The 121,896-nt window shown below is 46.2% G+C and overlaps 7 protein-coding genes across 14 annotated transcripts; 3 read left to right on the top strand and 4 right to left on the bottom strand.

Moving 5' to 3' along the window:
- Positions 1-3,608: 3,608 nt before the first annotated feature.
- On the bottom strand, positions 3,609-36,697 carry HIP1R (huntingtin interacting protein 1 related). Its single transcript, XM_087913021.1, is given in 33 exon segments — positions 3,609-4,860; positions 5,344-5,541; positions 5,997-6,058; positions 6,654-6,777; positions 7,007-7,112; positions 7,216-7,316; positions 7,663-7,725; positions 7,881-7,911; positions 8,726-8,784; positions 9,061-9,171; positions 9,334-9,470; positions 10,220-10,327; positions 11,039-11,125; positions 11,872-12,019; positions 12,185-12,379; positions 13,234-13,335; positions 13,511-13,627; positions 14,068-14,156; positions 14,937-15,120; positions 15,351-15,423; positions 16,318-16,376; positions 16,611-16,748; positions 17,689-17,764; positions 18,400-18,457; positions 20,234-20,374; positions 21,661-21,722; positions 22,199-22,275; positions 23,189-23,269; positions 23,562-23,618; positions 24,232-24,374; positions 25,615-25,678; positions 36,522-36,547; positions 36,550-36,697. Coding segments are annotated over 33 exon segments (3,186 nt in total). The 5' UTR covers positions 36,614-36,697; the 3' UTR covers positions 3,609-4,815.
- A 1,459-nt stretch (positions 36,698-38,156) lies between these two features.
- Positions 38,157-51,417, bottom strand: CCDC62 (coiled-coil domain containing 62). 3 transcript variants are annotated; one of them, XM_087913007.1, is made up of 14 exons: positions 51,297-51,417; positions 50,551-50,642; positions 50,075-50,267; positions 48,320-48,486; positions 47,656-47,757; positions 47,123-47,294; positions 46,807-46,908; positions 45,840-45,928; positions 44,264-44,355; positions 42,932-43,603; positions 40,806-40,965; positions 39,856-39,972; positions 39,645-39,731; positions 38,157-38,311 (listed from the first exon to the last, which is right to left on the bottom strand). In XM_087913007.1, the coding sequence occupies exons 2-14, from the start codon at positions 50,584-50,586 to the stop codon at positions 38,291-38,293; spliced, it is 2,010 nt and encodes a 669-aa protein (XP_087769133.1). In that variant the 5' UTR covers positions 50,587-50,642; positions 51,297-51,417; the 3' UTR covers positions 38,157-38,290. The 3 variants fall into 3 exon arrangements, with proteins under 3 accessions (XP_087769133.1, XP_087769134.1, XP_087769135.1); XM_087913009.1 differs by lacking the exon at positions 38,157-38,311 and adding an exon at positions 38,532-38,646; XM_087913008.1 differs by lacking the exon at positions 51,297-51,417 and having other exon boundaries at positions 50,551-50,747.
- A 1,568-nt stretch (positions 51,418-52,985) lies between these two features.
- On the bottom strand, positions 52,986-58,504 carry DENR (density regulated re-initiation and release factor). 3 transcript variants are annotated; one of them, XM_087913019.1, is made up of 8 exons: positions 58,347-58,504; positions 57,011-57,165; positions 56,391-56,410; positions 55,936-56,020; positions 55,546-55,629; positions 55,107-55,223; positions 54,447-54,586; positions 52,986-53,296 (listed from the first exon to the last, which is right to left on the bottom strand). In XM_087913019.1, exons 2-8 carry the CDS (start codon positions 57,099-57,101, stop codon positions 53,252-53,254), a joined length of 582 nt encoding a protein of 193 aa, XP_087769145.1. In that variant the 5' UTR covers positions 57,102-57,165; positions 58,347-58,504; the 3' UTR covers positions 52,986-53,251. The 3 variants fall into 3 exon arrangements, with proteins under 3 accessions (XP_087769145.1, XP_026580014.1, XP_087769146.1); XM_026724229.2 differs by having other exon boundaries at positions 57,011-57,146; positions 58,347-58,497; XM_087913020.1 differs by having other exon boundaries at positions 57,011-57,199; positions 58,347-58,479.
- Positions 58,505-58,588: 84 nt separating this feature from the next.
- Positions 58,589-62,731, top strand: GPN3 (GPN-loop GTPase 3). 2 transcript variants are annotated; one of them, XM_026724228.2, is made up of 8 exons: positions 58,589-58,775; positions 59,073-59,181; positions 59,793-59,960; positions 60,480-60,604; positions 60,824-60,939; positions 61,146-61,242; positions 61,448-61,576; positions 62,463-62,731. In XM_026724228.2, exons 1-8 carry the CDS (start codon positions 58,728-58,730, stop codon positions 62,523-62,525), a joined length of 855 nt encoding a protein of 284 aa, XP_026580013.1. In that variant the 5' UTR covers positions 58,589-58,727; the 3' UTR covers positions 62,526-62,731. The 2 variants fall into 2 exon arrangements, with proteins under 2 accessions (XP_026580013.1, XP_087769143.1); XM_087913017.1 differs by having other exon boundaries at positions 58,656-58,775; positions 58,983-59,181.
- A 1,067-nt stretch (positions 62,732-63,798) lies between these two features.
- On the top strand, positions 63,799-67,132 carry ARPC3 (actin related protein 2/3 complex subunit 3). 2 transcript variants are annotated; one of them, XM_087913016.1, is made up of 7 exons: positions 63,799-64,146; positions 65,007-65,106; positions 65,515-65,591; positions 65,901-65,969; positions 66,188-66,314; positions 66,561-66,655; positions 66,854-67,132. In XM_087913016.1, exons 1-7 carry the CDS (start codon positions 63,814-63,816, stop codon positions 66,914-66,916), a joined length of 864 nt encoding a protein of 287 aa, XP_087769142.1. In that variant the 5' UTR covers positions 63,799-63,813; the 3' UTR covers positions 66,917-67,132. The 2 variants fall into 2 exon arrangements, with proteins under 2 accessions (XP_087769142.1, XP_026580011.1); XM_026724226.2 differs by having other exon boundaries at positions 63,916-64,063.
- Positions 67,133-67,682: 550 nt separating this feature from the next.
- ANAPC7 (anaphase promoting complex subunit 7) lies at positions 67,683-77,511 on the top strand. The gene is made up of 11 exons (XM_087913010.1): positions 67,683-68,111; positions 68,805-68,991; positions 69,874-69,993; positions 70,663-70,774; positions 70,974-71,127; positions 71,633-71,775; positions 72,987-73,104; positions 73,193-73,389; positions 74,272-74,496; positions 74,762-74,912; positions 76,092-77,511. The coding sequence occupies exons 1-11, from the start codon at positions 68,011-68,013 to the stop codon at positions 76,279-76,281; spliced, it is 1,698 nt and encodes a 565-aa protein (XP_087769136.1). The 5' UTR covers positions 67,683-68,010; the 3' UTR covers positions 76,282-77,511.
- A 2,890-nt stretch (positions 77,512-80,401) lies between these two features.
- Positions 80,402-120,582, bottom strand: ATP2A2 (ATPase sarcoplasmic/endoplasmic reticulum Ca2+ transporting 2). 2 transcript variants are annotated; one of them, XM_087913006.1, is made up of 21 exons: positions 120,019-120,582; positions 118,371-118,388; positions 118,179-118,261; positions 110,238-110,342; positions 107,824-107,962; positions 100,947-101,027; positions 100,402-100,487; positions 98,533-98,997; positions 95,779-95,867; positions 95,034-95,136; positions 93,806-93,937; positions 93,592-93,714; positions 92,801-93,019; positions 92,117-92,452; positions 90,714-90,934; positions 89,571-89,773; positions 88,688-88,773; positions 88,212-88,345; positions 87,915-88,032; positions 86,816-86,936; positions 80,402-81,515 (listed from the first exon to the last, which is right to left on the bottom strand). In XM_087913006.1, the coding sequence occupies exons 1-21, from the start codon at positions 120,134-120,136 to the stop codon at positions 81,502-81,504; spliced, it is 2,994 nt and encodes a 997-aa protein (XP_087769132.1). In that variant the 5' UTR covers positions 120,137-120,582; the 3' UTR covers positions 80,402-81,501. The 2 variants fall into 2 exon arrangements, with proteins under 2 accessions (XP_087769132.1, XP_087769131.1); XM_087913005.1 differs by lacking the exon at positions 80,402-81,515 and having other exon boundaries at positions 84,659-86,936.
- Positions 120,583-121,896: the final 1,314 nt, after the last annotated feature.

The following is a 121,896-nucleotide window of genomic DNA, read 5'->3' as shown; positions in this document are numbered from 1 at the left end:
AATGCATTTTTATTCTTTAAAAAGGCAGCAGAGATATGCAAGTATCACTCAGCATTTTAGACCTGTGTGATTGTCACGGTATCCCTTGCTTTGTTTCTCTGCTAGGCGGCTCATTGCTTGGGACACACGCAAAGCTTCTAATACCACAACTTAAATGGCTCTGCAAATTGATTCACTCCAGGGAGCCTGTCCCTACACGTTTTTGCACACAATTGCTGCTTGCAGGACAGCCCTGGGAGGCGCTGGGGTGCCCCAAGAGACAACCAATGCTTGAAAAAAACCACTTGCACGATCTGCCTTCCCTCCGAGGGAATCACAAGCTTCAAGAAGTGTTTTCGTTTTTCGGATGTGTCTTAACCTGTTGAGTGCCGTTTCCGGCGCAGGGTGACTTGCAAAACTTTCGGAGAGTCCTGGCAGTTAAAAAGTCCGCAAAGATGAATCTTGATGCCAATCGCATTTATCTTTCAGGATGTCACACAATCGTGTTAGTTTGAAAAGAAAAGGAAAAAAAAACAGGAAATCAAGAACAGGCCTTAAGGCATCCATTTCTTGGCATTTATTTCTTGGTTGTGACTTCTCACTTCTTAAAAAAAAAAAAAAATTGAGGAAAAAGTGTGACTCTTGGAATCTTTCTATGATGTGTCTTTTATTCTTCCAGCTTTGCAGATCTGCAACATAACTGGGTGCTTCTCCAATGTTGGAAGAGAGGCTGTAGTTTTTAGGAAGAAATTTCTTGTTGGCCACCGTTGTGTAGCTGAAGCAGTAGAATACATTTATAGACAACTGGTCAGATCCTGGAGTTCTCAGGCCCCTAATGTCTCAAGGATTTTGCATGCTCAATTCCAGTTCTCATATCAGCAGCGAGAATATCTGAATTCCCCAAGAAAAGGAGAATTACGCCCACGTGTGAATTTTACAGAGCCCTGTCTTGCTGTTTGAAATAACTCTGATCATCACTGTTCCTGTTAAGACACAGTCTCTATTCCCCCTTCCCTAAATACGTGCTACTCATTTACTTTCCAAACAATATAGCCATTGTGCAGAGGCACATTTTGGTAGAGGCTGCTACAACTGTGATACTCCTAAATTTTGTGTGGTGCGTTAACGCTGGGTGAAGGGCTAACTTGTGCCTTAGAACCACCGCATAGAATTTTGTCAGGAAGAAATTCCTTTTTTAAAATTCCTTTTTCGGTTCCTCTTTTTCCATGTCCAGAGTTTGGAATCCATTGTCCATGTTAGGAAAGGCAGCTCTTGGTTTTTTGTTTTTTTTTGCTGAAAGGTTCATTTTATTCAGAAAAAGAAAAGTTTGGTCTCGTGGCAGGAGTTTTTTTTAATTTTTTTCAAGCTGGCTGGCAGATCTAGAGGAAATTAAATTGGGTTGCAATCTTCTGGCCCCCATGGCCTTTGCAAAACCGAACAGTAATAATAATTGGAGCTTGGGTGAGATTGGAACTGGCGAAAGTCATTTGCTAATTGCAGGTATTCCGGCTTACACAGAATTAACGTCAAAGGTTGAAAAGCATGGCTAAGAGAGGAATTGCACGGTGACAGGCCAGAAAAGCTTTTGAGCCACAATCTGTACGTTTTGGAGAGAAAAAATGGAACCCCCCCCCCCAAACTCCAGCTGATACCCCCTACTCACTAAAGTAGGGATAGTGCAGAGATAGTTGCAAATAGGCCGCTACCTCTATTCCTTGCCATTTCCAGGACCCCGGGGCTGCCTTGTTACCTTCCAAGACATATTGCACCCAGAATCAGCCACATTGCTTCCGGAGAGCAGAGTTTGCAAAGAGTTTAAATGCAGAATTATTTCCTTTTTGCTCAGGGTGGAACGTTTCTCGCTCACTTTTGATAAAGAGGGTTTTGCAATAGTTTTGTTTATGCCAGTCACGTTTTTAAAACGGCCCTTTATTTAAAAAGAAAAAAAAGCATTTGAAGCGGTAAGCCATGTTTCCCCAAAGTGGGAGAATAGCTGCAATTTTTATACCGTGGTCTTAAATCCCCTCTTTTTTTTTTTCCTGCAAAAGCATGCAATTAGCGAAGGATGTTTAGGACGGTGTGGAATGTTACAGTAAACTGACCTGACTGGTTTTAGCATTTGTATAGTGGGAAAGCATCTAGCAAATGTTGCTGGTTGGCCTTTATTCACCCAATGCCCAGCAGCAGATCTGTAGGCCAGTTTACTGTTTATTTCTTGGTAGGTAATGCAGGAAAGGCCAGTTCTCAAGTCTGAATTGGGTTATTTCTGTCCTAGGGAAGGAGGTGGAAGAGAAAGGTCATTTCAGGTAATTTGATAATCCTGTTTTTCCAGTGCTTTGGGGCCTCAAATCAGTGATTTAGCATTTTATTCTGGAACAAGCCAGTCCTAAACCATGATATGATAGCCATCGTCTCCAACTGTGCCTAAGATGCCTGTAGAATTTCCCCTTCTTTACTTTCTAGATGACTCCTTAACGTATCGTTCGTTGTACGACTTAGATTGCGGTCTCAAGGCAAGCCTCCGAGCTGACAACTTGTTCCTTTTTTTTTTTCCTTGTAGAATTGCTGTTTTATAGAAATAAATTTTGGGGTTGCAGTGATTATTCATTAAAAAAAAAAATCCTAAATTTTTTGTACAAAACCATTGTTGCTGTTTTTTGTTTTGAATCAGAAAACCGGAGCGCTACTTCTTTTTCAAGCGCTTGCTGCGTCTTGGCGGTCTGTGGGCAAGATTTGAGTCCTCCCAATTTGATTTCAACCATTTACAGAGAATGATCATCTTACTTCCTTGTGCTGTTTTTGGGCTGGCCCAATTTTGTTAGAAAACAAAGCAAAACTATTTAATTGGGTTTCTAGCCTAGAAATTCGGCTGGGAAATTCACATGCCTGTACACTAACAGAACATCTTAGCAGGCCTGCATCATACAGCATTCATCTGACATTTCCCAACATTGTATGATCAAGATGGGTTAAAAAAAAAAATTAGATTTGAGAAAATAAACAGAACTTCCTTTCTATCCAAAATTTAGTCCCGTAAATGAGATTCTTTCTTGGCCATCTGAATAGAAATGAAGAGTCAGAAACAGCTTTATTTTCTAGCTATAAAATCTCTGGTAACTGGTACAGCTGGAGCAAAGAGATAATGGCTGTTTAAGTCCCTGGAGGAAACTTGCTTTATCTCTGTGCTAGGAAGTCGATACCCCATCTGCAGCCCCTAAGAATTTTGCTGTCCCAGCCATTTGCCAATAAAGGAGAATATTTGCAGCTCAGGGTTGAAATGAGGAGCCCTCGGCGCTCTCTGAGCTTGGTTTTCTTGCAGACGTTTCATGGCCCAACTAGGTAGCCTTATCAGGGCTACGAGGGAGCGGGGTTTGCTTGTAGCGCAGATGAAGTTACCTAGTTTGGGGTCAGCTCAGAGAGCGTCAAAGGGCCCCTAGCCGGCTGCTTAATAACGACCAGGAAAGGACCCCCCCAATTTGAACCTACATCCATTCCTTTCCTTGGAAGCTTTTTCCAGCACCAGCAGCAGACTCAAATCAGGGTAAATTAATAAACAGAACCTCCATGTCCAGGCAATGCTAGCCAATATTCTCCCCCACCCACCCACCCCAAAAAACGAGACAACCCAGTTTCAGCTAAATCATTTTAATAAGCGAAAGTGTTTAATCGTAAAGGTTCGATTAAGAACAATTCCCGAGACTTTTTCTCCTTTGCAAAGAAGCTCACCCAGCCTCTTAAAATTAAAGCCAGTGGCCTGGCTTTCTTTCTTTCTTTTTTTTTTTTTGCACGGATTTCCTAAGAGAGTTTTAAGGCAGTGCTTCCCAACCTTTTTCCTTCATTACCCCCACCCCAAAAAATCCCCTGCTTAATAAAACATCTTATGCAAGTTCATCCCTTCCTTTACCGCCGTTGTAACTTTGAACGGTTGGTCGTCCACTCAAAGACCACCTGCATAAAATGGAGCGATCTTTGTTGCTTTCAACAAATTGGTCATTCCACTGAGTTTCATTTCAGCAGGAATAGATTTTGAGAGGCTTTTAAACATACTTGGCCATCTTGTAAGTCAATTTAAATCTCCCCGTTTTGACTGGGAATGTGTATTGTTACCCAAAGGAGGGGGGGAAAAAAAGATATTTTTACCTAATTGGGGGTAATTTCACCCAGGTTTGGGAGGCACTGGTTAAAGGGATCTTTGAAAAAAACAAAACACTGAAGGTTTTTATTTTCTCCTCTATAAATCCTTAAATGTGTACTATAAACATCTCTAAAAGATATTTCATTTCCATCCCCAGGTAATTTCTCCCACCCCTGGTCCCTTTTTGTACGCATCAGATCTCGGCATAAAATACTACAAAGGACCACCTACACAACCGACAACGACAGTAGCCACAGAAATTCACATTTCTTTTTAAAAACATCTTTGTAGAATAATAGATACACCAATATTTACTCGAAATATTTCCCAAATGATTCCTATTGCTTATAAATAGTTATTCACAAGCTCCTTAATTCCTTTTCCCCGTAGGGGGTGGGAGGAGGGTCTGCCTTCTTGTAGATGGTGGGGGGCAGAAGAGACATTTAGGAGCCGGAAAGGGCCCAGCTGGTATCTGTTTAAAACACAGACATTTAAAGGGGCTGGAATGTCTCAATGTCTCCTGCCGTAGAAAGAGTTGAAGGCTGCTGACATCTTAATCCTCCTCCAAAAATCTATTTTTTGGGGGGTACCGGCGAAAAACCAGCAGATCCAAGGGTTGAATTCCTCAAGGGTGAGCAGAAACTGGACCCAATTTTCCTGGCCCTGGATTCAACTCTGCTCCGTTGCTTGTTGGCTTTGCCTTAGAAGTTAACTACATGGGCTTGGTAGACGCCGTCCTGTGCCAGCTGAAAAAAAAAAGGTGGGGAAAATTGGTAGCCAAAAAGGAAAAAACAAACAAACCCTATAGCTGATTTCTCACCTAAAAGGCAGTCCTTGGCTTACGACGGTAATAGAGTTTGGAATGAACCGTTCTGGGTCGCTGGGATTGTAAATCACGCGACCGGAATTGTCAGCATTTTTGTGGCGGTCGTTAAGCGTGTTTTTACCTAATTTTTTTGCTGGAAATAAAATGACGGAAACTGGGATGCTGCCAATGGATAATAAATGTGCGCACGATCCTAAGCACCCCCCGAAAAAACCCCTGATCTAGTGACTGTGTTGTCTGTGTGCAGCTGCCCTAACTTGGAAACTGGCCGGTAACACGCTTTTGGTTGGAGATCCGTCGTCATTTTGAACGGTTGCTAAGTGACCATCGTAAGACGAGAACGACTCGCATGATCTGAAATTGATTTTTGAATACCACCCCTGGCACCTGCCTCTGTGCTCACCTCAGAATCCGGCTTGCTTTGACCTGGCTTCTGGGCCATGGCAGGTCTCTGCAAGGATGCTGGCTTACGAGCGATTGTAGGCTTCTTTCCGTCCGTGTTCTCCGTGTAAAGACCAGCCAATGCGTAATGTTGCCTTCTCAACTCTCCGAGACGCAGCCTCTCGTTCTCCAGCGTCTTTTCCAGTTCCAGAACCTTCACCTGCAAAAGATAGGAACTTCTGGTGTCCATCACCTGTTCCCCTAGACCGGGTGGGGAGTCCATCCTTGGCCAACTTTTAAGACCCGTTGGACTTCAACGCCCAGAATTCATGCATGGCTGGCTGGAGAATTCTGAGCGTTGGAAGTCCACAGATCTTCAAGTTGGCCAAGGTTTGGACACCCCTGTCCTATAGAGAACTCCATCCTTGTACTATGGTTAACACAAGAATCCCACAACTGGGTTATTCTGGTGGAGGTCTTCTCGGACCACCACTTTTGCAAAAAAGATGCTACGTTCAGAAGTTCTCATCTTCTCTACTCCGAGAACTCAACAACCACCTCTGCCATGGCATCCCTCCCTTATCCAAACCTTCCTTCTAGAGGTGTGCTTTTTCAAAAAATGAAATTAAATCCCAACACTTCCATTAAGAAACCGCACATCCATGCGCTACCTACTTGTGTCTCCATTTCCTCTTTCTTGAGTTTGATCAAGGACAGCCCAGAGAAGTCCATGGTGTCTGGTTGGAAGGGAAAAAGAAGAGGTTCATGTCAGATGGGATCGTGACCAAACTTCTCCAGATGTTCTCCAGTTGCAAGCACCACACAAACAGCAACAGAAAAGCTTGCCCTATTCTGCAATTTTGGATATTCTGCAATTCTTCGCTCCCAACTTTAAATAAAACCTCACCAACAATCTCTCTTCAACGCCATTTGCTCTACAAAATCATGGACCAAGCCCGCAGGATTTCCATTATCTTCTTAAAAGCAAAGCTGAGATTTTCACAAAGCTCATCCCTAAAGAATGTATATCTAAACCACTTCAAATAACATCACAGCTTAAATCAAGGGTCTTCCAACTTCCACTCCCAGAATTCCTGAGCTAACATGAGTGGAGGAGGAATTATGGGAGTTGAAGTCCACAAGTCTTAAAGCTCTTAAGTTTGAAGACCCCTGGCTTAAGTCCCAGGTAGTCCTCCCTTAACAACCAAAATGGAGTTCAGAAGTTTCTGCTTTGGCCAAATAAGGTTGCCCACGACCCATTAGCCAAACTCTCTTAAAGTGCAGATGGGGAAACTTCCCTGTTTCCTGCTTGGCGAGCCCACCAAGTCTTACCTTTCTCTTCTACCTGCTCCTGACCAGATTTGGTAGATGCCACAACGTTAGCTGCCTTCTCGTTGACCCTACGCGAGCATTCCTGGAGTTTGCCGAGGTTCTTGCTGTGCTTCTCTGCTTTCACCTGGCATCCAAAACAAAACAAAACTCAATATTTGAAAATGTATGAATATAATTAAGACTTTTGTACTGTCAAAGAATGAGGGTGAATTGTACAAACTTACTTTTGTTATAGATGTATTTGTATTTTAATATTTTAAACTTCAATAAAGGTTTTTTTAAAAAAATTAAAAAAGGAAAAAGAAAACAAACAATTCAGAGGTTGCAGCTGTTTCCCTTTGAGGATCATCTACCTTTGAGGCGGCTACGAGTTGAGCTGTGCTCGCTGCAATTTCATGTGAACAGACGATCAGCTCTTCGTATTTGCCGGTGTGCAAGACGACTTTATCGGCAGATTCTCTAATGCAAAAAAGAAAGAAAAATGCATGATTTTTTCCCCCTGCATCAGAGAAAAACAAAGAAAGGTAGAGGAAGAAAGCGGAGAAGCGATCCAGATACCTACACGAGCTGAGTTGCTCCCCATCCAACAGCCTTGGATGCTGAGATGAGCCCTTCCGTCCAACAGGAGTTCTTGGCGTAAAATTCCTGGGGTGTTGCTGCCCCCTAGTGTTCAAGAGAAAGAGTGTATCTTATCATTGCGCTGTATGGACAACACAAGAGCAAAATGAAAATTGGGAGAAAAGTATTTAGAGAAAAAGTGGGAATTTAGAAGACAACAAGTTCTGATCTATCTTGAATTTCGACAGCTACAGGAATGGATTTTCTAGGGTCCTAAGAAGGAAATGTCTTGAAATGTCACAATTAAACAAATGCAATGTAATAAAAAATGGGAGAGAGAGAGAGAGAGGATTCTCCAACAGCTGATCGTCAATCCACAGCCTTTCCCCAAATATCTAATTTTCTCCATTTTATTTTTTAAGTAACAGCAACACATCCCAAATGATCTCACCCTTCCTCCTTCCACGATCTCCTTCTGCAGATGTGTGGAGGTCAATACAAGTTGCCGAATAGCCTGAAAGTAGACGAAAAAGCAGAAGAGTTTCGTTGAATTCTGGTCACATCAGCCTTCAACAAAAGGCTTGTATTTATGTGACCAAAAACAGACAGCAAGGAAAATTCTTGCCATGTATCCCAAATGGAATTATTTTTAATGAATGATCAACTCACCTTCATTAAATCTGTGCAGGAATTCAGGATTCTAGGGGAGGGAGGAAGGATGGATGGAAGGAAGGAAGGAAGGAAGGAAGGAAGAAGAAAAAAAGAAAGAGAAAGAAAGAAAGAAAGAAAGAAAGAAAGAAAGAAAGAAAGAAAGAAAGAAAGAAAGAAAGAAAGAAAGGAAGGAAGACCACCTGTTAGAACGATGAAGCCTACACATTGGGAAGTAATTCTTTTTGGAAACAACATGATAATACAAAATCTGACCCCCATTGAAAGAACTTGAACCTTCATCAAAGGTTCACAAAAAATATTAAAGTAACTATATCTGTGCAAACTCAAATGAAAATATTTTTCAGTCCGTTGGGGTTTTATCCAAAGCAGTACTTCTAAACCTTAGAGGTTTTTAGGATAAGTGGGCTTTTAACTCCCAAAATGGAAATCTACACATCTTAAAATTACAATGTTGTAGGAACCCTCCCATTCAAGCAACAGATAGATGTGGGAATGGGTGAGGCTTTCACCTCAAAACAATGGTGCTGTAAGCAGACGAATGGATCGGTTGCCCAACAGCCGGGTAGGGTTCGTGGGAATTTGAAATATGAGCTTATTATAAACATTTTGGAGAATGTACTAAGCATAGAAGCTAGGCTGCTTTTCATTTAGCAAGAAATAGCTTTGAGCCCATCTTCTCCAGAAGATTCATCAAGGACTGCCCTGGCTCTGGTGACTCCAAATCTACCTTAACCAGAGATGTTAAGACAGAATCCTGGTGGCTACAGATTCAGCGTGCAACCGCTTGGAAAACTACACGCTGAATTTTTAGTTGTGCAAATTCATCCCTGTCCCTAGCTTACCTTTCATTAACTTCTAGTTTCACCCCAGAGCTTTCTACTCTGGCTTGATTCATCATTTCCTGTGGAGAAATGGAAAAGAAAAGGTGGGTTTGGCCAGCCAGTAGATCCAAAGTGGTTCATCTCCAGCCAAGGAGGACCAAGCTGGATTGTTGTGAGGCTGGGATGCTTCTTGGCACCACACAATTAGGTGTGGATGCTTCCTATTGTTCCCACAGCAAACACAGACATTAAACCAAGTTAGAGTGTAGCTTGGAGAAACCAACATGTCCAACCCCCTTTTAAACAAGGACTTCTACTTTTTTTTGAAAAACAGGCCGGTCACAAGTTAATCCCACCTCTATCCTTCTCACGGCATCCTCAACTGCCGCAGAAGTGGTGGCCATCTCTTTGTCGACCAAGTCGCCCAGTTCTTCTTCCCGGATGTCCAAACTTTTGGGTCTCAGTTCCTAAACCCCCCACAAAGAAGAAAAGTGGATTGAGGAAAAGTGGATTTGGCCTAAGAAAGCTTCAAGAGTTTTAATCAATGGCGAAGAGCAAGCAACGACGTTGCCTGCGCCCAACGTTCCTCGCCGAGAACTTCTCCTGGTGGGCCTCCGTTCTCTCGTCACCTGTCCTAGCTGGAATAGCCTCTGCAGAGTTGTCCTCAGGTCTGCTGGATCTGCTTCTCGGAGAGACTGCTTGTCTTTGAGCTTGTTCAGGTAATCCAGGCTATGATACCCACAGTCCCTGCAGGATTCTGTCAGTTCTGGACCAGGGGAAAAAAAATAAGATCCAGTTGTCAATGTTCCAACTAACCAACTCCAAACCCATAAACTCCGAGGCAAACAATTCCTCAAAGTTCCATTTTATTAGAGTTGTCCTATTGGCACATCTGGGAAAACCCAAATCTGAGAGTTCTGGGTTTTCCCTTCCCAAAAGAGAAATCCAAGATCCATCCCCTGCGTCTATCAGTCCATCACACAGCCCAATCAAATCTTCGTCCCAACTGGAGACATCCCTCCAAATGTTCCCCTCCTGGTGCAGGGCAACTTGTCCTTGACTCTCAGAGAAAAGATTGTTGTTGAGTCTAATCTTCTACCTCACTATGAAATCCCCCCTCCCAAATTCCCAGGCACTGAATGAGGCCCCCTCGAAGCTTCCAAGAAAAAAAAAAAGGCTTCCGAGGCTGACACCAGTTGGTTTTGATCCTGAGGCCATTTCAGGAAGCTTTATAAAACATGGATGTTTCCCTGGTCAGGGAAGGCAGTCAACCTTTTGGAAGATGTTAATTTATAGAGCAACGCCATGATATCAAGAAGGTCTTATCATGGCTTGAATCGTCTTTGGAAGAACCTAAGAGAGGATCAAAGATCACATCAGATCAAAAATCTGAGGAGCCCAGCTAACAACGCCTTGTGGACTGGATCCCTTCAAGCACCAAGGAGGTCGCGAGGTTTCCAGTCCTCTATCTTTACCAGGGGTGGGAGTGGGGAGCCTTTCCCACGCCCTACTCACTGTCAGCGTGATCCGTTGGGGCAAGATGAGACGTGGCACTGCCGTTCACGATGGCATCTGCCGTGAGATGGGCAAACTGCGCCAACGCGGCAACCAGTCCAGTGGCATCTGAGACAAAGAGCGAGAACGGAGGGGAACGGTGAGAATGGAGAGCAATCCAAAAAGTGTGTTGCATTCAAGGCAGATGGAGACCAGCTTCCTCTGAAGTCGGTCCTTCCTTCATGGCAGCGTTCAGCCTCCTTAGCTGCTTTAAGATGGGTAGACTTCAACTCCCAGAATTCCCAGCCAGCATAGAATTCTGGGAGTTGAAGTCCACTCACCTTAAGGCGGCTGAGGTTCAGGAAAGACTACTTTAACCCAACCCAACCCAACCATGCTTAAATCTAAAGGTGTATAAACAAAAGCTAAACAGGAAAAGGGATATAAGACATCATTGGCCCTGTTTTAAAAAAAACCTGAATGTTTGCTGTGCCTCAAACAGCTACACAATCAAAACAGTTTCTGGAAAGAAGACAGAATGAAAATCTATTTGGAGAGAGAATTTCGTAAGTCTTGATGCTACCGAGAATCTCAGCTTTGTCCCCCACCCTACGAGTGGACCTCCTGTGACTTCATGTAGGACTTCCTCGGGGGATCTAAGCCCATCTTATCCTTAAGTTCTTGGTTCCTGAATTGTCTGTGGTTTCCCCCCCGCCCCCCCGCTAAAAAGGGAAACGTGAGTTTGAGAGCCAACAATTTCTTTCTGCTCGCTTGAGATATCTGCAACGCTTCCATTCCCAACGCTCGAGGGAAGGAACCTGGAAACTCAACACGTCTCACCTGCCATGTTGGTTAGATAATGTTTATGTCCCTTTTCCAGGGCATTCACCGATTCCAGAGCTGCCTGGGCGCGGCTGACAAGATAATCTGCGAAGGAAGAAATTGTGGAATGTGGTTTGGGAGGAGAAGATAAACTTGTGTGTTTCTGGATCTCTGACTCAGAGATCAGGCAGCCCGGGGCCAGATTTGGAAGGAAGGGAGTCATCTTCATCTCTCCATTTTTTTTAAGGGCTTAAAAGGATTCAGGACTCCCTATTCTGACCCAAACCTTGTTCCAAGAAAACCAACACCAGACAGAGTTAACAGCAAAACCTTGTAATGATTCTTTACGAATTCCCGATTAAAAGGCTGTTTCAAACTAATTGTCTCTGATAAGAACGAGCCTTGTCAAGGTTGTGCAAGGCTGCCAAGAACACTAAAGTTGCCAAGCAATATTTCAAACCCAAAGAGTCTCCAAACACCAACTAAGAGAATCCGAACGTCCACCAGGCTTGAGTGCAAAAACTTCTTTGCTTCCTGCAAAGAACTCCGGTTTCTCAGCTGGCTTTTATCTCTTAAGGGACAGACCATGACCTTGCAGCCTTACTCCCGAGTCACCTGTGCTGCTGTAGCTGCTCTTTCCCTCGAGCAGCTCTGCGCGCATGTGCCCTGGGCACAGGCTCCTTGGGATCCTCTTCCTCACTGCTGCCAGCCTCCACAATCTCCGAAGGCCGCACTCCACTCCCTGATGGTCCTGGCCCCATCCCAGCATCACACGCAGGCCCCTCATCTGAGTCCTCGCTCTCCAAGGCCTCAGCCGTCCACACCTGCTGCCGGCGAACCACAACACTCACCTGGGGAACTGGTGCACCGGATATGCAAAGGGTCGTCCAACTTGCTCACAGCATCCTGGATGATGCTCTCGGCTTCCTTGATTGTCCCTTGCAAGATTCGGAACTGGTCATCCAGGAGCTTCTGCTGCAGGTTCTGTTCGTGAGTTTTCTGTAGAGTGGACCCAAAACGTCGATGAGCAAGTATGTTCACACGTTACAAGACCACACAGTCCTTGGATCAGGTGTCCAAGGAAAACCAGGAGGACGAACTGGTCCCAAGCCTGGCCTGACTCCCTCTCTCCCTCTCGCCTTCCCCAAAGTTTCTCCTCCGTACTTTTTCCACCAACTTTTCCTGGAGTCCCTGCACTTCCTTCATCCTCTTCTCGGCTTCCTGGCTCAACAGCAGTTCCTTCTCTTGAATGAGGCCCTTGGTTGAGATGAGCTCACATTCCTTCTCGTTGACCGATTTCCTCAGGGTCTCCTTTTCGGCTTGCAGGGCCTCCAGCTGGCTGTTGAGGTCCGAGCCAACCTGCACATCATGTGGGAAAGAGTTCCACACGCTGGTTCCTCACTCGAAGGTTTCTCACACCCTCCCTTCACGTTATTTATGTGGAGAAGTTGCACCCCGAGGGCAAACTAACTAGGACCTCACTAATACAGGTTTAAGATTAAAAGACAATTAAAAGATAAAATTAAAAGATATAAAGGTGTCATACTCCAATCAGCAACTACAGGAGAAACTTTGTTTAATGAGAAAAGATAGTGTGAAATTGAAACAGGACAGACAAAAAGTATGAATATAATGATTTGAATTGAGACGAGATAATTAAAATAAAACTGAGAAAATTAAAAGAGGGGAGAAGCTATGCAGAAAATGTAAAACAGTAATAAGATATGGAATAGAACATAAAAATGAGCATGAAATTGAGTTTGTGTCTGTATGAAGAAATGTAACCCGGGATTATGCTACTTTCAAAAAAGATGTTTTATTTGTATTTTTTTTTCTCTTCGTGAAAACTCAAATAAAATTTACAAAAAAAAAAAAAGGAGAATCAGGAGGCTGTGAGTTCGATCCTAGGCAGAGGCAGAGATTTCTCTCTCTGGGCACAATGAGAATATATATCCGCTGAACAAAACTCCTCACTGGTGACAAGAAAGGCATCCGGCCATTAAAACACTCTGCTAGTCCCATTCCATTGTCCAGACTCCAGCCCGCAAGGGATTATGGGGTCGTTAAAAGATGATGATTCTAGGCCACACAGCACCCCAAACTAGCAAACTATCAACAAGCGAAGACATTTAAAAAGGCACCTCGAAATCCAGATAGGGCCGGAGAGACGGGATCCCCCAGAGGCCATACAATCGTCTCCTTAGGCCAAATACCTGCTTAGAATGGCTGAGCGACTGCTGAAGCTGAGTCAGTTCTCCCGCTTTGGACTCCAGCTGTCTCTTCATCTGTTCTACCTGAAGCATCTGGTCTTCTAACTGCACGAAAGCCCAAGAGACGGGACCTATCACAGCGTGTCCAGGGGAGCCATCTCACCCCAGGGTCAAAGCTATGTCCCGTGACCAGTTATGGAGAAGGAGAAGGAACCGGACCCTTGTCCAAAGAAGACGACCGACTCTGACCCAAAATGTTTCGTCCCAAAGAGAGGCTCACCTTCATTTCTGACTCTCGCTTGGCTTGCTCCATCTGGAAAGCCAGCTCTTCCTTGACCCGGGCGACCTCTTCTTGGCTCTGTTGGGTGACGGTCAGCTGCTTGGCGGTGTCTGCGTTCTGGGTGCGAAGATTCAGAGTTGAAGGAAGGAGGGAGGAGAAAAATTTGGCCAAGCAAGAGACAAATCGAGGTTTCCTCTCAACTCCCAGAATTCCTGAGCTAACATGACTGGTGTCAGGAGTCTGGCACTGAACCCCAATTAAACCATGAGTCTCGAGCCAAACTTCCAAAACTTCCAAAGGATTTATTGGGAGTTAAAAGGTGCGGCATTGCCTAGATATAGCCAACTCTGAGACACATCATTCATTGTCACCCTTGACCCTGGTTTTCCCCCCCTCCCCCTGGGTGTATCCTAATTCATATTCTCCAATGGGACACCTCCATAGCCCAGAGTCATCAATCAGGCGAGATATTCAGGGGAGATATTTAAAGATGACCACAGAGATGTCACAACAACCAACATGACAAGGAATCTGCCCCAAACACGGTCAACCGTTACCTTTCTCAAAAGTTCCGCATGGGTGTTGATTAATTCGTTGTGCTTCTCCTTCAGCTTGGCATACCGGATTTCGGTGGTGCTGGCTTTTTCTGCCAAAGAGAAGGATATTGCCACCTTATTACTTTCACCTCCCTATTAAATCATGAGAAATTATTTGCTGGGACATTTGACTAGTTTTTCTGCAAAATTATGACCATTCTTAATGGCCAATGAAAGGCCGCACATCTGTTTATTAGACAGCACTGCTTCTGAGGCAGTTGTCAGACCCAGAGCTTAGGAATTCCTTCCATCAACAGACTCCCAAAGATTTCCTAAAACGATCAAGTGTTTAGTTTAGTTTACTTTGTCACTGCACCTTGTACCATGAAATTAAATACCATCTTCAGCGTACCTTATGACTATGAAAATGAACACAAACCCCCATCCACATTCCATACAACTGAACTGAAAACCCCTGATATTGCATTAATATTGCACTACAAAGTAGAATTCAATAGAGTTACTACCAACTCAGATAGAAGCTGTTCTTCAGCCTATTTGTCCTTGTTTTTTATTATATTTTATTGTATTCTTTTTATTATGTGCCGCACGGAGGAAGGGAAACCCAGAATCACAGGAGGTATAACTTGGGAGGGGCCAGAGTTAAGTCTTCCTCCCCCCAAACAATCGCAAACGTAAAGATGCAGAAAATGCAGAAATTGAGGCCTGCGAAAGGAATTATGGCAAGGGAAAACTCTTCTTTTTCTGTTGAATTCGGTGGCTGGATTTAACTCAAGAGCAAAACAAACCACATGCCTGCTAGATCACAACCCCACACACATACACACACGCACACTCTGGCACACACAGACACACACACACCCACTTACTTTCTGCTTCCAGGTAGAGTCCTCGGGTTTTGTCTCCTTCAAATTTTGCTTTCTGCAGCTTCTCCAGCTCATCTCGGAGCTGCTCGTTGTCCACCAAGGCTTTCCGCTTCTCCATCCTCTGGTCTTCCACCTCGGCCTCCAGGCTGTTCACCTGAGCCTTCAGCTGGGTGATGTACCTTTGAGCCTGAAGAGAGAAAGCAGGGAGTTGAAAACAACTTGAATTTACGAAATTATGAAAAGTGACTCCCCCCCGCTTTTGTTAAAAACGTAAAAATAAGAGCCCTGGGGCTCTTGAAAACGGATTTCTGAACACACCCCAAAGGTCCACGATTTGCTTTGAGAATAATATGGGGGGAAGAAGGGGGTGTCCCTTAGCAGAGTTTGAAATCGGGATGGGGGAAATCCAGGCCTTACTTCCAGCTTAATCTTCGCTAGCTCTGTCTGAAGCAGTTCAATTTCTTTCTTCAGGTTTTCGATTTGCAGATCTCTGACAATAAAAAGAGCAACGCGTCGCATTAGGGGGTGCGCAAAATTCAAGTTTTGAGTTGGTTTGATGGCCTCCACTTTCCCCATCAAATAGTCAGCTATCCTGACTATTAGATTTCTAGTGTGTTTCGCGAAAGATGCTTCGGTATATTTATAAATCCTGCAATCCCATGAAGCCAAGCTCCCTCCCGTCTCTGAAAAGTACCATTTATTAACAGATAATCAGAGTTGGAAGGGACCTTGTAGGTCATCTAGTCCAACCCCCCGCCCAAGTGGAAGACCCTACACCATTTCTGACAAATGGCAGTCCAATCTCTTCTTGAAAGCTTCCAGGGATGAAGCTCCCACAACTTCTGAAGGCAACTCCTGTTCCATGGGTTGACTGTTCTCCCTGTCAGAAAGTTTCTCCTTATTTCTAGGTTGAATCTCTCCTTGTTCAGTTTCCATCCATTATTCCTTGTCTGGCCTTTAGAAAATAGCTTGACCCCTTCCTTCTCCTCTCTGGGGCAGCCCCTCAAATATTGGAAGGCCACTCTCCTGTCTCCCCTGGTCCTTCTCTTCCCTAGACTAGCCAGGCCCAGTTCTCACAACTGTTCATTGTATGTTTTTTCCAGTCCCCTAATCATCCTGGTTTATCTTCTCTGCACTTTTTCTAGAGTCTCAACATCTTTTTGACTTCAAAGGAACGAAGCTGGCCAACTTATTACATCTTATCAATCACCTTAGAAGATTGTTAAAGACATACATATTCTTCCTTTCTCCTGGGTTTTTTCTGCCGCCAACCCTCCAAAAGTTAACGCTTTCTTAAAAATTATTTTTACTTTTGGTGAATCCCAAGCACCAGATAGCTTAAGTGTTGCTTTTATTAACTACGAGGGTTTTATTGGTCAAATACCTGTCATCTTTTAGTCCGTTGGGTGGCCCGAAAGTCTGCTCAAATATATCCGACACATTCTGCAAAAGAAGAAAAGAATTCTGGGAGTTAAAATTTTGCACATGCTCAGAAACACCGTTACACCTTCCAAGAAAAAAACACGATGGGGCTGTACCCCAGCTGGAAGGGGAGAATTTGCACCAGTCACCCACTTCTGAATGGTCCGGCCGAGGACCTGCGTTGAACAGGGGGGGTGGACTAGAAAACCTCCAAACTCCCTTCCAGCTATCTATTCCTCTCTTATTCTATCTTACCGGCTGCTCTACGGATGGAGCTGAGCTGATCTCAATCAGGTTTTCTGGCTCCTCGTCTTCGGGGGCTTCTTCTGGAATGACTACCACTGGCTTGACATGCTCGGCTAGGGCGGATGCCCTCAGGAAATTGGGAGGGTTCTGTGGAAGGAAGGAGACCCAAACTCACTGATAGCCTCACACTGCAATGAACAAGGACATAGATTCAATTTCGCAGCAACTAAGATTGTCGGATGGGCAGGGACAAAAACAATCAGTCACTATGGTTGTTGGATGAGCAGGGACAAAAACAGCCAGCTACTAAGATTGTTGGACGAGCAGGGACAAAAACAGCCAGCCACTATGATTGTTGGATGAGCAGGGACAAAAACAACCAGCTACTAAGATTGTTGGATTAGCAGGAACAAAAACAGCCAGCTACTAAGATTGTTGGATGAGCAGGGACAAAAACAGCCAGCCACTATGATTGTTGGATGAGCAGGAACAAAAACAACCAGCTACTAAGATTGTTGAATGAGCAGGGACAAAAACAGCCAGGGAAATGATTGAAACCTGGGAAATGGGCCCCTCATCAGTCAACAGGAGCATACCACCAGCGTCTCACCGACTAAGAAAGTGAGGGCTGAGCAGCACAAGCAAATGACAGCCAACGATTTAAAAGCAGCCATCAACACACCCCAATCAACATCTGAAAAGCCACATACAACAAGGAATTATAAATACAACACACAGAACAGCACACTCTCTGCTAGAGAGAAGTTCCCTGAAGATGGGCTCCAGCACGAGTCCAAAAGCTCGGAAGACACAACGTGACCGACCCAGATTGGATCCTGTAACATGATCCTGGGACGCGTAGATTCGCCTCCATTCGGAAGGAAGTCAGATCCATCCGAATATCCTTCCCCAGCGATCCATCAGTGGATCAGGATTGGCTCCCTATTCAGACAACCCTGCAGGGAGGGAAACTGGCAGCCTTCCTCCCTCAACCCCTTGCTTGGATTCTCTTTCACACATGCAGGCAGGGATACTGGTCAAATTAAGGACGTTTGTCCCTGTTTTAAGCAGGAAAAACAGAGGATACCTCGGGCAGCCGTGGAATCTGGATGAGACGCTTGAAATACAGCATGTCCGATGCCCTTTTGAAAAAGTTCTTCAGGCTGCAAAGGGAAAACAGCAGGAAAATATCAAAGGGGGGGGGATCTCTTCCCAAGAAACCGACAATCCTTACTACTTGGTGCAGTTAAGTATTTTATTTACAACCCTCTGTTCTTCCTGAAGCAACAGAGCAGAAAGTAAATTGAAAAAATACAAGATTCAAGCACAGTTAGCGACTGTTGATACTATTCTTACTGCTGTTCTTTAGAGGTTAACTTAACTCACAAATCTATCCTGATTGTAATCAACACTCATAATCTCTCCTCCAATCCCATCTATAAACTGATTTAATCCAGAGCGCAGCATTGAATAAAACCAGCCAAGTTTCTAGGCCTCATGATCTCAGAAATCTGATCAGGTAAGCAGTTCCTGGCTATTCTTTTATGCTGCTGTGCATGTTTTCTTTTTTCTTTTTTAAAAGTACAACAGGGCATTTCTTTCAAGATTGGAGTCTTAGGGGAGCCAATTCGCACAATATTCTTGCAATATATTTGTTTGTTTTTTTAAATCAGAACGGCCCTGGCACGATTTGATTACATGCTAGGGAATACCTAACGCAACACTTTGGAGGTTCTGGTGTTCACAACACACACACACACACACACAGAGCCACAAATGGCACGCCGAATACCGTTACCTGCGAAACTGTTCGTGGAACCTGTCACGATGGCCTTGCAACGTATCGGCTGGCAAACCTGGACAAGCAAGAAGGAGAGGAATGAATGAAGTGCCAGAATCTTCACAGGGTCATTTTTAATCAGAGAAAACGAAAGAAAGAAAAGAAAAAAAGAAAAAGCAAGCTACTCTTTTTGCAAATAAGCCCTCCAGGCCGATTTTAAAAAACTGGGTTTCGGGGCCTGCGACATCCTCAAAAGGAAAACCGATGCAGAAAACCCGTTTTCAAGTCCCAAAGCTGCTTTTGTTTTTGCAGGAGGCAACTGGACTTCCTTGTTTTATCTCTTTGGAAGACGTTTCACTTCTCATCCAAGAAGCTTCTTCGGCTCTGACTTGGATGGTGGGCGAATGGAAGGGATTATATTCCTTGCGGACAAAGCTGGTCATTCGCATCCTTTGAGAAAGTCCTTGAAGCGCTTGGGAGGTTTATCAGGGTCCTCGGGGTCACCTGAGTGGTGCAAACGGCTCCTGTCGTCTGCCATTTTTCTCCTCTGGAAATCCATTCCTACTCCCACCCCGTTCCAAGGGTGTTCATCCCAAATTGCATAGCTAAAAGTCTGGAGAGATTCTCAGTCTTCCAGGCCGTGGTTGTCCCAAAGGGGCTTTTCCCAGTTACTTCCCGAAAAAGCCCCTTTGGGAGAACCATGGCCTGGATGGCTGAGAATCTTTCTGGACTGTTTTCAAGCTACCTCCCCACCCTCCTCTCTCTCTCTCTCTCTCTCTCTCTGTCCATTAGCAGCATTTCAGGAGGCATCTAGAGAAAACGGGGGATCCGAGCAAATCCCCTCCAGCTTAAAAGCAAATCCTTTGAAAGGATGCATCAGTTTAAATCCTGCTCTGGCTCCGCAGAAGAGCTGCAAGCAGTTGAGTCAAAAGGAGCAGGAATGCCACACACCCCACAACCCCCCAAGGGGTCTCTGGCTGGCACTGCCAGGGTTGTTTTTCAAAAGGCGCCAGTGTTGTATTTGCAGGCCACCATTCAAATCCGGCCATGCAACCTTGTTCTTTGCAAACTTCCCTGCCTTCGGGGCACTCTTCCCACCCAGCCGAGTCAGCCAGCAATCTCTGCTCGCTCTGCAAAGGTTCCTGACACACACACACACACACACACACACACACACACACACACACACACACCCCAGATGCACAGAGGAGAAGCTTCAACTCCTAGCCGAGCGTCTTCTCCAACTTATCGTCGCTTCTCCTTTTGCATCGAGCAATCTGCAAAAACAGGCCGATTTTTGCTCAATCTGTGGCAAAAATGAACCGGGCACCCCTGGGAGCGTTAAATCTTTGGAAGCCTCAAATCCCAGCAGATCCCTTCCAGTTTGCTAATCAATTCAGATCTATTTCCACGTGACCAAGTGCTGAGTGAGGAGAGAGGCAGAGATGCAGGATAGCAGCAGAAAAGATTGTCAGAACATGTCTTGAACAATTGCAAACCGTTGCGCTTAATTACAGCTAAGTTTCCCCAGATACTTTGGAATCGCTATTCCAGTGTTTGTCAACCCTAGGGATTTTAAGATGGGTGGACCTCAACTCCCAGAATTCCCAGTCAGCATGCCAGGAGATGAAATCCACCCATCTTTGAGTTCCAAAGTTGGACAAGCACTGGTTTATTCTTAAAGTTGCAACGTTGGACAAGCACCGGTTTATTCTCTCTAGCTAGAGAGACCAAACTTCTGTTTCTCCTGCTTAGAACCCAAAACTTTTTGATCCCAGACAGATCCCGGATGCGAGAGCTGTTCCCCCTTGCAGCCGGTGCCAGAACTTGGATGCACGGAAGACCCACTTACACGAATGGAGGTTGAACATCAGCTTCACGGTGTAATGGTACAGGTGGCTGCAATCCTGGATCACCTGTATGAGAGGGGCCAACCGGCACTGAACGGCTGACATTTGGGAGATGGCCATGGAGGTGTTGAGTTGCCGGAAGACTATAAGCAGAGGGAGAAAGAGAAAGAAGTCACCAATAACTCAGAGCGTCGAACATCTAGAATACTCCTTCCTTGTCCTATTTTCCCACAACAACAACCCTGTGAGGTACGTTGGGCTAAGAGAGCAAGACTGGCCCAAGGTCTTTTTTGCAACCTGTACAACGTTGCAGGTTTAATCTTCTCTCCTGGCCTTCTCCAAACTCATTTTAAATTAAGCCACCTTTTCATTTTTGGAGGTAAAATTTCCCCAACTGGGAGATGGCCAATGGTGCAGCTGAGAGTTTGCAGACAGATTTGTGGATCTGCAGGATTTAAAAATTCCAGGTTCCAGAACCACAATAGAAGATCATTTAATTAATTCAAGCATTGAACAGTTTCCCTATTGCTAAGAAACGCTCTTCGCTTACTTAGGCTGCAACGTGGTTGACTTAAGCGAGATGTTGCCCTGGTTATAACAGGTTGGTCATTAAGTTGGAACATATATTTCTGTGCCCTCAGGGAGGCCAGACTGAGGTCAGGTGACACCCCACAAGTTGGCAACGAAAAAGGAGCACCGCTCGACGTCAAACCTCGGCGTTATCTGATGCGCCACACAAAGGAAGCTCAGAAAAAGCAGGACGGAGAGAAGGTGACTCACCAAAGTCAACAGTGGCTCCGTTTCTTCCCAAAGGATGTTGGCTTTGCGGAGCAGAAATGCAAAATTCGGGATTGCATTTCCCAAGAGCTTTGCAGATGCAAACTCATGGGGTAGAAAATGCTTGTGGGAATTTAAAAAAACAAACAAACCAAACACCAATGTCTCCATTCTGACGACCTGCAGGATTTACATGGGTTGCAAACGTTTTGCACCCTTGCACAACAGGTTCTGTTTGTTTTAGGCTTGCATATTTTATTTGTTTAATACTTTGGGGAGGGCCATGCTAGGTGATTACGGAGCAAGCCGATAAATTATTGCAAACGGCCTGCAAAACCACGTTAACCTTAACAGAAAAAACCACCAGCTTGGGGTTTTTGCTTCTTTTTTTTTTTTGGCTTTTTTTGTACATTGTGCATTCAGTGTTGATTCAAGCAGGGGGCGATTGTGAACGGCAAGTGTTGCTTGCCAACTTCTGCAGACAACGCTTCTGTTCAGCCCATTTTTTTTTTTTAAAAAAGAAAACTTGGCAACCTCACGGGCGTCTCCGCTTGGGCTGAAAAATGGCACCAAGAGGAGAGAGAGAGAGAGAGAGAAAAAAAAGAAAGAAAATGAAAGGACAGAGAGAGCATGGAAGCTCAGCGCAGTTTACCTGATTCTGCTAATTTGAGTTCGCAATCCATGTAGTCAAACATCTCAACGGTGAGCTGGAAGCTGCAGAGAATTGTTAAATCAAGCGCAGAAGAGCAACGATTTCAATTTCTCCTCCCATATAAAGGGGCCAGGCCTCCGACGATTAGCAAGGAATGGGAATTAGCAAGAAATGTTCCTTATAAAGTTTTCCATCCCTGGAATTATTCCTTTGCTGGATCCAATCCAAGCTACCTTGGAGCAACGCTAGGATAGGAAGGGGTTTGGTCTCTTCCCCTACCCAAGAAACCCCCTTCCCCACTTTCTTGCCTGCAAAAAGTCAACCCCAAATTTAATCCAGAAAACGCTGTTTCCCAGCCATCGGAATTCGGATCCAGAAGGAGGAATTAAATATCACAACGACAAAGCCAAGGACTTTTGGTGGGTCTCCTCCTCCATTTCACTCCTGGGATGCCACCTTGGCATCGGCGACCCAAAGCAGCTGTGTTAAGCTTTCTGAAAAATGCCAGGGGCTCCTCGCGATGGGAGACCCAACTTACATGTTATTCACATCTGTTCCGGCAGCTTTTTCTAGCACCTCGTCGGTGACTTCAAGCCCAGGAGGGAATTGAGGATGCTACAGAGAGAAATGAAGCAAAAATTAAGCCATTGCCACCTGGTGGAATACCCTCCTTGGGACGCAGCGGCTCAGGGACTAAGATGCTGAGCTTGTCTGTCAGAAAGGTTGGCAGTTCAGCGGTTCAAATCCCTAGCACTGCCTCACGGAGGGAGCTCCCGTTGCTCGTCCCAGCTTCTGCCAACCTAGCAGTTCGAAAGCAGGTAAAAAATGCAAGTAGAAAAATAGGGACCATTATTTTGGTGGGAAGGGAACAGCGTTCCGTGCGCCTTCGAAGGCGCTTAGTCTTGCCGGCCCCATGACCACGGAGACGTCTTCGGACAGCGCTGGCTCTTCTTCGGCTTTGTGACGGAGAGGAGCAGCGCCCCCTCGAGCCGGAAACGACTAGCACGCAAGTGCGAGGGGAACTTTTGCCTTTATCTATCATATCCTGCTGCTTGCAAACCTTGTGGGCTTTGTGGAAAAAGCTGCCAAAAGTAGCCCTCAACTTACATTTAGTGACTGTTCAAAGTTCAAAGTTACAACAGCACTGGAAAAAGCGACACGGCCATTTTTCACACTTTATGACCATTGCAGTATCCCTGGGATCAAAATTCCGGCGCTTGGCAACTGGTATGTACTTATGACAGTTGCAGTGCCATGAGAAAGCCAGATTCATTTAATAACCCTTGTTGCTAACTTAACCAATGCAGTGATTCACTTAAGAAACGCGGCAATGCAAAGTCGTAAAATGGGGCAAAATTCACTTAACGACTGTCTTGCTCAGCCACGGAAATGTTGGGCTCAACTGTGGTTGCAAGATGAGGATTGCCTGTATAAGAGGGAACCGTATCTCACTTGCTTTTAAGCCCAGGCTGCAAAACTCGGTCTAACTTTACTGGGAGGACAACAGGATCGCTCGGAAGACGGTTACCTTGACGTGGAAGGAGATTTTGATCAGCAAAAGCTTGGTGTAAATATTCACCAACTGGCCGTAACGGTCGTGCAGGTGGCCCTGGAAAAGGAAAACCACAAATGCGTCTGGTTCCAAAAATACTTCTGGTGAGAAGAACTCTATTCCCATACGGGGTTTCAATTCCTGGGCTGCGCTGAAGGAAGGCCTCGTTTTTTTTCTCCTACTCCAGACTGACCAGGACGCGGAGTATCGCAACTCTGCAACTTCAAGCTCTGCGGGCTCCCACCTCCCAGAATTCCCCCAGCCTCGCTCTCTAGTTTGGCAAAGGTCTGAGCTTAAAGCCTCCTGAACCGATTTAACATCTAAGAGGCGGAAGAGATCTGGAACTCACCCAAAGATCTCCCGTTTCTCGAATGTTACTTCGATACCGCTGACAGTCCTGGAGAACCTAGAAAAATCAACAGGTTGTTGGGAAAAAAAGAAGAAAAAAAAACCCCACGGAGAACCCAGAATCGGATTTCTCAAAAATGTAAAATATGCCATTTTAGAATGAAAAGCAACGTGAGTCTCTGATTCGTAAGTTAAAAGGGAGAAGATGAAGGAATTCTGGTTATCAGATCAAGGCTACGCTTCTCCCAGATGCGATGTAGGGCCATAAGGAAGGCTGAGCGCCAAAGAATGGGGGCCTTTGAACTCTGGGGCTGGAAAAGGCTTCTGCAAGTCCCTTGGACTGCAAGGCCATCCACCTGGTCCATCCCAGATGAGATCAATCCTGACTGCTCTTTGGAAGACCCTGAAGATGAAGCTCAAAGACTTTGGTCACCTCATGAGAAGGAAGGAAGGACTCCCTGGAGAAGAGCCGAATGCTGGGAAGGATGGAAGGCAGAAGAAGAAGAAGAAGGGGACAGCAGAGGAGGAGGAGGAGGCCGGACGGAGTCCCTGAAGCAGCCGGCGTGAGCTTCAATGGACTCCGGAGGATGGTAGAGGACAGGAAGGCCTGGAGGAACGTGGTCCATGGGGTGGCGATGGGTCGGACACAACAACAACAAGAAGGAACTTACGTTTGGGTGACCATCTCGGAGGACTTTGTGGAGAACATGGCAGAACTTCCAGCTCAGGATGGCACTGCTGGGCAGGGGAAGGCCAATGGCGTACGACCAGAAAGTAAACGCGCCTTTCTCGTGATGAGTCCCTAGAATAATCCCTTCGCACAAGTTAAGGTTCATATTAAATTTGGGGGACGCGCACAGCCCTTATTGTGCGAAGATCAACAATCGGAGAGAATCCCAGAAACAATTTGGTGAAGAAATGCTCCTTATCAGGAAATCGCGCTGGCGGCTGAAACTTCCATTTGAATGTTTTCTTCAGGACGTCTATTTACTTTCTAAACCCTGTTTGCATTTCCTGTATAGTTTACCTTACACCTGGAGGCCCCGTTTCTCTGTCTGCCGGCCAGCAAAACGGACGAAGGAAATTCAAAAGGCTGCCGGATTATAAGGGGAGGTGAATGATGCAGTAGGGAGGGAGGGCGTAAAACGTGAACCTGGACAGCGACAGGTAGATGAGACAGAGAGAAGAGATAGAGATAGATAGAAAGATGATAGATGAGACATTGATTGATGTCCATCCAGGGGCAGCTTGCAGACAGACAAACAGAGAGATAATAGGTGGATACAGATAGTTGATAGATGGAGAGAGAGAGAAGGGGAGAGAATGGACAGAAGGACAGATGGATGGAGAAAGATGGATGGATAGGTAAGTATGTACGCTGATGGAGAGAGAGATGGGCAGAGAAACAAAATGGATGGACAAACGGATAGATGGACAAATGGGATGGATGGATGGATGGGTAGATGGAGATAGATAGATAGATAGATAGATAGATAGATAGATAGATAGATGCATAGATAGATAGATAGATAGATAGATAGATAGATAGATAGATAGATAGATGCATAGATAGATGCATAGATAGATAGATAGATAGATAGATAGATAGATAGATAGATAGATAGATAGATAGATAGATAGAAGCTGATGGAGAGAGACGTGGACAGAAAGATGGATGGGTGGATGGAGAGACAAATGATGGGAAGATAGACACAGACAGACAGACAGACAGACAGAGATAGCCAGAGAGAAAGAAAGGTGATGGATGAGCAGATAGAGAGAACGAACGAAAGAGAGGAAGAGCAAGAGAGAGAAAAACCAGTTTGGTCTAGGAATTAAGTTGCTGGATAAAACATTTATTTACCTTCTAACCCTGTTTCTCATTTCCTGGTGTAAAGCTGAACCGGTAAAATCCCAGAAGCAGAAACCCTTCCTTCCCGGAGTTTGCTCGCTTCTTTTTACTACCAGTTTGCAAACTTCCCCCCAGATGCTCCCTGCCAACCTCAGGGACGTCAGGCGAGCACGGGTGACCCGTGGGGTGTGTGAAAGGATACTCCGAGCGTGTTTCTCCTTCACAGGGACTTCCAAGGTGTTGATGGCTTTGCTAATGCTGATCGCCTGGGAGGGAAAACGGAGGCCGCCGAGGTGAAAGGAAGCAGGGAATTTCTTTAAATTCCCTTTTATTTATTCAGTTGTATTCCCGCCTTTGTTATAGTTTCACAAATAACTTATTCCACCCGCCTTCCTCTTCCTTTGACCCGTCATAACTTCGAAGGGTAGCTGGTCGTTAAGTCGACCTATCCAGCTAGCCCTCGACTTACAACAGTTCGTTTACTGACCGTTGGAAGGTACCCCACACCATTTGCAGCAATCCCCGAGGTCGCGTGATCGCAACTCAGAGGCTTGGCAACTGACTCGTAGGTGTGACGGTGGCAGTGTGACCGTGTGACTAAGTGAACAACGGCGGTGATTTGTTTAACAGCGGTGGCACGAAAGGCCGCAAAACGGAGCACATAACCAGTGATTTAATTAGCAACTGGAATTTGGGGCTCAATGGGCATTGCAATGATTCGCTTAGCGACAGGAAGGTTGGGCTCAATGTTCATAGCACGGGACTCCCTACAACAGAGGTCTCCAAACTTGGCCACTTTAAGACTTGGGGACTTCAACTCCCAGGATTCTCCAGCCAGCATAGCTGACTCTCTTGCAATCCCTTCCTCTGCAATCTCTCTCCACTTTAGGAGATTACGAGAGAGAGGAAAAAAGCAGACATGGCTGGCTGAGGAATTCTGGGAGTTGAAGTCTACCAGTCTTTTTTTTTTCTTTTTCTTTTTTTAACAAACATAAACAAACACAAACACAGAACAAAAAAACATCTTTCCATTATACAGCATGTTGGTTGGTACATATCTTCTAGATGCATTGTTAAAATTCATATTATATAAATATGCATATTATATTATTAACTCCTTATTAGACTTTAATTGTAAATTACATCATCCTTTTTGAGCAAATCTCAATTTTTACATATCCCAATTGATACCACTCATTTCATTGTAATCAGTTATAACGTATTACATTGTTTTATCTTTACTATATTATTATATTTATATTGTATTATATTTTATTTCCCTATTTTCTTATCTAGCCATTGATAAAATAAATCCCAAATTTTATAATACCCTTTGTCTTCTTGCTCTCTAATTGCTAATGTCAATTTACTCATTTCTGCACATTCCATGATTTTCTTAATTACCTCTTCTGTCGAAATTTTTTCACTTTTCCAATTTTTGGCAAATACAATTCCAGCTGCTGTCAAAACATTTACAAAGTCCCTAAGTCTTAAAGTTGCCAAGTTTGGGGACCCCTAACCCATACTATAATTTCCAAAAGGACGGGGTTGGATTCCCGCAGAGTCCTGCATGCATTCCCACGTTCAGTCAATGCAACTTGCAGGTTTTAAATCCGGTTAGCTGCTTCTACAGACCGGGGAAGGCCGTACTTCGTCGTACTTCGTCGAAGGGGAGCCCTGACCTCCTTTCTCACAGAGCGCCATTGTGGGGCCGTTTCATTGAGATTCCACAAGCGCCCGGCTTCCAGTTGAATCGAGGAATTTAAAGGAGGGAGAGAGAGAAAGAGAAAAAACCGCTTTTAAACATCTCCTGGAACCTGGGAAGCTTTTCAAGACCAAGAGCAAAATAAACTAAAACAAAATAAAAATTCCCTAACTTGCAAATCCCAGGATTTGCTTCCAGCACACCTTTGCTAGAACATCTTGCAGCTTACGGGGTGGCTTCTCGAGTGATGATTTTCCCCAAATCCCCCTCCGGTGTTTGGGGATTTTTTGTTTTAGTTTTTCCAAGTTGCAATTCCCTGGGAGAGTTAAAGACTCGAGAGAAAAAAAGGAACCTGCGTTGTAGGTTGATGTCTTCTGAATTTAAGCAAGACAGCTGAGTCTGAAAAGGGAGGGAAAGTCCCACTTGGCAAGGGGAAGAGGAGACCCACAGGTGTGGGATACCTGTTTGGCTCAGCCAGCAGAGGAACAGAGCCACAGAATAAACAGGAAGGGAGCTCTGGAGGTCCTTTTAGTCGAGGGATGTCGTTCCACGGATTAATTATTCTCCGGAAAATTCTCTTTATTTCCTAAGGTTGCAGCTCCCGCAATTTCCCCGCTACGAGGAATCGTGGCTCAAACAGGCCACCCTGGAATTTGCAGGAAGCAGGTTTCTTGGAATGCCTTGCTTGGTTTTGGTGCACCAAGAATGGACCGGCCGCTCCTCCATTCCCCAGATTTTTCCTGTCCCCTCCCTTCCTGCCTTTTTGTATGCCCAAATGGGGGAGACCATTGTACCTCTTGCGAAAGGAAAACACAAAAAAGCAATAAACAAACATTGGCGCGCACAGGAGTCGGGGAAAGGAAGGGAAGTCACTCCTCCAGTTTCACTCCGGAGAAAAACTCCCAAACTGCTTTCTTTGCAGGCTCACAAAAACCTGGGAAATGTTGGCTTAACAGATTTAACCGATTAACAGGAGTTGGAAGGGACCTTGTAGCTCATCTAGTCCAACCCCACCTGCCCAAGCACCATTTCTGACCAATGGCAGCCCAATCTCTTCTTGAAAGTCTCAACGGCATGGACGGACAGCTTTCTCTCTGCAAGGCTCTGGGGGGGGATTGGGGACCAATTGCTACCAGGACCCCAAACCCCAATTCCCCAAAATAACCAGGTTCAGGGAGAAAAATCTATCTACAGGCGATCCTTGAGTTAATTGGAGCAATTGTTTGAACTTACAAGGACAGTGGGAAAAAATCAATTTCCTTGCATTCATGACTTGCACTCAAGAGAAATCATAGATCTCATGGCCCAGACCTTGAAAAAAAAAAAAAAACAACCAGCAAAGATATTTGCCGGAAGAGATCCGATTCTCCCATTAAGGAGAAAGCCTTGGGCCTGCTGGTAGCATCTCAGGAAGGTTAAAGGACTGAAATGTGGTTTATAGGAGGAAGAGAAACAGATGAGTATATATTTCTGATGGTTATATAATCGATACTATCGTGGAAGATAATATATGTTATAACAGTGGTGGCTAATCCTTTTGGACTCCTGTGCCGAAAATTGTGCATGTGTGCCAGCACCCAGAAGGCAATGCGCGCCCCATACCCCCTAAGCATGTGTGCACAATCCCCACACCCCCTTACCTACAGTGTGCCTCACAGCTGATTTTCCACCAGTTTGAGGCCTTGTTTGGACTCCCAGAGGCTTGAGGAAAGTTTCTGCAGGCCGAAAACTAGGCCCGTTTCGCCACTCCCGGTATTTCCAGAAAAACAGGGAGTGACGAAACGGGCCTAGTTTTCAGTCTGCAAAGCCTGCAGAAGCCTTCCTTAAACCTCTGGGAGGCCGAAAAGCAGCTGGGAGGCACGCGCATGTGCAGTGAGGTCAGTTTCCCTGCAGCTCGTGCGCCGGCACAAATGGCTCTGCATGTGACCTGTGGCATGTGTGCCATAGGTTCGCTGACCCCAAGGTCACAGGCAAAACAACAAATTGCAATCGCTGTCAGGTTAACATCACTCCTTAGAGATAAGCAAACCAAGCTGGGTCTGGCAAGGGAGGAAGCAACAGGGATTAAATCTCCATCGACCAACATGACGGAAGCAAAAACAACAAAGTTAATTACAGGTGGGAGGCGGGTGGAAGGGCCTATTAATGATATATAAAGGCATGGATCTTTGTAATGGTAGTTTAATACTCAGACGATGTCAGCAGAGGCAGATATACATATGTGTGATCACAATGATGATGGTTTGTATGTATGTTAACCCCTTGGACGCCTAGAGAGCACACTGCTCAACATAGAAAGGAAATGTATGATATAAAACAACAAACAAATATTTCAAGGGGAAAAAAAGGACTTTGGAGAGGAGGAGGAAGGAGAACTCTTGACTGAGCATCGCTACTTCCTGCTCACCAAGATAAATTTAGCACCTTACGGCTGCTTGCACTCTCCCCTTGGCCTGGGATGCTAAATTCTTAATTAGATTTTTTTTTTTTTGCTGAGGTCAGAGGAGAAAAGGTTTTCCTAGGAAAGGTGCCAGCTCATCGGATGCTTGAAGGAGAAAACAGGAGACATTTGTCCCTCGTTCTCAAGACCGAGGTCGTATTTCACGCCATGCGCTTTGTGGGTTTGTCTGCTCTTTGGAAATTGTAGTTTTTGGTTTTTTTTCCCTCCTTCTGGAGTTTCTAGGAATGCCAACCAAGTGGGCGAATCCAGGAAAAAAAAAAGAAACATCATTCTCATGTGGGAAGCGATGCAAGCCAGTTGTTCCAGCCAGTTGTGTCATTTTTTGTGTGAAGGCAGCTGTCCTGGGATGACGTAAGGCAGGTCAGGTGAAAGAAACACACAACTGGGCCAACCCGCAAGTGTGAGGTTAGCAAGTGGGTGGGTGACACACCCTGGTAAGCAACCATCCACATGCTTGGCATTCCACTGTTTGCACATGGAAGCCGATAATTGTGCAAAGCATGGAAGAAGTTCTTCTTCTTCTTCTTCTTCTTCTTCTTCTTCTTCTTCTTCTTCTTCTTCTTCTTCTTCTTCTTCTTCTTCTTCTTCTTCTTCTTCTTCTTCTTCTTCTTCTTCTTCTTCTTCTTCTTCTTCTTCTTCTTCTTCTTCTTCTTCTTCTTCTTCTTCTTCTTCTTCTTCTTCTTCTCCTTCTCCTTCTCCTTCTCCTTCTCCTTCTCCTTCTCCTTCTCCTTCTCCTTCTCCTTCTCCTTCTCCTTGATTGGAGTCTTCCAACTTGACGGCTTTAAGACTTGAGGACTTCAACTCCCAGAATTCCTCCTCCAGTCATGTTAACTCAGGAATTCTGGGAGTTGAATTCTGGGAGTTGAAGCTCAGGAATTCTGGGAGTTGAAGCCCACAAGTCTTAAAGCCGTCCAGTTGGAAGACCCCACTAGTATCACACTTGTGGCATCCCGTTTCCAAATCCGAGCCCCTTCTACCGAACGGGCTTTTCATGACAGCTTCCCAAACGCCAACTGACCGTCTCTCCCACCTTTTTCCCAGGGTCCAAACCCCTGGAAAGAGAAAAAAATAGGAAGTGACTCAAGACTTCGTTTGGAACTGCTGAGAATAAGTCACCATAGCTGGAGAAACCTTCAGCATTGTTCTTAAGAAGCCGAGCGTGTATTTCTAGTTTCTGCATCGGAGGTTTCCTAGTTGTGTAAACCCAGTTTCCGTCACGGTGATCTCACTTCCTCTTTGACTCCCGGTTCTCTTGCCGCAGAAGAGCGAAAAGAAGGAAGATGAACCCAAGAGGTTGGTGTCAGCTTGCTATGTATCGCAATGTGACCTCGGGGTGAGCAAAATCCCCCTTGAAACATCATCCCAGGAGGGGTCGCGAGGCAATTTAAGAAGCCTCCGCCGACAGCTGGCAGCCCTCTCTGGGCAGCGAGATGAAATGTACGGATGCCATTCCTGGGTGTGCTGTGAAGTCTTGTCCCACACAGAGCCATCTGGGAGCAACCCAGGAGCATTTCACATCCTCTCTGCTTGTTTTGTTTCACAGTTCAGCAATTAAAAGATGAGTCAACCTACAATTACAGACAACGATGTCCGGTGAACAAAGCTTATCGCAGTTTCCATTTCAAAAGATGCCCAGATGGGAAGGGAACAAGCCAGCATGTTTGGCAGACACCGGAGAGATGTATAGAGAGGAGGTGGGCTGTCCACGTAGAGAGCCCCGTTATGTCAGAGCATAAGAGCCCAAATTACGTCAACCCACACAGAATGGAAGTGGAGACGTATCGGCACGGGCTTCCTTTGCGATGGTTAGCCAGGAAAAACGATGATGGAACTTCTCTTCATCCATGGACCTTCTCCAACCCTGAAGGACATCTAGTCAGGGCCAGACCCCGGCCACCGTTTCAACATCCTTCATGCCAAGCTTCCAACTTCTTCCTAATCCATCTTATATTTTGTTTTTTCCGCTTCTCTTTGATCTTTTTTCTGCCTCTGGAGAAGGAACCCTACCTGGTCCTAAGAACTTCTAGGCCATTTCACGGGCTGAAGGTGGGCTTTGAGTCCCTGGCTGGCTGGCTAGCTGGCTCCGAAGTCTGTGAAGTTGGGTATGGCGGAAGCGGGGAAAAGTTGCATCACACCTTATCCAGGAAGGAAAATATCCCAGGCGGGGTTCAGAAGGACTCTGAAACCTTTCCTAGCTAGAGATAAGATCAGCTATCTCGCATCAGGCAGGCAATATGTAAAGTTAATCATTAACCCCAGAGCCACCTTTGTAATGTACCTGCAGGGAGCCCAGCCAGGATTGGCCTCACTGGGGATCTGGAAAGGGACCTTGTAGGTCATCTAGTCCAACCCCCTGCCCAAGCTGGAGACCCTACACCATTTCTGACAGGTGGCAGTCCAGTCTCTTCTTGAAAGCCTGCAGGGATGAAGCTCCCACAACTTCCAAAGGCAACTTCTGTTCCAGGGGTTGATTGTTCTCATTGTCAGAAAAAATTTCTCCTTATTCCCAGGTGGAATCTCTCCTTGGTCAGCTTCCATCCATTGTTCCTTGTCTGGCCTTCAGGTGCCTTGGAAAATAGCTTGACCCCCTCCTCCTCTCTGGGGCAGCCCCTCAAATATTGGAAGGCTGCTCTCCCCTGGTCCTTCTCTTCCCTGGACTAGCCCGGCCCAGTTCCTGCAACCGTTCATCGCATGTTTTAGTCTCCAGTCCCCTCATCATCCTGGTTGCTCTTCTCTGGACTTTTTTCCTAGAGTCTCTTATTTTCCAGATTTCTAGTCTAGAAGTCAACTTATTTCCCAAAGCCCCGGAAGCCAGGATGGAAACTCATCAAGGAGAGAATTAGGGAATTCAGGAGACACTTCCTAACAGGGAGGACAATCAACCAGTGAAACCTCTTGCCATCAGAAATTGTGGGTGCTCCATCCACCGCTGGAGGTTGTTAAGAAGAGACTGGTCAACCATTTGTCTAAAATGGCATCGGGTCTCCTGTTGGAGCAGGGGGATGGACTAGAAGACCTCCAAGTTCCCTTCCAGCTCTGTTCTGATTGAGGACTAAGCGCACCAAGGTCTGGTCTTTGGAAAGGCACCAAACTGACCGAAGATCAGCATTCTCGGTGTCTTCCTGAGGCTTCACAGCTTTCTCTTTAACCAGGGGTTATAAAACTTTCCTGCCTTTTGTACTGAAGAGATGTTTATACATGAGATAATCTTAGGACTGAACCGATTTACAGTAGTCCTTGACGTACAAACACAATGGAGCCCAAGATTTCTGTGGCTAAGCCAGACAGTGATCACCCCAATAATTCACACATCGGTTAAAGAGTCCAATAAAGTCTCACCTAAGTCCTACCTAACCCAGTAACTTGATAGAGAGACCAACAAGTAAGTTTGAGCTACTTAGGCTATCATGGGAATATTTTGTTTAAGACTGACATCCTACTTACACTTTGCAAAGGTACCCTAGAGAGATTGAGGGAACCCTTTTAGCTAAATAAATGCGTTTTAGGATTGTGCTGCAAGGCAAACCTATTAACAGGAGCAATCTGCATTTTACAGCCATAAGTTTCAGCCTGGGTATTATGAGGCCAACATTATAATAATAATAATAATAATCATGCATTCATGCCGGAAAACAAACATGAGAAGCAACTGCCAACTTCGGAGTAATGTAAACGAAACTTTTTAAGGGATGTTTTACTCAAGGACAACAACCTACACATGAAACATGGGTTTTTCTTACTTGTCAAAAAGGGAGAAAATGAAGGAAAAAAATCAATTTATCAGCTTCAAAGAATTAAAATTAAAATTCTCTCTCTCTGTCTCTCTCTTTTCTTTTCGGTCTCCCTCTCTCTCTGTGTTATTCCAAACAAGGCCATATAGTTTAACAAACAGGCGGTCTGATCAAATCTGTAATGGATTTTGTTTTGTTTTTCCCAAATTCCAAGCCTTGGCAAACCGGATTTGCTAGAATAACTGGGAAAAAACTAAAGTTATGGTCTGTGTGTAAGTTCGTCGGAAGGAATGTGAGGCTTTTGCGAAAGAATGTGAGAAGGAAACTTAGAAAGTTTCCTAATTCACTTGAAGAATGATTTTTTTAAAAATGGGCATGTTGTGTTTGTGTTTACCTGCATAAAAAGTAAAGGCCGTGTCAACTGTAAGTAGCACAAAGGTGTGTGGCCATGAAAGAAGGTAGGCTGACTTCCTGGTTCTTTCAAAGGGCCATCTTAGACACTAAATGTTATATTTTAAATCAAGGGAACAGTTCGGTTTTAAAAACTCTCACAGTTTAAACAGTCCTAGTGTGCATTTGGGACATTTTGAGTAATGGAGAGAATTCTGCACATGGTAAAGAATTATTTTACTTGATTCAACATGATTTCCTAACTCCTTCATTGAAAAAAATCTAGTTATAAAGCTCCAGAGAAATAATCTGGTCTCAACGTTGAACAGGAAAATAACTAAATAAATAAACCCGAGATTTCCATTAAACCAACCCTAAAATAAAAAGGAAAATATTTTATAGTGGCAGAAATGTTTTGCAGTCTCTGCTCACTTTGACGACTCTACGGACAGCAAGCTATGAAAATTGGATTCGTGATAATCTGAAGAGCAACAAGTTCCTATGAAGAAGATGATTAAAAAAAGCAAAAGTCCATAAAAACAAGAAAAAAAATGACATCATAAGTGATTGCATCACTTAGGAATACGCTAAATTTTTGCTTCCCCAAATACCTACAGAGGAGACGGTTGTGTTATAGAGCTGTGGTTTTCTCAACCTTGGCCGCTCGAAGACGGGTGGACTTCAACTCCCAGAATTCCCCAGCCTGAGGAATTATGGGAGTTGAAGTCTACCCTTCTTCGAGCGGCCAACATTGAGAAACTGGAGAGAATAAACCAAATAGCGAAAAAAACAACAAATCCTGTTGTGGCCAGAACTTGGCAACAGCCACGGCATCTGCTCTTAAGCATGTGCAGAGTGCATTCCCCTTTTCATCCCTGAATTACAGCCCGAATTTCAACACATCCGCAGGAAATCTCAGAAAAGAACATTCTTATGCGTATCCTTTTCAAGCTATCCTGAAGCTATTCATGCATACAAGCACTTTGGGGCAGCACCCCAAAATATGTAAACAAACTTGCAAAGATCAACGGGACCCTGCGATATCTCGGGCAAAGAGCGAAGTCTTCCCCCAACAATAAAATAAAATATCCAGGAAGAAAAGGGTTGAATGACCAGGCTCACCCAAAAACAAAGGCATTGTGTGCAAGCGATGAAATTTATTCTTCCACTCCCACCGGTCAGCTAGAGCGGCACATATTTTGCGTTCATTGGAGCAACATGCACATATATGGATAACCAACATTTAAAAGGACTTTTTTTTGGTTTTTTGGCACAATCCAACTCCCCGATCAAGATCCCCCCCTCCCCTTCCCGAAATATCAAATGATTTGTGGATTTATTTATTTTTTAATTCATCGCCAGTCAGCGGCACTTTCAGCAGTTGGCAGAGACGCTTTAAAAAGCAAAATATTCAGAAATAAGGAATTAGCACCTTAAACAGTTCCTTCCTGACAGTTGTTCACACCCAGTTGTGAAGTTGCAACTGGCCAGTCAGTGGTGCTGATATCTTTTTTTCCAAAGGGGGGGGGGGTAGCTGAGCGACCACTTTCACCCTCCTAGATTTCAGGGGGAGGGCTCTCCTTGCAAAACAGCCCCCCTCCCCAGGGACCCCAAAACTGTCCGCCGCGCCCCCCCAGATGAATGCCAAGAAGTTTTACAGCCGTGCAAAAAATTAAAAGGCGGCACAATGAATCCGACATAAACCACGGCCTCCTTGCATCCATTCATAATAATAATAATTAACTTATAATTTATGGGATTTGTTGAGAGCCTGGGCAGGTTGGAGATTCTTTCTCGCTTCCTCTACGGTTTTTTTCGGGGTTTGACTTGGCCCCCCCTCAAAAAAAAAAACCCTTTCTCACACCCCTCCTCCAACAATGCTGCATCTCGTTTGGGGAAGGGGAGAAAGCCCCCTTTATAGCATTTATTTATTCCAATTTCCTTCCTCCGTCCCCAAACTGTGAATTGCCTTCCTTCCGGGTGACTGTGGAGAAAAGAGGGTGTGGGGGCTCCTTTTTGAAGCCCCCCCCCATTAAATGCATGAGATTAAGTGGGGGGAGGAGTGGCAGGGAAAGAAATTGGATGCCCAAGCAAGCATGGTGACGGGAGGGGGGCAGGTGCATTTGGTAGACCCCCCCCTTTTATTTATTTTTTTGGGGGGGGGGGCTTTTCTCTGTGAGTGTGCAACCTGATAGCCCCCTCCCTAGGAAACCCGGACCCTTCTCACCCTGCCTGCTCTCCCCCACCCACTCGTGGGGGGGGGTCGCAGATGCATCTGGTAAACCCCCCCTCATTATGGGGGGGGAGATAATCTGTCTGAGGGGTCCCCACAATGTGAGACCCCCCCCTTTGCAACCTTACAGTCCCTCCTCCGGGAAGACGGGGGAGAACCCCCCCCAACTCCGTCCCCTCCCCATGAGGGAAAGAGGGGCACAGATACTTCGAGAAGACCCTCCCTTTTATGGGGAGGGGGCGCTGATCCCTTTGGCAAGCTGATAGCCCCTGCAGGAAGACGGGGAGACCCCCCACTCTGCCTGCCCCCCAATGAGGGAAGAGGGGCGCAGATACTCTTGCCAGACCCCATCCCCTTTTATGGGGAGGGGGCGCTGATCCCTCTGAGGGGGTCCCCCTCCCCATTGGCAACCTGACAGCCCCCCCAGGAAGACGGGGAGACCCCCCACTCTGCCTGCCCCCCATGAGGGAAGACGGGGCGCAGATGCTCCTAGAAGACCCCCTCCTTTTATGGGGAGGGGGCGCTGATCCCTTTGGCAAGCTGATAGCCCCCCGCCCGGAAGACGGGGACACCCCCCAAATATCCTTGCCTGGTTCTTGTCGAACTGCTCCCGCCCGCCTCCAGGCTGTGCCCGACGCGGCGGCTGAGCACGCGGGCCGGGACGTTCTTGATGGTGTTCATGGCTCCCCGCGCGCGACGCCCGCCAGCTCCAGCCCGCCCGGCCGCCTCGCTCGCTCGCTCCGCCGGCTTCTCCTCTCCGGCCGCAGCTCCCCCCCACCTCTGCCCCGCGGTGGGCGTGGCCTCCTCAGGCCCGGCCACGCCCACCGCCCGACGGCACCCACTCGCCGGCCGCCCCGGGAGCCGCGCCCTCTCCTCCTCCTCCCCCCCCCCCCACCCCGCGGGGGACGGCCAATCCGCAGCCGCTCCCCTTCCTCCCGTCCGGGCCACGCCCACCCCCGCCCCGCCCCGCCCCAGACCTGCAGCCGGGAGGAGAGGAAGTGGAGGCCGCTAGGACCCCGCGGAGGAGGCGGGCGGGCAGGCGGGCGGCCTTTTGGGCCGGCGACCCTCGGCCATGCCAAGTACAGGCGGTCCTCGAGTTACGGCCACAAACTCAGAACAGAGAATAACTAAGAGTTGGAAGGGGCCTTGGAGGTCACCTAGCCCAACCTTTCCGCCCCCCCTCAGAATAACAAGACTTGGAAGGGACCTTGGAGGTCATCTAGCCCACCCACCCCTCAGAATAACAGAATAACAAGAGTTGGAAGGGACCTTGGAGGTCATCTAACCCAACCCCCCTGCCCCCAACAGAATAACAAGAGTTGGAAGGGGCCTTGGAGGTCATCTAGCCCAACCTTTCCACACACCCCTCAGAATAACAGAATAACAAGACTTGGAAGGGACCTCGGAGGTCATCTAGCCCAACCCCCCTCAGAATAACAAGAGTTGGAAGGGGCTTTGGAGGTCGACTCCAACCCCTCTGCTCAGAATAATGACTTGGATGGGACCTTGGAGGTCATCTAGCCCAATCCCCTGCTTCAGCAGATAAGTGTCTTAATTCCAAATATCAGCCTCTACCTAGGATCGAACTCACAGCCTCCCTGATTGTGAGGCGAGAGCTCTACCTCTAGGCCCAGGCCACCTAGCTGAGCCTGGGGCGGGGGGAAGGGTGTTCTGTGGCTTAGTGAGACGAGCGGTTCCGTGGCTTTTGCCACGTATGTTAAGTGCTTCGCTGCACTGGGTCGTCGCACGGATTGAAAGCCTGAAACCGGAATTTAATGGTCCTGGAGGAACCTGTCCCATCAGGCTGAGCCCCGGTTGTAGGTGTGGGTGGCTGTGGGTGGGCGGGCTTCCTTTTGGAGCGTGTTTCTCAAACGTGGGCCCTTTAAGAGGGGCGGACTTCAACTCCCAGAATTCCCCAGGGAGCTGGCCACCATTTTGATTTTTTTGACTGAAGAATAGCGGCTGCAAATGCCATTCTTAGACTCCAGCTTAAATAAATTGGACTTTTCCGAAGGGAAACCTCACTGCTCCCCCAGTTAAAAAAACACCCGAATAAAAACAAAACACTTCCACTTCACACCATAAATAGCTGGGCTACACAAACACAGCCAGCCCTCCAAAAATACATTTCCAACTGTATAAAATTATACCCAACGGTGACTTCCTCCAAGCAGGCTAGCAATTAATCTGCACAGAACATTTCTAGAAATAACTTTTATTCGTTTAGGCATAATTCTAATTTTTTAATATATATATATATGTATATATATTTGTGGGAATGACCATCAGCATTGAGTCAAGGGATTTTTTTCGCCAGATTGAGTGGTGGGTGAACAAATCCGAGGATGATATTCGCCTTCAGGAAGGGGATTTTCTATCCTGTTGTAGACAAAAACACAAGACAGCTGGTCTTACAAGAAAATAAAAATAAAACAACTTTGGGTAAAGCAAAACAAACTGAGGCACCACATTCCCAATTACTTTCAGGTTGGGTTTTGGTTTTTTTTCTGTTTTGATTAATGCCTTTGGAAAAACACTGCCCGTCATAACCTTGGGGATATATATATATTTTTAAAAATAATATTTACTTCATGGACCGAGCTGAAAAGTGACTTTGTATCAAGGCTGGAAACTTTCCTTTTTTTTTAGTTTTCCACTGCTGTGTAAACAGCTGACATTCCTGCCATTTCCAATTACGGTATATTTTCTCCTACCTGAAACAAAAAAAAATCAGGACTGGCAAGATTTGCAAGCTGTGAGATTTACTTCCGGAGCAGCTCCCTGGGCCTTGAGACAGTCACTAAACAAATTGTTGTAAGTTGAGGAGTCTTTGTACGTTGTTCCACCAAAATTTGCAAATTGTGGGGGGCCATAAACCTGAAGGTTTGGAGGTTCAGAGGATCTTTGGTTGCCCTCTCCCCTCTTTGCAAGAGTTCAAAACATTCTCAAAGATCCATCTGATCCTGGGCACCCTTTTTTTGAACTATTACCATCTGGCAGATGGTACAGAATAATAATAAAAACAAGGACAAATAGGCTGAAAAACAGTTTCTATCCCAGGAACTATACTGAATTCTACTATGTAGTGCCATATTAATGCAATATCAGGTGTTTTCCATTCAATGGTATAGAATGTGAAGGATGGGTGTTTGTGTTTTATTTTTATAGTTATTATGTACACTGAAGATGGCATTTAATTTCATTGCACGAGGGACAATGACAATAAAATAAACTAAATGTCAACTAAAAAAATACTCCTTTGGTCTGCTTAGTTGCCAGCAAAAAGAGAGTGGGGGAAAGCAGTGCATTCCTTAAATGCTTCAGATAATTCTTAGGCAGCCGAAGCTTCTGGCACGCAAGATTATTATTGGAGAGCCTGATTGATGACTCTGGGCTACGGAGGTGTCCCATTGGAGAATATATATCCAGGAGATGGTGGGGGGGAAGACCAGGGTCAAGGGGGAAATGAACGGTGTGTCTCAGAATCGGCTGTACCCAGCTTACGCCGACATGTTCATTCCTAATAAATTTTATTTATTTTTTACTCTGAGAGATACAGCTAGAGACTTACGATTTGAATAGGGGTGGATTTGTCAGAGCCTTGACACTAAACTTCCAGAATTTTGGTAGCCGAATTTCTACCGTTTTTCCCAAGATCTCAGTTTGTGCGATGCATAAAAACAGGAGCCGAAAAAGGAAGAAAAGAACTTACTTGAGAAGCTAAAGGAGAACTTTTCATTCTGGATTCTTCCTCAATGGGCTCCTTCCGTTCACAAATGGAATTGGGATCCTCCCCTGTCTGCCGAGAACAACCATAAAACAAAATCAAAGTCAGGCAAGGCGTCAATCGGTCTGTGACGGGCACCATCTTGCTGTTTTTGACTTCACCCTACACACACCCCCATTGGAAAGGCGAACCGTACTGTGTGGAGGCTGCCGGTCAGGCTGGCGCTGAGGAGGTGGCTGTGCTCCAGGTGGCTCACCATCTGCCTGGTTTCGGCCAACATCTGCTGCAGCTTCTCGTCGGGCGAGCAGGAATCCTGGGAGAAGCCGGACAAAATGGGTCAGGGGCCATCCGGGAAAAATTCAGCCCAAGCGACAAGGTTAAGCGAAGGTAGGGCGGCCAGTGGCTGCCTCTACAACCAGCCAGCGACAAGACAAGCCACTAGGATATAAACTGAGGACAAACCACACTCCCTTCTAGCACTGATGATGTTCCCTAGTTGGGTCATGAAACGTCTGTAAGAAAACAACGAAGCTCAGGGAGCACTAAGGATGCTATAGTTGTCTTCTTCTTCTTCTTCTTCTTCTTCTTCTTCTTCTTCTTCTTCTTCTTCTTCTTCTTCTTCTTCTTCTTCTTCCTCTTCTTCCTCTCCTCCTCCTCCTTCTCCTTCTCCTTCTTCTCCTCCTCCTTCTTCCTCTTCTTCCTCCTCCTACTACCCGCCCCTTTCTCCTCCTCCCCTTCTCCTTCCTCCCCTCTGCAAACCCCATTCCCTTCTAGCACTGATGATATTACGTAGTTGGGTCATGAAACGTCTATAAGAAAACAACTAAGGTCAGGGAGCACCAAGGACCCCATAGTCCTTTTCCTCTTCCTCCTCCTCTTCTCCCCCTCTTTCTCCCCCCTCTTCCTCATCTCCTTCCTCCACTCCACAAACCCCATCCCCTTCTAGCACCAATGAAGTTACCAATTTGGGTCATGAAATGTCTGCATAAAAATTACCAAGTTCAGAGAGCCGAGTTTTATATCTGTGTGGCTGCAAAACAAAACAAAAATTGGGGAAATCATCACCAATAATATCGGGGCAGGTTGGGTGGGATCAACAGCCGGAATATTTCGGGCCTGTTCTGTGTTTCGCTTGGAGATACTTACTTGACGGGTGGGAAGCTGGTTACACTCAGTGGGTGCCCGCAGGTCGGAAGGGTGGTCTGAGGCTGCGGGCATCTCAGGAGGCTTCGTCTCCTTTGACCTTTGAGTTGATGTGAAACACGGCCCGTCCCAATCAAAATTGTTGCGGCTCCCATCCAGGTCACTGTTATATCATCATCATCAAGAGCAATTTATGATTATTAACAGTTGGGCAAATTTGTTTCCCAAAGAAAATGAGGCATATGCTAGGCTGCATTGATGGTCATCCGAATGGCACCTGGACCATACAAAGTGCAGATGACCAGAACCTGTTTAAGGCAAGGCATGTTCAACCTTGGCAACTTGAAGGCCTGTTGGACTTCAACTCCCAGAATTCCCCAGCCAGCACAGAATAGAATTCTGGGAGTTGAAGTCCACAAATGGTCCAAGTTGCTAAGGTTGGACACCCCTGGTTTAAGGTAATGGCTAGGTGTAATACCCCTAAGGTTATTTTGAAAAGTAACCTGGATTTGCTCAAATTAATATGGGTAGTCCTTGACTTACAACGGTTCAATTGTTACTCACTTAACAACTGCATGGATTCCCTAAATAACTGTGTCAAAAAATATCTTGTAAAATGGAGCAAAGCTCTAGGTCTCCCTTAACCACAGAAATTTTGGAGCTTAGTCGGGATGATATGTGTCATTATGGGTGGTCCTCGGCTTACGGCGGCGATGGGAGACCAGATTCTTCACCTTTTTCTCCCTTTCTCCCTCAGATCTTAAAGGCATCTTAATTTTACAGATTTCAAAAAGAGCAAAACTCAAGACACTGTTTACAAATTCCCCAACAAGACCGACAAGCCAGAACCGCATTCCGTATGACGGCACGTGGCCTTGAAAGTGGCTGAGTGCCGATCGATGCTGGTCGGACTAGTTTTAACTGTGATCGGTGTGTTTTTCCTCCCAAAAGAGGACCATTAAATCCCCTCCAGGTATTCACAACCTAACAAACAACACCCCAACTCAGGACTATTTAACGTCCATTCAAAGTTACAACGATGTGGGGAAAAAGCAGTGCTTTTTTGGTCCCCGTGTTTACATTGGTCCCCGTGTTTACAGCCAACGCACCATTGTCTTTAAAATCTTCAAAGGCTTGGCAACTGGCGTGTACTTAGGACGGTTGCAGCTTGCCAGGGTCATGTGATTCCCTACTCGCAACCTTCCCAGCTGGCTCGCCACACATAATGGAGGAGTGGAGGCAGTTTCGCTTAACGATCAACGTAAGTCACTCAACCCTGCAGTGATTTGGCTTAACCGACAGCAACGCCAGTGTGATGAACCAAAGGGGCGTGGCACAAAGGCAACATAGTCAGGTAAGCAAGAAGAGTCCCTTTATTATCTCCAACTTTGCCCCCAATGTCCAGGTTTCCTTCAGCTGGAGAAAAAAACTCTCCCAGGAACAGCCTTTAACTGGAGGAAATTCAGTCCAAAACAAGGTACACACAAAATGTAACTAAAAATCCACACAAACCACGCGGCAGTAATTAACTTGACAGGGCAGGAGAAGGAATTTTGACTTGAAAGCACAGCAAAACTCACACAGTTGAGAAGATGCCAGGAACACAGATAAGCCTCAACGATACCAGATAAGTTCACGATTTGCTCCCAACAGATTGCTGCGTGCAGCTTCCCTTTTTAAATACTGTGTTCCCAGCTGCAGCTAATGCAGGGAATCAGGGCCCTTTCCTCCCCCGTAAGCCATGCAACTCACATTGCTCCCTTCTCCGTTCCTCCCTGCATGCCTTAGGATGAAGAGGGGGTGGGCCTGGTTCTTTTTTTGAATTCCCTCTCCCTTGTTCTACCTCTCCCCTGCTCTGGCCAGCCGGACTATGCCCTTCCCCAGTTTCTTCCACAGCCAATTCCCACTCCCTGCCAGCTGTTTGGCCTCCCCCTCCGAATCAGATTCCAACAGGGGCATGACAGCAAGTTGTAATATTTAGCATGGCTCACTTAACAGTTGCCTTGCTTAGCAAAGGAAGTTCAGGCCCCAGCCATTGTCGTAAATCAAGGACTACCTGTATACACAGATCCAGGTATTAAACACACCAAATACAGGTGAACGTCAAATGCTTAGCCGAAATACTGAACCTTTGCAACTCGGGAGCCTCTGGGGGCCTCGGGGACGACTCCCCGGCCCATAAGCCACTGCCGTCGTTCTCCACCGGCTTGAGCCTCTCAGTCCACTCCTGCTTGGAATGGAAGAGGCTGAGTTTACGGAAGGCACTGCAGGCCGAGCAGCTCAATTCGCAGGGGTTGTCCCCCAGATGGGGAGGCACGCAGGGCCTTTGCCGCGGGGGGATTCTGCCCGGGTCTGCGGGGGCATCGTTGCAATCCCCGCTGGCTTTGTCGAAAGATCTGGCTGCCAGGCAGCCTGAGGTTGTTGCGCAGAAGTTGGCTTCAAACCAGTGTTTGTGTCTCGGTAAAGAGGTCAGCTCCGACATCCGAACCGTTTCCCTGGATCTGGACATCCGGGGATTGTCCGGACGTGCGGCCAAGCAATCTCCCATCTCCCCGGTGCTCCTGGGGCTACTCAGCGCCCCCTCTTCCCGATGGAGGCGTCTGGGATGGTGGAACGGCCCTTCGTGGACGTGCTCCGTCTGCTTCTCTCGCGGCCCGTTTTGGACCCAGCAAGAGTGGCCGGCCTTTTTCAAAGGGCAGCCGGGAAGGTGGACGAAATGCGTGGGGATTTGCCGGCCAGCTTCGCCAGGGAGGGAATCTTGGTTGCCGCTGTTCTCGAGATCCGACAAAACCATCGCTGGGCTGAAAACGGGAACAAGGAAGAACTTCATCGATCTTTAACTTTATGCAATACAGAAGAAATACCACCGATGTATTTATTTATTATTTATTTCCTTATTTAGGAGATTTACATGGCCGCCTGTTCGCTCAGGGCGACTCAAGGCAGCTTACAAGAATATAAAAACATCCTATAACCATGATGGCCGGGATGGGATTCAATTTTTTTAAACAACTGGTTCTGTGGGTGTGGCTTAGGTGGTGGGTGTGGCTTTGTGTTCATGTGACTGGGTGGGCGTGGCTTGGTGGTCATATTACTGGCTGGGCGTGGCCAACTCCATGTCACTCACATCGAGGGACACATCTCCTTGCCTGGCCTCTCATGACTGTGGGGATGCTGCAACAGTCGTAAGTGTGAAAAATGGTCATAAGTCACTTTTTTCAGTGCCAGTAACTTTGAATGGTCACTCCACACAAGCAAAGTACCAGCAAAGGAGGGAAAAAAACTCCAGAGAAGTTCAAGAGACAGGAAATCTAGTCCTGCCCAAGAATGTAATAAGGGTTAACGGAGAGGCAGCTTCTGTAAGCAACACCAGAATGTTTCCTTCCTGCCTTCCTTACAGGATTAGCCCAGTAAATTTCTTCTAACAACCGATTCTCTGAAGTGCAGCAGAGCCGTTTTACCTTCCCTCCTGAGATTCTGTCCTGCGCTTCTCTTGGGAAATCTCCAGGTGGAAATGTAGGAACTGTAGATCCTGTTGCTGTTTCAGGTAGATCTGCCAACGGAGGACGAAAAGAAGCCATCAGCCCTGGGAAGGTGGAAATTTTTTTAATTTCGGGGACATTCAGCCTAGAGACTTCCAAGGAAGAAATCCCACTCTGTAAAGCCTGAGTAAGGCCACACCTAGAGTCCTGCATCCAGTTTTGGTCACCACACTATTAAAAAAAGATGTTGAGGCTCTAGAAAGAGGGCCGAGAAGAGCAACCAGGAGGATGAGGGGACTGGAGGCTAAAACATATGAAGAACTGGTTGCTGGAATTGGGTATGCCTGGTTCCATGAAGAGAAGGACCAGGGGAGACAGGAGAGCAGCCTTCCAAGGGCTGGAAGGGCTGCCACAGAGAGGAGGAAGGGGGTCAAGCTATTTTCTAAAGCACCCAAAGGCCGGACAATGGATGGGAACTGATCAAGGAGAGATTCAATCTGGAAATAAGGAGAAACTTTCTGACAGGGAGAACAATCAACCCGTGGAACAGAAGTTGCCCTCGGAAGTTGTGGGAGCTTCATCCCTGGAAGCTTTCAAGAAGAGTCTGGACTGCCATCTGTCAGAAATGGTGTAGGGCCTCCTCCCGCTTGGGTGGGGGGTTGGACTAGATGACCAACAAGGTCCCTTCCAACTCTGATTATCTGTTCTCTCTTAAAAAGGAATCGAATCTGCAAAGAATTCTATTTACAACCTCCAGAAAATGTTTCTGGAAAAAAATGTAGCAGCTTTTTATTTTATTACTCTTACTTTACCCGAAGAGGCTGCTTTTACTTGACTTACAGCAGTTTGTTTACTGACTGTTCCAAGTTACAACTGAAAAAAAGTGAATGTTTTTGACACTTATGGTGTTGTATCCCCCGTGGTCCCACGACGCCCAAAATTCAGGCACTTGGCCACAGACTCGTATTTATGACAAGTTTTGCAGTGTCCTGGTGTCACATGATCCAGTTTTGGGACCTTCTGACGAGCAAAGTCAACGGGGAAGCGGGATTCATAGAATAACAGAGTTGGAAGGGCACTTGGAGGTCATCTAGTCCAACCCCCCCTGCTCGGGTAGGAAGAGTCTATTCCAAATATTAGCCTCTACCTAGGATTGAATTCACAGCCTCCTGATTGTGAGGTGAGGGCTCCAACTCTAGGCCACCAGAGCCGCACTCAACAACCTTGTTCCTAATTTAACAACTGCGGTGATCCACTTAACAAATGTGGCAAGAAAAGTCGTTAAATGAGGCAGAACTCACTTAACAAATGTCTTAGTGAATAACAGGTATTTTGCGCTCAGTTGGGGTCATAACTCAAGGATCGTGCCATAGCTCATTTTTATTTGATTACTTCCCTTGCAAAAAGCTTCTTTTACTTAAGGACTTCCTCCGTTTCCCCAATGAAGCGGCCTCAAAACGAAACGACGGCGGAATTCTTTGCACTTTCAAATCCCCTTTTTGCTCCCACCCTGCAAAAGAAGGAGGCGCTCGCAGCCAGAAACCGGAGGTCCCACCTGTCTCAAATTGTTCAGCTCTGTGTCTGTCCGAAGCTGTTTCGACTTGGCGGAGTGAAGAAGCTGAACCTTTCGATTTTCCCTCTCGGCTGCGGGAAAAGAAAGGGGTGGAACAATCGGTTAGTTTTCCGGAAGCCCCAAAGAGAAACCGCAAAACGCCTCACTGCAAGAGCGGCAAATATCCGTAGCTGGGATATAAAATGAGGGGGAAGGTTCTTGTGGATTGATTTCCGAACATTTCTGTGATGAGCTGGGATGTGGCCCAAAGGCAACACAGTCAAATAATCAAGAAGAGTCCCTTTATTATCTCCAACTTTGCCCCCAATGTCCAGTGACCTTCGGCTGGAGACAAAAACTCTCCCAGGAACAGCCTTTAAGTGGAGGAAATTCAGTCCGAAAACAAAGTACATACAAACTGTAAGTAAAAATCCCTAACAAACCAAGCCGCGGTAATTATCTGGACAGGGTAGGAGAAGGAATTGCAGACTTGAAAGGCCAGCAAAACACACCCAGTTGGGAAGACGCCAGGAACCCAGGTAAGCCTCGACAATACCAGATAGTTCACGATTTGCTCTCAACAGTTCCCTTCCCTTTTAAAATACTGTGTTCCCAGCTGCAGCTAATGAAGGGAATCAGGGCCCTTTCCTCCCCCGTAGGCCATGCAACTCACATTGCTCCCTTCTCCGTTCCTCCCTGCGTGCCCTAGGATGAAGAAGGGGTGGGCTTGGGTCTTGCTCTAAACTTGCTCTACCTCTCCCCTGCCCTTCCCCAGCTTCCCTCAAAGCCTCCTCCATAGCCAATGGAGCCACACTCCCACTCCCTGTCAGCTGCTCAGCCTCCCCCTCCGAATCAGATCCCAACAGGGGCAATTTTGTTAGCAGACTATATAACATCTTCAACGCGGTTTAAGGGATGCAAGGGGGCCATTTAGAACTCAAGACTCAGTTAACCCTTCAGACTTACTCACCGGTAAGCATTAATTCATTACTTAAATAAACATTTTCTTGCTTGAGCTGTATAATTTCTTCCCTCTGGGCACTGTTTTCTTTGATTTTTTCACTGAGATCCTCTTAAAAAAGAAAAAAGAAAGAGCAAACCAATTTCTCTCTTCGCATTTTCTTATACAATCGCTTGCCGTTCAATCACCTTGGCAGCTTTAGGACTTGTGGATTTACTTTATCTCCCAGAATTCCCCAGCCAGCAGGACTGGTTCTGGGAGTTGAAGTCCACAAGTCTTAAACAAGTTGCCAAGACTGGACATCCCTGCTCTAAACATAATTTACCTTTTAGTCGGTTTGCTTCTGACATCATTTCCTTCAGCCTGAGTTTAAAATTCCGCTTCTCCTCATTGAAACTCCATTCCTGCATCTTGCATGCACACAAAGCACTTTCTAACTTTTTAAATTTGCTGGTAAACTCAGTGATCTGATTGGTTGCTTCAAGGATATCGTCATCCTACCGAAACCAAGAAATAAATGGAGGTTTGGAATTAGGAGAATTAGAATTAGAAGAACTTTACTGCCGTTGTACAAGTACAACGAAACTGTGGATGCACCCCAGCAACTATTCGCAATAGAATAAAACCAAAGCACTTAAAAATGAAGATAAGTTATCGCCTGACCGCTGAAAAGCAAGAAACTTCTTTGAAAAAGGGGTCCATTCGTGAAGAGCTCAAAGGAGCTTCACTCCCCGTGGTGGCCTGGGGAATTCTGGGAGTTGAAGCCCACCCATCTGCAAGTTGCTCAGGATCACATGGATCTACTTTGGAGGCCCTTCCCAATGACAGGCAAACATTGGCAGGACCCAAATGAAATACCTTGAGTCTTAAAAGCGTCAGAAGCTCTTGTTCCCTGGCTTGAAGCTGACCCACTTGGTTTGAGAGGTCCATCACGGAGCCAACCAAAGTTTGATTTTTCTCCTAAGAGAAAAGAGACAAGGAGGACAGATTCTAGCAGGGTTTTCTTCCCAACTGACCTGTCCCATCACATGAATACAATAAAGGCACTCTGAGCTTTGCAGATGTCTTTCTCTCTGGTTTACGGGACTCTCCAAAAAAACCGGACAGCCCACTCAATCCCAAAGAACAATTTTATTTTCAGAGGAACTCGCATTACAAATTTGCAACACTGCAAATACAGCAGCAAGCATCCCGTTAAGGCCCTGCAAGAGAAAAGCAGATCCCACCCCAAAAAAAAGATTTAAACAGCCCCCCAACTTTTCCGGTGCTTCAAAAAGGATTCAAAAATGTGACTTTTTGTGTTTGGCGAGCGGGACGATACCTCCCTTCTCTCTTTTTTCCCCCCCTTCTTTATTTACATCCGGGTTTGTTCTTTCCTCTGCCACTTGATTATTCACCTTGTATTCCGGGTTTGAGAGTTTTGAACCCGTTTGCAAGCCGCCCAGCAGCCCTGAAGAGTTGGCAGCATATCGGTGGAAAGGATTAAAAACAAAAAAATCCAGAAGGAGGACAGTGGCTTTACCTCGAGGCTCTGGCATTGCAGAGACGTGTCGGAGGCTTTGCGAGACAACTCCTGCAGCTTTTGCTGAGTGTTTTCCAGCGTCGAACTGCAGTCGTTCTGCAGGGACCCCAGGAGCTTCAATCTCTGGGTCAGGGTGGATACCATTTCATTTCTCTTATGTAGCTCATCTGGGGGGGATGAGGGTGTGGGATTAAAACCTTGTTAACAATGGTAAACCGACAATATAATTCATTTCCCCCGCCTCTCTGTGTCAGGACTCCAACAAATCCACCCCCAATTCAAATCGTAAATCTCTAGCCGCTTCTCTCAAAGAAAATAACATTGATTTATTAGAAGCGGCCATGCCGGTGCTACCTGGGTGCAGCCAGTTCTAAGACACATCATTCATCTCCCCTTTGACCCTGGTCTTCCCTCACCCCCTGGATGTATATTCTCCAATGGGACACATCCATAGCCCAGAGTCATCAATCAGGCTCTCCAGTAATAATCTTGTGCGCCGACAGCTTTGGGCTGCTAGGATGATTATCTAGGCACTTAAGGAATGCACTGTTTTCCACCACTCCCTTTTTCTGGCAGCTAAAAAGACCAATGAAGTATCTTTTTAGTTGACACTCTGTTTTAAAAATCACGATTTGAAACTCTGCTGTACATAAATTATTATTTATTTATCAAATTCATATGCTCCCTGGGCTGTGGTTCTGGCAAGACAGAGAGGCTTTACATTAAGCCATTCCGGAGCCTCCTATTCAATTTAGAATAAATATTGGAAATAAATATTTAAACATCGGAAAAAGAAAAGACAGACAGACAGAGAGAGAAAACATACAGTAATTCCTCAAAAGAACACCCACATCCTGGTTTCGCTGCCCACTTTCAGGCTGTTGTACCTGCCATATTTCTTTGTCTTTAAACCACACAATTCGAGAGGAGGGTTTGTTAAGGGAATCTCAGTGCACCTTTGCTAGTTTCATTCCAGGTTTTCACATACAGAAGATTGAGAAAATACAACTGCTCTACTACATACATACAGCCCCCATGTTGGAAGAGCATCCAGTCACTGATTTAACACAGTACTGGTGATTACTATTGTTAGAGAATCTCTTGAAAGGATTCTATGCCTAAGGCAACATTCCAGGATTTCCATGGTGCAGAAGGAATCTCAACAGAGTGACAAGCCAACATTTCTAGGACCAGACAAGCCAACTGTTGAAATTCCTCCTTGCTGGCTGTTTAAAACGACAACAAGCAGCTTAGTATATATGTGTGGGGTATAACCTGTTCCCCGCAACCCCCAAAACTGCACTTGTCTTTAATGTCTTCCTTAGTGAATCAAATATTGTAGAACATTTTTCCTCCATCTGACCTTCTAGGTATGTGAAGTCAACAACCACACGGGTCAGAAACAATGGCTTGAAAGTGGCTTGTTTCCCCCTAGAAGGCTGGGGTAGAGCATAAACCCAGTATTGTGGCTAAAATAACCATCATGTACCTGATGCTGTGACGGACTATTAGCCTAACGTGTTAGTGTTTTTCAGAGAGAAACTTTTCACAAACTTGTTAGCCAACGCTGGGATTATATCCACTTGCCAGCCACAAAGGCGCTAACTCCAAACTCACCTTTCCTCGAACCCCCCTGGTGTACCCAGGACTATGCCAGCGGAACCATCAGCCTCAGTCTTACGATCTGTAAAAGGGGACTGCCAAGGCCAGACAGGCTGAGCTCCTTTTAAAGGCCTAGGTTTTGGTGAAACTCACTTTCCAGCCTGCTGCTTCGTTCTTCCAGTGTGAGTATCCTCTGACGATCATCCTCCCAAGCCAAAAACTGCCTCTGGTGCACAGCCACCATGTTGTTCAGTTCCTTATCGCGATCTTTAAGCTCCGCAAGTACCAGCTGGAGTTCTTTCTTCAGTTTCTGAACAATGTCGCTCTCTGATCTGGAGGCCAGGTTCTAACAAAGGGAGAAAAAGAAACTTTGGAAAAGGAGTAATACACAATTATGATCTAGCAACCCCCCATTCCAATTCTCTAGGTCGTGGGTCTCCAACCTTGGCAACTTTAAGATTAGTGGACTTCAATTCCCAGAATTCCCCAGCCGGCTGGGGAATTCTGGGAATCGAAGTCCACTAATCTTAAAGTTGCCAAAGTTGGAGAGCCCTGCTCTAGGTTAATCCTTGCATCATGAAAGGTAACCTGTAACTTCAGTGTCATTTTAATATTTCACATTTTCCTACCTGGAAGGGACTGGAAATACCCAGTGAAGAATTCATCAGGTTTCTGAGATCAAAACTGGATCAAACAAGCCAACTTCATTTCAGATGTGGCACTGGTGCAAAGCAGAAATACTTCGTTATCCGGATTGTTGTTTTCAAAATATATAGATTTTTTTAAATTTAGGATTGGTTATAATAGTAACTCAACACAAAACACACTGAAAGAAAAGAGAGTAAAAAGTTCAAGGGATAAAAAGAGGAAATTCACTGTATAATGGACAGGAATACACCCAAACACACACCCAGACACACAAAACACACATCCAGACACACAAAACACACATCCAGACACACAAAACACATGTCCAAACGCACAAAACACACATCCAGACACGCAAACATACATCCAGACACGTGAACCCATCTCTACACATAATAAATCCCTACATTTGTTGCATGATACACATTGATACACACTCAAATTCACATACACGGAACCCACGTCTACACAAGGAGAGACCAATTCTCAGGAAATCTACATTACTTACATGCTACCTAGTCACTGATACACACACACACACACACACACACACACACAAATACTCAGTGTGAACCCACATCTTCACACACAAAGACCCACCACCCCGTGAAAAAGTCCCTCCACTACATTCGTGGCACCATACACTAAGCCTGCCACACGCCCACGCATATCCTCACGCGGGTCAACCCGCCTGTACACAAGGGACACCACACGCACACACACTTACTTTTACACTCGCGTTCCAGGACCCCAACACCGACTCCCAGACCCGCCGGCCCAACTCCCGTCCACCGCCCGCCTCCCTCGGCCGGGCTCCCCATGGCTGCTCCTCCTCCTCCTCCTCCTTCGGGCCAGGCCAACCTGCCCGGCGCTCACCTGTCCGGCAGCAGCGCGAGGAAGGCGGGCTGGAGCGGACCGGAGGGAAGACTGCGGGGCCTCACGTCCGCGCCCGAGTCCAGCCTTCGGGAGTTCCCGACGGGAGGGCGGTTGGAGGCCCCGGGAAGGGGGATTCTCGCCTGTCCCGTCGCGGGTGCCTTCCCCCCCCCTCGTCGTCGTCCCCCGTCCCTCAAAGGAGCTGCCCCGCACCCCCTTAGTGCCCCCCCCAAAAAAAACACTCTCCCCGCCCGTCTCCGACCCTTTTCCCCATCTCCAAAGGCAGGAGCTTCTGGGTCTGGAGGTGATTTGGGATAGAAGATGGGTGGGTGTGTGGGTGTGTGAGGTGGATGGCTGGGTGGATAGGTGGGCATAGGTAGGGAAGTGGATAGATAGGTAGGTGGATGGATGGATAGATAGGTAAGTGGAGGGATGGATAGGTGGGTGGATGGATAGGTAGGTATAGGTAGGTGGATAGATAGGTAGGTGGATAGATGGATAGGTGGGTGGATGGATAGGTAGGTAGGTGGATAGGTAGGTAGGTGGATGGATGAATAGATAGGTAAGTGGAGGGGTGGATAGGTGGGTGGATGGATAGGTAGGTATAGGTAGGTGGATAGATAGGTAGGTGGATAGATGGATAGGTGGGTGGATGGATAGGTAGGTAGGTGGATAGGTAGGTAGGTGGATGGATGAATAGATAGGTAAGTGGAGGGGTGGATAGGTGGGTGGGTGGATAGATGGATAGGTGGGTGGATGGATAGGTAGGTAGGTGGATAGGTAGGTAGGTGGATGGATGAATAGATAGGTAAGTGGAGGGGTGGATGGATGGATAGGTGGGTGGATAGGTAGGTAGGTGGGTGGATAGGTAGGTAGGTGGATGGGTGGATGGACAGACAGATGCTTTCTGGATCTCACTTCATCAGTTGCACAATGTGCTTGTGAAGTCACCCTTTATTTTTATTTTTTTGCTGGTGAAATAAACCTTTTTGGCTCAGAGAGGAAAAGAGGTAGACACAAAAGTTTGCCCTCCGGATCTGAATTCCATCCATTTACTTGTGTGATCTTTTTTTCACGGGGTTTGGTTCGAAGGTGGAAAATCTGCAAGCTTTCAGCTTGCACCAGAGTGTTAAGAGGGGACGATGTATTTGCAAAGAAAACCAAACTTGTTTTTATTTGAGGGGGGGTCCTTGGTGCTCTCCGATGTTGCCTAGTTTGGGTCATGAAACGTAAGAAAACCACCAAGCTTAGAGAGCACCAAGGACCCCACAGGCTTCCTCCTCTCTGCAAACCCCTCCTAGCACTGATGATGTTACCTAGTTTGGTAATGAAACGTCTGCACGAAAACCACCCGCCTCAGAGAGCACGGAGGACCCCGCCGTTCAACCCTGAGCTACAAATATTCTCCTTTATTGATCATTTTTAAGAACAGGTGGGAGTGTGGCCCATGCCTAGGAGCTTACGTTCACACGTTACGCCAGGCCTTCGTGTAAATTTATTTGCTTTCAACGAAGCTGCCAACTCAAAGGAAACACACAGCAAAGAACGGTAACTTCTTTATTAGAGGAACTTTCTACTTCCAGCCGAAGGTGATACTCTCACTTCCCCCGTTTAAACTTTGGCAAAGAAATAATATCACAGACAAAAAAAATAAAAAAAGCAGCAAATAGACCACAATTAAAAATGCTACCAGGGAAAACATGCCTCTCCAACACGTCTGTCCCACTCGGACTCTCTTGGCTAGAGGTGGGGTGTTTTGTCGTCCCCCCCCCAAAAAAGGCAGGAACTGGTGGCTTTTCCGAAGGAATCTCACTTCTTTACTTCTCCTAGATCTTCAATGCTATCATCGTCCACCTGCAGCACAGAGTTCAAATATATTTATTACACCAGAAAGGATCACATGGAAATGAACTGAATATTCTGACTCTGAAAGATCGTTTGGGTTGTGGTTAGCCGGCAGCAGGTGCGGACGGCTGAGGAGAGCGAGGACTCAGATGAGGGGCCAGGACCATCAGGGAGAGGACTGCTGCCTTCCGAGATTGTGGGGGCTGGCAGCAGCGACGAGGAGGTTCCCGAGGAGCCTGTGCCAAGTGCGCGCGTGTGTGGGATTGCTCGCAGGAAAGAGCAGCTACAACAGCACGGGTGACTCTCAAGTAAGGCTGCAAGGTAATAAATCAACCTTCTTTGCAGAAAGCAAAGACGTTTTGAAACTCCAGCCTCGTGGACATTCCAGTATCCTGAGTTTGTATTTGAAGATTCTTATTTTGCACATTATTTCTTGTCTGTTATCTTTTGGCAAGTCCCGCACAGTTTGGCAAGGCTTGTGCTTATCACAGCCAATTATTTTGGTTTCTGTTTCTTTTGCATCGTGTTTGATTAGTTGAAAAAGGGCGTGGGTCAGAACAGTTTGGGGGTGGGAAGGAGATAATTTAAATTGCTTTTAATTCCAAGTTTCACCTAGGGGAGAGTCAACCAGTCAACAGATTATATATTCCCATGCCCAAGTAGTTTAACAAAACGCCCAGCTGGTTTAACAAAAACTAGCTGAAGACATAGCATACGAGGAAAGAGGTATGGGGAAGGAAGAGACACAAAACTAGCCTGACTCTAGCTTGGCATTTTTCCCCCTTTCCCTCCCTCCCTCCCTCCCTCTCTTTCCTCCTATGCATGTCTCTCAAAACATAAGCCCGAGCGTTTCTAAGTCATTTCCCCTCTCCTACCCTCTGGTCTTTTATTATGGGATACTCAGGGAATACATTTTTTAAAAAATCTATTGATATGGCTGCTTAATGGAACGCAATCGATTCATTTCAGCAAAGAATCAATCGTTGTACCAAATTAACATCACCCAATGTCAGCTTCTAATTCCCCACCAGGATACCATGGATATTATTTTTATCTTTACAGCTCCACTGCATTCCCTTAAATGCAAGGGAAAATCCAACTCTAATTAAAAAGCTCTTTCTAACAGAAAGCCAGTCAGATGAGGTTCTGGTGTATTTACCTCAGGCCATTTTTCCTGAATCACTTCGATGATGTCGTCTGTGAAATCTCCCTGAATAATTATTTCATCTTCCCCAGTGACGGAGGCACCGCAGGAAAATTTCTGAGCAAAGAACCTTTGGGCCTCCTTAAGATCTATTTCTGTTTGGAGAAGAGACAAAGAAATAAAAAATCAAGACATACCAATACTTGGTTACTAGTTTCTAAGCCAGGGTTGTTGTTTTTTTCCAAAACTGGCAATTTTAAGACACATGCTGGCTGGGGAATTCTGGGAGTTGGAAGTCCACCCATCTTAACCTTGCTAATTTTGAAAAACTGTATTCTAAACCACCGTCTTTACACAGCAACAAGATGGTGAGCCATCCCAGAATCCCCGCCCAGACAGATATGAAAAAAAAAAAGGCAAGTCAGGTTATAGAAGAAAAACCTCTCTATTCTGAGCTTAAACCCCAAATTGTAGGTCCACAGTTCAAAGGGGACCTTCACATCATTTAGAATGCAGATTTGCAGCTTCGAAAAACTGATCCTAACCTACCCTCCTTGGTAGCTTGCAAGATGCTCCAGAGATAATTTTTTTCTTTCTTTTATACTACCTGATCTCCACGGATTTGAGCCCAGAGACCTCTGCAAAAAAAAACAAACGTGTTTCTGCTTCACTCACCAAAAGTCGCAAGCCCGCATACTCGTGTGACGTATTTTTTCTTCGCCCGGGGGATTTTTGCTATCGTCACTTTCTGAGGCACCGTTTTCTTCTTCTGTTTGATCTGACCTCTTCCTCCTGGGAGGCAGGCAGAAAAGGAAGGGGAATAAACCACCTTTTCGAAATCTAGTCTGAAGGGTGCAAAAGGGATCTACCACCTTTCTGACTCTCTCCACGGTCTAGAAAGTCATCTCAAACCATCTTGAAAAGAGGGTTGGGCTAGATGATCTCTTCTCACCATCCCAGCAACTGCTGAGCTTGCCTTGCCCAGCCTGGGGTGCTCCAGATGTGTCTGGAGTTCTAATCCTGGGCAATACAGTACCAGATTTAAAAAAACTGACTTGTGCTTTAATAGGGTCTTAAGAAAGAAAGAAAAAAGCTGTATCCAGCTAATAATTGCCTCTCTTTTGTTTTTTCTTTTCTTCCTCTTCACCGATTGTTCCTTGGCCTTCTCCAATGCCAGAATCTTGTTTAGGGCAGTTTTCTGAAATTCAAAGGGACACAGTTATTAGAGATACTGCAGTCTTGCAAAAAAAAGAAGACAATGGTTAAAGATTTTTTCAATGGGGTTTTCTTTATGAGGCTCTCTTAAGATGACGCTATTGAGAGTTATTTCCATTTAGCAAAGCAAATTGATCTATTGGCATTTTCTTCTTCTTCTTCACAAAATGCAACTTCCTTTTTGCAACCCAGAAAATTCCCACTGGATTTAATGCAATGTTTTCCCAGACAAACGAGGATCAGTTTAAGGAAGAGATTTCATGCTCCAAAGGTCACAAAATGGATTTACCTACAGTAAGCTTTGCAAATTCATTTGGGAAATTCTTCTCTAGCCACTGCCTGCATTTTGCCATATCAGGCATGTATTCACAATACTGGAGGAAAAAAAACAGAGTAAAATTATTGGTGGAGAATGGCCAAAAATATTCAGCACAACATAACTCTTAAGGACTTGTACGTAAGAGGCGAGAAATCATTTTGGACAGACGCATATTATAGATTCTCTTTCCGCACAGGGAAAGAAGAATCTGTTCCGATGATCCTTTTCTACAATAAAAGCTATTTTATCTGTCTTCAGAGAGATCAATGCAACTGTGAATAGGTTGAGCTGGTATAATTCTAACCGATGTGTTAGTCTACTGATTTCCAGTTAAATCTTTATACAATTTAAATATTTTTGAAAGCTCTGTAGCATTTTCATTGCACTGCACAAACCAAGCAAAAACTAAAATTAAAGCAACTCACCTCTGTTGGCAAGGAACAGACTGGGGAAGAAAACGGGAAAAAGTTTAAAGCAATGATAATGTTCTCCCGTGGAATCCAGCTTAAACATCTTATTTAAGATGGGCATCTCCAGCAAGTTTCTCAAAATGGTGCTGTCCTACAAGACCCATTAGCCCCAACCAGCATGGCTGATAAAAAGAGATGTTGGAAGCTGTAATCAGATAATACCAGAAAACCCACAATATCCCACATTTAAGAGCGGTCTTTTTAATTAGTGTGTTGATTCCTATCGTGAATTCTATTTCCTTAGAAGAAGATTCCTATCGTTAAATTGTATTTTCTTAGTTATAGGACATCATTTTGCAGAATATGCTAACTTATATTAATTCCTCTCTTTTTTGCGAAGGCCTATTTCCATTTTTAAAAACACACAGAAGATAAGTATTAAGGTGTTTCTCAACCTCAGCAACTTTAAAGATACGTGGACTTCAACTCTCAGAATTCCTCAACTAGCTAAATTTGCAGAAGTTGAGAAATGCCACTCTAGATAAAAAGCGTTTTCAGTTACCCAAATAATCTTCAAGCAGCCTTATAACTGGGATAAGTGGGAAGAAACCCACCGGCGGCTTTTTCGCACCTACCTCCACAGTAGAGCACCCGAAGAGGATAGTCTACATCTGGTCTAGCGTTACATCTTTGGTCTCCCCGGCAGTCCAGGACCACAGGCTCCATCTCAACACAGCCAGGAAATGGAGACCTTCACTTCAACCGCCAAACCTAGAGAGAGGTGGTTGGCCTCCAAAGATCAGGCAGAAAACTTAAAAAGGGGCCTATGAATGAATTAGAATTAGGATAGTAGATTTGGAAGGGGCCTTGGAGCTCTTCTAGTTCAACCCACCACTCCAGCAGGAGACCCTAAATCAGGGGTCTTCAAACTTGGCAACTTTAAGACTTGTGGACTTCAACTCCCAGAATTCCTCCTCCTCCAGTCATGTTAGCTCAGGAATTCTGGGAGTTGAAGTCCACAAGTCTTAAAGCTGTCAAGTTTGAAGACCCTTGTGATAGGTGATAGATAGATACATACATAGATGGATGATAGATAGATAGATAGATAGATAGATAGATAGATAGATAGATAGATAGATAGATCGATCGATCGATCAGGGGTCTTCAAACTTGGCAGCTTTAAGACTTGTGGACTTCAACTCCCAGAATTCCTCCTCCAGTCAAGTTAGCTCAGGAATTCTGGGAGTTGAAACCCACAAGCCTTAAAACCTGCCAAGTTTGAAGACCCTTGTGATAGATGACAGATAGATACATACATAGATGGATGATAGATAGGTAGGTAGATAGGGAGAGAGAGAGATGATAGATAGATAGATAGATAGATAGATAGATAGATAGATAGATAGATAGATAGATAGATAGATCGATCAGGGGTCTTCAAACTTGGCAGCTTTAAGACTTGTTGACTTCAACTCCCAGAATTCCTCCTCCAGTCAAGTTAGCTCAGGAATTCTGGGAGTTGAAGTCCACAGGTCTTAAACTTGCCAAGTTGGAAGACCCCTTGCCCCCAACCTGTAGAACATAGAATGATAGAATTGGAAGGGAGTCCAATCTAGTCCAATCCAATGAGGGCTTGTGAAGCCGGCTCCCCTTGGATGGGAGACCCCCCCCCCCCCAAGGAAGCCCAAAGCAGTTGCACTGCCAGGGCTGGGCTCTTCCAAGGAGAAGCCTTGAGGCCAACTGGGGAGGGGCGAGAGCTGGGAAAGGTGCTCCCCCTGCCCAAGGGTGGCCCAGCCAGACCCCCCCCCGGAGCCCTCCTCCCAAGAGGCTGAAGCCCCCAAGAAAGAGGACACGGGACCCCTTGGGTGGTTCTCGGGGGCGTCTCGGGATCCCCGAGTTAAGAAAGGTGGGTTGCCCAGTCCGGGCTGGGGAAAGCCGGGGAGTTCCCCAAGGCGCCCCCCGCCCCCTTACCCGCACGCCCCCTCCAGGCAGGTCGCTTCGCCGGCCGTTCAGCAGGCAGGCAGGCAGGCGGGCAGGCAAGACGGGTGGGAGATCTCGCGAGAGCGGCCCAGTTCCCACGAGAGCCACCCGCCACCGCCGCCGCTGCCGAGGAGCCTCAGAGGTGGACCAGAGGGAAAACCTCAGCTGCTCTTCCTCGCCTTTTTTTTTTTCCTCCTCTTCCTCCCTCAAGGAGTCGCTGTGCTTGCGGAAGTGAGCCGGAAACCATAGAGCGGTCGGCCGGGGGGGGAAGGAAGGGCCGCTTACGGGTCGTTCTTTGGGCCAAGTGCCTTCATATTCGTTGCTGTTTCTCCCCACCCCCCCGCTTTTGCTCCGCGGGCGACCGGGGTGGCCATGCCTCGCTATGCCCAGCTGGTGATGGGACCCGCGGGGAGCGGGAAGGTGAGTCTTGGGTGGGGAGGAGCTTCCAGGGCAATGATTTTTCCCAGCTTGGCAACTTAAAGAGGTGGGGGACTTCCAACATACAGGTTTGGGGAATTCTGATGAAGTCCCCCCACCATCTAGTGGCTGGTAGTTCCCTTGTCTCCAGATCCACCCTTTATTCCACCCCACCCCACCCGTGCTTTTATTTCCCTCCCTTGTGGGCAGGGCTCCTGGTGAGGAGCCACCCTGAGATCCTGGGAAGCGGGTAGGTGGGTTGCAGCAGCCCCTCCATCAACCGAGCCTCTCCTCTTCCAGAGCACCTACTGCTCCATCATGGTCCAGCACTGTGAAACCCTCAACCGTTCGGTGCAGGTGGTGAACCTGGATCCAGCAGCGGAACACTTTGACTACGATGTCATGGCAGGTAAGGATGTCCCAACACCCTCCCCCCTTCTAAAACTGAGAGTTACCTAGGACTTTAAGGGACCAACATAAACTCAGTGGGTTTATTTGGGTTGAGGGAGAAGCAGCTCGTCAGAATTTATCCACCTGGATTCCTTGTACCTGATGATTCTTGACTCTTGACGAATGTATCTTTTCATTTTATGCACACTGAGAGCATCTGCACCAAGACAAATCCCTTGCATGTCCAATCACACTTGGCCAATAAAGAATTCTATTCTATTCTTTGACTCCAAGCATCATCATCATCATCAAATGATGACGAAACAATCCCATCATCCCTTGCAGGCTGGAGTCTGGGTAACTGAATGGAAATGAGTGTTTACTGGCCGGATGCCCTTCCTGTCACCAGTACGGAGTTTTGTTCAGCAGAGAAATTCTCATTGTGCCCGGAGAGAGAAAAATATTTGCCTCTGCCAAGGATCGAACTCACAGCCTACTTATTGTGAGGCGAGAGCTCCACCTCTAGGCCACCATACCGCACTCTTTGAGTCCAAGCATCCTTTCCCACAATTCCCCTGAGATGAGCCCGGAATGATGACACCTCTTGGTCTCCCTTCTTTTGCCTTGCAGATATCCGAGAGTTGATTGAGGTGGACGACGTCATGGAGGATGATTCCCTCAGGTTCGGTCCCAACGGCGGCTTAGTTTTTTGCATGGAATATTTTGCAAACAATTTTGATTGGCTGGAAGAATGCCTCGGTCACGTGGAAGATGATTACATCCTGTTCGATTGCCCAGGTAAGCCGAGGAAAAATGTAGGATAAATGTTCTGGATTCTTAGATGACGGATGAAGGATGCTTGATGCTTATTTTGTTTGATTGTAAGTTTAACAAGGGGCTTTAATTTATCCCTTATAGGGGAGATGGATGGACAGCATAAAACTTTAATAAGTAAATAAGTTTGATAAAACGTATTACATTTTATTTAATAAATAGAAATCCAAAGCTATGGAAATTAAGTGGCTGTAATCTTTCTGGCACTGTGTGGCCTTGAAATTTTAATGTGGAAGAAATCGGTAAACTTGGGTATGATAAAAAAAAAAGGCAGAGAGGGAAGATATATCTCATTTTATGACTGTCAAAGAGTTTATCTCTTTCTGGTTTCTCCAGCACACACAAATCCCCAGTCAGTCTGTGATTGTTTTTGTTTTGATATCTGATTTTTTTCCCCTAGTTTTAAATATCTTCCTTGAGATTTTCTTCTGTGGAATTGGGAGACGGATACTTGAAATGAATAAACTTATTTCTCCTTTTTAGGTCAGATTGAACTCTACACTCACTTGCCGGTGATGAAACAGTTTGTAGAGAAGCTGCAACAGTGGGAATTCCATGTCTGCGGTGTTTTCCTTGTCGATTCTCAATTCATGGTGGAATCTTTTAAGGTATCTTATGGATTCAGAGGAGTTGGAAATTGAAACCCCATGCTATGGACAATCACCAAGATATTTTTCAGTTTGTCCTGTACGGTGACAGAATTATCATCTGTTTGCGTTTGGAGGCATTAAATGGGCATTAAATGAGTGACATATTGGAGAATGGAGCATACACGGATTTTGTGTGATTTTTTTTCTTTTTCTTTTCCTGTCTCCTTCTGATGGTAGTTTATTTCTGGTGCGATGGCAGCTCTTAGTGCTATGGTTTCCTTAGAGATCTCCCAGATAAACGTCATGTCCAAGATGGATCTGCTGAGCAAGAAAGCAAAAAGCGAGATCGAAAAGTAAGTGTGAACGAGGAATAGTTCCACTTTGCCTGGGATTTTGACACTGAGAAGGTTGGTTTCGGTCTTCAGCTTCATTTGACTGTACATTTTTTTTGGAAAAAAGCAAACAGGGAAGAGAAATTGGGACGGGGAGGAGAAAGAAATGATTAAAGCTATCATTAATGTTTGTGTTGGTTTAAATGAATCTACTCAATTTCTTCCAGATATCTGGATCCTGACATGTATTCTGCCTTGGATGATTCCACAGATCTGCTCAAAAGCCGGCAGTTTAAGAAATTAACCAAAGCTATCTGTGGCTTGGTAAGTGGCAGGTGTTTCTTTCCGCGCATGGCATCCTGAAGCCTTTCTCTAACCCAAATTAATAGCGCCCTTATTTGTGGAAAGCGGGGAAAGGCAGTTCCCAAATCCTGAATAAGACAATCCGTTGTGCTAAGGTTGAGGTCAACAACAACCGATCCAGTTTTTTTTCTCTTCGAACGGACTGAGGGCATTGTGTTTCGTTTAGATCGATGATTACAGCATGGTTCGCTTCCTGCCGCTCGATCGCTCCGACGAGGAGAGCATCAATATCGTCCTGCAGCACATCGATTTTGCCATTCAATACGGGGAAGACCTGGAATTTAAAGAGCCAAAGGTGAAGGTGCCACGCCCTCTTGGCAAAAGCCGGTGCCATTTTCCTTAAGGATCCACACACACACACACAATTCTAATCCATCTTAGTTCAATCAGATGTGGGTTATTTTGGCACCTGTGAAATTCAGTCTGGATCCAGCTAAAAAACAAAAAATGGAGTCAGGATTGGAACTCTCTGCCTGAAAGCTGCTTCTCAAAATGGAAAGTGGTCAAGCAGGAATGGTTGGCGATGGGATGCTTACTTTGTCCCAGGCCAGCCGTGGGGTTGCAGGATCAAGGCACTGGATTAAGGCAAGGGGACTCCAAATTCCATTCCTGCCACAATCTGTGTGAAAGCCCAGTGAATAAGATTGGGAGAATCGGTGTATTTTTGCCTGTCCTACCTCACAAGGTGGTTGTGCAGGGGAAAAGAGGAGAGGGAGCTCTGTGTGCTGCCTTGTGGGATAAACTTGAAGGATATATATAAAAATAAGTGGAATGGGTGACTGTGGGAAGAGTACTTTCCTCCTCACTGGGAATTTTCATACGGGGTAGATAATAGGGTCGGTGTAAATTCAGTGTTTTGGGGGTTGGACTTGAAGACCTTTTAGGTTCTTTCCAATTCTCTGATTCAATGTTTTTGTGTCTAACAAAGTAGCACAGACACACACAGTTTTAATAACCTGTGTAAGTAAGTAACCTGAGTGCAGGAGCCTTATTCTGGACTAATTTTTTTTTTCCTGCCCTGATGCAAAGCGTCATGTAGAAATCTGGATTAGTTTATCTAGAAGGACACATATCTTGGTTTGATAAGGAACAGTTGCAGTATAAGCCCCGTTGTCTTTTTCTCTTGTTTTGGGTAGCTGTGCAAGCTTCAATCATTCTAAAATGAAATGTATTTTCTACAGGAAAAAGAGGAAGAGAAATCTTCAGCTTTTGATGAATTCTTCCAGGATGGAGTGGACGAATGACAGTTTTCGATTTCATTCGAATGCACAGAAAAGGGTGTTAACATTTTTTGATGCTGCATTTCGAAATTCACAAACTGTTGGGAGCAATCGAAGAACAGGGCTCTTTTGCCCACAAGGGGTTTAACGTTGGATTACGCCACAAAGTTTTATTTTTGGAAGACGTTAAGTATGCATTGTAAGAAATAAATTATTGAGTTTCGTTTTTCTCCCTCTTGGTGGCTTTCTGAGTAAACGGAAAAGAAACATCAGGTTTGCCTTGACATAATTTATAGTACTGTGGCAGCCATGTGCAGACTGAAATTCAACAGGTATAACTTTGACCTCCCACGGTCCCTGTTTAGAGACCAGGAGGCCAGAAAAGAGGATCCAAAAAACATTTTCATCCTGGTGAAGGAAAAGGTTCATGGCACTTGTTAATTTTGTTAAAAAATATTGTTTTTATTGTCATTTGTGTGAGCTACCCAAACTCACTGAGAATCAAGTGGCTTACAATTAGTAATGATAATAATCCTATACTGATACCTTTAATAATATTAAACAAGAACATCTGCCTTAGGAAGGACTCCATGATCATCATCATTTAACGACCCCATAATCCCTTGCGGGTGGAATCTGGGTAACTGAACGGAGCTTAGCATAGTGTTTCCTGGCTGGATGCCCTTCCTGTCACCAGGGCGGAGTTTTGTTCAGCAATACAGTCTCAGTGTGCCCAGAGAGAAAGATCCATCTCTACCTAGGATTGAACCCACAGCCTCCGGATTGGGAAGGACTCAATAAGTGAACAAAAATGGCAAATCCAGGCTGAACATCTGCCTGGACAGTCATTGAAAATTGGGTGACCTACAAGTTTCATAAACAATAATATCATCATCCTCATAATCCTCTTACTGGGATCTGCTCGCATAATCTGCCAATGCATCACGCAGTCCTAAACGCTTGGGAAGTGATCGACTAGTGATTTGTGATACAAAACCCAGCACAGTCACCTCGTTTGCTGTGTACACTGTCATTTTTGTGTATAATAATGATAGTAATAATAATAGTAATAGTAATAATAATACTATTTATTATTTATTACTTTGTTATTATTTATTACTTTATTATTATCATTTATTATTATTTATTACTAATTATTTTATTATTATTATTACTATGGCTATCTGTCCAAGGATGTATTTCCTTGCTGAATTTCAAGGGGGAGCTTCCCAAACTCCAGAAAACTTGCCTGGTTCATTTTTTACAGAGGTTTCTACGCTCAGTCTGGCCTGCAGCACCTGAGCAGCCCCAGATGTGCAGGACTTCACTTCCCACAAGCCTCTGCGCCGGCCGAGGCACGCCGGGAGTCGAAGCCCTCCGAGGCCGGGCCCGCTCCGCTGTCCTCCGGCGCCCCCTGCCGGCCGCGCGCAGCTGGAAGAGGAAGCGGGGCGGGAGGCAGGAAGCGGGGCCGCCTTTGCACCGCCGACGCCGCCTCGCCCGAAGCTGCTTCCCTGCCCGGAGGAGCCTCCTCTGCCGCCGCCGCCGCCGCCGCCGAGATGCCGGTGAGGGGAAGGAGCAGCCGGCCCGGGAGGTCGCCTGGAGGGGCTGCTGGCTTGCAAAGGCGGAGGCGTTGCAGGCTGGCTGGGTGCGGGGTGTGTGTGTTGGAGGGTGGGGATGTGGAAGAAAGCAGGAAGGAGGATGAGGAGTTAACACAAGTTAACACAAAAGCCGAGTGTGTCTTTCGGGGTGCGTGGTGGTGCTTTGCCTGCTCGCCAGGGTGGGGGAAGCAGGAGGAAGTGAACATGCCTGTCATTGGGATGGTGCATGTGGGGAGTCTTGCCTGCCCTCCCACCCCACCCATTTCAGCCCAACCCCTGTTTCTCTTTGGGGGAGTTGTTGGGGGCTTGCCCCACTTTTTCCATCTTTCTCTAGAAATAAGGGTGGGGTGGTGCCAGGAGGGGCAGGGGGCTGCCAGGAACCAGGGGGGCTGCCAGGAGGGGCAGGTGGTTGCCAGGAAGGGGGGTGCCAGGAGGCTGCCAGGAGGGGCAGGGGATGCCAGGAGGTGGGGGGCTATGAGGGGTGGGGGGGGATTCCAGGGGCAGGGGGGCCACCCCATAACTCCCATTTCTGTCCCTCGCTTGTAGAGGAAGGGTATGCGGGGTTAGGACATTGGTGGGGGGCACCAGGCTGGAGCTCCTGCCCAAAAAAGGTCAATCCTCCAAGGTTAGAATATAGCCAGTCTGGTGGTGGAGTAGCCGGTGGAACGAGGGGCTCCCTGTTTCTCCCCCTTGAATAAGGAACAAAATTCTGGACTGCGGTTAATTTGGGGTGGGTGGGCGGGGGGGCAGGTTGGAGCCGGTGGGCCGTAAGTTGCCGACCCTCCTCAACGTTTCTAGTTGCTTTTCATGCTCTCAAAGCAGATCTGGTGATGGTTTCTAAGGAGATCCGTGCATGGTCCTCCTCCGCTGCCAATCAACCCAACCCCCCCCCTATTTTCCGTGACAGGCCTATCACTCAACTTTGATGGACCCCGACACCAAATTCGTGGGGAACATGGCTCTGCTGCCCATCAGGAGTCAGTTCAAAGGGCCGGCTCCTCGTGAAAGTAAGTGGATCAATCTCCTTGAGCGTATTGTTGTCCCCAACATTGGACTCCTCAATTTAGGAACTTTGAGCTGGGTGTGCTTCAACTCCCAGAATTCCCCAGCCAGCTAATCCTATGGCTTGAAAAATCCTTGGTTCTAAGAGAGATTATTTGGGGATATTTTGGATTTTTGCATCCCCTCCTGTGGGTCAGTACCTTTATTATAACATAAGATACTGTCATTGTGTCATGGTTGATCCCCTGGTGGTGGTGTTTTTTTTTGCATGACACAGAAGTGTTAATAATAATAAATGAATATATTGTGCGGCAACAGCTTCCTTGTAAGGAGAAGTCTGTGGGTGATTTTTAGGAAATGTTCTTTCTTTCATGATGACTCAAAAGACATTGGGTTTCCCTCTTTCTCACCAGCAAAAGATACAGACATAATTGATGAAGCCATCTACTACTTCAAAGCCAATGTGTTCTTTAAAAATTATGAAATTAAGGTAAGTGGGAGTGGGTCTTAAAAAATTGTTCTCCCAAGTCCCTCGGTGAGAGATTAAAGGGAAAAATAAAATAAAATAAAATAAAGTTATTATAGAGGATTGTGTGTTGTTAGTATGATTTTTTTAGGTTAGGGATTTTCTTTTTCACTGTGAGTTATGTATTTATGCTGGGTGTGTGTGCACTAAAGGAGGCTCAGCCAATCTCACTGTACACATCGTACTCATTGACAATAAAGGTTGGATTGAAATTGAATTGAGAGGGGAAAAAGCGGACTTGATATTCCATCTTAAATTCTTCCTTTCTTGCAGAATGAGGCTGACCGAACTTTGATCTACATAACTCTCTATATTTCGGAGTGCTTGAAAAAGCTGCAGAAGGTAAGGGTCTAGGGGTTTTGCGGTGCTTTGAGATAAAAAACAGCGCCTTTTTTAAGTAAAAAAAAAAATGAGCTCAGAAATCCCAAAAAATAAAATATAGTGCAAATTGTAAGATGATTGGGACATTTTTTCCCCCCTAAACAGAGCCTAAGAAGTTTTATTTCAGAGAGAAAATTTACTGAAATTGGTTTTTATTTTCATTTTGATTTTGTTTTCAGTGCAATTCCAAAGGCCAGGGGGAAAAAGAAATGTATACTTTGGGGATCACCAATTTCCCGATCCCCGGAGAACCGGGGTTCCCACTGAATGCCCTTTATGCCAGACCCAGCAACAAGCAGGAGGAAGGTAAGCAGGTTGGGGGTAGAAAAAAAAGGGGAAAATTGCAAGCTAGTGTAGCCAAATCTCATTCATAAACGTGGCTAGCTAGATATAAGAACACCTGAGTTTTGCACAGCTCGCTTCTGGGCATAACATTGGAATGATATGCTGGTAGTTTGGGAAAAAGGAAAAGATCTTAAACTTTCGTTCTTTGACTTACAAGCGCTCTGATGGGATCTGTTTCTAGCTGTGCTCTTTCCTTCCTACTTTCAGAGATTATGCGGGGGTATTTGCAGCAACTAAGGCAAGAAACCGGCTTGAGGCTTTGCGAAAAGGTTTTTGATCCTCAGAGTGACAAACCCAGCAAGGTGAGAGGCTGTTTCGGCTTTGGCTCTGTTCAAGACAGGTTGCTTTTTAAAGAAAAGAACAGAAAAATAGTTGAAATATTAGGTATATTTCAAAAGTGCATCGAGTTTGCTCATTGCGACCTTTGGGTCTTGAAAATCTGTTGTGCTTTTTGATAACTGCTTTTCTGCTGTTACTTAGCTTCTCTTGTTCTCTCTTAGTGGTGGACCTGTTTTGTGAAAAGGCAATTCATGAATAAAAGCCTGTCGGGACCAGGACAGTGAAGACAACGGTTAGATCTTTAGTTACAGCCTTCTCTGTTCCCAGGGGTCTTTGAATTATTGCTTCTGTTTTAATATAAGTTTTCTACCGAAAGAGAAAAGGTGTTTCTGGACGCCAGGCCATTGACGGGAGGAATGACGGAGCTAAAAACAACAACAAACCAATCATGTGCAATTTTTGTCAAGCTCGATAATAATAAAAACAAAAGTTCTTTCTAATGCTGTTTTGTCTGTATTTTCTCTGAATTCAGAAGAGCTCTAATATTATTCTTCATGGCTGAGAATTATAGTAAGGGAGGTGATGTTCAGAAGGCATTTTAATAGATTTGCAGGATATATCTGCTCTGAAATTTAAGTCCTATGCAAGGATCGCTGGGCAAAAAAAGTAGCATACCAACAATTGCATCACACAAAAGTTATTGTGTCCAAGAAAACGTGCATAAAAGGTGCACATAGCCTCCCTCTCTGAGTTGGGAGCCATATAAATCTATTAAATACATATATAAATAACAGCTCTGTTGCTTTAGCAGTAAATAGCCCATTGCTATAAGGGGCAAAATGTTCTACCTCCCTCCCATCCTCATTTATTTTTAAATAAAAATATCTTGCCAAGGATCTGGTACGACCCAACGATGCCTGTCTACAATTATCTATGAAGACCTTGCAACACGGTGCTGAGGGCGCCCGGTTGGCGAAGGAGGCGAGAAACAAGGAAGCAGGTGCACTTTCGCGCATGCTCAGAAGATACCGTTCTCCCGTTTCCTATTTCCTAGGCCGGTTTAGAGCGAAGTGACTACCCCGGTGCCTGATGTAAACCCTCCCCGATTTATACGAACGATAAAAATCGCACGCGGATGTATTTATTTTTTAGAAGAGGAGAGTGAAACCCTCGGCGCGGTGGCGCCTTTCCTGGTGTGGAAAAAGCGGGCGCTCCTGGATTTTTTTTTTTCTTTTCGACAGGCGGGAGTTAGACAGCCCCACCGAGGGGGCGTGGCGGGAGGTGTCATGGCCGCCCTCGGCGCGAGGACCCCTCGAGGAGGCGCCATTTTAGAGACTTTTCGCCGAATTCGCCTCCGCCGCTTCGATTCTCCGCCGCCATGAGCGTCGTGGACCATGTGCGGGAGATGGCGGCCGCCGGGCTCCACTCCAACGTGCGGCTGCTCAGCGGCCTCCTGCTCACCATGAGCGGCAACAACCCGTGAGTGAGGGGAAGCGGGGAAAGGAGACCACGCAGCGATCGGCCCCGGGGTGGGGTGGGGGGCGTGCGAAATCACATCCTCCGATTGCTATAGGGCTGGGGATGATGGGCGTGGAGATTCCAGAGCAGTGCTTCTTAACCTTGGCAGCTTTGAAGGTGGGGAGGGACTACAATTCCCAGCTTTGCTTGCAGGCTGGCTGGTGGGGGGGGGGATTCTGGGAGTTGTAGTCGTCCCCCATTTTTTAAGCTGCCAAAGTTGAGAAGCACTGCTCTAATCTAGACACTATGGGAGGCTGGCTCAGGAGGATGGGATCGGGAATCTAAGCAGGGTTGGCGGCAGTCTGGCGAATGCGGTGGCTGGGAATGATGGGAGTTCTGCCCCCACCCCCACCCCCCCATCTTCAACCTGCCGGGGTTGAGAAGCACTGCTCTTTGAGACACTATGGGAGGTTGGCTCAGGAGGATGGGATAGGGAATCGAGGCAGGAAAGGCACCAAACCCGGTGAGGTGGTGATTCGTGGGGCTGGGGAAGATGGGACTTGTAGTATGTTAGCCCAGCTGAAAGAAGGAAACCAGAGGCTGCTGCTCCTCCTCCATTTTCCTCTGGGCTTGGCCTACCTCGCAGGGTGGGTGTGCAGGGGAGGGAGTGCCAGGAAGAGGCTGACTCGGAGTGCGATTTGCCTTCCTTTGCAGGGAGCTGTTCTCCCCCTCGCAGAAGTACCAGCTGCTGGTCCACCACGCGGACTCCCTCTTCCACGACAAAGAGTACCGCAACGCCGTCAGCAAGTACACCATGGCTCTCCAGCAGAAGAAGGCCCTGAGCAAGACCTCCAAAGTCCGACCCTCCACCGGAAGCACAGCCTCCGCTCCCCAGAGCCAGGTGGGTGCGTAGCCCACCTGCCAGGGTCGAACCATGACTGTGGGGTCCCCAAACTTGGCCACTTTTAAGACTTGTGGACTTCAACTCCCAGAATTCCCCAGGTAGCCATGCCTGCTTTTTCTCTCTCGTAATCTCCTAAAGTGGAGAGAGATTGCAGAGGAAGGGATTGCAAGAGAGTCAGCGATGCTGGCTGGAGAATCCTGGGAGTTGAAGTCCACAAGTCTTAAAAGTGGCCAAGTTTGGGGACCTCTGGTTTAGGAGGTCAGCCCCTTCCTACAGCTCAGAATAACAGAGTTGGAAGGGACCTCAAGAGGTCTTCTAATCCAACCCCTTGCACAAGCAGGAGACCCTCTAGCCTTCTGTCCAGTCTCTTCTAGAAAACCTCCAGTGATGCAGCGCCAGCAACTTCTGGAGGCTCCACTGGTTCGTTCATTCTTCATCGTCGAGAAATTTCTCCTTAGTTCTAGGTTGGATCTTTTCTTGATCAATCTCCATCCGTTACTCTGTTGTCCTTGTGTCCTTTTTGGGGGGCTGACTGGCTGAACGTGGTCTTTTTCCTCTTCACGACTGCCCATCGGTCAGTCAACATGGCCGCTCAAAAACACTGAAAATAAAGTAACTTTAAACCTGGGGATTGCTCAGAACGGAGCTGAGGGAACCCAAAAGTGATCTCTTTTATGAGTTGAGACCAACCTGATTGGCATCTGACCAACCAAGAACGGATGCCGTGACACAGAAAAGGGACATTCTCCAATTTTGCTCCTCTGGCATAATTTCGGCTTCTCAGAAATTGCTGCCTTTAAACTGAGGGCAAATCTTGTTGCTTCCAGGAGCCCCCAAACCATTAAATGCTAAAGATACGCCTGCTTTTTCCCTCCCTAGTGTCTGCCTTCTGAAATAGAAGTGAAATACAAAATGGCTGAGTGCTACACCATGTTGAAGCAAGACAAAGACGCCATCGCTGTCCTTGATGGCATCCCTTCCAGGCAGAGAACCGCCAAGGTAGGTTCCTCTCCGTGGATTGAAGCCGGGCGGGTTTTTTTTTTTCTGGCGCCTGAGACGCTAACAGATCATCAGAGTTGGGAGGGACCTTGTAGGTCATCTAGTCCAACCCTCCGCCCAAGCAGGAGACCCTACACCATTTCTGACAGATGGCAGTCCAGACTCTTCTTGAAAGCTTCCAGGGATGAAGCTCCCACAACTTCTGAGGGCAACTTCTGTTCCACTGGTTGATGGTTCTCCCTGTCAGAAAGTTTCTCCTTATTTCCAGGTTGAATCTCTCCTGGATCCGTTTCCATCCGTTATTCCTTGTCTGGCCTACAGGAGCTTTAGAAAATAGCTTGACCCCCCCCTCCTCCCTGTGGCAGCCCCTCAAATATTGGAAGGCTGCGATCATGCCTCCCCTGGTCCTTCACTTAGCCATGCCCCAGTTCCTGCAACCGTTCATCGTATGCTTTAGTCTCCAATCCTCTCATCATCCTCTTTACTCTTCTGTGTACTTTTTCTAGAGTCTCAACATCTTTTTTGTAATGTGCTGCCCAAAACTGAGCGCAGTACTCACACACAAGGACATCGCTTTGCTGCCAAACTTCAAGAGTTGCCTGGGCCTTGGGTGGTGGTGATCTCTTGGTTGAAAGCTTTGCTGGGGTTATTTTGGCCTTTCTCTTGCAGATTAACATGATGCTGGCCAGCCTGTACAAGAAGACAGGCCAAGAACGTTCCTCAGTGACCAGTTACAAGGAGGTTTTGAGGCAGTGCCCGCTGGCTCTGGATGCCATTCTAGGTAGCTCTCCACTCCCCTTCCTCCTCCGTTGCTTCTCGCCTTTGGGAAGGAGTAAAGTTGGCTTGTTTGACGTTGAGATGTGGCCGAGTGTCAGAATTCTCGGGGAAGGGATGGTGGAATGTTTCCAAGCGAGCGTAATGTACTTGTGCCTTACTCTCTTTGGAGATCAGGAGATTAACCACGATCTGTCTTCACGTAGGCTTGCTGTCACTCTCGGTGAAGGGCGCGGAGGTGGCTTCCTTGACCATGAATGTCATTCAGAGCATCCCGAATCTGGATTGGCTTTCGGTGTGGATCAAAGCGTACGCATTTGTGCACACGGGCGACAACACCAGAGCCATCAACACCATCTGGTGAGTGCCGAGATCGAGAGGCCGGTGGTTGAATCCGATTGGGATGCAGAAGTCCTTGGCACCAAAACGTGAAGTGTAAAATCTAGAATGTGTTTTTATTTTTTCCCCCTGATTACGGAAGTTCCCATCCTTTCATTCATTAGCGATAGGTCGAAGGTGGGATTCAGCCGGTTCTGACCGGTTCTACAGAACCCTAGTTCAGAGAACCAGCCAATCCCACCTCTGACTGGCCCCGCCAACCCCATCTCTTCTCTGCCTCCCATTGAGTCCCAGCTGATAGGCTGGGTCTCCTTTGGTTGCCCTGCACAGGAGAATGGAGCTGGAAAGCAGGTTAGTGGGGTGGGGAAGGAAGGGGGATTTTGCAGTATATCCTTTCCCTGCCCCGCCCACAGAACCAGTAGCAAAGAAATGTGAATGCCACCACTGAGATAGGTATCCTTAGAATATTGTTTTACAACAAATCCTATTTTTCCCATTTCTGTTTTTTTTTCCCTCCCAAAAACAGCTCGCTGGAGAAAAAGTCACTCTTGAGGGATAACGTGGATATATTGGGCAGTTTAGCAGACCTGTATTTCAGAGCCGGGGACAACAAGAACGCCATCCTAAAATTTGAACAGGCGCAAATGTTGGATCCGTATTTGATAAAAGGTAAAGCTCCTCAAAAGAAGGACAACTCCTTGGGGTTCTTCATTCAGTTTGCAGTTTTCAAGCATTAGAAATCGGCCACTTGGACATCCTTGGGCCTTGCTTCCAAGAGCGATTGCCGCCGTGATAAAACAGAGACACTCTGTTGATAATGGCGGTGCCATTAGATGAAAGAAGAATTGGAGCAAATTCATGATGCTCACGAGTTCACAGAAATTCGGCGTATGACTAAAATCTCAGTTTTAAATGGTTGAAAGAATATGTACCATTGAACACTGATACCTTAGCAGAAAGGAGAATTCTTAGGACATATGAAGAACGGTTGTAGGAACTGGGTATTTTAATGAAAAGAAGGGCTAAGGGTGACATGATAGCAGTCTTTCAATGCCTGAGGGGCTGCCCCAAAGAAGAGAGGGAGGGGCTCGAGCTATTCTCCAAAGCCCCTGAAGGCAGGACAAGAAAGCAAAGCGTGGAAACTAATCAGGGAGAGAAGCAACCTAGAACTCAGGAGAAATTTCCTGACAGTTAAAAAAGAATTAACCATTTTTTAATCATTTTCTTTTTCTCTATTTCTTTTCTTTCTTCTTCTGCGTGTTGTGTTTGTTTGATATTTTGGTTTTGTAATCAATAAAGTGTTTTTTTTTTTAAATTAACCAGTGGAACAGCTTTGCCTCCAGAAATTGTAAATGCTCCAACACTGGAGGTTTTTAAAAAGATGTCGGATATCCATTTGTCTGAAGCGGTGTGTAGGGTTTCCTGCCTGGGCAGGGGGTTGGACTAGAAGACCTCCAAGGTCCCTTAGTCTAGTCTATTCTGCGTGCTGCCTACTGCACAAACCATTAATAGCTGTTTACATTTTGTATTGGGCAAGGATTATTCAGGGATAACGAATAAAACACGAAGGTTAATGTTTTCCACGTAAACACTAAATTAATAAATGAGAGTTCCAGTTTTATCGTTTTGCAAATTGGCATACCCATGAAAGGGGGCCGGGGGGCGCAGAGTAGATCTCCAAACCCTTCCCTGGCATTTCCAAATACCGCATGACCGAAAAGAGACAAATCTTCGCTGCGTTAGTGCACCTTAGTTGCAAAGAGGTGGACGGATTTGGCCCCCGGGATCTCTCCAGATGAAATAAGTGGGTGGCGCTTTTGTGTGGGTTTTTATGGTTCTTCCGATGTTGTCTTTTTTCTTTTAATTTCCTCGTTCCTCAGGAATGGACGTCTACGGTTATTTACTGGCTCGGGAGGGTCGCCTTGAGGATGTGGAAAACCTCGGATGCCGGCTGTTCAACATCTCTGACCAGCACGCCGAGCCTTGGGTTGTCTCAGGGTAACAGCCGCCCTTCCTTCTTTCTCTCCAAGCGCTCAGAATCCACCCGAGCTCCCTTTCAGGCGTCCCCCTTCCTCCTTTCCTGCAGCTGCCACAGCTTCTACAGCAAGCGCTACTCGCGGGCCTTGTACCTGGGGGCCAAAGCCATCCAGCTCAACAGTAACAGCGTCCAGGCCCTGCTGTTGAAAGGGGCCGCTCTACGGAACATGGGCAGAGTGCAGGAGGCCATCATCCACTTCCGCGAAGCAATCCGGCTGGCCCCGTGCAGGCTGGATTGTTACGAAGGTGAGCGAGACTTCCGCGAGGTGAATATTTTTTGAGACGCCTCGAAATCCCCGCCGGGTGGGGAATGGAGGCTTTGGGTTTCCCCCTTTCTGGGTGTGATAAAAATCAGCCATTCAGGAGACACTGGAGACACGCGAACAATATTGAAGAGCTTTATCGTGAAGCTTTTGCGAAGGGGAACCCTGCCCTTGGGCAGAAAACATTTCCCCCAGGAGGGCTCTGGTTATAGACAGGTCCAAATATACAGTCTCTGCCTCTTTCCGGGTTCACAATCTATCCAACTACATATATCCAGCTATGCAACACCCCTGTTATTGTAGCATAACATCCGTTTCCTCGTCCTGTTTAACCCGTTTCCATTTCTAGTAATCTTGCATCGTTAACATGACACTGGTCAGCGTAACCTGCCAAATATGTAACCTTTATACAAAACAATAGAGAATTCTTACATAATATTCCAGTAAATTATCTTAGGTTAACACAGAGGTTAAAAATGGCGTTACCATTGCTTTATCATTTCACGGGTATAATTTTACATATCACACTGAGCATTTTCTGGGAAGAGATTGGTAGACATCTTCTGAAGATCTCTGGAGATTCTCAATCGTCCATGGTTGTCCCAAAGGTGCTTTTTCAAGAGGCAAACTGAGTTTTCTTTTCCCTTGAAAACATTTCGCTTCTTATCCAAGAAGCTTCTTCCAGAACTGAAGAAGCTCCTTGGAGGAGAAGCGAAACATTTTCAAGGGGAAAAAAACCAAGGAAGTCCAGTTGCCTTTTGGAGACATCTCTGAAGCTTTGAGCTTTCTACTCCTTGTACCGTTGCTGAAGAACCTTCCTTTCCTTTTCGCTGGTTCTTCATCCACCTCTTTTCCGCCCCTTCAGGTCTCATCGAGTGCTACCTGGCCTCCAACGGCCTCCGTGAGGCCACCGTGATGGCCAACAATGTCTACAAGACCCTGGGAGCCAACGCTCAGACGTTGACGCTTCTGGCCACCGTTTGCCTGGAGGATCCCGTGGCCCAGGAGAAGGCCAAGACCTTGCTGGACAAGGCCCTGATGCAGCGCCCCGACTACATCAAAGCTGTGGTCAAGAAGGCGGAGCTTCTCAGTGAGTCAGCTTCCCCCTCTCTGCCTTTGCTGACCGATGAAGCCCAGCCCTTAGATAGATCTTCCATGGCTAAGGTGGAACTAGAACTCGCCGTCTCCTGGTGATCGGCCCCCAAATCACCCGGCTGGCTTTGAGGGCTAAGTCAGGACTTGAACTCCCCGTCTCCTGCCTCGCCGCCTCCTACAGCCTGGTGCTGTAACCACTAGACCAAACCGGCTCTTGCAAACTATTTGTTGGACTGCTTTTAATTTCCCTTTCCCGACAGGCCGAGAACAGAAGTACGATGACGGGATCGCTCTGCTCCGCAACGCCTTGGCTAACCAGAGCGACTGCATCCTCCATCGGATGTTGGGAGACTTCCTGGTGGCGGTCAACGAATATCAGGAAGCCATGGACCAGTACAGTATCGCCTTAAGGTAGCCTTTCCAAACCCCGGTGGCTTCTGCCTTCGTTCCCCTCCTTCTCTGCTCTCTCTCTTAACGCTGCTCTGCGTCCCGTTTTCTCACGGTCACCCGTGCCGAAAGGCCTCGGCCTATTAAGAGAGATTCCTGGTGCCTTGCTTGTTCTCAGTAGTAGTAGTAGCAGCAAGGTGAAGTTAGTCCTTGGCTTACTATCACTATTTGAAGAAGTTCATGCTTCGAAGCCTGCTTTTTCAGTAGTTCCTCTGGGAGTTCAGTGCAGCCCTTCCTTTTTCCCGTCTTTTTCAGAAAAAAAAAGTATCCAGATTCTTCTTTTCAGGTAGACTGTTCCACTTGGATTAATAATCATCCCAGCCTTTTTTTTTCCAACTTAAATGCTTCCATCTAGGTAGGTAGGTAGGTAGGTAGATAGATAGATAGATAGATAGATAGATAGATAGATAGATAGATAGATAGATAGATAGAAGTGAAATAAAAGCAAAATACTCCTCACGCATCATCACAAAATCTCCAGAACCGTAAAGCTTACAAACTTGAAATTTGGCACCTATCTTCCTCTTGGCTTCTAGGTGCTCACTAAGAAAGGATTTTTCAAAACGACCATCAGAGCATTTAGAGTATTTCCTATATTATTATTATTATTAACACGCTCCGATGCTAAGGAGTTCTACTCCCCCTCCCCACCTGAAAAGAAATCTCTTTCCAAATGCAAAACACAAGCGAAGGCGTTTCAGTTTCAGATTCACAGCAGCAAGCAGCTTTAGTACGGAACAGTTGAGCTACGCCACGCCCAGGCTCCTTGCTGTCTCCTTGCTCACACACCAAATACTGTTTCAGTTTCTAGATAGCCCTCAACTCTCACACAACAACAGGATGCTAGCCAGATGAATACCGATGGATGCTGGTAGGCAGAAGCGTTTTTCCCCTTATTTTCCTCCCCCAAAACTAAGCCCGACCACAAAGTTTCATAGCGAAGCAAGGATATCGAGCTAGTTTTTGATACGGCAGCAGAAGAAAACTTTGAAAGGTTCCATTTGAACCTCTGACCAACCTCCCCCACTCTTCTTCCACCCCTCCCCAGAGTGATAGGTGAGGATTCCAGGCAAGGGGGGGGCGGGAGGGGGGAAGAGACCCCTCGAGGCCATGTGACGTTCCTGTCTCCCTCCTCCTCCCCAGTTTGGATCCCAACGACCAGAAGTCGCTGGAAGGCATGCAGAAAATGGAGAAAGAAGAGAGTCCCACCGACGCCACCCAGGAAGAGGACGTGGACGACATGGAGGGCAGCGGAGAGGAAGGGGACCTCGAGGGCAGCGACAGCGAGGCGGCCCTGTGGGTCGACCAGGAGCAGTGGTTCCGCGGGCAGTGAGAGGGCCGTGGGCGCACGGCGCAGCGCTTAACCCGCCAGGACATGGCTGGTGCCCTCGCCTTCCGTGGCAAGGGCAGGGGCATGGATTTGAGGGACAGGCCGAGGCCCGGAACCGTCCCCAAAAGAAGAATATTCTCCCTCACGCTTGCCGTGCTATTTATGGACTGCCAAAGCTGAGCAACTTGTCTTTTAGGGGTGGGCGAGAGCAAAAGAGGCTCCGGTGCCCAGCTGTAATTTTGAGTCCTTTCTAAAATTAGACCCTTTCAACAAGAACCTTTTTTGAAGCCTTTTACGAACAAGCGTTGCAAAGTAATTACGCTTTATCCCCAGCAGCGTTAAAAGGTGGGAGGCTTTTTTTTTTCCTTTTGTGGAAGAGGCTTTTATTCGGAGCCTTTAAGAGGCCCAAACGCCTCCAGGAACTGGCAGGGGGGAGGAGGGGTTTTTTGGGGGGTGGGGGGTGGGGGGAGCTTTTCCCAGTTTTTCTTCCCCCAACTTCTGAGTTTTGAGTGTGCGAGGTTTAGCACGCACATTTTTGAAGAGGGAAGCGTGCTGCTTCGGGAGGCTGATCGACCAACGGCTGTCGAAAGTATATCCGGAGAATTCAGGGGTTTTGGGGGGTTTTTTGTTTTGTTTACAAAGCTTAATGCATGAGTGACTTTCCCTTTTGGATATTAGAGATAGTGAGATGGACCACCGCCAAGCAAACAACAGCTGTGCCAAGGCATAATCCCAATTCATCCCGAGAATGAAGTATTAAAAATGTTTTTTTTTTCCTCCCTGATTTTCTGCTTCAAACTCCAGTTTGGCTCCCATTAAAGAACTCAGTGTGGTTATGCTGGGCCGGGCTCATGGCTCGTGTGCAAACGGCGTTCAGCATTTTCCACAAAGGAAATGAGTCCTCTTTTGCCTGAGTCCCCAGGATTGTACCCCTTCCGAAGTTTTATTTCTCGGTTATGTTCGTAGGGTGGTTCTCACACCTACCCTTGTTGTAATATTTCACCATTTCTTGAGAAAAAGATGTGTATTATGTTGAAATAAACTGCCTTCGTCCATTTTGGTAACTCGACCTGTTGTGTTATTGTTATGTGTTTTATTATCCTTTTTCCTGTTTTGAGTGGATTTTTACCTCTGTATGTTACAGGTTTATCCTACTCAGTTGTTTAATGTTTGTTTCTTCCTGTTGAACACAAATAAGAATAAAAACACCCTAGATGTGTCCCAATCGCTAAACCTGCCTCTTAAGCTTGTAATTTTCATTTGGTGAGAAGTTTTATAATTTATTTTACATCGAACAGAGCCGGCTGAGCACTTTGCAGCAGACAGGTGATGGCTGATGTTGCTGCTTGCTTGTTCCTAATGATTTTGGGCAAGCCACTTCCGGTCTTGCAAAGAGTGGGTGGGCTTAATCACTTAACACTGGGAGCGCTGCATGTTTCACGACAATGACATGTTTACACCATTAAAACCCATGTTTAAAATTACCGATGGCTTTTCTTCCATTCTCCAGCGTGGAGGAGAGAAACGGAGCTTTTAATGGCCTTGAAAAATGACAAGTCCCTGAATCACAAAAGCAGCCGGGGTTTTAAACGCAGGTTTTCTTTTCGCAATTATGATCATTGTGATTAGACTTCAGGCTTTGCATTGGGACGCCCACAAAGGGCCCTGGCTATGAATTGCAGAAATAAGTATTGTGCAGCAAATTGCAAAAATAAGTATTGTACAAGCGAAACGGGCAAGAGTGGCATTTATTCCCCATGCCGGAATCTGGGACAAAGTGCTCCCCGTTTCCCTGAGCAACTGAAGTCTGCCAGAGGTTGGCTTGCTTGATACTTTTTTTCCCAAGGAAATCACAGGATTTTTTTTTTAAAAAAAACCACCACTTTTGGGGCCCTTCTGCATCTCAGACATCACACCCATTTGCAGTATAGTACAAGGAAAAAGCCCCAGAAATGGGGGGGAAGCCCCCCAAGGCAGCCTTCTCTCTTGGAGGAAGACCCCAACAATTGACAATGCTGGGGTTGGGCCAACGGGGACCCCCCTGGGCCCTCGGCCTGGCCCTCTTCATTTGCAACACTCTTGATTTACTCATAGGGTGGGGTGGGTGGTTTTTGCTTCTATGGCCTTTTGTAAGCTTCACTGCCCAGAGAGTTTGTTAACTGCAGGTGCTAGAGAGTCCAGCTCCTCTAGAGAACAGACTCTATGGTTGCTGGGACTCAATTGGGTTGGTTTATGCCAGGGATCTCCAACCTTGGCAAGTGTAAAGACTCGTGGACTTCAACTCACAGAATCACAGAATTAACAAGAGTTGGAAGGGACCTTGGAGGCCATCTAGCCCAACCCCCCTGCACAAGCAGGAGAGCCTATTCCAAATATTAGCCTCTACCTAGGATTGAACTCCCAAGAGGCAACCTTTCTGAAGAAGCTCCTTGGATGAGAAGCGAAACATCTTCAGGGACAAAACGAAGTCCAATTGTCTCTTGAAAAAAAAAAAAAAAAAATAAACTTTGGGACAACAAGGACTTGGATGACTTGAGGATGTCCAAATGCACGGATTCCGACTCGCCGAATTCTTAAATGAAGATTTTGGGAAGCAAAAACCAGGGATACATTGGAATTGGAAAACAAGAGTTGACAGAAAATAAACCAGGCCACATCGGGAATGTTTAACTCGACAAGAGTTCCCGTTTGGTGTAAAAGATGGGCTAACCAGTTTTTCTCTATAACCGTTCGTTTCTTTCTGGCATTAACCAACTTGATGGTGGCTGAATTAACCCGGCATAAAAAAAGTCCTTCAGTAATGTAGGTCATGTGGAACCGCACTTTGAAAATGAATTTTCCTGTTCCAAAATAACCCTCCAAGTCAAAGTATACTTTCAAGTATAAACAAGGCTCAGTGGATTAAATGTTTGATATTGTTGGCCTTCGCTCAAGTAGAGTATCAGCGACACAGCCATCTCTAAAGCTTAGACCGCAAGCTGGAAACTGAAGCTCAACTCTTTTTATAGGAATCGCTTAAAATAACACTTTATTTCCAGCCGAGAAGCCCCCTAAATGCTTTCTTGCCAAGGATTACCAGCAAAAATCCCAATAAAATTACTTCTGTTTCTCGTGGCTTCTTCTCTTAAAAGCAGATGCCATGAAGGAAAAAAACAATACATCCCTTGATCTAATCCATTAATGCCACTACTGGAAGCAATAACATACAAATTCCAATCGCAAGAGAAGTATAAAAGAATACTCAAGAAAAACAAACAAACCCCAAATCTCCAGCATTTTCATTTGCAAACGAGTGAAGAGCTTGTTTTCTATCAACATCTTTTATTTTCCTATCAGGATGACAGCTGTTGCATTGCTAATTTGGTTTCTAAAGGCTCTTTGAAGGCAGATGCAATTTTGGGGCTGCGGATCCCAAGTTCAAAAAGATCCACTTCTTTGAGTACCAGCCACCTTTTTAAAAGCTAAATCGCAACGACTTTGTACAGTCATCTGGCTGGCTGGTGAAAGAGTCCGTCGTTTTTGAGGCTGGAAGGCGAGGCGAGTTCTCCCACAAAAAGCTACTTACAGGAAGGATATTTGTTTTTGTGTGTCGTACAGGTCACCTTCAAAAAGCGAGGGGAGCCGAATGTCAACTCATAAAGTATTTTCTGTACACGTTTTATAGTTGGCAATAGAAAGGAGGGAGGGAGGGAGTTTCAAAGAGCAGGTATCAGTGTGGAATTGAAAGTGCATTCCATGAATAGTTTTTTAGCGATTGTAACTTAGCTGACTGAAACTTCTGCTGTGCAAAAATCTAATTGGAGAGCATAATGGATGGCTAAGGATGTGGTTCATTGGAGAATATGAATTATGATACACCCAGAGGGGTGGAGGGAAAAAGCAGGGTCAAGGGTGACAGTGAATTATGTCTCTCGGAGTTGGCTACGCCCAGATCATGCCGACATGTTGATTTCTAATAAATCCTTTGAAGTTTTAGGAGTTTTGCTCGAGACTCATGATTGAATTGGGGTAACTACTGGAATCCTGACACCACGTTTCTTTGATTCTGATGCTCTCTGGCCTAGTTGCAAAGCAAGAGGCGTCCAAACTCCAGACCTTGAAAATACATCAGAGGCAAAGGGTGTTTTACTGTAGAATAAGTTTTTTATTTTACCCGAAACCAGGATGGTAGTTGTGATGCTCCATCAGACGTTATTTACAACTTCTAAAAAAAAAAAAAAGTCACACATGCTATCTTAGAAATGGATCCAAAGGGCTCCCAACGCAACACAGCCTTGGCCGCGTTTCGCCCGTGGGAATTCCCTCCAGGTAGGATCCAGACGACGGCGTGTCTCCCAAGGGCTAGCCAACTCGCGTTTTGAAACCCCATCCGAGAAAAAAATATCAAGGAAGGAAAACAGGAGTGCGCCTCCTGCTCGCAGTGGCTGGAAAGCCCTCGAGATTTTACACGCCTTGTTCAGATCAAATGCATCACGACTCATGTATTGCACCGAACGACTTTAGATTTAAAATAAGTTACATGACTACAGTGCAAAAAAGAAAAATCTATTTGCACACTCCAGGTTATTATTATTTTGTTTGTTTCCTTTAAAAAAAAAAAAGAAGAAGAAGCTGAAGTTATGGAATTTGAAGGTTTAAGAGTTTCCTTTAAAACATTTCAGGAACGGTACCATCCATCAATGATCTGTATAAATAGAACTGCATATTGTACAGAGCTGTTTAAACTGTTAAACTTTTTTTAAGATACAATAGAGGTCATCGGCTACGTACAACTGCAAAGCATGCATCGACAGTCTAATACTGTACATTTGATAAAGGATCATAACATTTTACACAATGAAATATGGAAAAGGGGGGTGGGGAAACTTGGCTGGTCATCACTCATATTTCTTGCTCAGCAGATTAAGGGAGCCTTGTCTTCATGCATTCCCAGAACATCTTTTGCAAAGGTCTGTTTTATCAGTTAAAAATTATATTGCACAGTTTGGTAGATCTGTATATATAAACTTTTAGTTGTAAGAGCACCACACACTTCCTTCACGGAACACAAGTTTGCAGTTCAATTTTTTTTTTTCCTCCTTCGCTTTCGGGAAGGCATTTTAAAGTTTTTTTTTTTCCATGTACAAGACTCATGCAGATGTTTTCAGCAGATGCGTTGCTAAAGACACATGCAAGAAAATTAACCTTACAATTCTGCAAAAATTGGTTTAGGACCAAATGATTTTACTCCAGTTTCACTGCAAAGGAAAAGAGAGAGAGAGAAAAAAAGAGAGAGAGAGAGAGAGAGAGAGAGAGAGAGAAAACATTAGTGATAAAAGACAGATAAAGAAAGCATAATAAAAGCAAAAGATTGCTTTTTCTTTAAGACTTAGTAGCGATAGGCAATTGATCATAACTTCCCACAATTCAACAGGAGAATACAGGTTAGTGGAAAAAGAACTAAGAATTAAAAAACTAAGAGGAGGTTTAGAATTAGCAAGTTTCCATCCACCCGAAAGCTGCAAGCTGGTTAGTGGATCAAGACACAAATACAGCCAATTGTGGAGTTGAGACAACTCTTCAGAATTGTACCTACCCTTTAAGACCCCAGCAGTACAAACAGGGGGCTTGTAACCCCTCTCTTTGGGGAGGGGTTGAACCCCAAAGATCTGGAGCCCAACTAATCCATCTAATCTAATCCATCACTATTTAAGAGTGAGTCAGATTAAGGACTCAATGCAACCTTGTTTTAAACCGTTTGGGTTTTTCACGTCAAGACTTTCCCACCCATTGTGCTTTGCAGAATGACTAGCTCGCTTGAGCTTTCTCCGGATTTTAAAAGAATATATATTAATTTCAGAGGGCATTTGTTCAAACCAAAAGCAACTTGTCACGGCAGGTTAGGAATCTGCCTGGTTTTGCTTGGCCTCACTCTTCGTTTCTTGAACGGAAGAAAATTTCTTAGCAAATACTCAGAACTGCAGATCAACCTGTCCACCAACTATCTACCCATTAGCTCTGTTGTCGTCCCCCCCTCCCCGGAATCTTTTGACCAGATTTATTCTACGGTGCCTGTTTGATCCATTCCCTCTGAATAAAACATTTCCACTCTGCCTTTTGTCGTAGGCTAAGAAGGGTGTGCCAGAAAGTACCCAGCTCTTTGGGGGGAGGTTTTATTTATTTATCTGCTGATGGGTAAAAATGGGCTTCTAAGCTATGAGCAGAGATGGTTAAGCAGTGCAAGATGTACAACGAGACAAGTGTGAGGACACAAGACAATCTGCATCACTGTTGCATGCTTTGTCTCTCCCTGCTTTCTCCTTGCATGCAGCGAAGTCTTTTATTGGGCTGTCCTGTGTCATTTTAGGATCACCACAGAGCGAAGATCCCCAACCTCTTTTTGGGATGCCCCCCCGGGAGAAAAGAAAAAAAAGGGGAGGGGGGGAGGTCAAAACCGAGCAGCTGTAAAATCTGTACACAGAAGCCACTTAGAAACAGCAACGAGCCCCGTCCTGTTGATTGAAGAGGACAGCTGTATTGTGTAAATAAAAGAAAAAGGGGAGAGAAACGAAGACCAGGGCAGCTCAGCTCTGCTTTTAAAAATAGATCATCCTGCCGCCTTAAGAGTCGGTTGTGGCCCGAGGCAGGCGGAAGAGGGAATAAGGATGCTGGGCTGGGTGGTATTTGCAGAATGGAGCCTCAGCTTGGGCATGACAAATGACTGCTAGTGTAACGCACCTTCTTGTTTGTGCGAAGAAAGTGGAAGCCCCCTCCCCTAGGAGAGAGTCCAGAAACCTCCCCCTCCCCCTGGGGTTCCTCCAGCAGGGTCCCTTGCCGTGGAGACCCCAAGCAATGGCTCTCCTGGGTGCCATCGGAAGAACCGCAGAGGGAGGGACCGACCCCTCGACCTTGCAGACGAGTTTAACCTTCCAGGCTCAGCTGCTGCAAGTCCAGACTGTCTAACCGCCTTCTAAATCAAGCCCGTCTTGAGAATGTGGGCCAAACTTTGGTATGGACCACCTAAGAAGCCCCGTCTCTCCGTAGAAGGCCAGGCATTCTCTTCCTAGCAGAGCCTTTCCTACATATGGGGGCACCTTTCAAGCAAAGCCCAGGAACAGCCAAGGGCTGACAAAGAGACCCTGCTAGGTGATGTCAAGCTGTTCAACCCCACCGACAATATTGCTACCCTTCAAAATGACCTCGACGGTGTATCAGAATGGTCAAACAAATGGCAACTTCAAATCTCAACAAACGAATGCTCTGTCTTACATATTGGCAGAAAAAAATAATCAGAAAATAAAATACAAGCTGAATAGTCAAGATCTTGTTGATGACTCCAACTATGCCAAGGACCTTGGAGTATTCATCTCTAATGACCTAAGTGCTAGAGCCCGCTGTAACTACATAGCCAAAAAGGCATTAAGAGTTGTTAACTTAATCTTACGTAGCTTTTTCTCTGGTAATATCACACTACTAACTGGAGCATACAAAACACTCGCTAGACCAAGAGTTGAAGACAGAGGTCTGTAGGGGATGTGCATAAGTGCACCAACGTGCCTACCGTCCCTGTCCTATTGTTTCTTTTTTTATTCATATCCATTTCATGTATTCATAACCATGCTTATACTTATACCTGTTATCTAATACTTGCTTAATAAATAAAAAATAGAAAATAGATAGATGGCACTGATGATGTTCCCTAGTTGGGTCATGAAATGCCTACATGAAAGCAGCCAAGCTCAGAGAGCACCAAGCTTGAGAGTGGCGAGCTCAGCCTCTCAGAGGCCTCCTCTTCCTTTTCCTCCGCTTCTCCTCCTCTCCACCAATCCCATTCCTTTCCAGGACTGATGATGTTACCTAGTCAGATAATGAAAGGTCTGCAGGAAAACAACCAAACTTAGACAGCATCCAGGACCCTACAGTCCTCCTCCACTCTGCAAACCTCTTTCCCTTCTAGCACTGATGATGTTCCCTAGTTGGGTCGTGAAACGTCTGCAAGAAAACCACCCAGCTCAGACAGCACTAAGGACCATACAGTCTTTCTCCTCGTCTTTCTCCCTTCCTCTTCTTCCTCCCCGCACTCTGCAAAACCCATTCCTTTCCGGCACTGGTGAGGTAACCTAGTTGGGTCATGAAATGTCTGCAAGAAAACCACCCAGCTCAGAGAGCATCAAGGACCCCAGAGAGATCCTGCGTTTGGGACGGCTAAATATTTTGAGAAGGGAACGTGGTGGATCTGCTGGCTCTGAAAGGGCCCCGGGGATTTTAAGAAGAAAGGCAAGCGGTTGAGTCTCTCGAGATTGAAATCAGCAAAAAAGGCGAGGGAAACGGGAAAGGCTTTTGCGCGACGCTAAGGCAGAAATTGTAGGCTAGAGAAATTGCAATGGGGGGGGAAAGAACGTGAGCCTTTGTTTATTGAGGTCTCTGGAAGGGCACACAGCACAGGGCTCTCATGTTTCCCGTTACATACATAGCTATACGCACCGCCATCGAAATGGGAGAGAGATACTCACTTCAGTCGGTGAAATGTTGGAAGGCATTGGAGAGAAACACCACACAGTTAGACTGTTAATGAACTTACATATCAATACAGGACTCAGGTTTGGAGAGGCAATAAACAAACATCATGCACAGACATCGATCACAAGAGAACAATGGTGGTTAGTGCCACGCCGGGGAGGGGGCGGGAATAAAAAGAGTTCTCTACAGTATGTTCATTGTGTTACGTGGTATTTACAGTTTTTTTGCAACACACACAGACACACAGACACACAGACACAAAAGTTGTCAACTTATTTGCTGCAGCCCGAGATGCGGCTAGCGAGCAGATGGTTCCTCGACAAGGTGGCATGGAGAATGAACAGACCTGACCAAAAAAGGGGGGAAAACCCAGAGAGAAATCCCAGCTCTCAAAAAAAAATACACACACACACACACACACACACAAATCTGAGCCAACGATCAGATTTGGTTGTAAATGCCCCGAGTAATAACGGTAATGGAACAGGGAGGGAGGAAAAAAACCCAAGACCTGACGCAAGAATTAAAATGGAATTTAGGTTAGAAATGAAAATGCCAAACAAAACGATCTCAATTTTAGAAAAGAATTTATTCTCTCTCTCTGCCTCTCTCTCTCTCTTTTATTTTTTTGCTGCTTGCTTAAAGTCCATCCAGATTGCCTTCTCCCCTTCCTTCCTTCCTTCTTCTCTTCCTCTCCCGTCCCTTCCCAAAGAGGGCAATGCTGGTGAAACAACTTGGTTACAGTAAAAATACAGACGATATTTTTAAATAAATAGTTTTGCTTCTGCTTTTTGTTTTTGTTTGTTTGGTTTTTTTAAAAAAAAAAGAAAAACAAAAACTTCTACACGTATCGGGGATAGAAACGAAAAAAACAAAACAAAATGAAAAAACGAAAAAATGAAAACAAGAAACAAAAAACCACCACCTAATTTTAGCGGGATGCCTCTCAAAATGACGTTTTCTGCCCCGGCGAGATCAAAAAGTTACCTCTGGAAGAAGCACAGAGCGTAAACGAGATACTTCTGGGAATCTATAAAGGATAACTGTGCGGCAAATGCAAAAAAAAGAAAAATGAAACAAAATGAAAAAGGAAGGAAGGAAGGAGAAAATAGGATCAATGGATGGGAGGAGGAGAAAAACGGAGGCAGCAGCCTGGTCTTTCCAGTGCAGAAAACGCCCGGTGGAATATGACAAATTAGGATGAGGTGTTCAGTCATGCAGCAGACATGAAGAGTGTTCGCATGCTTCTGGTTTAAGGGAGGAAAACGTCCCATCCTGCACGACACCCATTCCCTAAAATCTGCCACCAGTCATGGTTTTCTCAAAACGTTGGTCCCTGCCTCCCCGCCCCCCCCACAAGCCCCCAGCCCCGTCATCGTTTTTACAAGGGTGAGTGAACTATGAAACAGAACACTGTACATGCGTCTCCTCTACAAAAAAATATTTGCATAAAATAGTGTTTAATTTCTCTGTACATGTCGATGGACACTCTAGTTCGTGTATAAAAGAAGTGGGGGTAGGTGGGGAAGAAGAGGACTCACACACACACCCACTCCCCCACAGGGGTCAGGGGGAACGAAAAAGAAAGGAAGGAAGGAAGGAAGGAAGAAGGAAGGAAGGAAGGAAGGAAGGAAGGAAGGAAGGAAGGAAGGAAGGAAGGAAGGAAGGAAGGAAGGAAGGAAAAAAAAACAGAGAGGAAAAACCCAGAGTCTAGGATATGGAAACCTCAGTCACCGGCAAACATGTTCAATGTGAAAATTCAGCAGAATAAGACAAATTGCTTGGAACAATTTTTAAAAATTGGTATTTTTTTCTTTTCTCCTTTCCTTTCCTTTTAAGTTAAACACCTCTGACTGCCAAGCTACCACTAACAGGACTTCAGGTCAAGAAAAAAACATGTCACTAAAGTTAGTGTCTGTGCTATAAAGCCAAATCACCAACGGCAAGGAGAGCAGCACGAACGGCCAGGAAATCCCTTCGGTGCATGCAGACAAAGGACGCGGTTTGGTGATGGTGGTGGGCGGCACACTATCTTTACCCGGCTCTAGGTAAGTACGGGCCACAAATTTAAGAGTCTCGTCCAGCAGGATCACCGGCAGAGAGAGCTTGAGCACCATCAGCCACTGGGTCACGTTCAGAGGGGTGATCTGGAAAATCAGCTGGGGAAAGAGGAGGGGGAGGAAGAGGAAGGTCAGGGCGGGAGAGCTTGTGCGAAGGGATGGAGCTTCCAAGTCCCCGAATTTGCTAGGTCGGCGCTTCTCAACCTCAGCGTCTCTTTAAAGGGTGTGAACTGTGAACTTCAACTTCCAGAATTCACTAGTGTCGAGAGTGTACTCATGCACTGGAATAGGGCACGGTAACAAGGTCAGCCAAAATGAATAGGCACAGCGACCAAGTCAGCCAATGAGGACTGTTGGGAAACTGAAACTAGAAGTACAGCTCTGAAGCTGCGTTGAGCTCTGAGTCTGTCTATGGGAGGCGAAAGGGCTTCTCTCCTCTGCTGTGAGTCCCGCTTGCCTGCTGAACTCAAGTGAAACTGTTGCCTGTTCCTGAGCTCCTGAGTTGCTCTTCTGCTCTGAACCTGTAACGTGTCCGCTTCTGTCTGAGTTGGCTCCACGTTGGAGAAATCTACAGCTGGTATTGTAAAATTTACTTTTATGTGTTTATAAAGAAGTTAAAAGGAAGCCTCAGCCACCCGTGTTTGCTTTTCTGGCGCTAGGCCAGCTTTTCCTCAATCTGGGCAACTTTGAGACGGGTGGACTTCCTGTGATGGTTGGGGAATTCTGGGAATCGAAGTCCACCCACTTTAAGAGATGCTGAGCTTGAGAAAGAGGCCTTAGCCAGATGCTCAGGGAGACCTTGGCGAGTCAGGTGAAGACAGGATGAGCTTCTGCTTTTCTCCTTCGCCCTTGAATGGGGTGAAGGCCTTAAGTCTTTGGAGTATAGCTAGTTTGTAGAGTGCCTGGGCGATGTGCTCTTTAACGGCACACCGTCCGCTTTCGTTTCTGCAAAGAGCAGCTGCGAGAGAAGTCTAACTCTCCATGGGTTAGCAAGCTGGGCTTCTGATGCTGCTTCCCCCCACCCCCGGACCCACTCCCCTCCCCCCCACTCCCCCAGGGTGAGTGGCAGGGACTTACTGGCAATGGTTCTACATAAAGGATGAGGAAGTGAAGAGACATGGACAAGCAAATGGATCCCAGGAGCCAGACGTTCTCCCACGGAGGCATCCGCATCAAGGACTGGTTCTCCGAGAGGCTGAGGGAGGAAAAGAGAAAGCTCGTGAGAATGGAGCTGCAGGACTTCCGGTTCAATCCCTCTGGAGGGCCTAGTAAGACTGCTAAATGGAGGAGGAGGAGAAAGAGGGGGAGGATAGATGGAAGAGGAGAAGGAAAAGACAGAGAAAGACATCTTTTTCTCCTTTCAGGCACCCTAACCTGTTGAGGGCGTTGCACATCTCTATGGTGACCAAGACTGAGAGCGCCATGGTCATAGGATAGGGAGACTCAAACACCACACAGTCGACCCCTTCAAACTCTGGATTGTCCTCTTTGCACTGCAGGAAATGACTCTGAAAAACAGCAGAAGGCAACGTTAATCTCAACAAAACTCTCCCAGGGCCAAATTTGATCTTTTTCTCTACCCTAAATTCACCAAAGCACCCTCAATGGTACAACACCGCTAAGAACAGTTTAAAAAAAAAAACCCCACGGTTTCTAATCAGATTATTATTGTTAAGCAGGGACTCCTCGGATGAATAAGAGGATTTTCCGCAATACTTGCGGATGGATTTTAGCAAGTTTTTTTGAGCCCGTCTTCCGGTGACACGCCACGTAGGCAGGTTGCAAGCAAAAAAAGCTAAGCTTCTTTTGGAAGACGAGTTGCCAAGGACCAAAATATCAAAAGGAAATACCAGCTGGTAGTAGGTAACTCTCGGGCCCCCATCCGCAGCTATGAACCACCAAGCAGCAGCACCCACTGTGGCAGCTCCGACGTAGCCTTGAGGAGAAGAAAAAGCGTGGTAAGTCTCGCGCCACGGAGTTAATAGCCGCCCCCCCGATGGTCCACGGATTCTTGAGTCTGCCATTGTTCTGCAAGTTTAGGTCTTATTGGTCAAGTCCTCACAATTGGATTCCCTCCCACGTCAGATCTCTGACTCGGAACAAATCCAGCAAAGGGGCCAAGTCAGTGGTTCTCAACCTATGATCTGCAGGTCCCTGGAGGGGGCTGCAATGTTTGAGGCAGTCTACTGCTTTAAATCTTGAGTTGAGTTTTGGTAGCCTGTGGCCATGGCCTATGGACCATAGGTATTTAAAGGGGGTCTGTATTGAATGGGCCCACGTTGTATGAGTGAGAGGAATTTCATGTACAAAGCCTTGGGGGACTCCGCTAAAACATGGCCTTGTGTCTTTTGGGATGCTTGTTGCGTTCATCCTTGGCTAAGAACCAGACTTGAAATTGTATTTAACACAAAGCAATCCAAGGACAAGATCAGTTGGAGGTCCTGATCTGAAAGAACCACTGACTTGACTGCAACTCTTAAAAAATAGCCAAGAAACAGATGCAGCCCGTACAAAACTGATTTTTATGCCTGTCTGATTATGGCACTGTTACTTAACCTTGGCCACTTGGAGAAGGGGGGGGACTTCCAACTCCCAGAATTCCCCAGCCAGCATAGGAAATGGAAACCCACCCCTGCTGCTGTTCAAGTGGCCAAGATGGGGAAAAAAATACTGAATTAAGGGGGAACAAGCTCTGTTCTCTCTAGTTCAGTGGCACTCAGGCAAAACACTCACATCCGATCGCCAAGTAACGGAAAAAGAGCCACCCGGAGATGAGGGGCTCTTTAGGGTTACGAGGGGGCTTGCTCATGATATCCAGGTCGGGGGGGTTGAAGCCCAGGGCGGTGGCGGGAAGTCCGTCAGTCACAAGGTTTACCCATAACAGCTGGACAGGGATTAAAGCTTCCGGGAAGCCCAGAGCAGCGGTCAGGAAGATGCTAGAGGAGGAGGAGGAGGAAGAAGAACAGAGGTTAAGCCATGTTAATGCCAAGGAGTGTCTTAAGCTATGATGCTTGAAAGTTAAACCCCACGGATCAGCAGCTGGTCTCTCATTCTTCATGCTCTCAGAAGTGAGCAAGCGGACGGCAGGAAGGGAGGCTTGGACCCTGCCCGAGAAGGTGAAGTGTCCCCAATGGAGGGAGGTCTCTGGGATCCCTCCCTTCTTTTATTCTTAGATAAGGCTAGTCCTTATCTAAGAATAAAAGAACGGCAGCTCTGAGCTTGTTGATCAGAAAGTTTGGCGGTTTGAATCCCTAGGGCCGCGTTACAGAGTCCTTGTCCCAGCTTCTGCCAACCTAGCAGTTTGAAAGCACCTAAAAGATGCAAGTAGAAAAATAGGGACCATTATTTTGGTGGGAAGGGAAGAGTGTTCCGTGTGCCTTATCGGCATTTATAGTCATGCTGGCCACATGACCACGGAGACGTCTTCGGACAACGCTGGCTCTTCGGCTTTGTGACGGAGATGAGCACCAGAGCCCCCTAGAGCCGGAAATGACTGCCACAAATGTGCACCTTTACCTTTAAGGCTAGTCCAAACCTTGGCAACTCCAGAATTCCCCAGTCAGCCCTGTTTATCTTGTAAGCTGGCCAGAGCAGCTTTGAAACATGATGGGCAGCCAATAAAATTTCATAATAATACAGCTGAGGTTTACAAGCCTTAAAATTGCCACGGTTGTTCTAGATGCTGAAAACAGCTTTCCAGTTTTAAGCTACCTTGGGGACCCCGTTACCCATCTAGACGGGCCTGATCTCAAGACCTGGAAAGGGCTCCCTGTCAACCTTCTCTCTCTCCAGAGGGCGCGATAGATACCCATGGAGGCTGCCAGGAGGAATCCAGCCCTTGCTCTGCTCCTAGTTGCAAACGCCCGGGTTACTCACCAGACCACTTCTCCGACGTTGGAGGAGATGAGGTAGCGAATGAATTGCTTCATGTTGTTGTAGATGGCCCGGCCTTCCTCCACGGCGGCTACGATGGTGGAGAAGTTATCATCCGCCAGCACCATTTCCGACGCCGTCTTCGCCACGGCCGTGCCGGATCCCATGGCGATTCCGATTTCTGCCTTCTTCAAAGCGGGGGCGTCATTTACGCCGTCTCCTGTCTGGGAGAAGTTTTAAGTTGGGTCAGGATGCCCAGCCAAAAGATTTAGCTTTGGGGCCCTGGAACTGGCTGAAACGTCTCCGGAACCCTTCCGGAGTCTGAGAATAATTAATAAATTCCACTTTTATTCATCCCCCCCCTCCCCGCCCCGAAAAGGAAGTCCTTGACATTTCTGTTGCTAAGCAAGACCGTTGTTAAGCGAGTTCTGCCCCATTTTACAACCTATCTTGCAATGGTTAAGTGAATCCCTGCCGTTAAGCTCGTAATTCGGTCGTTAAGTGAACCTGGATTCCCCCTTGACTTTACTTGTCAGAAGGTCACCAAAGGGGATCACGTACCCCGGGACGCTGCAACTGGCATAAGTACATGCCAGTTGCCAAGCCTCCAAATTCTGATCACGTGACCATGGGGAATGCTGCAAAGGTCGTAAGTGTGGGAAACTGTCGTAAGCCACTTGTTTCAGGGTCGTTGTAACTTTGAACAAATGGTTGTAAGCCGAGGTTGTAAGCTGCATGCTTCCTCAAGACTTGTTCTGAACCAGGCTTCGACCAAATGAAGGAAACCCAAACCGAGTGTAAAATCAAACCTATTTTAACGCAACGCTGGGCGTTATTTGCATTCCCAGCCAAAACTCATTAGACACAATCCCCCGAGATAAGCACCCACCTTTCAGTTCTATGAGGTGCTGCCAAATACAGAAGTATCCAATTAACTATAAAAGAAACCAACAAGTACAAGAAAAAACCAACCAAAGTACACAGAGCTTCAAGGAGGACTGGGAACCGATGGAATGACTTTGCTTCCTGCAAAGGTTTCGTCACCAAGGCCTGACTTTTATCCCTTCTGGGAGGGGCAACCACCTCCCAGCCTTACTCCCGAGTCGCCCCTTCTCCCTCAGCTGCTTTCGCCTTCTAGTAGCTCTGTGCACACGCACACTGGGAACAGGCTCCCCTTGTTCCTCTGCCTCGCTGCTGCCAGACCATGGAGGCTCCAGAGTCAGCACCCCACTCCCAGATGGTCCTGGCCCCGTCTCTGCATCGGATGGAGGACCCTCATCCGAGTCCTCTCCAGTCTGGTTCCCTTTCGTCCTCACTGTCTGCATCAGCTGCCGGCGAACCCAACAAGACCCAACACCCCATCACACGTTTATCAGTGCACAAAAGCTCCCCACTTGCACACTTACCATTGCTGTGATCTCGTCAAAGGACTGGAGAAACTCCACAATTTTGGACTTGTGGGAGGGTTCCACGCGGGCGAAGCAGCGGGCATTCATGCAGGCATCTCTCTGGCCGGCTGGCGAAAGTTCATCAAACTCCCGGCCGGTGAAGGCTTTGGTGGTGACGTCCTCCTCTTCGCCAAAAATGCCAATGCGCCGGCAGATGGCCACCGCCGTCCCCTTGTTGTCGCCGGTTATCATGATCACACGGATGCCCGCTTGCCGGCACAGCTTTACGGAGGAGGCCACCTCAATGCGGGGCGGGTCCAGCATTCCCACACAGCCCACGAAGGTCAGGTTTGTCTGAAAGGGGAGCAAAGCCAGAGGCGGTCAAGGGGTCCCAAGCAGAAGGAAGCTGCCCACACTGCAACAGCCAGAGATCCCAAAGTGGAGATTGACAAGGATGTAGATTTATCTTTATTACTTTGCAACTTTTAAACATGTAATCTGCTACGTCTTTCCTTTTTTCCTTCTTATCTCTTTCCTTCCTTCCTTCCTTCCTTTAGCCCTTGTTTTCTTCTAACTTCTTTCCTCTCTCTCTCAATTTTCTTTCCTTCCTTCCCTTTCACCCTTCCTTTTTCTAATTTCTTTCTCTCCCTAATTTTCTTTCTTTCCTCCCTCCCTCTAATTTCGACCTGACATCAAACCAACCTCATAGGTGATGAAGCCTGCAGAGTCTTCCAGGTTCATCTCCTCCTTTCTCGGGGGGTTGTCATGGGTGGCCAGGGCCAGGCAACGCAGTGTGTCCTTCCCGGTGCCCCACTCACGGATGACGGTCATGATCTTCTGCTTAATCCCCGGGGTTAAGGGTATCTTCATGTTGCCTGCTCGGAAATGGGTGCACCTGTCAATCACTCCTTCTGGAGCGCCCTGCGGGAGAGCGAGAGAGGAACCAATTCAGCCTGCAGGCACTTTTTACCTTTTCGTCCCAGAAGCCCTTTCACGAAGGAGATGCCAAGAGGTCACCTAAACCCAGAGTCGTGTTGTGGTGTACAGGGCATCCTCGACTTAGGACCAAAACAGAATTTTCACTGCTGAGCGAGCCAGTTCCTAAGTGAATTCCCCTGATTTGATCACCTTCCTTGCCACAGTGGTTAAGTCAATCACTGCAGGTGTTAAGTCACTTACACGGATGTTACATGAATCTGTTCCTCCAGGGACTTTGCTCACGAGGTCGCAAAAGGGGATCCCATGACCCAGAGACACGGCCACCGTCACAAATACAAGCCAGTTGCCAAGCATCCAAATCCCCGTAACCCTGGGGGATGCTGCAGTGGCCGTAAGTGTGGAAAACGGTCGTAAGTCCCCTTTTCCCTGTGCCTTTGTAACTTTCAACCGCCACTAAATGAATGGTTGTAAGTCCAGGACCGCCTGCAATCTGGCCCATCTGTTCTGGTGCCCCTTCGGTGATGTATTCCCCCCCCCCCTCCAGGGTAACTTGCCTTCACAAACATCTTGGTCATGGCTGTCCGGCTGGGCTTGTTGGGCGTGCAGTAAACGGACATGGATTTCCTATCCCGGGAGAATTCGAGCGTGAATTCTTTCCTCATCAGCTGCTTGATCACCTGCGCAGGGAAGAGTCAGGACTGGGTTGTAATCAGTGCGCGTGGAAGCACTTGGGTTGCCCCAGAGGCCCAGCGCTGTAGGAGGACTGACCGAATTGCAAGCGTTGGCCCGCTCGATCTTGGACAGGCCTTTCAGGTCCGTGTCGAAGACGTTCATCTTCTCCACCAGGCAAGTCAAGGCTGTCTCCGTGGCTTCGCCCACCTTCTCGTAAACGCCCTTCGTCTTTAATTTAAAAAAAAAGAAAAAAAGCCACTGTTGACACGAAGCAGAAGAGTCATTCATAATCACCTGTGGGATCGGCCAACTCAAGAGATGGAATGACACTGAACAAAGCATGCTGTCATGGCTCCCGTCGGAGCCTGAATCTGTGGAGGAAGATGAGCCGGTGGAGATATGGGGAGGAGAATGGGGAGGAGAATGGGGAGGAACAGGCTGAGGCAGGCCAGGGCCTTTCAGGACTGGGGCGGCTTGTAGGCAGGGAGGAACAGGGGCAGGATGACCAACAGAGGCTAAGAAGTGAACACCAGAGACAGAGTTCAGACAGTGAGCAAGGACCACCCCCTCCTGATCCTCGAGCATGGAGACTGGACAGAAGGCAGGAACAGCTCAGGCTGATCCGACAACTCGGGAGGAAAGCACCCTGCCCCTCTTCAACAAGGCACACCTGAGATTTAAGGAGACGTTGTGGGGAGGGGCATTTGTCGGGAACAAATGCTGAATTAGTAGGGTTTGTTGTGCTGTAGACAGTTGGGAGTTTGCAGGACTGCTTGCTCTGGGACTTGCCACAAATATGGGAGCGTTTGGGGAACATTTGGAGCAATAAAGGGCCGCTTTCCACTGTCAGCTGACTGGGTTGCCTCTGTACCATGCCCCAGGTCATCATCACACATGCTGACCTGAGCCAATTAAAATCAGGAGAAGATCTGGAGTTTATTTGGCCATGCAATATAGGGTTTCAGCAGCTCTGACTGGCTTATGAGCCCCGTAAAAATATCATTAAGGTCCACAAAAGAATGAGATATGATCAACAGGAAATATGAAAAGCAAAGCAGTGACATCAAAGGTCCAAGTTATATTAATTTCGCTTGGCGTGTACCCAGGCTTTAGCAGAGAACTACGGGAGACCAAGCCTTTTATCCCAGATTTTCCATTCCTCATGAGGTCTGCTCCCTAATTCCCATTCTTTATACTCCATGCTAGTTTAACGGGCTTATTATTTTCTTGAAGGGCGCTCCTGTGTTTCAAACCAGCACGGAAGAATTACATGCAAGACCGCAAGAAGAGTTTTGCTTAGGCAATTCTCTCGAAGGCTACTCACTTCATTGAAATCCAGAGAGGAGTCGTTGCAGAGGGCACAGATTGTGGCCAATTCAATGAGGCCGTCGTACATACAGCATTTGACAGGCTTATCGTCTTTGTAACTGTTTGGGGAAGAATTGGGGGGAGGGGGGGGAAGAGATGAAATTTCAGACAATCCTAATTCATCTGTGAACTAATTGGATCCTAGGAGGAGTCAGACAAATTGGAGCAGGTTCAAAAATAATAAAATAAATAAAATAATAAAATAAAATAAAATCATAAGAGGGCAGCAAATTGATGAAAATCGCTTTTAAGAGCTGGAAATTTTACAAAATTGGATGAATGCCATCAAAAGGACTGTTAGTCAAGAAGATTCCAGTACATAGGCTTTTAGCAATAAATCCATTTAACTGAATGTTCATGTGTGGGGCCGACACTTACAGAACAGAAAGCTAACTCTGAAAGACCCTTTTGGATTATATTTTCAAAATAAACGTATAAATAAAAGGGTACGGTAGAGAATTATCATATTCTCCCCAGACAAGAGACAGACAGCAAGTATTAGTAACATGTCTCAAACCATGCGCAGGTTTCCTGCTTCCCCAAAGGAAGATTGAGAGGGTTTAAATCTACAGATTGACACCAGTCCCCCTTTATAGCATCTATTTGCCTTTTGGGCCCCATAATTCTAGGCTTGGCCACACCGCACACCCAGAGGCCAGGAGATGGACAAGCTGGCCAACAGAAAGGATGAACGTCCTCACATGTCTCCGATGGGAGCGTACGTTGACCCAGACACGGTGAATTCATTCAGACAGCAGCTATCCCCTTCCGCACGGTCCACAATGAACATCTGCCGGAGAGACAAGGGTGTGGTTAAGCTCAGCTAGCTGAGGCCATCTAGAACATTGTCACATTAAAGACGCAAAGTTTGATCAGCCTGCTTGCACTTAGGAACGAAGCGTGTTTTACTTTAAAATAAGATCAAGCTGCACTTTTGAAAATATAGGTCACCTATAAGCTCTTCCGGTTGTCCCTTGAAATTACACCTTGCCCTATTTCCTTCCTTCTCATCTGACTAGAACAACACATGAAGCCTTTTTCCCAAGCTGCTGGTTGAACCTCTTGTGCTCCTACCATTCAAAAAGAGGGTCTCACATCAATAATCAGAAGATGTCAGACCTGGTACAACCTGATCCCTTCAGAAAGGAAGACCCTCGACTCCCATTTGTGGCAAAAAGGCTCCTCTGACTAAAGCCAAGTAGTTACAGTATACGAAGAGTTTGATTCTTCCTCCCCCTAGTTAGCTTTTCCTTCCCTGTCTCACCCCCCCTCCCCCGTTATCACCCCATTGTCCAGTCACATTCAGAGAAGATATTTGGGTAACTCTCCATGCTGTGGTTGGTTAGATGGTCCATTCCCAGGACCTTTGACTCGAGATGTCTCGACTATCGCTTTTGATTTCCAAGGTCTCCGTCTCAGTTTCCCCCCTTGTCTGCCCTCCGCAGCCCCTAAGTTCTCTCCCCGCATAATGTACGGCAGACTGATATCTAGTGAGCGAAGGAAGGCAGTTCTGTCAGGCAGATGCTTCAGCTCAATTCGCAGAAGCCAGCTAGAAAGGGAAGCTCTTTTGCATGAAAAGCGTGCAAACGTGTTAATTTTTTTCCTTTCTTCCACAGGTCTAGGCGATCCAAAAACGTAAAAAAAAAAAGAACATAACGATGATACGGTCTTAATTTAGGTCCTTCCCCCCACCTCCTTCCCCAAGTCCTCTCACCAAGCAATATCCAACTTGGATTTGGGCCATTTTGCTGTTACTATCCACCTTCAGCACCGTGTAAGTCTCAAGAATTTAAATTGCACCCTCTTGGACTAGCTACGGTTTGACAACAGACCCTAATGGAGAAAAATCCTTTCCCTTTCCCAGCATCATTAAGCTTGCCGAAGAGACATTTTCACATAAAGTAGCTTTGACATGCTCGGCCATTCCTCACCAGCCCCACAATGTCCAGGATTAAATGTTTTTCTGCATTGCCTGATGAAACAAGCATTATTGGACGAGAGGGTTTTTTTTTTTTTTAAAAAAAGGCAAAGCAAGGATTTTTCTGCCCTGCCAAAGATGCTTTCTGGGAGAAGAAAAGGCTCGGGAGCTGCTTTGTGGCGGAGTCGTTCCGCTGTTTGGCCTCGACCCACTGAAAGACGGGCGGTTATGCAAGATCCCTGCAAAGCGCCTCTCTTGGAATACAGATGAGCAGCGGCTTTGTGCGCTCTTTGTGAGCGGCCAAGGAGGCAAGGCGCATAGGTAAGCAGCCCATCAGGAGGGAGAAGGGAGGTTCATTTCGGCTGTGGAAAAGACCCAGAAAAATCTATTGACGTTTTTATGGCTGTTGGCTCTTGCCCGGTCATCTCAACATCCTGCTCCCAGGATGGCCGTCCGGAGGGGATTCCCTTCAAAGAGAAGAATTCCTCGCTACCCAAGAATGCAGTTTCCTTCCCTCCAGACTGCCTTGGAGGGAAAAGGCAATTTAATCAATATTTCACAGGGGCTCTGATCGTCTTCCCTAGAGAATTGCCTGGGACGAGAATAAACCTCCCACCGTTAGGTTTTAGAAACCAAGACCTGTTTTTCCCCCCCCCAGCCTTCTTTTATCTTCTCAAAGTGAACAGAACTGGCTGGGTTAATGGGAAGAAGGGAGCATATTAAAAGCACTTTTAACATGGTACTTATTATCATATGTGGTGGTTATGCCCTGAGACCAGGAAATATTGGGTTAAAATAAAGAAGTGGCTACAAGACATCACCAAATATCAAATTGAATTTAAACCAGAATTCTTTTTGTTAAGGAATAATTACAGGCCAATATCCCAAAAAGATTAAATATATTATATTGCATATCTTGACAGCAGCCAGAATAGTTTTTGCACAATTATGGAAAGGAGCTAATATCCCTTCACAAGATTTAGTCATACAAAAAGTATTGCAATGTGCAGAAATGAATAAACTCACAATGGAAATGAAAGCTAAAGAAGATTCTGAATATTATGCAGTATGAGATAGATGGTATGAATGGCTAAAAAAATAGACGTAAAGAGTAAAAAGAATGGATGACTGTAAATAAAATAGATTTTAAGAGATTATTAATATAGACATGTATATATGATATATAAGATATGTGTATTTATTGATGCAAAATCATTGTTATGAATATTAATGTGATTTGTGCTTTTGAAAACTACAATAAAAACAAATTAAAAAATAAATAAAATAAAACCACTTTAACATCGAGGTGACTCAAAAAAAAAATGTTAGGAATCGATAGTCTCTGGTTTAAATTAACACTTGTATCTTGGCTTATTGAATGACCTCGAAATAAAGGCAGCTTCTCTAAAGACAGTTTTGCGAGAGTGGTTGATAAAAATCAAATCAGTTCTAGGACCAGAGAGACCGAGGCAGACAGTCCACCCCAATTTTTACCAGTCTTCCTTCTTAACCCACAGAAAGCGAAGCAGCAGCTTACCCGGCAAACCGACATCTGGTTGGTGGTGAGAGTGCCCGTCTTGTCGGAACAGATGACCGAGGTGCAGCCCAGGGTCTCCACCGAGGGAAGGCTCCGGACGATGGCATTCTTCTTGGCCATGCGGCGGGTGCCCAAGGCCAGGCAGGTGGTAATGACGGCGGGCAGGCCCTCTGGAATGGCGGCCACTGCAAGGGCCACGGCGATTTTGAAGTAGTAGATGGCGCCCCGGATCCAGGAGCCGCCATGAACGGGGTCGTTGAAGTGGCCGATGTTGATGATCCAGACGGCGATGCAGATCAGCGAGATGACCTTGGACAGCTGCTCACCAAACTCATCCAGCTTCTGCTGCAGGGGAGTCCGGTCTTGCTCGGTGGCCACCATTTCGTCACGGATTTTGCCGATTTCTGTGTTGACCCCCGTGGCCACGACGACCCCCATGGCTTTGCCCGCAGCAATGTTCGTACCCTGGATGAGGAAACCATCGAATTCGGGCATTTGCAAAGGAAATCAACGCTCAAGCAACGCTATCAAGGCTGACCAAGAGAGGAGAGGAGAGCAGCAGAGAAATTGGATGGATGGATGGGATCAGAAATTACACCAAGCGTGTCCAATCTTTTAGCAAGCCTGGGCTGCCACCGAGTGAAGAGGAATTGTTTTATATATAAAATATATAACATAGTTTATATATGCATATAATATATATATATATATCTATATGAACACGCCTGGTCTAGACATGTCTTAACAGCTTCTGAAAAAACAGGCTTGCTTGATTTGCTTTGCAATTCCGTAATGAGATCATTGTGCAAAAGATGATCTGAGTCCCACAGGGAGGACCTGAGTTTATTAGTGTAAGCACTACTCATATTTTTAAAAAAAACAAAACCAGCAGTGGTATTTACACAACGCCCTTTCCATTCAAACCAACTGAACCGGTTTCCATAAACTGGCACGAGCCGGTCAATGGTTGGCAAGACGGGTGTACATATTGTAAACTTCTGAGGACTCACTCCACGTTCTCAAGGAACAGCTTCTGAAGTCCATCCAGGGAGCTGGATGAAGAGGACATAAATTTTAATTGGGGTGACTACCTCGGAACAGAGGCAGAAGAAAGGAAGGGGGGGCTGGAGGGGGGGGGAATGGTTCTCAGCTGTTTTGCCAGACGCAGGAACAGCAGGAGCTGTTAATGCCAGGATAATAAATCAGATAAAATAGCCAGGACTCCAGTTATGAAATTCTTGAGTAGCAATTGATTGGTGATGTGTAAGTTCCTGCTCAAACACCAGAAAACTCTTGTTCTCAGCACAAAGAGAACGCTTTAAAAACTCTCCCCCAAAGGAAACCACAGATAAGGAGGGAAGCATTGAGCATTTGCAAGAGATTTCCATTTTTTTTTTTCATTTTATGGCTGATAAATTACAAAGGTTAGCTGAAAACAACTTATATGCACCTTAAAATAGAATAGAATAATAGAATTAGAAGGGACTTTGGAGGTCTTCTAACCCAACCTGCTGCTCAGGCAGGAAACCCTATAGCATTTCAGACATTAAAATATAGAGAGTTTTTAAGGCTCAGTTCAAGGTGACCATTAAATCGGTGGTTTTTTTTTTTTTCAAACTTGGCAACTTTAAGACGTGTGGATTTCAACTCCCAGAATTCCCCAGGCAGCATTTCCCAGAGGAATTCTGGGAGTTGATGTCCACACATCTTAAAGTCGCCAAGTTTGAAAAAAACACTGATTTAAACGATCACGATAGATGCAACGTTGTCAGGGAGCTCTAAACAGAGTGAGGAGAAGCTAATTTTGCTTTTAAATGAAGCAGGCATCAAATGATCTACAAAAGACACGCGGGCCAGGATTTTACTCACCGAAAAAAGCATATTTTTCTTGTCTTGGTTTACTGCGCGAGGATCAGGCACAGGATCCGTGTGTTTAATTACCGAGACAGATTCACCTGGAAAAAAAGGTCAAGTGCCTTAGTGTGGAAGTGTGAATTCTCTCTGCCCTTTGGACATACTTCCTGCAGTGTTTAGCAAAACAACCCCCATTTGTTTCGTCCACTCCCCCTCCCCCCCACCATTCTAATATAATTTATGGGCTGTACTGGGTTTTTCTTTTACGAGCCATTGTGGAATAATGGAAATAAGCCAGATACAACTACAACACTCCAGGAGGAAAGCTGACACAACAGGCTGGGTCCAACTTTTAAATAAGCCAAACAGGAGGGACTCTTTCATTCAGAATTAACTTTCCATGAGGGGTGGGAGAGAGAGAGAAAGGAAGGAAGATGGACCCGGGACAAAATAAGACAGGTCATCTTCACCATGACCACCATAATAGGACTTTGCCATCAAGGACAGATGTTTGCAACAGATCCCCAAGAAGCACCACTTTTCTCTTGAGAGCCCCCTACCTGTGAGAATCGACTGGTCTACTCGTAGAGTTGTTGATTTTATAGAAGTAATTCTGATGTCAGCAGGAACTTTGTCCCCAACTGTGGGTTGGAAGAAGAAGAAAAAAAAAGGCACGTGAGCTTAAGCGAGCTGCAGGAAATTCAAATATTTTTCCAGATGTGCAATGCGTATCAGAGTAAGCACAATAATATTGGGTGTTTATTCAAAAAGCAATTCTCTCTTGCTGGACTGTTTTTATTTCAGAGTATTATTCCATGCCTTTCTTTGCTTTTGTACCTGTGTGGTGTTAAGTCTCATACAATGTGGAAGTTCCTCTTCTAATAAGTTGGTAGGTTATGCCTCCTACTCCCCACCTTTAAGTTCAGGGAGAAATCTCATTCTGTAAACCCAGCTGACTGTCCTACTTTCACTCCAATACAAGTAGGAAGGCGCTAATGATTCCCGCTGGCATTTGGTTGAGCCAATGGGAACGGCTTCCCAATCAGGATCAATCTCGGCTCCGTTCTGGCATGGATATTCTTGGTAACATGCAGCCAAGCGGAAGGTGTGCTTAAAACAGTGCTGCATTCTGTCAGATTCGGGGCGGGGTGGTGGTGGTGGTGGTGGTGGGCAGGGAGACTAAAAAAAAAATAACACAGAAGCACCCGAGTTTTGATATAGTTCTTTGTTCTTAAGACTGGCAGTGACCAGTATCCGACAGCCAACATTACTATCCTTTAGGACAGGGTGTCCAACCTCGGCAACTGGAAGATGTGGCTGCCTGGTGAATTCTGGGAGTTGGAAGCCCACTGGTCTTAAACAGGCCAGGCCTTAAAGGGGTGTCTAACAGGTCTTGAAAGTTGGGACACCTCTGACTTAGGAGCTCCTACGACCCACGCAAAATCTGTATGGAACACTCATGCAAGATTCACTTCCCAGAGCTCCAGGCGGTACTGCCTCCTAAGTGACTGATCCTGTCACGGAGAACAGCCTCCCCGCACCAGGTCCCACTAGGTTTCCTGCAGGGAATTCTCAGCTCCTTCATCCCTACAGGAGCTGCTTATGCAACTGGCAGCAATCAGAGACACAGAGGGAAAACCACAGCGTGTAGCCATGGTAAGTTGGCACGGTTACCGTGAAAATGGGATCCTTTATTCATCGGCTAAGGGGACGCCACTTTGGGGAGTAGCCCGGCCTTTGAGAAGGGCAATTACAGGCTGTCCTCGGCTTACGACCACCATGGAGCCCCAAATTTATGTTGCTGAGTGAAGCATTTGCCAAGTGAAAGATTTGCCTCATTCTGCGGCCTTCATTTGTGTCACTGCGCAACTACCATAAAAACGAGTCAGTGGCCAAGCGCCTGAATTTAGACCGTGTGACCATGGGGATGCTGCAACGGGCATAAGTGTGAAAAACTAAGTCACTTTTTTCAGGGCCGTTGTAAACTGCAGACGGTCAGTAAACGAACTGTTGTAAGTCGAGGACCACCTGTGTCGTACGATCTTTCAACTTAAATTGTATATTTGTAATTTTTGTAGATATTCTTTGATGGCCAGTTCTACAGAGGAAGGATTGAGTCTATCATCTGCACCTCTTCAACTCTCTGGTTTGGTTCTGCAACCCAACAGGACAGACAGAGACTCCAGAGAGGAATTAGGACTGCAGAAAAAAACAATTCCTACCAACCTGCCTTCTTCCATGGAGGACCTGTATGCTGCACGAGTCAAAAAGAGGGTTGGGAAAATATCTCCACACCCCTCACATCCTGGACATAAACTGTTTCAACTTCTTCCCTCAAAACGATGCTGATAGAGCCCTGCACACCATAACAACAAGGACGGATTTTCCCTGAACTCCATCCCTCTGCTAAACACATAATTCCCTCAACACTGTCCAACTATTTACAAAGTTTGCACTACTATTACTGTTAATCTTCTCATCACTCCTTATCAACGGTTCCCCTCCCACTTGGCATTGTATGACTGTAACGTTGTCGCTTGTATCCTTACGGTTTATGTGGACTCTTTCCTAGTATGATTTGATGGCTTATTTGTACCTTATGACTATCATTAAGTGTTGTACCTGATGATTCTTCTCAACGAATGTCTCTTTTCTTTTTGCGCACTGAGAGCATTTGCACCGAAGACCAATTCCCTGTGTGTCCAATCACACTTGGCCAATAAAGAATTTCTATTCTATTCTTAAAAACTCCCCTAGAGGGCTTTTATTGACTTGGTCTATTTATATTGCTTGGTCACCATTTCCCTTTTCTACTGCATTAGAGTGAAGGAGGAGGAAAAAGGAACAAAGGGGGGGGGGGCGGGGGGAGCATTCTAAGCTCCCTCTGCCCTTCAGCACCAGAAGAGAAAATAGTACAAGACAAACAATGGCCAAAGCCAAAAATGGGCAAACTATTCGGACGCGCTTCCCTGCAACCCCCCAACAACCCCGCCACGGATGGGTGTCGTGAGGAAGAAGCTTCCAGTCCAGCAGCCGCTTTTCCCAATTCCACCCAAGAGCAACTGGAGAAGACTTGGCAGCGGGCGAGAAAAAACCCTACCAGTCCATCGGGAAGGAGGAGGGCAAGGCTGCCAAAAAAGCCTGTGACAGCTGGGACCTCTCAGGTGCCACCCACCCAAAGCCTGGCACCCCTGCAGACAGGTGAGGTCCACTGCTCCCAGCTACGGCTGGGGGATTCTGGGAGCTGAAGTCTCACAGCTTCGGGCAACGCATGAAGGACGCCCCAAATGGGTGCCCCCTCCTCCTCCTATGATAAAATTCAGTAGCTCGTTCTCGACACACGGCCGTTTGTTCGGTGACCGTTCCAAAAGTTGCACGGGGAACCTGGCCACCTGATCAAACTTCAAGACGTTTGGCAACTGACTCGACAGTTATGACGGTGGCACAGTGATCCCCTTTTGCGACCGTCCGACAAGCAACATCAATGGGGAAGCCGGGTGCAGTTAGCAACATGGGACTAATTTAGAGCACGGTGCAGATTCACTTAACAACGGTGGCAAGAAAGGCCGTAAAATGGAACAAAGCTCACGTAGACATGTCTCGCTTAGCAACGCAAAGGCTGGTCTCAATTGTGGTCATAAAGTCGAGACTACCTGTAACTCTCTGCTAACCAATTTCTTTTCCTTCCTTGGACACAATCGTCAAACCCAGTTCTATGTTAATTTAGGAACAATGCTGGGAAAACCCCAAGTTATCCAGGCCCATAAATGCATTTCCTCTCCCTGTAAACGCATTGATGGTTTCCACAGCAGAGAATTTGGCCGGTGCCATCAGATCCCTGCCAGGCTTAAAACGTTGCGGTCGTCATACCAGAGATGCTCCTGATCGAATTCACACTGCACGATATTAGCGAAGGGGCTTGCAGCCGCCTTGGTGGAACAGCCAACTTGGGGAGGAGGGGGGTCCCAAGCTCCCTCCCCCAATAAACCTGGTTACTCCTCATCTCTTTAATGATAATTGTCACTGTCCCAGTGTTAAGAACCGAAACTGATTAGCTGAAAATAACACAGGGGCTTTAATTATAGCAATAACTATGCACAGAGGGTTTAACAGACACAAGAAAAATAACCATATGCATACACACACACAGACACACATGCACACAGTTGTGCTCATAAGTTTACATACCCTGGCAGAATTTATGATTTCTTGGCCATTTTTCAGAGAATATTAAAAAACTTTTCTTTCACTCATGGTTAGTGGTTGGCTGAAGCCATTTGTTATCAATCAACTGTATTTACTCTTTAAATCATCATGACAATAGAAACTACCCAAATGACATACATACATACATACGTATGTATATATGTAGGTCTAGGTGTGTTTGGGTCTTTTCCTGTGTAAGATTAAGAGTATCTTAATCTTACACGGGAAAAGACCCAAACACACCTAGACCTACATACCTGTACCCGTGAAAATCTACATCTCCATGACTGCCACGGAGGCAGAATTGGAGGGCAAAATTATGTTTTCCTTGCAGAAGGAAAACCTTTCTGAACAGCTTTGGGCTAAGCAACAGAGATCAGAGCAAAAGAAAAAAGAAAAAAAAAGCGATGGTTAAATCTCATAGCCAAGTTCCCAATTCAAAGAAGTTTCTGTGCTCCATTTCAGTGTATTTGCCAAATCAGAAGAGAATATCGGCAGCAAACTTATCTTGATGTTCAAGAATTTTCTGTCCAGAGGTACCTTTTGTTCCAATCATAAATTCCTCTTGGGTTCTATTAAGGTTGTAAGGTCGCAACCCTTCTGCGAATTCAAAGCCCAAGAGTAGCAGGCCTCACATTCTGCAGGCTTTATACTTCAATCACTCATGGGAGGGGAAGGGGGGAAATGGACCCACGACAGGTCAAAGGCAACAATTCTTTTATAAATAATTCTGAAAATGAATGTGCTGTCCTGGTTTGAACTCCGGGCCGTTTTTGACAAGTTTTTAGCAGGGTACAGCATAAGCCTACTATTTATTTTGCTTTGAACTGCTTCACTTAGGAACTGCTCTCTGCATCAAAGGAGGATGAAAGCTCTGGGTAAATGTATTTACATATTTCTTACCCACAAAACGCTATTTGACATTGTGACTCGAGAGAGATTAGAAGGGAGCCGAGTCATGCTGAGAGCCTGCGCACCCTGTAGAGCCCAGCTTTTCCAACTAGTCCTATTAAATTAATATATATGTGTGTGTCAGCCTCAAGATCTATACATACACACATACATACATGTTTCAATGCCTGACAGGGATTTATGCTGACAACTAAACAGGAACATTAAACACAAATATGAGCTCCCAAAATTCCCACCGTTACAAGCAGTTGTACAAAATTGATGCCTGTTTTCAACAGAGGGTCCAGAATTAAGGCTACTGTTGATTTACAATCCATAGAGATTTACTCTACTACTTTGTTCCACTGAAGTGAAATACATTCAGCCGCTAAATTTAAAGCAATCCCCATGGTCAAAGTCTTCTGCAATTGATCCAACATGAAAGTTGGCTCAATGCACGCACTGTTAGGTCCTCTTAGGCGTAACCATGATTTGCTAAAGGAGCCCTACCAAGCCTCCAGGCCTTTGCTTGTGGCGAAACCAAAGCAAAGCAACCACACTGAAGCTCCGAATGTCAGGTCAGTCAGTCTCTTAAAAAGAGTTTTCAGGATGAGCACCTAGGGAGGGCTCCAAAGGCATCTGAGCGTGTTGGGATGGCCCTTGGTTTCTAAACTCCATTACGAGGCCCTCCAAGAAACTTGGAAAGCTCTTTCCATCCCACAATGCATTTCCCCTTGGCAAGAGAACCGGGCAATTTCCTGCTTCCCTCTTAGAAGAGCCTTTGTCCACCATCCGTGTATCGCCTGGATTGGAGTTCTCGGCTAAGATTAACTGGCTAAGATCAACCCCCTGGCTGCCCCCCATTATAGGAAAACCCTCCTTGAAGGACCCCTGGCCGTTTGGCCCCACTGACCTTAGGGGGGAGGGGAGGTGGCGGCCACCTGGTTGTTTTATGCTGGTCAACAGCGAGGAGCTTTTGTGCGGGCACGCAAATGTCCCTGGCATGCTGCCTAAAATTCCGCCATCAGAGACGCATCCCCCGACCAAGGGCTCCGTTCCTTCCCTAGATGGTCCTCCGCTGGCAGGCGCCATGTCAAAGGCCATCCAACGCACTTAGGCTTATGACAGAGGCATGTCCACCGTCTTTCACACCTCGGGGAGCCTTGACATCAGCTATGGAACACGGTGTCTGTTCCCTTGGAAGAGCTATGCTTTTCTGTCCGGCGGCTATGCGGATTGGCGGCTGGGTGTCCTGCAGAGGATCGGTCTGGTCAATGCAAGATGGACTAGACACCCGAAGATTTACGTCCACTTTTCTTAGCGAGGCAGGCAGGCCTCGCACCTTCCCCTGCCTTGGGAAAGAAAACCCATCGTGCAATCTAAAGCCTGCTTTTTTTTTTTTTTAGAAGTCACGGCTTTCCATCAGCTCTTTTTTCGGAGTTTTTTTTTGGGTGACACAACCGCTGCTCTCCACTGGCTGTGCTACACACAAGACGTGCCAGGTGACCAGGGCTTTGGCAGTCGGCCACATCCAAGGCAGCCACTTGGATGGGCTGGGAGATGGGGGAGGAGAGTGGATTATCGGGCCTCCAGGGGCAGCACAGAGGGGCCCGGTAGTCGCTTCCCTGCACTGGTCTGAAGCCCTACAGAGAAGAGCTGAAGGCCACTGTGAAACCTTCCGTGGCTAACAATTCTGGCCACGAGGCTTGGCGAAATGGAAGGAGCCTGTTTGGGGGGTATACTCTGCACTGAGGAAAAGAGCGCCATGGTCAGAAACCGCCCGCTGATAATACAAGCCATCTATAGCCAACTATAAATGAAGAGCCAGTCTCTCTTAAGGGCATCAGCTTAGCAATATGATTATGCAACTCAGGAGTTTCCAAACTTGGTAACTTAAGATTTGTGGACTTCAATTCCCAGAATTCCTCAGCCAGCCATGACAAGTTTTGGAGAGCCCTGATGTAACTCATCAGTACAATACTTCACAGTTCGGAGTTGAAGAACCAAAGAAGCTTCTTGGGTGAGAAGTGGAACGTTTTCAGGAAGGAAAACACAAGCAAGAAAGTCCACTTGCCTTTTTGGAAAAAGCACCCTTGGGACAACCATGATCTGGATTGATTGAGAATCTCCACAGACATTTAAACTTGGAAAAGAAGGTACCCTGATGTAGACAAAACCCGGCTTTTTTCTTTTCTTCTGCTTACTTTCCAAGCTTTAAATGCACGTCAAGAACTAACTCAGGCTTGACAGTAGCTCAAAATATGGAAGCAACAAACCCACCAAACCCACCAAAAAAAGCATTTGAAAATCCACTATTATGTAGTAAATAAAAGTTCTCACCAGCTACTTCCACGATATCACCAGGGACGATGTCTCTTGCTTTTATCCTTTGTACACTTTTTCTGTCTTGTCGATAAACTTTTCCCATTTCAGGTTCATATTCCTTAAGAGCTTCAATGGCGTTTTCAGCATTTCGCTCCTAAAAACATCAGGATCAACAGCGGGGGGGTCAGTAATTCTACATATACATTGTTTAAAAAAAAAACTACCGCGCTGAGCAGCTGGCCTCCAAGTTTGCCGTTTAATAAATAATCTAGGATCATCCGCTGGCATCGTATTGCTGCTGCTGCTGCAGCTAAGCCGAGGGAGCAGCCTGCAAAATTTCACTGTCAAATGCGCAGGCTAAATGCTGCAATTTTCCTGGTGTGCATAAAGCCAAAAAGGCGATAATCCAAAAGCTGAGGTCCCTTTTTAACTGCGGATTCTTATCTCTCTTAAAATAACTCAGATTCAAAGTGGACTTCTTGACTTAAACGGGTAACTGATAAATTTGACAACTCAAAGAGTTACAACTCGGTAATTAAGTTCCTTTATACTTTCTCTCCTTCCAGCACTTGGCCCCCTCCGGCAGTGTTGCGTTCATTGTTCTGATTGAGAGGCCAAAATGGCAGGGGGAGGGAGGGAACACACACACACAACGGTTCCCACAACTTCAACCCATTTCACACTCGCAACTTGCTAACAAAGTGCTTTCTATCAACACAATACGGTGATAGAGCTGGGATTTTGAGACCAGGACCTTGTAATGCCTCATGAGCCTTTCCTCAATTCTTTTTGTAAGAAGGAGCCCCGAGGGCTTTTGAGACAACACAACTGCCCCTTGCTGCTCAAACCTTGCTAAATTATTAGTTTGTTGTGAAAACGCCAGCAGCCAGAGGAGAAACATCTGCCCGTGGTTCCTGCTGTTACACTTGGAGACGGGGAACCCAAATTAAGTGGAAAATATATCCATCTAAAAGGAATGTATGTTTGCGGGTATTTCGCTTGTCACAGACAGGAGATAAAGACTAGGGAGGATGATCACGAGAAGGTGGGTTCAACCTCTTGCTTTTCAAGTGAAGAAATCCAATTTTTAAGTCACTCTGTCCATTTTCAGAAGCAAGAAACATTAAACTGTCACCAACGTTAGCAGACAGATGATTAGTGAATATTACAGCTTTTTATAGCATTGTTCTATCATAACAGCTACATTTTCATCTGAGTGCCGGAAGAATTCTTCACTCAGCTCCAAGAATTTTTCTTGCTCTTAAAAGGCAGAGTTTGTATCAGTACTGGGTGGTGGAGGTGCGGAGGGCAATAATTTGTCTTTTTTAATAGACATAAATCTAACAGGAAAAGATTCTCAGCTATTCCAATGCATCAGCTGTAAATTAAATCGCTCTAAATTCTAAATCGTTAATTTAATGGGCAGAGGCTTCGGGGTTTATTATTTTTCATCATTTAAAAACTTCCTCTCTCTTGAGCTGCCATACCACCTTAGTTGACATCCTCCAGTTCCTATGGCAACAATACCCTACTACGAAAGACGAATTATGGGCAAATTATGACTTTCTCATATGACCAAGATGAAAAAAGGAGGTGGAGAATAGGGTATATTCATGCCAGAAATGTCACTCACATCTAGGAAGCAAGCTATTAATACTCAGTACTGTATAACTTAGTGGCAGGACTCAACCACAAGTATTGAACTGTTATGTCCCACAAAACAAGAGCCCAAATCACTGTTGGCAGCAAGCCGCATCCACCTACCCTCTTGCAAAGGAAAGCAGAGGTCAACTCAGGCTGCAGGCTGGGGAATTCTGGGAATTAAAGTTCACATGTCTTACACTTGCCAAGGTTGAGAAATACTGCTCTAACTGCTCTACGTTATTCTCGTAACTTGTTTTGATATTCTCTCATGGAAAATTTGAGTAGGAATAGAAGGCAAACATGGTATGTGCCCTGATACAAGGATATATTTTGGTGGATGCAGTGGCTTGAGTAAATTGCACGGGGTGTCATTTACTGGATATACAGAACATTTCCCAAATAAATTAAAATGCTTGGTGGTTCTGAAATCCACACCACCTTAATTTATGTCAGTGACATTCTAGGGTCCCTTTTCTCTGACAAAGGGTGGAACTCATCCCTGCTTTTACTAAGGAAAGGTACAATTGATGGTTAAGCATTAAAAAGTCCAAAGTCTCTTTGCTGGACTGAATTAGATACACGGTTATTTGGATCCTGTCTTATCTTTACAACATCCAGCAACTCTCTAAGAATGACAAAGGTTTAGCCTAATTTCAAAGCTCATCTCCGCTTTCAACTTTTTCTCAATAAATATTATGGTGACTCTAAGCGACTTAAAGCAGCCTGCCAAAATAGCACATGTGTTACAATGACTTTTCAATTTTTCCGAGCACATCTTTGCTTACCTGCCACACCCCCACAATTGCATTAGCAACTAAGATGAGTAAGATTACAAAAGGTTCTACAAAGGCTGTGATTGTTTCTTCTCCTTCTTCAAACCAAGCCAACACCTGCAAGAGAGATTAGATAACTCGGTGAAGTTACAGGCATGATTCGGTGGCATGTTCTGCGCGACAACTTGAATTTTAGCCCTACGTTTATTCTGTGGGTGGTTTCCCAGATCGATTGCGTAATTCTAAAATGTCCGCTGACTCACTTGAGCGCACCTGAAAAGCAAATTTGATTACCAGGAAGTAATTGCCTCACCTGCGCTTTTCAAGTAGCTCTCTGCTTTTAAATTTATTTGTGGATCAGATTAGGCCTGTCTGTTGCTTTTTGTTTTCAAAACAAATGGCGCTGTAAATAAATCCGATTTGGGTTAGAATAACCCGACAGGAACGCCACCACGGCATTCCTTGTTCCTAAATCGCCCCTTCCTAAAGAAAAGCCTACGTGGCAATCTAAGGAGCCCCTCTTCAAAATCAGGAGACATCATCCGTGTGGGTTACTTAAAGATAAAAGCATTTAACAGAGAGCAAATTCTCCACTAGTGTTTTTATGCTTGGTCAGCTTGCCAAGAATTGAATGGCAGACAGATTTGATCTATCTGTCCACCGGGCTCTCAGTCAGTGTTATGGTCTGCTGCTCACCCCAGCACCATTTCCAGGAGCCGAGAATCTCCTTTCTATTTCAACTTCAGGCTGGCTGGCTTCCGAGATCTTGAGTTTTCCTGATGGCAAGAGATTCTGTTTCCTTTCAAGACTCATCAAGATCTTAGGGCGGGGGAGAGCGGACATGTGCTAAGCCACCAAGTCCTTTCTTTGGGATCATCTAAGAAACCAACATTTGATGGTGTCTTTTACAGGGTTATTCCAGCCACTTGGCTCAACCAAGCTCACTTGTAGTAACTAAATGGCTTAATCCAATATATGATCTCATCATTTTGTAGTGAACAGCAACTACACCTAAAGCCAAAGAGAGTTAATAATTAAGGCTAAAGGGTCCCTGAAACCATTACTGTGGGATTCTCCCATAGCAGGGCTCAAAGTTAGCTTGCATTCTTTCCTGGTTTACAACAAAAAGGGTGTTAATTTTAATTAAGAACCACACACCACACTAAATAATGGTTTACTGAAACAGGATGTATTTTGTAGGAAGCAGTTGGCTGAGGACACACAGCAGTCTAAGCCATAACCAAGCCAGCTTTACAGAGGATTTGCGTGTCTTGGACCTCACCCTAAAATATACCTCGGAAGACAATGTTAAGACGCTCTGGAAGACGTCCTTTAACTCTGGGACACGTCTCTGAAGCTAACTCATTGTTCTGACAGCGTGACAATATTTCCACAAGCTCCAGTACAGCTTCGTAAAATCATTGTTTCAAAAATCAAAAAGGAGTTTAAACATGTTCTTCTTAGAACAAAACACTGATCAAGGGAGTTTAGAAGTCCTATACCCTGGGGTTTTTTGTACTTGCTGAAAATTAAGCGTTCTGGAATATTTTCCCCAACCGTCTGAGTTACTCAGCATTAGGAATTTAACTGTTAAGAAAAAGAATGCATATGCCATGTATTCCCCCGCACCCCCGCCACCGAACTTTCTAGTTCCAAGGATCATGTTACTGAAAAAGGCACATGGGGTGACGGACCAAAATTGACTTGCAAAATGCCAATTTAGGCCTTATGAGTAACTGAAAGTGACTTGGTAGCTTGCATCAAAGGCTGCAATGATTCATGAAGGGCTAATATTATGTTGGATATATTGAGCAACAGGAAGTACAGAGCAACTGACTTGAAGAATGCTGAAATCGGTCTTTGGAAGTCATTCAGCACAAAGTCATTGTTCAGATCTCTTTTAAAGAAAGAAGGACACAAAAGAAGCAATGGGGGGGAGGGGCGGGGGGAGATTCAGAGCAGCTTATCTACCGCTTTCCCTAAAGGGGTGACTCAGTGGGTTTCCAGGCGAGAGGAAATTGGGACAAGGAGTAAAAAGCCTAAAGGCTGGATGAGCAAAAAAAAAAAAAAAGTGGTAAAACGGGAGAAAATATCTGGTTTTTCTGTTTGATAAAAGGATAGATGGTGCCCCATTAAACACAAAGCTGTGTGAATTCATACAGCACAATGAATTCTAATTCTTGGGTGAGGGAGGTAGACTAGATGACCTACAAGGTCCCTTACAACTCTGTTATTCTTGATTTACAAAGCGCACCAAAGTCCAAAGTAAACATCAGGTTGCAGTTCTGTAAAATGTGTGAATGGAAACACCAGTTTTTCTTCTTGCTGGAGCTGAAGTGTAAAAGGCAATTTCGAAATTTGCAGAGGACACAGATATCTGCAGAGCCAAGCAAAAGGCAAGTCCTGAACCTTTTAGAAATCAGATGTCCTGTCTTGACCCAGACTGAAATAACAGAAGAGCGCTACGGGCGGATTTAATGTCCCAAATTTGACTCCCAAGTTCTGTAAAAATAAGTGCAGCAACTGTCATTTACCCCTCTGATGAAACTCCAACAATGAAGCTTTGATGCAGGTATTCAATACCTTAATATTAGTCCGCGAATTTACAACACTGAAACAACCGATTTTCCTCTTCTACTACGCAATCCGTACTGGCAATCTATACCAGAGGTAAATCGTATGCACGTTTTTTCTTTTGATTTTTAGTTCAGGAAAATCCTTTTTCTTCCCACTTCAAAGCGCACAGACCGGACTTAACTAACTCTGTCTCTTTGAGATGGGCAAGACCAGGCAATCCAGGAGCTGAAATGCAACACAAGGGGACTGGCTATGTAAAAAGGTCAAAGCAATTTAGCAGCCCGAGTCTACAAAGCATACGGTGAAGGGGAGGGACATTGGTCGGTTTTTGAAATGACAATCATGCATCAGGACACCGTGTCATTAGGTATGCCAACAAATTTCAGCGTCAGGAAGCTCCAGGATCTATATGTACTGTAAATCTAAGCCACAAGTGAATTTTCAGGACACCAGCAACACCGATTTTCCATTTTAACTGCAAACGTGACAAGCTGCCATACTGATCTGACGCTGCACTGGGCTTGGAGCTAGCATTTTCAAGGACAATTACCTCCTCTGAGGAATTTTCTTTGCCTGAACCTCCACACTGAGCTACATTTTGAGTGTTTCATGTGGCTTCAAGATACACATTTACACCAATTGCACCTTCCCCTTCTCTTCAAAACACAGCTACAAGTAAAAGCAGAGGTCTTCCCAGGTAAACATGCAAAAAGTTAAAATCCTGGAAAACAGCTACTGAGCTCAATGAAGCCAACTTTAAGCACGATACCTAATTTTGAGTTACTTTGCAGTACTTGACTCTATAGGTAATGTAAAGGAACTAAATGCTGTTATGCAATTTACAAAGAGACATGATGTCTAATGGTATCTAACAGAAGGCATAGGGAACATCTGTTCTTCCTTCCTTTCATTAAAGCGGAGTCATTAAAGTTAGTTTTTCTCTATTACATCTCGGCTTGTTTTGGCCCCTTTGATGAATTCGGAGGAGCTTATTAAATGTTAACGTTGTCCTCTTTTCATATTCTCTGTAGGACCATCTGGCTCCCTTAGGAGCCTACTGACTTTGCCCATATTTCACGTAAAATTAAAACAAGTGCATATTTCCTAGAATAAATAATCCTGACAAATTTTTCCACATAAATCCTTCAGGGGGGATTGCCAGCCATCCATCTAAGTTATTCCCATGTTCTTGTGAGTCAACTCTCCCTAACAAGTGTCGGAGAAAGATAAAGCTGTTAATAGAAGGAAATGGTGGGAACTGTTTGCTATGATGCCAAACCATTAGACATAGAGACATCTTTGAAATAAAGAAAACCACCAAGGCTGCGCACCATTTAAAGACTATGCAAATTCTAAGAGGTCTGCAATTTTTTCCATTGCAGCCCTAAAAGTAAAAATCCATTATAACAGAGCTTGTCTAACAGCACAAGTATCCAAATTCTCACGTTTCCGAATAGCATTAGGCCAAAAAATGGGTTTAATGGATTATTTTGTCACTTGTCTGAACTCACTCGGGGGCACAAGAAGTTCAAACCTTTCATTAAGATTGCTGAAAGTAAGGTACATTTCTCACTTAGTTTTGCTGATGGGGAATATCAGCAGCCATTCTTCAGGGGGGTTTTTGGCTTAAAAGGCAGGGAATAAATTAAGGGAATGAAATAATCATGCCTTTTGGAAGCAAGATTGATGGGAACATGCACACCAGTTGCTAGGGAACACAATAAGGAACGATCTTTTTAAGCAAGGAGCAACTTTTACAGACTCAGACTAATATTTCCTCTTGGTTTTATCACTGAGGTTCATGTCTTTACAATCAAAGATTTAGCTGAAACGTGCAAAGAAATAAGGGATCAGTTAACGTTGTGCAATTAATTGGGTTTCTGCTTTGCAAATGTTCCTTTCCTTCCCACCTCATTGCAATTTCCTTTGACGTAACTTTGCTCAACCTTTGGCATTTTCAGATGCGTGGACTTCAACTCCCAGAATTCCCCAACCTCTTTTCTTTCTTTGTTAAATTCACTCTAAGCAGAAAAAAGAAAGCGAAAGCTTCTTGCTATATATATTTAAATGTCATTAGCTGCATGTTTTATCCTATTCAGATTAAAATCTTCCTCTGCGCAGCTATCTGGGAACAAGTTTCACTTGAATTCACTCTTGCCAACCTGTCACCCTGGTATTAACGTGATTGTTTGCTGGAGTCACAAGTAGGAGCTGCTACAAAGGGGATGATTGAATATCAGCCCAGAGAAGAGAGATAATGCCAAAGGTGGAACGTGGTGTCTGGATGTTTAGCGTGAAGTAACGCTTTATTCGACTTTATTTCTGTTAGACGAGTAAGATGATCCCTCATATTCCAATAAGTGAACCTTATCTGTGTTGCATCTGTTATTCTTCGGCCTCCGAAGAACCATTGTAGGGACTGGCCTTATGGTTTTGACCGCCACACTTGAAGGACAGAAAGTCATTTTTGTTCAAATAATGACTCGTCCTTCCCTCTGCGCCCACAAAATGAGGCCAGACCCGCAAAATCTAAAACAAGGGAAGGTCTTCCCAACCCTGGAAGTCATCTGAGCATCTTCTACTGGCATATAGCAATAGCACTGAGACTTATATACCGCTTCACAGTGTTTTACAGAACTCTCTAAGCAGTTTACAGAATACTGCTCCCAACAGTCCTCATTTTACCGACCTCGGAAGGATGGAAGGCTGAGTCATATGGTCATATACAGACCACTACAATTCTCTAGTCCATAATAGCCTTAGAAAGGGATTGCTTTCTGAGCCCAAGCAGGCATGTGACTGTTGTGCTTTTTCTACATTAATGACACTCTAACATCTCATTAGAAATTATCAAGAAGGCAGCAATTAGGGCATTTCCCCCCTAATTCTTTCAATATTAAATGGGATGCTTCAGACATCATTTCAGAGTTTTGACTCATTATGACTGAGGTTTCTTGTTGTCCCGTTTGGCCAGGAAAAAGTATTCCCAAATCAGGGAGCCTCCAATCGTGGTTTAATTTAGCAAGATTCCTGCATAGGAATCTCTGGCCTATTGCTCTTCTAAGACACCATGAAACCAAGAGAGAGAGAGAGAAAACACCTTTGTTACAACAGCAGCAAGTGACAGGTTCCCATTAAGGCATCATGGTCAGTAAAACAGGAGGCACATCAAAGCAAGGACACTGGGCTGCGAGTACCAACATGCCTGCTGAGAATCAAAGTTTGTTTCATCATCAACACCAAGTCAATGTGTACAAGGAAAAGCGAGGAAGCAGAAGGGCATTAAGTTTTGGAAGCACTGTACAACTTACGGTGGATAAATATGGAACAACTGAATACAAACTGGTCAAATTTAACCCAACATTGGTAATGATATCTATTAAAAGTAAAGGAATGCGAGGACTGCAAAGAATGGAAAGCTATTTACTGCTGTGGAATTAACAATTAAACTCAGAAATAGCACAACAGGCCACAAAGAAATATTCACTACTATGCAGAAAATGTTTTGGAAATCATTCTCCGGGCTACTTTATGTCATGGTAACAAGAGCGGTGTTCTGGGCTGGGAATTTCAAATCATCTTCAAGACTGATATTTGTTGCTGTATATACATTGCCCAATCTCAGGGTTGTATGTACAATTTTAGTACAAGGATGAAACACCGAAGCTTTTGGTGCACCAACAATCTTCCTGCAAAATGTCTACCATAATAAACAATCTATTTTAACTGATTAATTGCAAAACTATTATTCTACGTATATTTCTTTCCTTAATTGAGTCTCGTGGGACAAATCTAGGTCTCAACAGTTTATGTATCATTATTTTAAATGATAGAAAGTGAATGGGCACCCTAGCAATCTAGCACATCTAAGGCAACCATAATTGGATCTCATCATGCGCCAGCAGCTACTTGTCAATTAAATATTTATCCACCCCAAAGTCACCAAGAAAAAGCTGAGACACAATGACTAAATGACTTGTTGGTGCAGAGAAGAAAATCTATGCCAAACAAAAAACCAAAAACATACCCCTATTCTCCCAGCCGGGTGAGTCAATGGCATGAAATTGGAAACTCTCCCTGGCTCAAAATCCGCAACTATACACTCTGATCCTTCTTTTACTGGTATGTTTTTAAATCATATTTCTGGTTCCGCTCTGTTAAGTCAAGGTCGCAGAGTTTAGTTTATTTTTTAAGGTCTCTTTAAAGACAGAGACGTAGAAAACTACCTGATGAATCAATAACCCACTGAATCAGAACTGGAGACAGGAGCTTCACAGACAACTTCTACAGGCCAATCTCGATATCTGAAGCTTCTCTTTTCATCAAAGTTTCCAGGTGCCCTCGAACTCTACTCCAGAGGATTATCCTGAGAACTTAAAACACTGAGATAATCTATGCCTAAATCAGGGGTGTCCAATTATAGCAACTTTAAGACCCGTGGACTGCAACTCCCAGAATTCCCCAGCCACCTGGCTGGGGAATTCTGGGAGTTGCAGTCCACGGGTCTTAAAGTTGCCAAGGTTGCACACTGCTGGTCTTAATGAAACCTTGAACTACAGTCTAGGAAGTAAGATACTTTGCAAAGCTCTCTCCGTTGTGTCCCACTTACAATGCATTTTTTTCCTCCCCCTTCTCCAAACGCATGCTTGGCATAGGCAACTTGACCCTATCCTTTTACACATTATTTTAACATTCCGACTCGATTTCACAGCCCTCATCCTACCCCATTCTGTCCAGAGAGCAAAGAGTTTACTTTACCAGAGGCTTCCCAAAGGTCAGTGACCAAATTTGGTCAACAATGGTGCCATCATTGCTGTCATCATTCTTGTCACTGTCAAGAGCAACAACTGTCACCTTGCTATTATCAGCAAGAGAAGGCAACTGGCATATTTCCCCCCCATACAAATTCTATTTACAGTTTGCATTGCATCCCAAAAAAGACTTCCAGCAGTCTCGGTGAGTTTCATAACAATCAACCAGCACTAAAAAAAAACCAAAAAAAACCCCAACCACCCACCCTATAGCAGTTCACCTTCTGGCTGGGGCCAAGGTTAAAAGGCAAGGACCTACTTCAAATACATAGACAGTCATGTCTATTCACAATATTCAAGTATTCCTGGCTTAGGCTGCTGTGTGTTCTCATTCAATCATTCCCCTGACATTGTATTTGTCACAAGAAACTGCTCAAGATTCTGGGGTGCAAGCTACAGAACTCGACTGCAAAGGCAAAGCGCTTATTTCAAGCCAAGGGCAAGACAGGATAAGGATACCCAGTCTTCTCCCCCAAAATCATTTTCTAACACTCACTAGCAGTCCAGCAACCCTAGGTGCCCATGAAGAGAAAAGCCATCTGTTCAAAACAAGGGAGATACTTACAAAAGATATACATGCTGCCAGCAACAAAATTCTAACTAATAAATCTTCAAACTGCTCGATCACCAGCTCAAGTAAAGTTTTTCCTGCCGAGAAAAAAGATTCAGGCTTCAGTCATCAAGCAGAGAGGATGGGGGGGGGGGGGAGAATCAAGCACGGGTAGCAAGCAAGACAAGGCTTAAGCTGCCGTCTTACCTTCTTCAGCTGGTAGTTCTTCAAAATGCCAAAGAGTCGCAGGAACCACATCAAGTGGGGAGAGAAAAATAAAACACAACAATTGTTAGAAATAGGAAGCTAAATCAAAGAGCTTTTCGGCTTTGAAAGGCTCCTGGGCCAAGAGAAGAGATGTTCTAAGGGGATGAGCAACGCAATAGTTAATGAGGCTTCCTTCAACAGAGACACACAGAGAGGCGGGCGCAGGCTTCCCTGCATTTTACGTCAAGAACATTTCGGCATCCAGCTCCCTCGCTCTTGGAAGGGTTAGCAATCCAGCCAAGTCATCACTGCCTCTTCCCTGTGGTTCCTAATGCGGCTCCACGCTTTCCACCATTCCCCGTTTACTCCCCCAAAAGCGGAAGGAGAGGGGCAAGGGTTTCTTCCCCCCCCCTTCCCATGGCCATCGGGGTAGAGCTTGCCCCTTTCCATCTTGCAAGCCCCAGAGCTGGTGGCTTTTGACAAGCGGAGAAAGCCCAAGCAACGGAGCCAGGCAGGGAAGATAAGAAAACAAAGGTCAAATCGAGCCAAAAAGGAAGAAATTGGGGGAAAGGGAAGGGAGAGGGGGGGAAGAGAGATCCCCCCCGCCATCCCCCCAGGACCCAGCAGATGGGGAGACTTTCTCCCTTTTCTCTCTCTTTCTCTCCCTTCCCAGGAAGGTGCCCGGCGGGTTTCCATGTTGCACCGGGACAGCAGCTGAAGGCAACCCACGAGGTCGATGGCCAAGTCAGCCATCTTCTTCTCTTTTCTTTCCCCCCCTCCTGCCAGGCTCTAGATGCCAAATTGGGGGGAGGGGGGGCAGGCAGAAGGTCCAGGATAGATGGATGCGGGGGAAAGAACAGATATGGGGTGGGAGGGGGTGATCTCCACCTTCCTTGGTTGGGATAGATAGATGGGGAAGGGGGGATCGATATCGAGTGAGTGTGTGATCTCCATCTTCCTGGGTGGGGGTCTGGATGGATTTTTTGGGGGAAGGGGGAACAGATATGGAATATGAATGCGAGAAGGAATATGAGGTGGGGGCGGTGATCATCTTGCCCAGGGTCAGGATAGCTGGGTGGGGAGAAGGAGAAAGGGGGATGATTGCCAAGAGGAGGAAGAGGAAGGGGGACAGATATGGAATTGGGAGGGGGGTGAATATGATAATATGGGGGTCATCCTGCCCAGGGTCAGGATAGATGTGGGGGAGGAGGGGGGATAGGGAATGATGGTCAAGAGAAGAGGGAGAGATATGGAATTGGGGGAGGGAGGGTTTGAACCTGAATGTGATTTGGGGGGATCATCCTGCCCAGGGTCAGGATAGATGGGGGAATAGACGGGGGAGGGGGCTGTGAAGAGGAGGAAGGGGAGGGGAATAGATATGGAATGGGGGGTTGAATATGCGGGGGTTGAATGATCATCCAGGGTCAGGATAGATGGATGGGGAGGGGGTAGATGGGGGCGACCACCAAGAAGATGAGGAGGATGGAGGAGGGAGGAAGATCCCCCAACGGCCCCCACTATTGTCGAAGGGGGGAAGGAGGGTAGATGGGGGAGGGCGATCGCTAAGAGGAAGAGGAAGATGGGGGGGAGAGAAGATTCCCCCCCATGGGGGCAAGGAGGACCCCCCGCCGCCGCCGCCCCGACCTACCGTTGGCGCCCCACCGCTCCTTCTGCTTCTTGACCTGCTCCAGGCTGAGCCCGGTGCTCTCGTTGACCCCGAAGTAGCCCAGCACTTCCTCCACCGTCTTGGTGTGCCCGTTCTCCATGGCGGGAGGGGAGGAGGAGGAGGCCCCCTTCCTCTTCCTCTCCGGCGGCAGCAACAGGAGAAAAAAACGAAGGGGAGGCGGGGGAGCTCAAAAATAAAAACTGGAGGGGGCGCGCCTCGGGCTGCCCCCCTCACAATTCCCTCAGCCCCCGGGCCTGCTTCCTTCCTTTTTCTTCCTTTCTTTCTTTCTTTTGACGGCGGGGGGATCTCTCGCTTTCTCCTCCTCACGGGAAGGGGGCGCCGTGAGGGGGTCGTCGCCTCAGGGGAGTGGGGGGAGGGGGCGAAGGCGGCCCTGAGGGGGAAGATAAAATAAAATAAAATAAGCCGCCGACGCCGCTGCTGCCGCAGAAGCCGGAGGAGGAGGAGAAGGAGGAGCCGGCCTGGGCCTCTCGCGTCCGGCGTCTCTGCCCTGTGCCCGGGGCTGGCTGAGCCGGCAGCGGCTGCTCTAATAGAATTTATCCGAGGCGACTCGCCGCTGCCCCTCTCGCGGCCGCGGCATGTGGACGACGCCGATTGGACGGCCGCCGGCAGGACCGCCCCTCGCGTCACAGCGCGGGACCCCGGATGTGGACACGCCCCCCGCCGGCAGCCTGCGCCAATGGAGCCCGGGACGCACGGCGCGCGCCGGGCAGCGGAGGGGAGGGGGGAGGAGGGAGAGGAGCGCCAATTTTTTTTTTTTTTTTACAAAAATGAGGACAAAAGGAAATCCGACCGACCGACCGACCGGGCCGGCGTTTGATTTTGCGGCTTGATGGTTTAGGGCGAAACGCTCGCCCTCCCGCTCGCTCTGGCGCGGGAAGGCAGGCGGGCGGGCGGGCGCCGAAACCGACAAGGAGCCTTTTGAATGGCGTGGGCGGCCGAGCGCGGAGCGTTAACGGGCGGGGCTTGCGCTGGAGCGGTGGTTGACACGTGGGGCGGCCCCGGCTCGGACACGCGTGTGAATCGGGGTCAGGCCGGTCGCGCGGGCGCTTAGCGTCGGTTAGGATGGGTTTTGCAAGCTGGGGGTGTGCGAGCCAAGTTCTGTCGCAAGCAAAACGCAGGATGGCTTAAGCCGGTTTCTAAAGCGAGCTAAAAACAAACTCTTGTTTTTCGTAACGTGTGAATCCAGGCAAAGTTAAGCTGGGCTGATTAACCTGGGTTTGGGGGGGCGTTAGAATGAACTGGCGGGCATAACCCGTATTAAATCTAGGTTACAATTACAGTTTGGTCAACCAGAAAAGTTCAACTCCTCCCTTTTTAATCTGCTTGTTGGGCTGGTTGTGGTTAGTCCTGCATTGCAAATCCAGGTTCTGGAACCTCCACTTTCTGGGAAGCTGCCCCACACATGGCTGCAATCAACGCAAGAAGAAGGCGGCGTGGAAAGGCAAGCCTGCCCAGCAGGCAGGTTTTCCACACAAAAAAAGGGACCATGGAAACTCACCGTCCTCTTACTCTGTTGGGGTTAATGATGGCTTGATCCAAACCTGACCAACCCAAAGTAAAGGAATAACGGTATAACAGTTATAACTCTGATATAAAAACCAGCTATTAAACAGACCTCGGAATCGGAGGTCATCTAATCCAACCCCCTGCCCGAACAGGAAGTGGACAAGTGGCTGCTTGGAGTCTTTAAAAAACTCCAGGGTCAAAGCACCCAAATTCAGAATATACCCAGAGAACGATAAAACATAGAATAATAGGGTTGTAAGGGACCTTGGAGGCCATGTAGTCGAAGCTCCAGCTCAGACAGGATCCCCCAAAAGCATTTGGGACAAATGCTTG

The sequence above is a fragment of the Pseudonaja textilis genome, chromosome 15 (assembly GCF_049901715.1).
Source record: "Pseudonaja textilis isolate UNSWEBS1 chromosome 15, rPseTex1.2, whole genome shotgun sequence".
NCBI classification, from domain to species: Eukaryota; Metazoa; Chordata; class Lepidosauria; order Squamata; family Elapidae; genus Pseudonaja; species Pseudonaja textilis.
Note: the sequence above shows the minus strand (reverse complement) of the source record. Positions and strands in the feature narration are given on the sequence as shown.

Coding starts and splice junctions, on each gene's coding strand:
- CCDC62 (XM_087913007.1), bottom strand. CDS start 50,586: ATGAATTCTTCACTGGGTATTTCCAGTCCCTTCCAG. Junction 40,966..42,931: donor GAGGCTCCCGAGTTGCAAAG/GTTCAGTATTTC, acceptor ATGATATAACAG/TGACCTGGATGGGAGCCGCA. Junction 39,732..39,855: donor TGACCGGCAGCCTCCACACA/GTACGGTTCGCC, acceptor TGTTCTCGGCAG/ACAGGGGAGGATCCCAATTC.
- DENR (XM_087913019.1), bottom strand. CDS start 57,101: ATGGAGCCTGTGGTCCTGGACTGCCGGGGAGACCAAAGATGTAACGCT. Junction 55,224..55,545: donor AAAGAAAAAACAAAAGAGAG/GCAATTATTAGC, acceptor CCTGCCTCCCAG/GAGGAAGAGGTCAGATCAAA. Junction 53,297..54,446: donor TTCAGGAAAAATGGCCTGAG/GTAAATACACCA, acceptor TCTGTGCTGCAG/GTGGACGATGATAGCATTGA.
- GPN3 (XM_026724228.2), top strand. CDS start 58,728: ATGCCTCGCTATGCCCAGCTGGTGATGGGACCCGCGGGGAGCGGGAAG. Junction 58,776..59,072: donor GACCCGCGGGGAGCGGGAAG/GTGAGTCTTGGG, acceptor CTCCTCTTCCAG/AGCACCTACTGCTCCATCAT. Junction 60,605..60,823: donor TCATGGTGGAATCTTTTAAG/GTATCTTATGGA, acceptor TTCTGATGGTAG/TTTATTTCTGGTGCGATGGC.
- ARPC3 (XM_087913016.1), top strand. CDS start 63,814: ATGTGCAGGACTTCACTTCCCACAAGCCTCTGCGCCGGCCGAGGCACG. Junction 65,592..65,900: donor TTAAAAATTATGAAATTAAG/GTAAGTGGGAGT, acceptor CCTTTCTTGCAG/AATGAGGCTGACCGAACTTT. Junction 66,315..66,560: donor CAGCAACAAGCAGGAGGAAG/GTAAGCAGGTTG, acceptor TCCTACTTTCAG/AGATTATGCGGGGGTATTTG.
- ANAPC7 (XM_087913010.1), top strand. CDS start 68,011: ATGAGCGTCGTGGACCATGTGCGGGAGATGGCGGCCGCCGGGCTCCAC. Junction 73,105..73,192: donor GAGCCTTGGGTTGTCTCAGG/GTAACAGCCGCC, acceptor CCTTTCCTGCAG/CTGCCACAGCTTCTACAGCA. Junction 74,913..76,091: donor CAGTACAGTATCGCCTTAAG/GTAGCCTTTCCA, acceptor CCTCCTCCCCAG/TTTGGATCCCAACGACCAGA.
- ATP2A2 (XM_087913005.1), bottom strand. CDS start 120,136: ATGGAGAACGGGCACACCAAGACGGTGGAGGAAGTGCTGGGCTACTTC. Junction 93,020..93,591: donor TGACCAAGATGTTTGTGAAG/GCAAGTTACCCT, acceptor GCTCTCCCGCAG/GGCGCTCCAGAAGGAGTGAT. Junction 88,346..88,687: donor GAGTTACCTACTACCAGCTG/GTATTTCCTTTT, acceptor GCTGTTTTTCAG/AGTCATTTCCTGCAGTGCAA.